This window comes from Phyllobates terribilis, unplaced genomic scaffold (genome assembly GCF_046119375.1).
Source record: "Phyllobates terribilis strain yellow unplaced genomic scaffold, ASM4611937v1 Scaffold_116__1_contigs__length_5312468, whole genome shotgun sequence".
NCBI classification, from domain to species: Eukaryota; Metazoa; Chordata; class Amphibia; order Anura; family Dendrobatidae; genus Phyllobates; species Phyllobates terribilis.
The window spans coordinates 1,850,926-1,995,104 of NW_027362876.1; the positions used below are offsets into that span (position 1 = coordinate 1,850,926).

Genomic DNA, 144,179 nt, shown 5'->3' on the forward strand with positions numbered 1-144,179 from the left:
AACAGCAGGTGCTTCAACGGATATCAAGTGCTCCTTTAAGTGGGCTCTCCTCCACATCAACTTCAACATCACAAATACTCCAGTCCTCAAAGGTGTCACCCCAATCGCACTTGCTTCCTCACAGCTCCCAAATCTCCAGCTGCCCATCTGAGTATGAGGTAGAACAGATGGTTGAGTCTGCAGAGCTGTTTACTCATACTATAGCCTGGGAATCAGAGGTCGACTCCAGCGCTTCTGTGAATCCAGACGAGGAAATGATCTGCACTGATGCCCAGAATCTTTATGAGTCGGATCCAGGACCAGACGCAGAAGGTTCTGACCATAATGTAGACCCTCATTCCCAAACTGTAACTCCTGTTGGTGGAGACAATGAGGAAGACGATGATAAGACGCAAATACCTGATTGGAGCGACAACTTTAGTTTTTTGTCAGGGCAGGAACAGGTTGGCTCTGAGGACGACGGGTGTGATAACGCACAGGGTGATGATGATGAGGTTGGAGATCCCACTTACTGTCAACCCACAGTCAGCCAAGAGATGAGGTCATCAGAGGAGGTGGAGGAAGATGCTAGTGACGACGAGGTCAGGTTGCGCCTTCCTGGACAGAGATGTAGTACTGGAAGCACGTCAACAACTGCATCCTCAAACACAACTCTGCCTCTCACCACAAGTCGTGGTGGCTCTTCAGGTCGCATGGGTGCTAAGCCTTGCATAGCCTGGGTATTTTTTCAGATCGATAAAGATGACCCAACTCGTGTTATCTGTAACATTTGTCAGCAAAAGCTAAGTAGAGGCCAAAAAATACATAGTTTGAGTACTTCATGCATGAACCGGCACATGGACATGAAGCATAAGTTGCAGTGGGAAGCTCAGTGTGCTACAATGCGGCCTAGCTGGCCGGGCCAACCACCGTCTGCCATATCTTGTGCATCCGCGGCCTCTTCATCCTCTGTGACTGGGGGGACAGCAGTCACACCTGTTTTGGGGCGCAGACCTGCCACCTCTTTACCCGCAACAGCCAGCGTGATTGGCAGGTCATCATTTTCTTTGGAGGTGGTAACACCAGCTGGTGTTGAGCGCTGTCCGACATCGATAGCACCACCTTTGGATCAAGGCAACCTAACATGTCCGCCTGCATCTTCCTCACAGACCGGCAGTTTGCCGGGGACACCCTTATCAACCCCGTCTAAGCACAATAGCCAGCCCTCGGTCCCTCAGATGTGGACAAGTAAAAGACCATTTCCTCCTAGCCATGAGAAAGCTAAGAGGTTGAATTTCACCATCTGCAAGCTCTTGGCTACAGAAATGCTGCCTTTCCGCCTGGTGGACACAGAGGATTTTCGAGACCTTATGTCCGTCGCAGTGCCCCAGTACCAGATGCCCAGTCGGCACTACTTCTCAAAGAAAGGTGTGCCTGCGCTCCACCAGCATGTCGCACACAACATCACCGCTTCTTTGAGAAACTCTGTGTGTGACAGGGTGCATTTCACCACAGACACTTGGACGAGTAGGCATGGACAGGGGCGTTACATGTCGCTGACTGGGCACTGGGTAACTATGGTGACAGCAGGACAAGGGGCTGCTGTCCAAGTCTTGCCGTCCCCACGAGTTGTGCGTCAATCCTCTTTATCTCAAAGTTCCTCCACTGCTTCTGCCTCCTCAACCTCCTCTCGATCTTCCACCTGCACCCAAAGCCTGTCTGGTCATGCCACAAGCTTTCTAACTGCGCAGAAGGAATCCTGCACACCTCCTTACTATGCTGGCAGTAGGGCTCAACGTCATCAGGCGGTTTTTACATTGAAATGTCTGGGAAATGTGAGTCACACAGCTGAGGAGTTGTGGTCAGCTCTGGAGAACCAATTTCATGAATGGTTGTCTCCACTGGACCTGAAACCAGGGAAGGCCGTGTGCGACAATGCTGCAAACCTGGGTGCGGCCCTTCGCCGGGGCAATGTCACACACGTGCCTTGTATGGCTCACGTGTTGAACCTGGTTGTCCAGCAATTTTTAGCCCACTATCCCAGACTAGATGGCCTTCTGCAGAGGGCACGGTCGCTGTGTGCTCACTTCCGCCATTCGCATCCCGCAGCTCAGTGACTTACATCTCTACAGAAGTCGTTGGGCCTGCCACTTCACCGGCTAAAATGCGATGTGCCTACCCGGTGGAATTCAACTCTGCACATGTTGCAGCGACTGTGGCAGCACCGACAAGCCCTGGTGCAATACGTTCTGACATATAGCCTGGGCCAACGAGATTCAGAGGTGCGGCAAATCACGCTGGAGGAGTGGTCTCAGATCAGGGACCTATGCACCCTTCTGCACAGTTTTGAAATGGCGATGAAGATGTTTAGTGCTGACGATGCCATTATCAGCATGACTATTCCGGTGATTTACATGCTGGAGCACATGTTAAACAGAATTCGGAGTCAGGTGGTGGCACAAGAGGAGGTGGAGGAAGTAGAGGAGGAGGAGTTGTATGCGGAAGGGCTAACATCTGCAAGGTCCAGACGGTCGGCAGAACCAAGGCGGCAGGCATGTGAGGGTGGGGTAGATGGTTTTACCAGGGCGCATGGTAGCAGCCAAACTAGTGAGGAAGGTGCAGGAACCCAGGAAGAAGTGGAGGACGAACTGATGGAAGACTCATCAGATGAGGGAGACCTTGATCACATTTCTGTTGTGCGAGGTTGGGGGGAGAGGACAGAGGAAGGAAGCATGATTGTTACCTCGCCACCAACACAACAGGGACTTGGTGCTCCTGGATGCGCAACACACATGAGTGCCTTCTTGCTGCACTACCTGCAACATGACCCTCGAATTGTGAGAATTAGAAATAATCCTGACTACTGGGTTGCCACACTGTTAGATCCCCGGTACAAAAGTAAATTTGCAGAAATTATTCCTGCCATAGAAAGGGATGCACGCATGCAGGAGTATCAGCAGAGACTGTTGCAGAATCTTACATGTGCTTTTCCACAAAATACCAGTGGTGCACGTAGTGAATCTCACAGTTCCAACTTGCCAACCGTGGGACCATCAAGTGTTCAGCACTCAAACCGTAACAGAACCACAGTATCTGCTGGTAACATCAATTTTGCGGAATCATTTCACCACTTTTTTAGCCCATCCTTTGCAAGGCCACAGGAGACAAGAAGTCTGACACATAGTCAACGCCTAGAGACGATGGTACAGGAGTATCTCCAAGTAAACATTGAAGCCACGACTGTGTCACTGGACCCTTGCTCTTTTTGGGCTTCCAATCTGGATAAATGGCCGGAGCTAGCCACTTACGCCTTGGAGATCTTGTCATGCCCCGCAGCCAGCGTTCTGTCTGAACGTGTGTTCAGCGCTGCTGGTGGTGTGCTGACAGATAAGCGCACGTGGCTCTCCACTGATAATGTAGACAGACTCACGTTCATAAAGATGAACAAATCATGGATCCGAAACGACTTTTCTACCCCTGTGTCATCCTGGGGAGAGTAAAAGCTTGATGATTGGTTAAAATCACCCTACCAACCGTTTTAAGCTTTCAAATTACTAATCATGTTTATCTGTATCTTGACTGGAAAATAATTTGGGCTTTGTAGCAGTGTGCAGCACTGATCCTATTAGGCCATCTATACTAAGCTTCACCAGATTTAAAATTAATAATAATTTTTAGCTGCATCTAGCCCGGAAAATAATTTTGGGGCTCCGAGATGCGCAAGACACATAAGTGCCTTCTTGCTGCACTACCTGCAGCATGACCCTCATATTGTCAGAATTCGAAGTAATCATGACTACTGGGTTGCCACACTCTTAGATCCCCCAAACTTTTCGATCAACCTTTTCATTTTAATAAAGACCAAAAAAATGGTCATTTTTGAAATTATAAGCATTAGCAGGTTGTTAGAAACTGAAATCAAACAGTTTTCAACTCAAAACTTTATTCTAGGTGATGTTACATTTTCACATAGGACCCCTTGTTCGAAAGGAGCTTCTGAACTCTCTCGTCCATTGAATTTGTCAGGTTTTGGATGGTTTCTGCTTCAATTGTTTTGCATGAGGACAGAATACCCTCCCAGAGCTGTTGCTTAGATGTGAACTGCCTCCCGCCATCATAGACACTCCTTTTAATGATGCTCCAAAGGTTCTGAATGGGGTAGAGGTCAGGGGAGCATGGGGGTCACACCATAAGTTTGTCCCCTTTTATGCCCATATCAGCCAGAGATGCAGATGTTTTATGTGCAGCATGAGATGGTGCATTATCATGCAGAAAAATGATCTTGCTGTGAAATACACGGTTCTTCTTCTTGAACCATGGCAGGAAGTGCTGTTTGAGAAAATCCACATACATTATGGAGTTCATCTTTAGCGCCTTCAGGGATCCTAAAGGGGCCGACAATCTCTCTCCCCATGATTCCAGCCCAAAACATTACTCCACCTCCTCCTTGTTGGCGCTGTAGCCGTGTTTGCGTGGGGTGTCCATCAACCAGCCATCCTCCACTCCATCCATCTGGACCATCGAGCGCTGCACGGCACTCATCCGTGAACAAAACAGTTTTGAAATCAGTCTTCATGTAATGTTTGGCCCACTGGAGCCGTTTCTGCTTGTGTGAAGTGGATAGAGGAGGTCGACAGGATGGCGTATGCACAGCTGCAAACCTCTGAAGGACCCTGCATCTTGTTGTTCGGGGGACGTTGGAGGCACAAGCAGCTTCAAAAACTTGTCTGCTGCTATGACAAGGCTTTTTTGCCGCTGCTCTTTCAACCTGACGTAATTTCCTGTAGGAAAGAGTCCTCAATTTGCCCTTATCAGCATGCACACGTGTGACTGTGAATCAGCTACATACTTCTTGATTGCCAAGACACTTCATCCTGATCATCGCACAATGTTGATTGTAGTCATGCCTTGACCTAAACACTCCACAATTTGTTGCTTCTCAGCAGCCGACACATCCTTTTTCTTTCCCATTTTGGCAGAAAATGTAGGCTGCTTAATAATGTGAGAGAGCCTTCTTAAGTAGTCTTGCCTTTCATTGGACACACCTGCCAAACTAATTAGCACTGGTGTCTGCAATTGCTTACAGTGATATAAAGAGCCCTGACACACATCACCATCAATGAGTTTAACTGACAAGCAAACATATTCTTCCCTTATCACTCCTAACCACTTTTTGCATAATAATTTGGAACGCAGTGTACATGTGCTTTTCCACAAAACACCAGTGGTTCACGTAGTGAATCTTACAGTTCTAACTTGCCAACCGTGGTCTGTATGGAATTGTTCAATAAAGGGCCCAAAATTAAGATAACATAGATGGGAGAGGTCTCTATGAATAGAAATTCCTAAGTATTTGATACCCTGTGAGGGCCAGGCAAAGGGAAAGTTGGACTGGATGGAATCCTATATGGATTTGGGGAGGGAGACATCGAGGGCCTCAGACTTCGCTGCATTGATTTTAAAATTTTACCATGTAACAAAGTGATCTATTTCAGCCATAACAGCATGGATGGATATATGTGATTGAGTGATATATACTAGGACATCATCAGCAAATAGAGAGCACTTGTACTCGGTGCCTCCCACCTCAATCCACCTAATATTGGGGTTATGGCGAATTGATGAGAGCAGGTGCTCCGTCACTAGGATGTATAAGAGAGGGGACAGAGGACATCCCTGCTTTGTCCCATTGGTGATTGTGAAAGGTGATGAAAATGTTCTGACGCACCCCCTGGGCCTTGGGACACCCGGAGCCGGATCCTTTTTGGTGGATGCTGGTGGTTGTAGTCTTCGTGGCGGCGACCCGGTTCCGTGGCTCAGGGCGGTCAAACCAGTGGCGGAACTATTTATGTGGTTTTGATGTTTAAATGTCCGACTACGCCACCCGTGGATTGCGGTCAGAGTGAACCGCCGCTACAGGGCAGACCGCTGAGGCTGGTGTTGTGGGTGCAGCAGAGCGTAGCATAACTCCCCACGGGAGGAGTATAGCCTCAGGGCAGTGTATGCAGAGGATGGGGGTGATGGTGCAGGGCAGCAGCAGTAACGACACGGAGTCAGTGATGCAGTCCAGGGCCTTTACTCACAGTTCTAATTATCCAGACCACTTCTGCAGGTAACGGCTGCCCACGTCGTACTGTGCTCACCAGGTGAGGGGCTCAGACAACTCCCAGATAACTTTGGAGCACTTCACAGGACCCCCTTTGTGTGTCCTTTGTCTGGCCTTTCTTACCAACACTTCTGTCCGGCTGCCTCGGGCCTCCTCTTGGTAAACTTGGCGCCAGTTTCCCTGACCCTATGTGGTGCTTTCCTAGCGGGTGTAGCGAGGGGCTGCGCCACATAAAATGTCAGAGCCTCCGGTTTCTAGCTGAGGGTCGTTTCCTGCCTCCACTAGTTCGGGGACCGGTCTCCCCCTTTGGCCTGACCCCTCCACGCAGGTGGATTCGGGCGTGCGGTGGCGACTCGCCCGTCCTCACCCCTGGGATCCCTTCATTCCTCGTTCCTGGAGCCTTCTCCGCTCCTCTTCCTTCCTTCTCCCTCTTCCAGGCCTGGGCCTCTGTTACTAGGCCCGCCTCCGGAGCAGAGCTCATGCAGAGCCCCTGCTCCCTGCCACTTCTGCTCAGACTTCTCTGCACTGAACTAAGATGGTGCTCACCTTTTATACTCCCTTCTCAATGCACCCAGGAACTGCTTCCTCCCTGCTCCTGCACTACAGGGTTCCCCTTCCTCAGTGTTCCCTCCCCCCACTCCAGCCAGGGACAGGGACTGTCGTGCCCATCTCAGGGGCATATTGGTCGCCCTGCCCCACGGCAATGTGGTGTAATGCATGCAGGTGTCGGGTCCTGATCCACACTCCATCCTTACCTGAGAGTGAGATATCACACCTCTGGGTGAGGTGCAATACGTCTGTAGCAACCGAGCCCTCAGGGTGCTACAGTTCCATTTATCTTCAGCCTAGGTGACGTATTGTGATACAGGGCCGTGATTTTGGCTATAAAAGGGTCCCCTAGACCCCTACCCCAAGCTTTTTAAGAGAATCATATATGGCGTGCCAGGAGACTCTATGGAATGCTTTCTCAGCATCCAACGAGAGTATCTAATTACAAATTTTTAACTGCATCTAGCCCAGGAAATACTTTGTGCCTAGTAGCAGTGTCTGCTAGTCAGCGGTTTATCCCGGCTGTTAAGCAAGCTGCACCACCTGTAGTTTAGACACTTAATTTTTTCAAAGGAAATGCTTCGGGACCATGGGATACTTAGTGAAGAGCATCAGGAGGCACCCCAAGGCATAGGGGCTGGGACTGGCAGTAGGATGCCTTGCGGTGGACAGCCGAGCTCGATCCTTATAAAAGCTTTTTAACTGCAGCAGCTTTAGTGGACGCTACTGGAGCTGGAATTACGTGGCTGCTGGCATGAGACTTGCCCTCCAATAGATCCTTGTAAATGGATTTAAAGTGTATTCATTCAAATTAGAGAGACAATTTAAATTAAAAAGCTTAGAGCTGCCTCCACCACAGGGGGGCTCGCTCGACCCACCAGCGGACAGGCACCAGTATTGGGAGAGGGGGGCTGGCCATCAGGGTTCACCGCGGCTCTGGCACAAACCCGGCGACACGGAGGTGGCACGGGCAGGAGCGGACTGGCCGTGTCGGCTTCTCACTTTTTGGATTTTAGAAGGGCATGACATGCCTATATCTGTGTCTCCCCCTCCTTTTACTCCTCCACCTCTTTTCTTTTCGCATGACTATATGTACTTGTCACTTTTCCATGTGTTAGTTATGTCTTCTGAGCAGTTTGTCAGCTTTTGGACACCTTTGAAGGTGTTTTCTATGTGTTTCTATGTGTTTTTGTTTGCCTGCCATTGGTTTTAACGGTGTTCGAAGGTGTTCGACGAACAGTTCGACGAACAGTTCGGCGAACACACGGGTGTTCGACGAACCGAACCGAACTCGAACACTACGGGGGTGGCTCAACACTAAAGTCTTGCAATTTCAGCAACAGGAGCAGCACACAGGACTGTAATGCAGCGTTTGCTGGTATAACCACTGCGTCTCCTATACAACCTGCCTGCCTGCCTGCCTGATATACCTGGGATGGATATTAGTCCTGAGAAGGACTGTTTGTTTGATCTGGCAGCCTTTACAGACCCTACACTAACTATTTTGCAGGATATATCTCTCCCTAAATCAGCAGCGCTGTCCCTACACTGTCTGATCCGGAGCGACTGTGTCCAAGATTGCGGCGCCCGGTTTTAAATACTCGAGGTGACGCTGTGCGGCCAGCCAATCACTGTAATGCCCACAAACAACATGGCTGCGGCATTATAGTGACTGGCTGGCAATCCCTTCATGTTCATTGGCTCTGTAAAGAGCGCCAAACATGCAGGGCGGAGACCCGAGCTCCCGCCCAAGTAACCCGGAAATGCTCGGTGCTCGCCGAACATCCTGAGTAGCGTGATGCTCGGGCGAGTACCGAGCAGTGTCGAGCATGTTTGCTCAACACTAATGCTAACCACTCATGGTTTTTAATCCAAAATAAAATTTTATAACTTGTACCTATGTGCTTTTGAGCTGTCACCTGCGACCCTTTTGGAATGTTTCGACTGCACCTACAGTGGAGTCTCTATCATTATCCACAGGAGCGCCTCCGGTAATCTCTTATTGTGATAGATAGGTCAGGCAGGGAAGATACATGAGATGTAGGAAAGATGATGAGTTCAGTTTTGTCCACATTGAGCTTGAGGAAGCAAGAGGAGAAGAAGGAGGATATGGCTGATAGACACTCTGAATTTCTGGACAGCAGATAGGTGATGTCTTGGAAACAGAGGTAGATCTGAGTGTCATCAGCGTATAGGTGATACTGTAAGCCATGGGACTTTGAGTTGTCCCACGCAAAGGGTATAGATGGAGAAGAGTAGGGGTCCTAGGACAGAGCCTTGAGGGACTCCAACAGAGAAAGGGCGGGAAGAAGAGGTAGTGTGGGAGTGGGAGACGCTGAATGTGCGGTTGCAAAGGTATGAGGAGATCCAGGATAGGGCAAGGTCTTTGATGCCAAAGGAAGAGAGGATCTGTAGTAGGAGGGGCAGTGGTCAACTGTGTCAAAGGTGGAGGACAGGTCTAGAAGGAGGAGTATAGAGAATTGACTGTTAGCTTTGGCTGTAAGTAGGTCATTAGTAATATTGGTCAGGGCAGTTTCAGTGGAATGATGGGGACAGAAACAAGATTGTAGGTTGTCAAAGAAAAAGTTAGATGACAGGTAGGAGGAAGGACATGTGGCGCCCTGCTATGCACTGGTGCCACAGAACCCAGAAGGGTGCATGGATGGACTTCTCCACAAGAGGCCCTCACTACATTCACACACCTCCACTCTTCCACCTCACACCAGCAGAGGGAGCCCGTTAGGGACAGATATATATGGGGAAGGTGGAGCCAGGCAGTCCAGTTAGTCTCTCAGTGAGAGAGAGAGCGTGCTGCCGCTCAGAGAGCAACAAAGAGGCGGCACGCTGCTGCTGTGCTTAGGCGAGCCAAGGCCTACAGCACGAGTAAAGGCCTAGTGAGGGCCCTGAGTGTGGCCGAAGGCGAGAGGAAAATGAAGAAGTAGCAAGGGGGCAGAGGAGCATACCAGGCTCATCCCGAGATATATACCGGACACCGGGTCCACGCCTACGGGGTCCCTTTATACCCAGTAGGGACCACCAGAATCCCTGGAGGACTACAGGTCCCAGGTTTCCCAAATGCTGACTACAGTACCAGGGCTAGGAGTCACGGAGGCCCCAGCGACCAGGGAGAGTGATCTCCAGGAGAAGGCCCTACCACCAGGTCAGCAGGAGCAAAGGACAGAGAGAGACAGTAACCACGCTAGGCCTAGCTCCAGTCAGGTCAGAAGCTTAGGAACAAAGTCACGGATCAGGAGGCCCTATACCCGCTCACTGGGGAGAGTCCAAAAGTGCGCCGTTCATCCGGAGCACCCTGGACCGTGCCTGCACCATCACCAGTAAAGGTACTGAAGCTTACCCCAGTGTGAGTGTCAGTCTTTCCTCCGGGACCGTCCTGCTGTCTCTCACCAGCATCCACCATCTACCCCCACACTGCCCTGGAGCTTGCTCTACCTGTGGAGAGCCACACCATCCCTGCTGCCGTAACACCGGCTCAAGAGGACTGCTTCGCAGCAGCGGCTCCCTTCAGCTGCAATCCACAGGTGGCATCACGAACTCTTATAATCCCCTGTATATAATTCCCTTCTTTATTGACCGCCCTGGGTCATGGACCGGGCCAGCCATCATGACATCCCCCACCGGCATCCATAGGCCCGGCTGCCAAGTACCCCACGGCCCTGGGGGAGCATCAGACATGCTACTCAAGGGGTTTGGAAGCAAATGGGAACAGCGATATGGGACGATAGCTTGACAAAGCAGACGAGTCGAGGGATGGCTTTTTGAGGATAGGCGTGGTTGTGACATGTTTGAAAGCAGAAGGGAAGGCACCAGAAGTTAGTGATGGGTTGTTGAGATGGGTTAGGGATGTGATAAGTATGGTGGTGAGGTTGGGGAGGAGGTGGGATGGGATAGGGTCCACTGTACAAGTGGTGAGGTGTGATTTGGAGAGGAGGCGAGTAAGCTCTCCTTCAGTGATGTTGGAGAGGGAGGTTATGTGGGAAGGGCATGAGTCTGATATACAAAGGGGTGGTGGTGGTCGACAAAAAAACTTGCCTTGTTTGGTCTAACTTATTTTTGAAGTGTGTGGCAAAGTCCTCGGCAGAGATGAGGTGGTTGGAGGGGGCAGTGGTGGGCAGAGGAAGGAGTTAAAAGTATTAAATAACTGTTTGGACTTGAAAAATAAGGACAGGGTCGGACTGGCCTGGCGGGATGCCGGTGAAATGCCCGGTGGGCCCCACAGAAGGAGGGGGAAAAAAAACTTTTTTTGTAAGGACATGGGCCTTTTAAAAGTGGGGGAGGCAGGAGAACGCGCATGCAGACCTGACCCGCCGTGATGACCATGGCCGGCGTCACCGCCACTCGGCGCACCCAAGTAAGTGTTGGGGCCCCGGGGTTGAGGGACACCGGCACACTACTGGGCCTATGAGTCGGGGGAGGGAGAGCCCCCCTTCGGAGAGGGGGAGCGCCCCCTTCGGGAGGGAGGGCCCCGGCCCCGAGGGAGGGCCCCGCCCCCGCCCCCACCTCTCCTCCTCAAATACTTACCTCTCCTCCTCGTTCCCTGCAGCTCCAGTGATGTTAGCGTCTTCTGATTCTGACATCTCAGGGCAGAGGGCGAGGTGACGTCACTACCGCACTCTGCTCTGAGCACTGCAGAGTCAGAAGACGACGTGCTGAGTACACCAAACCTGCAGGGAACGGGAGAGGTATTTGATTTTTTTTATGTATGCAGCATCATGGGGGCCCATATACTGTATGGAGCAGCATCATGTGGGCCCATATACTGTATGAAGCAGCAGCATGGAGGCCCATATACTGTATGGAGCAGCATCATGGAGGCCCATATACTGTATGGAGCAGCATCATGGGGGCCCATATACTGTATGGACCAGCATCATGGGGGCCCATATAATGTAAGGAGCAGCATCATGGGGGCCCATATATTGAATGGAGCAGCATCATGGGGGCCAAATACTGTATGGAGCAGCATCATGGTGGACCAATATATTGTATACAGCAGCATCATGGGGCCCATATACTGAATGGAGCAGCATCATGGAGGCCCATATACTGTATGGAGCAGCATCATGTGGGCCAGTATACTGTATGGAACAGCATCATGGGGGCCCACATACTGTATGGAGCAGCATCATGGGGGCCCACAAACTGTATGGAGCAGCATCATGGGGGCCGATACAATGTATGGAGCAGCATCATGGGGGCCAATACACTGTATGGAGCAGCATGACATGGGGCCAATATACTGTATTGAGCAGCATTACATGGGACCAATATACTGTATGGAGCAGCATTACATGGGGCCAATATACTGTATGGAGCAGCATTACATGGGGCCAATATACTGTATGGAGAAGCATTACATGGGGCCAATATACTGTTTGGATCAGCATGACATGGGGCCAATATACTGTATGGAGCAGCATGACATGGGGCCAATATACTGTATGGAGCAGCATGACATGGGGCCAATATACTGTATGGAGCAGCATCATATGGGGCCAATACACTGTATGGAGCAGCATCATATGGCACCAATATACAGTATGGAGCAGCATTACATGGGGCCAATATACTGTATAGAGCAGCATCATATGGGGAAAATATACTGTATGGAGCAGCATTACATTGGGCCAATATACTGTATGGAGCAGCATTACATGAGGCCCATAATTCTGTATGGAGGTGGTCACTGTATTACCTGTATATTTCTGTATTACAGCATATATAGGTACTCTGTATATGCTGTAATGTCTCTGGTGATCACTGTATTACCTGTACACCGACACTATATACAGAGCTCCTGTGTATTATGTCACCAGTGGTAATATTAATGTTATTAGTATTGTGTTTTTTATTAATGATCAGTATTGTATTATTCGGTCACTGAGGTGGTAATATATGATCTGGTCATGGTGTGGAGGTATTTGTTCCTTGTACAGTATGTGGTATTATTTGGTCACTATGTGGTGGTAATACATGCTCTGGTCATGGTGTGACAGTATTATTCAGTCACTATGTGGAGGTAATATGTGGTCTGGTCATGGTGTGACTGTATTAATTGCCTGTATGTGGTATTTGGTCAATATGTGGTCTGGTCATGGTGTGGCGGTATTTATCTCTTGTATGTGGTGGTATTGGTCTTGGTATAGTGGATTTGTCAGGGTAAGAAAGAATATATATTTTCTCTACTTTTATACTTTTATACGCTTTGTTTATGTACTAACCATCATTTTGTGTCTCAGAACAATAAGCTTTCCTTGCTACGTGTTAGATCGAAACTTATGCTAAGATGGCGCCGGTATCAGCCAGCACCTGTTTCAGAGAAATGAAACCGAATCATCAACTGACGGTTGTCTGCCCAGAGACTGAGTTAAGGAGACGTGGACCAATCAGGAGTGGCCGGATACTAGACATATATGGCTTACCCCGCCCCGAACACTCCATTTATGGCTTACCCCGCCCCGAACACTCCATTTCCCTTCCCCATTATGTAGTGTATTTAAGTTTGTGTATGCGGAAATAAAGGCAGAACATTGCTGAGATCGTGGCTTGCCAGTAGCCTTCTGAGCATGCTCTGAGTTTGAACCAGCTTGTTGTCTGACTCATTCTTTGAATGGTTGACCCATGCTCATAGCCTTAATTTGGAGTGACTGGAGGACGAGTGGAATGTCGCTACGACCCCGACAAATGGCGCCCAACGTGGGGCGTGGCTAGCGGTACGCCGCCCTCTCGGACCCGTATTGCTGACTTCCCTGGTGGTGACCGCGGCGGCTGAATTTGAGGCCTGATCAACCTCCATTGAACACGGTAAGTTGAGATATATTTTATATGTTTCACTTGCCTGTGTGTCAGCCGCAGCGGTTCCTGTGGGATTATCAGTTTGGATCTGGGTGGGTGACCGGTCGAGTGGTGAGACCTCAGGCGTCCCGCGCCACGTCCCGAACCAGCAACTGTGAGACCGAGTGACGTCGCATGCCTGCGCGTGCTCGTGTGCACACCACCTCCTCCTCCCCCGGTCACTGTACTTTTCTTAGATAGCTGCCTCCCGTTACTGATAGTCGATTCCAAGCCATCCCTAGATTGTAGTGTAAGGAAGAAAGAATCTGTGACGAATTGAGGAGTGCTCTTCGTCTACCACAGAGACTGCTGTAAAGTCAAGGTTAGGAAAGGAGATAGATTGAGGTGTCTCTCTATCTCACCAGTGTATTGAGGAGTGCTCTACACTGACGGGTGGTGACCTGTAATCAGGGTGCCGTGGTGAGTCGCACTGTAAAGTCGCCATTCAAGGTTAGGAAAGGAGATAGATTGAGGTGTCTCTCTATCTCACCAGTGTATTGAGGTGTGCTCTACACTGCCCGGTGGCGACCTGTGGACTGCATCAGTGATCTGAGTCGCGACAGATCATTGCATTCTATAAGAAAATGTTGCGTATGTTTAAATCTGAAAGACCTGGCAAGTTGCCGGATGGTGCTGTGGGAGTTATCCAGCTACTAGAGTCACGGGAAAGCAAGGAGGCTGTTAAGAATGTTAGGAATCTGTATTAAATGATAAGACTACCCAGTACGGGCAGACTTCAGCCTTCAGTGTAGAAGGAATGCGTTATACAAAATAAGGGAAGTTGAGTGATGAAGGACACCTGCACCAGGCTCAGACACATCTTAGAGTAGATGGTGCAGGGGGGAACAGAGAATGCCGAGCCTTTGTTCGGATATATGAAAGCTGCAGAATGTGATTTGTTATGTGACCCTAAATTGGCCGTAACCCCGTTGATGCCTGTCACTACACCGAGCCCTCAGCCACCACCCTATAATGGTGCCGACGCCAAATCATCGGAAGGATGGACGTGTCGTATGTGCTGAGAGCAGAACCCGCCCTGGGAGAAGTTCTGCTGTATCTGTGGGGCGGGCCGCCCATGGCACGATGCCCAGCCTGCCCTCAAGAACAATCCCACCCCCACTCCAACTCCTCCCTCCAACGGCCATCTTACTACACCTTTTACTTGTTGTGGGAGGCCCGGGAAGCCCCAATCCGGCCTATATCCACTACTAGATCCGTCCGGTGCTTATTACCAGCCGCCAGCACGGGTGGAAAAGCCCGCAGTCCCAGAGCACCCATCTGAAACTAATGTGATACCCTCTGCTCCAGTCCACGATGCTGAGGCGATCCCTCTGTTCCCCATGGGGGTCGCCCATAACCCTGGGGATATCCTCCTCAACTCCCCAGAATTTCAGGCCAGACTGCTCTCCCTCCGCCAACATACTGTTACTCAAGACGATACGGAGCCAGATGAGGGATGGGCTCAAGATACTCCAGCGCCCCCCCCCCCTTTACCCCATACGTCTCCTATGGCATCCGCCACCCCACATTCATTACCCATACTCCGGCCCTTGCTCCAAGCAACTGCTGAAAGAGCACCACCCCCCAGCCCCTCAGAAGTCTGGGACCCCTGCCGCTCCCGGAATCTAGTAGACCCATCAGGACGCCCTGTCACTCTGTCAATAGGCTATGGTGACATCCTTACACATCGGGTGGGGGCCATAGTCAACCCTGCAAATACCCGTATGAGCCATGCTGGAGGATTGGCTCGTAAAATTGCCCTTGCTGCTGGTTCCACTCTGGCTGCAGAATGCCAGGCTCACTTAGCCGAAAACGGAGAGCTTTCAAAAGGCCATGGATTCCACAAAAGCAGGATCCCTTAGTACGTATGAATCCGGCCTAGAATACATGAAACAGTTAAAAGCCTGGGCTCAGAATCGCTTGTCAGATCAAGCTGGGTCTGTACAAGATGTTCAACAAGACCCTGATGAATCTGTGGAAAGATATGCTGCAAGACTCAGCATGCATTTTGAGGATCTCGGATACAGTCCTCACGTCAAGACGCAGGCCGCCCTGTTGGTTCAGGCCCTAGTAGATGGCCTACAATACGCTCTCAGAGATGAGGTTCTGAGGGTACGCCCCGAGATCCATTCTTCTTCTTTTAACGACGCGGTGGACATTGTCAAAGCTTTCCAAAAAGCCATGCTAAAAATGGAAAAGGATACTAAGCCAAAGAAGAAAGCCGCTCCTGCCATGGTATATCAAGCTCAAGAAAGCTACCCACCCCCTGGCAACCAACATGGAATCAAGTGGGTAATGGTTAAAGGCACAAGTGATGATACTCCTCCCACATATAGAAAACAAGACAGAAGAAATGACAGGGGGCCACCTAGAGACAAGAGATAATCTCGTGATTCTGAAGGACGCATACTGTGTTGGGAATGTGGTAGCCCTAATCACATTCTCAGAGACTGTCCAACCCGCAGACAGTACCATGACCGCTCGTTTTATGACGGTCCACACAACGATGGTCCTTCCCGTGAACCATCTCACCCACGCCAATGACGGCCCGGTCAACCAGTGTCCACTTTCCCGGCTACGCACCCCACGGCCGCCTGTGGGACTGTCACTTTACAGGTGGACCATCAACCATTGAAGTTCCTGGTGGACACTGGGGCGGCCACATCTGTCATTTCTTCCTCACAGTTCCCTCACTCTCTGTGGTCCAGCGGGCCAGAGGACGTTGGCCTCCTGCAGGTTCCCCCGGTCCAAGTACACCTCAAGCCTGGACACAGGTACCCACGGTTGCCACAATACCCCCTCAAAGCGGCACAAGAACAAAGCTTGGGTACCCAAATCGCTTCCCTCCTGGAGTCAGGAGTCCTTGTTAGATGTATATCTCCATGCAATACACCACTCTTTCCTGTAAAGAAGAAAACCGCTCCGGGAGAGCCTCCAAGATACCGGTTGGTTCAGGATCTCAGAGCCGTCAATGCAGCTACCATTTTAGAAACTCCGGTGGTACCCAACCCAAACACCCTCTTGTCTCAGGTGCCTCCAACGGCCACCTTGTTTAAGATGTTAGATCTGGCCAACGCCTTCTTCAGTATACCCTTGCATGAAGATTCGTGGTTTCTTTTTGCATTACCTTTCAAGGAGCACAGCTTACATGGACCAGGACTCCACAAGGAGCCCAGAACTCTCCTAACCAATTCATTCATTCTATGAAGTCTATTCTGGAGCCATGGGTTCAAGATAACCCTCAGGTCACTCTTCTACAATATGTGGATGATCTTTTACTCTGCGGCACTGAAGAAAATTTGCCAGAGATGTCAGCATCCCTTCTCTGGTTTCTTCACTCAGCTAACTGTAAGGTCTCGAAAGGCAAAGTCCAATGGTGTCTGCCCAAGGTCATTTTCCTCGGACATTGTATATCACAAGGTGCTAGACATCTGACTGAAGAAAGAAAACAAGCCATCATGGATATCACCTTCCCAACCACCTACTCCGCTATGCAGACTTTCCTTGGCCTCATCACTTACTGCAGGCAATGGATCCCGGATGCCTCAAAGCTTATGCAACCCCTGTATGACTGTCTTAAGGACGAAGGCTCCGTCTGGCTTCATGCTGAAGATCCACGTGTCTCTCACCAACGCAGACTATGTTTTGACCGCCTTAAACAGGCTGTTGTCTCTGCCCCGGCCTTGGGCTTACCAGACTATACTCAGCCATTTCACCTGTTTGTCTCTGAATCGGAAGGTCATGCCTCTGGAGTTCTAGCACAACGCTATGATCATAAGTATCGGCCTTTAGACTACTACTCAGCCCGCCTGGACCCTGTCGCTCGAACTGCCCCCACGTGCCTTAAGGCGGTCCACGCTGCTCACATCCTCCTTGACAAGTCAGCTGATATCGTCCTTGGACATGATCTAGTTATACAGGCTGGCCATGATCTCTCGGCTGTTCTGCAACAAACATCTCCGAAACATCTAACCAACCAAAGACACCTGCGGCTGCAGTGTTCCCTATTGTTGCCCTCCAATATAACATTTACCAGATGTCTGACTATCAACCCTGCCACTTTGCTTCCACCTTCTAGGGGGGAAGATGAACAGGGTGAAGGTCCATTGGTGGAACCTCATGATTGTATAAAAATTTTGCAGGAAGAGACTTCTGCTCCAGAGAATATGGTGGCACATCCGCTCGCACACCCTGCCTTGCACCTATGGACTGATGGATCCCGTTTCGCAGACCCTCAAGGGAAGTTCCACACGGGATATGCTGTCACAACAGACCTAACAGTCCTCAAGGCTGAAGCTCTACCACCATACATGTCTGCACAAGAAGCTGAACTTGTAGCTCTCACAGAAGCCTGCCACCTGGCAGCTGGAACAACGGCAAACATATATACCGATTCTAGGTATGGACATGGAATTTGCAATGATTTTGGACTCTTGTGGAAGTCTAGAGGATTCATCACAGCTGCAGGTACACCAGTGAAACATGCCTCATGGATTAAGGCCCTAATGAAGGCCCTGGAACTACCCATTCAGGTTGCTGTTATCAAGGTCAAGGCTCATGGAAGACTAGATTCCAGGGAAGCCAGGGGCAACCACCTAGCTGACCAAGCAGCCAAGACTGCAACAGTGGAGAATGTGTCATCAAAGTGGCAAGAAAAGGAAGAAGAGATGGGGGAGACCCTGCAAACCGTAGCTGTGGCGCTCACTAGAGCAAGGGCCAAAGAACAGCCGGCGGAAGACCATACAAGTCCAGCGGAGACACGAGTGGAATCCAGGGGGGTCAGGATGCCTGAAGAAAAATTGTGTGAGGAACAAAGGAAGACCCCCACTGAAGAAGTCAAGCAATGGAAAGCGGCGGGAGCCGTGCTGGCAGGTCGCAAAGATTTAAAGGTCGACTCAGCTCTTTATCAAGTGGACGGAAAACCTTGCTTGCCCCGGCGCATGTACTCAGCCGTGGCAGCATGGGCTCACGGGCCTACACACAGAGGAAAGAATCAAGCCTTGGCATGTATCAAGAAACTGTACTTTGCACCCGGAATCTCTTCCACTGTGACTGCATACTCAAAATCCTGCTCTGTCTGCGCTACCTGCAACCCAACGTGTACGGCACGGGTCCCTCTCCAACACCTGGCTAAACCAGACTACCCTTGGCAGAGAATACAAGTCGACCATATCCAAATGCCTAAAGCAGGAAAATATGAGTACGTTTTGGTAGCCGTGGATATGTTCTCAGCCTGGCCCGAGGCCTACCCGGTTGTCAACATGACTGCTAAAGTCACAGCCAAAAAACTGATCACTGAAATTGCCTGCAGATTTGGAGTTCCCCAAGTCATAGAATCGGATCAAGGACCAGCTTTCACAGCAAATATCTACAAAGAACTTTGGAACATGTTGGGAACAGATTTGGGCCTCCACACTCCATACCATCCTGCCAGTTCAGGCAAAGTGGAAAGAATGAATTCCACACTCAAGACCCAGCTCTTGAAAATGACCCAAGATCATCCCCTCCCCTGGCCCGACCTACTCCCTATAGTATTGTATCATATCAGACACACCCCACAAGCTAAACATGGGCTAACTCCCTATGAAATGTTGTTTGGGACCCCACCTAAAATAGGAGAAATTAGGCCCCAAGAGTTGTCTGAAACACATGATAGAGTAGTAAAATTTGTGATTGCTCTGTCTAAAGAATTGACTAACACCCGCTCTGCAGTGTCTGCTTCTCTCCCAGAATCCACAGGTGATGCGGTACATGATTTCACCCCAGGCGACCTGGTGTACGTAAAGAAGTTTGTCCAGAAAGACTGTCTCCAACCCAGATTTGAGGGCCCCTACACTGTGATCCTGACTACTCCTACAGCTCTGAAGCTTGAGGGCAAGAGCACCTGGATTCACGCCTCCCACTGCAAGACAGACAAAACGAGCCTATAAAAGATGACTACCTTCTTCTATATCCTTTCCATATGCTTACTGTCTGTCCCAGGGTGGACAGCTACCACATTTTGGGTAGATACGCAAAAATCCAGACGTATCGATTTGATTACTGTGACATAGGGAATTGCGCAGGAATGACATGGTATGCTGCATAGTCCCCTTATACAGGAAAGCTATAAACAATGCTGTTCCAACCCCCCATGACAGAGTCCAATTGAGAGATCTAGTTTAGGGTCAGTTGGGAGAACTCCATGTGTCACTTAGGGTAGGGCTCAATTGTTTGGGGGCGTCCCATAAGGGGGCAGCTTCTAAGATAATTGGGTGAAGAAATCCACCTCCCCTCTCCCCACACATGGACAGTCTCAAAGGCCCCGAAGCAAGGGAAAGCTTAGTGTTTAGGGGGGAATGTCAGGGTAAAAAAGAATATATATTTCTCTACTTTTATACTTTTATACTTTTATACGCTTTGCTTATGTACTAACCACCATTTTGTGTCTTATAACAATAAGCTTTCCTTGCTACGTGTTACTTAGATTGAAATTTATGCTAAGATGGTGCCAGTATCAGCCAAGCACCTGTTTCAGAGAAACGAAACCAAAACATCAACTGACTGTTGTCTGCCCAGAGACTGAGTTAAGGAGACGTGGACCAATCAGGAGTGGCCGGATACTAGACATTTATGGCTTACCCCGCCCTGAACAATCCATTTATGGCTTAACCCGCCCCGAACAACCCCTTTCCCCTCCCCATTATGTAGTGTATTTAAGTTTGTGCATGCGGAAATAAAGAGGAACATTGCTGAGATCGTGGCTTGCTAGTAGCCTTCTGAGCATGCTCTGAGTTTGAACCAGCTTGTTGTCTGACTCATTCTTTGAATGGTTGACCCATGCTCATAGCCTTAATTTGGAGTGACTGGAGGACGAGTGGAATGTCGCTACGACCCCGACAGAACATTTAGGGCGGGACCACTGCCTGAAGGACTTTAAGGCCATAGGCTAAATGTTGACCGGACAACACATCCAATTTATAATGTTTACTAAATGTGGATATATTGGCCCAGGTTGCTGCCTGGCAAATTTGGCCCACTGACGCTCCAGCTCTCTCTGCCCAAGAAGCGGAGATTGCCCGAGTAGAATGAGCTTTAAGCGAAATTGGTGGATCCTTCCCCTCAGATTCATATGTGAGGGCGATAGTCTTTGTCAACCACCTTGCTAGAGTCGGCTTAGAAGCTTTCTTGCCCTTATTCACACCCGAAAATTGCAAAAAAAGGTTTGAGTCTCTCCTCCAGGGGGCTGTGACTTCTATATAACGAACAATTGCCCTCCTGACGTCCAAGGTATGGAAGGATTTTTCCTTTTCATTTTTGGGGGACTGGCAGAAAGACGGCAGTATTATCTCCTGATTCAGGTTTGAGCTGGACACCACCTTAGGGAGAAAGGAGGGGTCCAGTTTAAGAACCAATCTGTCTTCCAGAATCTTAAGGTATGGGTCCAGAACTGAGAGAGCCTGGATCTTGCCTACCCGTTTCACTGTAGTAACTGCAACAAGAAAGGCTGATTTCATAAAAAGCAGGTCTATTGATGTTTCTTCTAGTGGTTCAAAGGGAGACTTACATAAAGCCCTCAACACAAGGTTCAGATCCCACGGCGGTACGAGACTCCTTATCGTGGGTTTTAAACGAGCGGTTGCTTTTATGAACCTTGATATCCATGGGTGGTCTATTAAGGAGTAGTCCAAAAAAGCACTCAGGGCCGAGATATGAACTTTTAACGTATTTGGCCTCAGACCCTTATCAAATCCCTCTTGGTGGAAATCCAATATCGCTGGGATATTCGGGTGAGTCGAATTTCCCACAGACTGACCTGCAAAGTTACAGAACTGTTTCCAAATCCTAGCATAGATGGCTGACGTTACTGGTTTCCTACAGGCCTGTAGAGTCGTAATTACCCGATGGGAAAGGCCCTTAGAGGCTAGGATCCGCCTCTCAGGTTCCATGCTGTCAATTGGAGGAATTGGATGTTCGGATGTAACAAGGGACCCTGCAATAGAAGATCTCTCCTGGCTGGGAGTCTGAATGGGAGATCCACCGCCATCCGGTATAGCAGAGGGAACCAGCTCTTTTTGGGCCAGTAGGGCGCTATCAGAATAAGAGCTCCCCTCTCCTGTTGGATTTTCCTTAGTACTCTTGAGATGAGAGGGACTGGAGGAAAGGCGTACACCAGTTTTGTCCCCCACGACTGAGAAAGGGCATCTATTCCTTCTGGACTGTCGGCTGGGTCCAAGGAAAAAAAGCGCTGCAGCTTTCTGTTTTTCCTTGTTGCGAACAGGTCTATAAACGGGGTGCCCCATCGTTGAATGATTTGATGAAACACCTCCGGATTCAGCTCCCAATCTGAGGGACCAACTCTTGCCCTGCTGAGAAAGTCTGCTACCACATTTTCGGACCCCCTTAGATGAATAGCCGATATTGAAAGGACATTTCTCTCCGCCCAGTAGAAAATTCTTGCCGCCAAGGATTGTAACCATTTTCCTTTTGGACCTCCTTGTCGACGAAGAAAAGCGATGGTGGTGCTGTTGTCTGAGAAAATTCTTAGATGATTTCCTCTGAGCAAATGCTGACATCTTTGAAGAGTCTCCCAGACCGCCTTTAGCTCTCTGAAATTTGACGACCTGTGTTGCATCTCTTTGGGCCACGTCCCTTGTAGATATCTGTTTCCTATGCTTGCTCCCCAGCCTCTTTGGCTGGCATCCATATGGATCTGGATTGAAGGAAGAAGGATCCAGTCTACCGCGTTTTCCAAGTTTGAAAGGTCTGTCCACCAGGAAAGGGAGTTTTTTAGCTCTCTTGACAGCCTCATTTTCTTGTCTAACCCCGATGGTCGTCTGTTCCAAACTGACAGGATCGACTTCTGTAATGGCCTTGAACGGGCCTGTGCCCATTTCACGCTTGGAATGCATGAGGTCATCAGTTCTCAGACCCGCATGGCGTATCTGATTGAGGTGGTCTTCCGTTTCTTGAAGCTGTAAATTTCCAGTTTTATTTTTTGTCTTTTCTCCTGGTGCAAGGAGGACTTCTGAAGACTGGAGTCTAAGAGTACCCCTAGAAATACTTTTGTAGTACTTGGATGGAGGTTTGATTTTTCCCAATTGATTTTCCATCCCATGTATTCCAGGGTTTCGATCGTATGCTCTTGTTGAATAAGAAGAGGAGACTCTGACTCTGCCACCAACAATATATCGTCCAGGTAAGGGATGATTATAATCCCCTGTGTTCTTAAGAAGGCCGCTACTTCTGTCATAACCTTTGTGAATATTCGAGGGGCCAAGGATAGACCGAAGGGTAGGCAAGTAAATTGAAAGTGGTGTACTGTGCCCTCCTGTTCTAGAGCGAACCTTAGGTATTGCTGGTGACTTGGGTGAATTGGAACATGGTAATATGCATCCTTGAGGTCTAGGGTGCACATTACCGATCCCTTCTCTATCAATGGAATGCTGGTTTTTATAGTTTCCATTTTGAATCTTTTGTATTCCACCCACTGGTTTAAGGGCTTGAGGTTTATAACCGTACGGCGTTTGCCCGAGGGTTTTAATACCGAGAAGAGGGAGGAGTAATGGCCTAAACCTTGCTCTGAAGGGGGAACCTGTCTCACCACGTGTAGGGATTGAAGGACTAATATATCCTGCCATAGACTCTTGAGATCTACGGGGGAGTGAGGACGAGTGATTTGGAAACGACGAGGGGGAGTATGGGAGAAGTCTATTTTGAAACCTTCCCCTAAGGAATGTAGGATCCATTGATTTTTTGTAACGGATGCCCACTTGTCCTGAAAGAAAAGAAGCCTGCCCCCTACTCCTGATCTGCTCTGTCCTTTCCTCCTTTCCTGTAAGACCATCTCCCCATCTTACCCTTACCCTTGTAATCACGTTTAGGGGATCGACGGGGTCCACGAAAGGGCCGGTATCTTTTAACCCTATCTTCGGGAAATCCTTTTTTCTTGTCGGATGCTCTTTCTAGGATCTCGTCCAACGCTGGACCAAAGACCCGAGCACCCGAAAAGGGAATTGAGCACAATTTATTCTTTGAGTGGCTATCCCCCGACCACGTCTTTAGCCATCATGCCCCTCTAGCTGTATTAGATAATACGCTACATCTAGCTGCGAATCTGACCGATTCGGCCGAGGCATCAGCCATGAATTGCGTTGCCAGCTTTAACATGGGAAGAGAGTCTGATGGCATCTCTACAGGGGAGTCTGACCTAATTTGATCTGACAGCTCGTCCAACCAAAGGCACATGGATCTTGCTACTGAAGTGGCTGCGATATTTGATTTAATTATGGCTGCTGAAGCTTCCCAGCTCCTCTTGAGCATACTCTCAGCCTTCCTATCCATTGAGTCCTTGAGGCAAGACGAGTCTTCAAAGGGGATGGATGTTTTTTTAGCCACTTTCGCTATTGGAACATCTACTTTAGGGATCTCCTCCCAGAGTTTGATATCCTCCGGATTGAAAGGAAGACGGGATTTAAAGTCTCTTGGCACAATGAGTCTTTTCTCCACTTCTTCCCATTCCTCCATAATCATTGATTTTAAATGCTCATTTACAGGGAACACTCTATTTCTCCGAGTTCTCAGACCTGCGAACATTTCATCTTGTCTGGAATGGGAGACCCGAGTGTCCTCCAAGTTCATAGTATGCCTGACGGACTTTAACAGTTCGTCCGTATGTTCTGTAGAGAAGATATATTTCTTTCTCTCTTGTGAGGGTAACTGAGAGAAGCGATCCTCATCCTCTTCTAAACTGTGCTCTGATGCTGAGTCTGAATATTCTCCTTCCTCAGACACCTCTTCCATCTCCCACCTAGGTCTTTTCTGATGAGGAGAAGGCTGTACTATCTGGGGTGACGGTTGTGTATGGGAAGACATGAGGGTCGAGACTGTACTCTGGACCTCCTCACGTATCATAGATTTTATATCCGTCAAAAAAGAAGTTTTTTCTTCCTTTAGGACCTCGGCTATACATTATTTACACAGCCGCTTTTTATACGAGTCCTGAAGCTTTGTGTTGCAGTCTACACATCGTCTTGACTTTTTGGAAGAAGATCCAGACCTCTGGGTTCCCCTCTCCTAATCCATAAAAACATATAAAAGGACACCGGAGATTTACTATAAAACCCTGTCCTAGAATACTCTGATCTATCCAGAGAAGGGTTTTAAGCCTGTACTCACACTGCCCAGGGACTCTGAGGGGGCTTCTGACCGTGAAGGATTAGCTTCCATGGTGTCAGTGTGTGTGTGGCAGAGGTGCACCCTTTAATAGGGTCTTACCTGATCCAGGTGATGGCTTATCGCTGGGGCGTGGCTTTCTCAATGCCCTGGAGGTTCATCACTGCCTCCGGGCACCTGCGTTGAAGCCCCTCTCATATAGGAGAAGAAGCGGCGTGCGTTCCACCCTGGAACGCAAGGAGGCCAAAGCGGACGTCCGCTCTTCTGACTCCGCCCACCGGAAGTCTCGCACAGCGTGCGGCGTGCGTTCCACCCTGGAGCGCACGCCGGCCCCAAAGCGGATGTTCCTGGATGACTCCGCCTCCCGCCGGAAGCCATACACCGCGCTCCTCTGTGGAGCGCACGCCGGCACAGCGCAACGCTCAGAGCCCCCGGGGGATACAGCGGTAAGTGGCGGTCTTCTGGCTGAGGGACCCCGCAAAGGGGCATCAGCATGGAGCCTCTGGACTGAAGGAAGAGGAGAGTTCTGAGACCCCCCAAACCCCCTAGCTCTCAGGTAACGCTTTATCTTCGGAAACCTCCCATAGCGTCCTGTCCTGCTAGGGACAAGAAAAACACTGAGGGTGTGATGGGGGGGTGGGGCTTTTAACCTCTCATGTGTTTCCTGTCCCTAGAGGAACAGAGGACTTAACTCCTGTCGTGCAATTATGATGGACGTACTGGTAAAAGAAGATCATGTGGCAATACTAAAGCAACATCTCAAGACATCAGCCAGGAAGTTAAAGCTTGGGCGGAAATGGGTCTTCCAAATGGACAATGACATGAAGTATACTGCCAAAATGGTAACAAAGTGGCTTAAGGATAACAAAGTCAATGTTTTAGAGTGACCATCATAAAGCCCTGATCTCAATCTTATTGAAAATTTATGGGCAAAGCTGAAAAGGCAGAGACGAGCAAGGCGACCTACAAACCTGGATCAGTCACACCAGTTTTGTCAGGAGGAATGGGCCCAAATTCCGACCAACTATTGTGAGAAGCTTGTGGAAGGATATCCCAAACGTTTGATCCAAGTCTTTCAGTTTAAGGGCAATGGTACCAAATGCTATTGAAATGTATGTAAACTTTTGACTTTGCAGTAAGTTATAAAAATTCCTTAAAATATTCTCTCTCTCATTATTCTGGCATTTGGCAAATATTATAAATGATGGTAATCCTAATTGACCTAAAACGGGAAAGGTTTATTCTGATTTCATGTCAGATATTGAAAAAAACATGCAGATGTGTCTTTTTATGTATTGTATGTAAAGTTCTGGTTTCTACTGTAGGTGATATCCAGAAGTCTATTGATCCTATTCTGAACATTATTGGAGAGTTTGGTGAATGGTCAGGCCTGTCCATTAATCGGGATAAGTCGGTTATTCTACCATTTGATGATATCCCTGATTCGAGCATATTAGAACATACACGAATACAAACGGTTGAGAAATTCTAATACCGAGTATAAGTATAACGATAAGATCTCCGGATTACATTGTACTGAATCTATATCTTCTTCTGGAAAAGTATTAAAAGAAAATCGATGCGTGGTGGAAATTACCATCATCAGCTGTAGGAAGAGGGAACTTATTACAAATGACATTGATGCCCCAACTCTTATACATTCTGCATAATGCCCCTATTTGGATCCATAATTCCCATTTTCAGAAAATTCATAGCAAGTTTCATTTTCTTATATGGAAAAATAAATCGGCTAGGATAAAATGTGAATATCTACAAAGTGACAAGGAATCTGGTGGATTGGCGATTCCTAATGCACTAATATATTATATTGCAACATTTGGGTGGGAAGCATAGCGCTGCAAACCCAAATAGTATTAAGGGGTTAATTACCTCAAGAACACGGTGGAATATTCCTATTCATATAGTGGAGGAAGTGGGAGGAGGCCTGACAGGAAGTGGTGGATGCGGAGCCTGCCGTGTGCTGCAAGAGTTGTGCTGTGTGTGGAGAGAGCTCCTGGGAAGGGAGGAGAGCCAGGCAGAGGTGACCGAGCGGACCGGGAGGACCAGTAGGAGGCGACCGGAGGGACGAGCGCAAGAGAGCGCTGTGGCAGCGTGCAGTGCCGGCCAGCGGAGGGTGCCAGGTGGTGGTGACCAGGAGGTGATCAGGAGGACCGGTAAGAGGCGACCGGAGGGACAAGCGCGCTGTGATAGCGTGCAGCGTCCCTAGAGGAGGTGAGTGAGGGGCAGGAGGCCGCGATAAGCGGCCCTACTGAACCCAAGTGTGTACTGTACTGTATTGTATTTGTATCTGTATTGTAATTGTATTGTATTCCCTAGTCCATATTTAATTGATCACCCCCGTCCATATTTAAATTGATTCCCCTGAACACCCCCGTCCATATTTAACTGATCCCTCTGACCACATTAAATTGACCCCCCGTCCTCATTTAATTGATCCCCGACCACCCCCCATCCATATTAAAGTGATCCCCCTGACCACATTTAAATGATTGATCCCCCTTGTCCTATTTAATAGATTCCCCTTGTCCACTTTTACTCATCCCCAGTCCCTATCTATTTGCCTTATCCCCCACCATATTTTATTAACCCCTGTCCATAATTAATTGATTGATTCCCCAGACCACAATTAATTATTTCCCCAGTCCATATTTTTTGATATTATTGATACTTATTGATCCCCAGTCCTTAGTTAATTGACCCACCGTCCATACCTATTTATTTGCTTTACCCCCCATCCTATTTAATTAAACCCCCTGTCCATAATTAATTGATTGATTCCCTAGTCCACAATTAATTATTTCCCCAGTTCATACTTATTGATCCCAGTCCATAGTTAATTGACACACCGTCCATACTTAATTAATCCACCTGACCCACTCAGCTGATCCCCCGTCCATACTTGATACTTAATTGATCCCCCGTCCATACTTAACTGATCCCGCGCCGATATCTAATCGATACACTTGCACATCCCTAATTGATCCCCGTCCATACACCTATATATAAATAATTGTGTTTTGTACTTGTACATATATACTGACTGTATCCCCATATTTAGAATGACGTCCATGTTGGCCGGAGCCGTGCAGTGTACATCTTGCGCAATGTATGCATTCCCTGAGCTACCGCTCAGGGATCCATACTGCTGCGAGAGATGTGAGCATATCGTGCACTTGGAAGCCCAAATCCTGGATCTAAGTGCTCAGATAGCGGTACTGAGGAGCATCGACAACATGGAACGGAGTTTGCTGCTCACCGAGCAGACACTCAATGGGTCAACACTGGGGGTGGAGCTTAGTGGGGAAGCGCAGGCTGAACAGGCAGGGAGCTGGGTAACAGTTAGAAGGGATAGAGGGAAGAAGTATAGGAAGGCTGGTTCAGAACCGGCATTATTGGAGCACGACAGATCCTCTGACCGCCGGGGGAGTGTATGCTCCAGTAATGAGGGGGAGGGGGGAAGTGTAGGGCAGGCTAGACAGGTCCTGGTAGTGGGTGACTCTATTATTAGGGGGACAGACAGGGCAATCTGTCACAAAGACCGGGATCGCCGAACGGTGTGCTGCCTCCCTGGCGCTCGAGTCCGGCACATCGCGGATCGGGTTGACAGGTTACTGGGTGGGGCTGGCGAAGACCCAGCGGTCATGGTCCACACTGGCACCAATGACAAAGTGAGTGGTAGATGGAGGGTCCTTAAAAATGATTTCAGGGATCTAGGTAGGAAGCTTAGGGCAAGGACCTCCAAGGTAGTTTTCTCAGAAATACTACCAATCCCGCGAGCCACACAGGAGCGCCAACGGGAGGTTAGGGAGGTGAATAAGTGGCTAAAGAGTTGGTGCAAGGCAGAAGAGTTTGGGTTCATGGAGAACTGGGCCGACTTCGCTGTCGGCTACAGGCTCTACCGTAGGGACGGGCTGCACCTCAATGGGGAGGGTGCAGCGGTGCTGGGGAAGAAGATGGCTAATAGGTTGGAGGAGTTTTTAAACTAGAGACGGGGGGGGGGAAACCAAGGAAATAGGTGGGATGTGAGGCAAGCAAGGGGGAAGGGGAGAAGTGAATATAATGAGGGTGGAGAGGGGGGTGGGGATAGTACAGTTAGATCGTTAGAGAAGAATAGGATGCTAAATAACCCCAAAGTTTTATCTTGCATGCTGACCAACGCAAGAAGCCTGACCAATAAGGCGGATGAGCTGCGGGCGCTTATATCGGAAGAGAGGTATGACATCGTAGGTATAACAGAGACTTGGCTAGACGATAGCTACGACTGGGCGGTAAATTTAACAGATTATAGTTTATTTAGAAGGGACCGGAAACAGGGGAAGGGCGGAGGAGTCTGCTTATATGTAAAGTCACGTCTAAAGCCCAGACTAAGGGAAGATATAGGAGAGGGAGAAGAGGGGGTCGAGTCCATGTGGGTAGAGATAGAGGGGGCAAAAAATAATAATAAAATATTACTGGGGGTCTGCTATAAGCCACCCAATATAACAGAGGAGAATGAGAAACTGCTATTAGGACAAATAGACAAAGTAGCAAAACATAATGAGGTGATTGTAATGGGGGACTTCAACTACCCGGATATTGACTGGGAAACAGAAACCTGTAGATCTCAGAAAGGAAAAAGGTTCTTGACAAATATCAAGGATAATTATCTCTCCCAACTAGTGCAGGAACCAACGAGAGGGAAGGCCGTGTTGGACTTAATATTGACTAATAGGCCTGATAGAATAACTGAGGTACAGATAGGGGGGCACCTAGGTAATAGCGATCATAATATTATCAATTTCAAAATGCCCTTCAGTAGGGTTATCAATAAGGGAACAACTAAAACATTAAACTTTAGGAGGGCGAAGTTTGATCAGCTGAAAGAAAACCTTCAACTTATAGACTGGGACAAAGTTCTTAATCAAGGAAATACGAATAGTAAATGGGAAACCTTCAAAAGAATTCTGAATACTCAGTGCGAGAGGTATATACCGTATGGGAATAAAAGGGCCAGAAATAAGAGGAAACCAATATGGTTGAATAAGAACGTAAAAGGGGCATTAAATAGCAAAAAAGAAGCATTCAAGAGATTAAAACAGGAAAACAGCAAGGAGGCACTAATGTGTTACAAGGAAAAAACGAGAACCTGCAAAAAACAAATAAAAATAGCAAAGGAGGAAACAGAGAGACGTATTGCTAGGGAAAGTAGATCAAATCCCAAACTGTTCTTTACGTATATAAATAGTAAAAGGATTAAATCGAATAATATTGGACCGATAAAAAGTGATGAAGGCAAAATCATAGAGAAAGATGAGGATAAAGCTAATCTATTAAATAAATTTTTTTCGTCAACTTTCACAAAGGAAAAAGAACTAACAGGAGAAATGAGAAGTGACAAGCTTAATCCTCCACTAAGTATGACAAATCTAACCCAAGCTGGGGTACAGAAACGCCTCAGTAACATTAAAATAAACAAATCACCAGGACCTGATGGCATACACCCACGGGTACTAAGGGAACTAAGTAATGTGATAGACAGACCGTTATATCTTATATTTAAGGACTCTGTTGAGACTGGGTCTGTACCACTTGATTGGCGACAGGCGAATGTAGTGCCAATATTCAAAAAGGGAGCAAAAAGTAACACCGGAAACTATCGGCCGGTGAGTCTGACGTCCGTTGTGGGCAAAATTTTTGAAGGCTTTATTAATGAGGCAATCATGGAGCATCTTGATGCTAATAATCTATTAACCCCGAACCAACATGGATTCATGAGGAATCGTTCCTGCCAAACAAACCTGATTGACTTCTACGAGGAGGTTAGCTCTCGAGTAGATCAGGGGGAACCAGTGGATGTCGTGTATCTCGACTTCTCAAAAGCGTTCGATAGCGTGCCACATAATAGGTTGGTATACAAAATGAGAATGATGGGGCTGGGGGAAAATGTCTGCAAGTGGGTAGCTAACTGGCTAAAGGATAGAAGGCAGAGGGTGGTTATAAATGGAATATACTCAGATTGGGTAAGCGTCACTAGTGGGGTACCACAGGGGTCTGTACTAGGCCCAATGTTATTTAATATCTTTATTAACGACATAGTCAACGGGATAAATAGTAAAATATCAATATTTGCAGATGACACAAAGTTATGTAAAACAATTAATACAAAAGAGGATAGTGAAGACCTACAGAGGGATTTGGATAAGCTGGGTAGGTGGAGCATTAAATGGCAAATGAGGTTTAACGAGGAGAAATGTAAGGTCATACATATGGGAAGGAAAAATGGAAGTCACCAGTACTCACTGAATGGGAAATCATTGGGGAATTCAGAGATGGAGAAGGACTTTGGCATCTTGATTGATAGCAAACTAAATTGGAGTGCCCAAAGTCAGGCCGCTGCTGTAAGGGCAAACAGGGTAATGGGATGTATCAGAAGAGGTATAGCTGCAAAGGATGAGAACATTGTTCTTCCACTGTACAAAGCACTGGTCCGACCACACTTGGAATAATGTGCTCAGTTATGGGCCCCAATATATAGAAAGGATATAAATGAGCTTGAAAAGGTACAAAGGAGGGCAACAAAATTAATAAGGGGAATGGAGGGACTGCAATACCCAGAGAGGTTGGCAAAACTAGGACTATTCAGCCTGGAAAAGAGAAGGTTGAGGGGGGACATAATAAATGTGTACAAATATGTTAGGGGACAGTATAGAGACCTTGCCTGGGATTTGTTCAAAAGGAGGGATATTACGGTAACAAGAGGGCATTCACTTAGACTGGAAGAGAAAAGGTTTCAGCACCAGCATAGGAAGGGGTTCTTTACGGTAAGAGCAGTGAGAATATGGAATTCACTGAGTGAGGAGACGGTAATGTCGGATTCACTAAACCAGTTCAAGCGGGGACTGGATGCTTTTCTAGATACCAGGCAGATTTCTGCATATACTTAAAAATAGAATAAAATAGTAGGTTGATACAGGGATTTATTCTGACTGCTGGTTTCAGAGTCGGGAGGGAATTTTTCCTCAGGTGAAGATTGGCTAAATCATTTGGGGTTTTTGCCCTCCTCTGGATCAACTTTAGCAATTACAGAACTAACAGGTCGAACTTGATGGACGCAAGTCTTTATTCGGCTTTACTAACTATGTAACTGAATGACCTCGCACACAAGAAATCAATATACCCTACACTTGCTCTACTCTACAAGGTCCGGGATAGGGGTAAAGATATAATGGAAATAGGAGACTGCAATGAATATACACCTATATGGTTTAATAATGAATATGCAGAGGTCTATAAATTAGAGGGATTCCGGAGTTGGGTGGATAAAGGAATATATACGATATAAAACATATATACGATATAAAACATATTGTCTGAAGGGATACTTAAGTCCTTTAATGAATTAAAGGGGGGATTTGGGTTGACAAATAAACAATTCTAGAAATATCTACAGTTTCGGCATTCATTTAATGCACAATCAAGATGGACGCCCTTTTGGGTAGAAAATAATACTTTTGTTAAGTTGGTATTAGAGAAGGGAAATACTAAGGGTCGTATTTCTGATATTTACTGAGTCCTTCTTGATAATTATTTAAAAATATTTCCTTCTCCAGCTAGACAAAAATGGATGGAGATATAGGTCCAATTTCTGAGGATCAATGGAGAGCGGTATTAGACCTGGTACCCCAATTATCTGTAAATGAGGCTGAGATTTCCCCAGATCATATTAATACATAGGAAATATAAGACGCCTAGATTCCTATGTAACATAGGATACCGGACTGCCGCTGAATGTCCAAGATGTAACATGGATGCTGCGGGCCTATTACATCCGCTATGGGAATGCCGGGAGTTAGGTAAATACTGGAAAGGAGTTCTGTCTATTATAAAGAGGGTATATAAAATAGATATTCAACCAGACCCCAAAAAATGCCTATTAGGTATATTAGAGGATGATATGGAATTTGACCCAATTTCAATAGGGATTTCACATATTTTATTTCAAGCTAGGAAACATATTGCATCCAAATGGATTAACCCCTCACCTCCAGAAATGAGTGAACTCAAAAATAGGATAAATAATATTATCAGATTAGAAAAAGGGGTATGTAAAAAACAAAACTCAATGAATAAATTAGAGAAAATATAGGGCTTATGGTTGGATACACCAGGAATGCCATCAAGGGGGTTATTGCTGGAGAGACAATTTAACTGATGGGATGGGGGGGGGGGGGACTGGCGAGGTCTAATGTTTCATTGTAATGTGTATTGGAATTCCCTAACATGTGGTATGGGTAATATAGCACACCTATATGTGTATAGGATTATAATGTTTATTACAATATTATAGTTATATAAGAGATTTCAAGAATGTGGAATGTTAATTGTAAGATATAGTAACTGCAAGTTATCAGATGGTAATGGGCAAGCTGAAAGGATATATAGGAGAGATGCATGTATGTCATCCCTATGATATGTTATTTTATTTCACTATTGTATGTACTGATTTCTTGTTTTATCCAAAAAAAAAAATAGTGAAAAAAATCTCAAAAGTGTATTGGATTAAAAAAAAAAAGATCACGAAAAAAGGTTCTCCACTGTGTGGGTTCTCTTGTGACTATCAAGAATCATTTTACGATTAAAACATTTCCCACATTCTGAACATGAAAAAGGCTTCTCCCCTGTGTGAGTTCTCTGGTGTTTAACCAAAGCTGATTTAAGGTTAAAACATTTCCCACATTCTGGACATGAAAAAGGCTTCTCCCCTGTGTGGGTTCTCTGGTGCCTAATCAAAACTGATTTTTGGTTAAAACATTTCCCACATTCTGAACAAGAAAAAGGCTTCTCCCCTGTGTGGGTTCTCTTGTGGCAATCAAGAACCATTTTACGATTAAAACATTTCCCACATTCTGAACATGAAAAAGGCTTCTCTCCTGTGTGAGTTCTTTGGTGAGTAACAAGATCTGATTTCTGGTTAAAACATTTCCCACATTCTGAACAGGAAAAGGGCTTCTCTCCTGTGTGAGTTATCTGGTGTCTATCAAGATGCACTTTCTGGTTAAAACATTTCCCACATTCTGAACATGAAAAAGGCTTCTCCCCTGTGTGAGTTCTCTGGTGACGAACAAGAGCTGATTTCTGGTTACAACATTTCCCACATTCTGAACATGAAAATGAATTCTCCACTGCGTGGATTCTCTGGTGATTAACAAAAACTGATTTCTGGTTAAAACATTTTCCACATTTGGAATAAAAAAATCTATTCTCCATTGTGTGTATTTTTTGATGTTTAAGAATATGCTTTTTGAGGGTAAAACTGTTTCCATTTTCTGAATGTGAAAATGATTTCTTTGCATTAGGAGCAGTTTGTATTGTAATGCTTATTTTATTTTGATTTTCCTTAGTAGTCGGTAATGAATCAGCAGACAGGACATGTTTCATAGAATTAGATGATAGATCTTTGCTGTGAAGGGATGATGGTATATCTGGAGTAATGGCATTCACTTCAATTGTATCCTGTGGGATCTCAACATCATCCAATTTAAAAATCTTCTGTCCATCTGATCTTCTGGTACAGTCATCTGCCAAGAAAAAAAAAAATTATTAATTTTTAATAAAATATCCTTGAAATTTATATTTTTTAACATTTCTACTTAAAATGTCTAAACAAACAGATCCCTGGGCTACATGCTAGTCCAGGAAAATGAAAAAATATATGCTCAAGCTTAAAAATCTATTTTATTAGACACAAATCTAAAAAATAGAGGATTTTAAATATTCCTCTATTTTTTAGATTTGTGTCTAATAAAATTGATTTTTAAACTTGAGCATATATCCCTTCATTTCCCTGGATTAGCATGTAGCCCAAGGATGTGTTTGTTTAGATTGATTTAGAAGTGGTATGCAATCTTTATTTCTTTTTCAGTGGGATTCTTGTGTTAATTGTACTTAAAATGTCTGTAGAAATGGCAAGTTATTGACCGAATGACAGTTCACAGTCTAATAGAAAACCTCATAGGATGAACCAGTAGAGCGTGGTGTCCAACTGTTTGTTCATTCTGCCTTCAAAATATGGAATAAGAAGCCATCAAACAATGTTATGTAGGCAAAAATAATACCAATAAAAACTTCTACTCATCTCACAAAAAACAAGTCCCCACTCAAGTCAAACAGAGGATTCCACATTATTAGATTCTCAAAGGCTCTTTAGAATCAACATGGCTTCCATAAACCAATCCAGCAAAATCCGCTCTTTCTAAGTCAAATCCCCCCTCGCTTCTGAGCCTTGCAGTGTGCCCAAACAACATTTAGCATCCATATATTTGGCATTACTATAGTGAGAATAACTCACTTAATTTACGGTGTCTCCTGGAGCTCAATCTGGGCACTATGTGTTTGGTAAAAAAAAATGGCCAATGTGCAATTATTACTCTCCAACATCCACTGCGTGCTAATTTTCAGAAAGTGCCTATGTAGTCAAAATAATCAAAACTTTTATAGATTAATTCACTGAGGGTTATAATTTCCAAAATGAATTCACTTTATGGGGATTTTTACTTTCCGGGTTTTCTGACATTTTGTCATATTAGGGCTTCTGCAAATGGTGGGTCCCATCTCCTCTGGGATCTGCTCCTGCGACGTCTGCTTCTGTCACCAGTAGAGAAATTTTTACCGCACACTCATTCTGCAGACGGCGCTGGTGATGGAGGAGATGTCAGAACCAGAAGCTCTGGGCGGCGCAGACTCTGTCCAGCCACTAAGATTAGGGTTGCTGGGACCTGTAGTACTATCCAGTCTGGCAGTATGGTGTGTGCTGTCCAGCTGGAGTAATCTGCTCCCTGCTTCAGCCATTTGGAAAGCACCGCACCCTACTAAAGCTGGAAGCATATTGCCGGAAGCTGCCAGATACAGCCTTGTTCTCCTCTGGTTCAGTCCTCTGTGCTCAGCTCCCGGCTTGTGTATTTGTTTCCTGTTGTGATCCCGGCCCGTTTACTGACTACTCTTGTGTCTTCTGATTTTGTATTTTCTCTTCCCTCATGGTTCTGACCCAACTACCTGAATATTCTTCCTGCCATCTCACTCCACAGAACAGCAGGTAACACCGTGGCCCAAGCCTAAGGATTTCTGTGTAAGAACAGATCCATGTAGTGGAGTTAAATAAGTGATGAGCAAGACGATCCCTGGGATCTAGAAAATGAAGTAGATAGCGCCAAGCCTGTTTGTGGTAGTCATCTTTTGAGCTGCCAGGTGACCATGAACAGTGCCCCAATACATTGTGTCTGCAAACTATTCCAGCAAAATCTGCATTCAAATAGCTAAATGGCGCTTCTTCTCTTCTTAACCTGCCATGTGCCCAGACAGTAGTGTACAACCATATATAGGGGATTGTCAGATTCAAGAGAAGTTAGAAAATAATTTGTAAGGTCCATTTGTTTCCTATTATCCTTTGTGAAGAATCTCAAAGTTATCACCACATAAAGTGACACGTTAGATTAGAAAAATGGGACCTGATTAAAAAGCAAAACTGGCTGCGGGAAGGGGTTAAATCAGAGTATTTTGGGCACCAACTACTATAGTCAAAAACTGTAAGTATAGACAATAACATCTACTGAAATTATCAAACTCAACAGTCTCCATTAGTAAATAGTGAGTAACTAGTGGTGAAACCTCTCTGGGGTAATTAGAGTCTGGGGCTCGGTGGCTCTTGGCAATCTAAACTATCGTAAGGGACAATATTTTCTATCAGATGAGTTTCAAGAAGAAATATTAGACGTTCAAAGAGAACTTTTTATAATAGTGCAGAGATGAGGTGTCTTAAATTTAGATCTCGGACATTTGGAAAAAGCAATGGAGATCTTTTTTCAAAGACTAGCAGAGTGTAATGAGTCTCACATAAGTGAGGCCGGCCGATCCCACCACAACCTGTAAAAAAAAAGAATTTTTTTTATTCTATGTTAGATCCCCAACAACAATGTATATTTGGGGAGAGACCTCCAACAATAAACTGGAGTTTAGAGAAAGTATTAGCGCCCCCATTTCAGGAGAGATTGTGCAGTAATCTGAATTCCTTAGGATTGAAAACATAATGGAATTTATGACGTGAAGTGAATCCATGAAACCAGGGCTCGAGCCAACACATCTCCTGCAGACGTGAATAAATGTATATTACAGCCATCAGCCACGCACAGCTTAGAGATATATCATGGCACAGGTGTAATGTTTTCTGTATAGTTTATCACAATCCTGTTTGAAGTTAGATTTAAAATAAATTTTAAAGTTTAGATAAAAGGAAACTCTGTTGTTATTGCATCATTACCCTTCGCTTTCTCTTACAGACCCATCATAATATTTTTCTTTAAGTGATTTTCTCACTAGTCAGCACATTCTACGTACGCTGCCATTTGGCTTTGTGGTTTACAGATCTGGGCAGGTAAAGGTCAGCGTCTTCTAATCCCAGGGGGCAGGTGGATCCTCCAGGTTGTAAGTTCTACAGAAAAGGGCTTTCACAATTCACAAAGTCATTTGAACATTTTCAGATGGAGGAGAATGTTATGCTCTAGCAGCAAAATGCTGATCACACGATTGTGATACGGCCGGACTACACTACCAATAAAGCAGCCACAGCCGGTGTCTGAGAAGAATCTGTGACTTCTCTGCATTTAGTGGTTACTACTCACCTGGGTAGTCATATGTAGGAATCTCCTCTTTACACCGCTCATCACCCCTCACATATGTCTCTGTAGTATTAATATGGGTCAGATCTTCACCCTGAAACAAATATTGTAAAAGTCACAGACAGATGGAGAGGTCACATCTATGATCAGCTCTAATCCTGCCATCTCCACCGTTCTCATTACACAAGTAGAAAACATATAAAACTGGTGGATAAAACAAGACTGAACACAAGACCTTCACAGTCGTCTACACATCATAGGGGAGATCTCATGACACCTTCTCTCCATCTACCTGATGATCCTGAGGAACATTGGGATCTTCTTGTTTACAGTCCTGTGGAAGAAGAGGATGGGGACATCTCTCTGGTGTTGTCCTCTTACTGGATAGATCTGGAAGAAACACATACAGGGTCTGAATTCATTCTTTACATACAGATAATTTTAGGCCGTGTGTATTCAGTCCTGTCTATTACCTGGTGATGTGAGGGGCTGGGGAACCTCTGTCATGACGTCCTTGTACAGATCTTTGTGTCCTTTTAAATACTCCCACTCCTCCATGGAGAAATAGACAGCGACATCCTGACACCTTATAGGAACCTGACACATACAATGATATCATCATTCCCCAATCCCTTAATAGCGTACTGTATAATGTCCAAGCATTCCCAGCAGTGTCACCTCTCCAGTCAGCAGCTCAATCATCTTGTAGGTGAGTTCTAGGATCTTCTGGTCATTGATGTCCTCATGTATGAAGGGATGAGGTGGAGGCCCCGTGATTGGGCTCAGGGGTCTTCTCCATTCCTCAGACATAGGGTCCTGACAGCACTCACTAGAGGTCTTCTTCACTACTGTGTAGTCCTGATAATGGAGAAACGCCTTAATAAATCTCAGTACAGACATTTCCAGAGTCCTCACCTCTCCAGTTCTGCCCATCTGTTATTCCCATAGATAAGAATGATGTAATGTGACGTCATCAGAATCTCTCACCTCTCCAGTAAGCCGGAAGAGGATCTCTAGGGTGAGGTGTAATATCCTCTCCGCCATCTTGTGTCTGTCCATATCCATCCTTGATGGGTAAAATCAGGAAAATGCTCTTCTATAAAAGAACTGAGAGGATCCAAAATTGTAGAGACCTGAATGAGAAGATGATGAGCCGATGTAACATCATAAATATTCTGTGTAATAATACAATTACTGGAGACAATAAGGGAAATATATGAGATTTTTTATTTTACAGTATCTAGTTTTCTTCTTTACATCTAGTAATAAAACCTATATATTTTAGGCCACAGACAACAAGCAGTTTCTTCCTTGGAGTCTGTAGCTGAACACGTTTCTCAAAGACTCATCTTCCTTATTGCTAATTCTCATCTCATTTACCGACACTGGAATCGGCATTAGCAATACTGCAGGAGATATTCATTACACGTAACATGAGAAATAACTACTTCATGATGAAGACGACATCTTCATCTTCTTCTACGGCTCTGTAAATATATTTGGCCAGAGTCCATCACTGACTACATCTCCACCGGCCGTCTATATGAATGTTTCCCGTCTTTCCCGGACTGTAATCTTCTATCTCGTTAGATCTTATGTCTCATTCACACATAGAAGTTTGAGGCATTTAGAAAACCTTTTTTATTTTCACAAACACCTCGGACAGAAATTATTTGATACCAAAGTCTCCATGTACAGTGTTTTATGGAGTTTATTTCTGGCCTTAGACTTTCCTATATTACAAGAAAAACACCAGAAAAAAAACAGATATTAAAATGTTTCAAAAGAAAATTGGTACCAACAATTCTTGTAAAAAGAAAAAAAACATGCAAAAATAAATTTTCTTATTTTTTAATACGTTAAACATTTAAGAAAAACAAAAAACCTCTTTTGGGCACCAGAACATAGATGTTCACCGCAGGGATGGCACAAGTGCGGCGGAAACACAAACCCTGGCAGTTTAACCACTTGCTGCTGACAAAAACAAACATGGCATCTAAGAAGGTTTGGTAGAGTTTTGCTGAAAGCCCCTTCTCCCCCAAGGTCTTGATAATATGGGGCAGTCTAGTTACAACGATACCATGGTAGTTTAACCACTTGCTACTGTCAAAAGCAAACATGGCATCTAATAAGGTTTGACAGAGTTAGGCTAAATGCCCCTCCTTCCCCAAGTACTCGATTGTTTGGGGCTACTTAGTTACTATAATACTTAAATGCCTAATAATGGTGTCTGGGCCTGCAATGTACAAAAGTCTATTAGGTCGGGCCTTTTACAAGGTCAAACCTGGCCTAAACAAGTTAGATAACAGAGTGTCTGACAAAATGTTCTCTTGAGAAAAAGTTAGTGTGAGAGAAGTTCCATGGGAAGAGAAAGAAAGAAAGAATGTATGTTATGCAAGGAGTGATAATAACATGATTTTAAAGGAAGCAGACAAAATGGAGTTGCTCTAGCATGAGTATGAATATGTCCTTTACACTTTTAACGCCCCCATACACATTAGACTAAAGTTGCATGAAAGCACTGATTTCGGGGGTTTGGTCGACTATATAATGTATTTGGGGGCCTCCGGATAGATGATGCCAGGGCAGAGAAGGATCTGGCATCCTGAATTTTAGAGGCTAATCCGTTTGTTCTTCCTGTAGATAATCTTCCACTAGAGGAGTCTGGAGGTGACTCTCTCATACAGATCACAGGAAAGCTGGAATATTTGTATGTATGGGGGAGTCAGGAGAGATAGCCGTCTGCCAAATGACCGTTCAGCCAACACTTATCTCATGTGTACGGGGCCGTTAGTATTACACTGACAGGCAGTGATAATACACGGCACTACAGTAGTACAGTGCATTATCTGAGCAATCAGAGGCTTGTATGTTGTATGATCGCACTAATGGGAGTTGTTTAAAAAAAGTTTTAAAAAAAAGTTTAACATGAAAAAAAATAGATCAGTTTTAGCAACAAGAAAAATCGGTCACTATACAGACTCACTGCACAATATTGGTTGAGTCACGTCCATAACAACTTTACTATACTCTGTTATCCTATAGACATCCTATACACAGTGGAGTAGACTGAAATCACAGATCCCAATATAAAACATAAATATAACCATATATACATAACCCGGACCAGATGGTATGGAGATGAATGAGGGAGGCCAAAGTCCAAAAATAACTTTACTTTACAAGAACTTGATATACATCAGATAGCAGGCACAACACTTCATGGATGCTTCTTCTGTATTATGCAGAGTCAAGAAGCCGTTACACGTGTCGGTACTTAACTTTTGTTACAAGCTACAAGAGTCCAGAAAATCATTATAAGTAGGCCAAACATCCCCTGTGGGGACTATACGGGTAACCTCAGCTCCCAGTTGATTTGGGAGTACCGTTTATAAGGCTGTGTGCCCACGTAGCGTTTTTCAAGCGTTTTTGATGCGGAATTTCCGCAGCGGAAACGCTTGTAAAACGCTTGGTAACCCGCACCCCATGGTCCCCAATGGGATTCCGCAAGTTCTATGCACATGCTGCGGATTTTTCCGCAGCGTTTATGCTGCGTTCAAAAATCCGCAGCATGTCATTTAATTTTGCGTTTCCGCAAGCAGAATTGCCTTTGTCCAATGCATAAAAAACGCAAGGCAATTCCGCATGTGGAAAACGCATGATAAACGCGCGAAAAATGCGCGATAAACGAGTGCGGAATTCCGCATGCGTTTTTCCGGGAGAGGACTTGCAGAAATGAAGCAGAAATTTTCTGCTTCATAAATGCAACGTGGGCACATAGCCTCAGAGATATACAGTACAGACCAAAAGTTTGGACACACCTTCTCATTTAAAGATTTTTCTGTATTTTCATGACTATGAAAATTGTACGTTCACACTGAAGGCATCAAAACTATGAATTAACACATGTGGAATTATATACTTAACACAAAAGTGTGAAACAACTAAAAATATGTCTTATATTCTCGGTTCTTCAAAGTAGCCACCTTTTGCTTTGATGACTGCTTTGCACACTCTTGGCATTCTCTTCATGAGCTTCAAGAGGTAGTCAGCGGAAATGGTCTTCCAATAATCGTGAAGGAGTTTCCAGAGATGCTTAGCACTTGTTGGCCCTTTTGCCTTCACTCTGCAGTCCAGCCCACCCCAAACCATCTCAATTGGGTTTAGGTCTGGTGACTGTGGAGGCCAGGTCATCTGGCGTAGCACCCCATCACTCTCCTTCTTGGTCAAATAGCCCTTACACAGCCTGGAGGTGTGTTTGGGGTCATTGTCCTGTTGAAAAATAAATGATGGTCCAACTAAACGCAAATCGAATGGAATAGCATCCCGCTGCAAGATGCTGTGGTAGCCATGCTGGTTCAGTATGCCTTCAATTTTGAATAAATCCCCAACAGTGTCACCAGCAAAGCGCCCCCACACCATCACACCTCCTTCTCCATGCTTCCCGGTGGGAACCAGGCATGTAGAGTCCATCCGTTCACCTTTTCTGCGTCGCACAAAGACATGGTGGTTGGAACCAAAGATCTCAAATTTGGACTCATCAGACCAAAGCACAGATTTCCACTGGTCTAATGTCCATTCCTTGTGTTCTTTAGCCCAAACAAGTCTCTTCTGCTTGTTGCCTGTCCTTAGCAGTGGTTTCCTAGCAGCTATTTTAGCATGAAGGCCTGCTGCACAAAGTCTCCTCTTAACAGTTGTTGTAGAGATGTGTCTGCTGCTAGAACTCTGTGTGGCATTGACCTGGTTTCTAATCTAAGCTGCTGTTAACCTGCGATTTCTGAGGCTGGTCACTCGGATAAACTTATCCTCAGAAGCAGAGGTGATTCTTGGTCTTCCTTTCCTGGGGCGGCCCTCATGTGAGCCAGTTTCTTTGTAGCACTTGATGTTTTTTGCAACTGCACTTGGGGACACTTTCAAAGTTTTCCAAATTTTTCGGAGTGACTGACCTTCATTTCTTAAAGTAATGATGGCCACTCGTTTTTCTTTACTTAGTTGCTTTTTTCTTGCCATAATACAAATTCTAACAGTCTATTCAGTAGGACTATCAGCTGTGTATCCACCAGACTTCTGCACAACACAACTGATGGTCCCAACCCCATTTATAAGGCAAGAAATCCCACTTACTAAACCTGACAGGGCACACCTGTGAAGTGAAAACCATTTCCGTTGACTACCTCTTGAAGCTCATGAAGAGAATGCCAAGAGTGTGCAAAGCAGTCATCAAAGCAAAAGGTGACTACTTTGAAGAACCTAGAATATAAGACATATTTTCAGTTGTTTCACACTTTTTTGTTAAGGATATAATTCCACATGTGTTAATTCATAGTTTTGATTCCTTCAGTGTGAATGTACAATTTTCATAGTCATGAAAATACAGAAAAATCTTTAAATGAGAAGGTGTGTCCAAACTTTTGGTCTGTACTGTATATATGGCCACGTTATATAGATGATGTTTTGTTTATTTGGCAGGGCTCCACGTCGCAACTTGACAAATTCCTCCACCATCTTAATGATAATAAATTCAACATCAAATTAACCTATAAATATAGTCAGTCTCACATTGACTTCCTCGACCTATCCATTATCAGAACAGAGAGTGGCAGAATAGGTACAGATATTTTCCGTAAAGAGACCTCTACAAATTCTCTACTGCTGCATTTTACGTCATCTCACCCCCCAAAACTTAAAAGTTCTATTCCCATCGGACAATATCTAAGAGTTTGTCGTATCTGCTCGAGCGAAGATTGTTTTGATCTTCAGGCACGAGATCTCTCTAAAAGATTTCTCAACAGAGGCTATAAAACTAACGACATTAATAAGGCTTTTGACCGGGAATCCCAACAAGGCAAGAAAATCATTAGTAAATATGATTCCCAGATTTATTAGTACGTTTAATAACAACTGGATTGACATTAAGAACATACTTACCAAACATTGGCCAATATTATTGACCGATAAAGACCTAAAAAGTCAGCTTCCTACCCGTCCAGCTGTGACGTGGCGGAAATCCAACACGCTAGGTGACTTACTAATTAATAGTCACTACATACCACCAAAGAATACCCTTTTGACTGGACAAAAAGGTCCTCCATGGGGTAGCTCTTCATGTGGCAGATGCTCGATATGTAAATTTGTTCCCAAAGCATCACATTTTCTTGACTCTAGCGGAGATAAGTCATTTCGTATCGTCCACCATATTACATGTAATACTGAAGTGGTTGTCTATCACCTTACCTGCCCTTGCGGCTTGATTTATATAGGTATGACTACAAGAGCCCTTAAAACACGGATTCAGGAACATATCGGAGACATTAATAATGCTCTGGTATGCACTGATCCAACATCCCTTAAAACAATACCTAGACATTTCTTGGAAAAACAAAGGCAAACCTCAAGGCCTAACTGTTCGAGGTATTGATCATATACATATGGGAATCAGGGGAGGTAATGTCAAAAAGAAACTACTTCAGAGAGAGACTCGGTGGATCGTTACATTAGATACTACCTCCCCCAAAGGATTGAATGATATGGTCAGTTTCAAGTCTTTTTTGTAAAATGCTGCGCTGTTTTTAATGGGACATCCTTCTTTCTCTTTTCAATATCCCCATCGTTCGGTTCATTCTTTAGTCTTTTAGCATTATCTTACTTTTTCTTTTTGACTGTTTATGCTATCCAGATCTGTTTTGTTGCTATTGCATGGAGATATGCTGGCCTGTCTATCCTACGGGATCCATGATCTCGGGAGAATTTACCATGAACAAATATTACAACCTATCCACTCCTTATGAATAAACACAGAACACGTTGAGTCTTAGGGTATGTGCACACGATGCAGAAATGAAGCAGAAAATTTCTGCATCATTTCTGCATCTCCCTGGCAGAAAAAACGCATGCAGATTTGCATGCGTTTTTCCTGCAGAATACATGCGGATCCACATGCAGATTCACATGCGTTTCCGCATGCAGATTGACAGGCGCTTTCCAGGCGATTTTAGCATCACCTGGAAAGTGCTTGACAATTAGGTCACACTGTATAAATCCATGCAAACAGCATGGATTTATATAGTGTGACCCGAGAGAGTGTATATACTTACCTCCGATGGCCCGCGCTGTCCTGCTCACTCCGTTCTCCCGGCAACTTTGAATTGAAAGACCTGCCGACGTCAGCGTCACGTGACCCGTCACATGACTCTGACGTCAGCGCAGGTCCTACAACTCACTGCAAGTGCCGGGAACAAAGCACGAGCGCTGCGCGGGCCGACAGATGGTAAGTATATATATATTTTTTATTTTATTCTTGTTTTTACAGCTTTTTTAATGGTACCTGGGTGTGGATGAGACTCTCCTCCACACTCGGGTACCATCCGCACATTAGAACGCACCAATTACGCAAGTACAGATGCAGTCTTGCGGAATTGGCGCGTTCTAATGCAAGTCAATGGCGGCGAAAACGCCGCGTTTCCGCAAAATTAAATGACATGCTGCGGATTTTTGAGCGCAGCGTTTACGCTGCGGAAAAATCCGCATCATGGGCACAGCACATGCGGATTTCAATTGGGGAACATTGCTTCCCTTCTACCATGCGTTTTTCATGCGTTTCCGCGGCGTTTACGCAACTGCAAAAACGCCGCGGAAACGCATGAAATACGCATCGTGTGAACTCAGCCTTATGGATGACGTTCCACATCCCGGGATACCTCATTGAACCCTTGGACTTGAAGGAGAATTTACTTTGATGTACTTTAATCTGCCTCCTCTTGATTTATTGCAAGTGTCCTAATGTAAAAATATTAATATTGATTTTGTTTCTGTACACTTGCTTTATTTATTATACAAGACTACTGTTCTTCACTTCTTTTTCCCAGTCCATATTTTTCTTTCATTCCCTCCTCATTTCCCCTCCTTCTTCTATCTTTTCCTCCTCTTTCTCAGGTCTTTCTCCCCCCCCCCCCAGCCTCCTCTTTTCTCTCTCCCTCCCCTTCTTTTCTTTCTCTCTCCTCCTTCTATTTTATTATTGGCCACCTATTCTGTGGCCTTTTTTGTTTTTGTATATGCACTGATGGATGTATTATCTAAGTAATTTTGTTTATTATAGATACCTGTGTATATAAGGCTGGACGTATTCATGGGTGTTCTTGATGTATGACACTTATAATCTATACAAGTATTATCCATGTAAAATGCATACCTCTACACCTCGTGTAATATATATCCATTTATTTTCCCCCTCTCACTTACTTAATGACTTCTATTCTCTATTATTCATCCCCCTTTTTTCATGTCTCCCTGCTTTTGTATCTGCAGCGCTTCATGGCACAGTGAGGTGGCCACTCCGTGTGTCCATGCAGCGCTGCATCATGCATAATAGCTTGGATCTGTATATAGTCTATCTCTTAGCATACTCCCTTGTATTACCACTCACCGCTCTGACATGAACTTCCGCCCCAGTGACGTTCAAGGCAGGACGCGTCGCCGCAGCAACAGAGAGGATTCCTCTCATCAGCTGTGTACAGCGTGCGTGCCTGGCCGCGTCATCACTGGGGGCGGGGCTTCTATGACGCGAGCGACTCTGATTGGCCAGTTCTCCTATAAAGGATGTCCCCTCACCTCACGACAGCCACGCCTCCTGACGAAGCCACTCCCAGGGCGAAACACGCGTCGAGGCTGTTCCACATCCCCCTCAGCTCTCCAGGACACGCTGCTTTATCACTTTTCATATGGCACAAGGTAATTGATTTTTCATAGAGCCGCGGCTCCAGACTAGACAGCAATACTATATCAATAACGCTATCGATTCATTAACACTTATGTATCACCGGTGTACATTTTTTATGCTACCTATCTAATGCTATTTGTTTAATGCTCTTACCCATATATTACTGCTATATGATCTGATGTATGCTGCCATATGTCCACATATCAATATTATTATCTTGTATACCATGCTTTATACCTTACTGCTATTACTAGTGTGGACATAGATTGATATGATCCTTCCATTATCCTTTAAATAGCAGCTAGTACGCATACCTGGCTTACCTTCCATGCTGGTTTAGGGATGTTAGTCTCCTGGCAGGATTTTATTCTTTAAAACCTGCCCCTATAGTTTACCTACCATCTCTTCTTCTTCCCTTCTCTTATATTGTGAATTATGATGTAATTTTTACAATTTCTAATAAAATTGATATTTTTGGAATAAAATCCCTCTTTTGTCCTTTTGGGGTCCACTAACACGTGGATTGGGATATAGACTACTAGGGCGATCATTCCCTCCCACATAGCCTATTTTGGGGAAAGGGGTGGTTATCAGTTTTTCTATTATGGCCACAATAGCCTGCTAAACAAAATGAGGACACGCACTCAATATGGAGGCCATTAAAGTCCATCAAAGCACTTAACACAGTTTAATGGCCCCCAGCAGCCGCCCACTCTGTATGAGAGCCCCAACAGCCCTTCACTTAATATGATGCCACCATAATTCCTGATATTAAGAAAAAAAAACACACACACACTACTCAACCAACCCCGTTCCCGGGTGCACTGTCCGGTCTGTGCAGTGTGAGTACTGAGGCTCCATACTACAGGTGTGATGTAGTGACATCATTGTGCCTGCAGTGCACAGAGACTCCGATTCACAGGCGAATGCTGAATGATGAATCAGTGAGCTTTCGACTTCCTGATTCATTATCCTATTCAATGGTATTACTGTCACAGGAATGTGGATGTAGCTGAAATTTTGATGATTGGGAAGGAGAGGGTGCCCATTGCTGACCCGCACCGAGCCCTCTCAATTCACAGGCATTATAGTGGCCACATGGGCTGCCACTATGGATGATATGCCCCTGCCTATCCAACTATTGTGTGGTAAATATCTTATAGGTTCTGGGTTCATTAGTATCTGCGCCAAGAATGGTGCTGAGTTTTTATTAATTGCCATGGGGTAGTCGGTGAGATGGGTGGTACAAAATTGTGTGTCTAATGGGTAGTACTGTGGGAAACCCTCCGCCCCCAAATTAAAATATATGCACTAAAAACTGGACTAACATATATATACTTAAAACTACAAGCTGAATGGCTTACCCTATCCTGTACCTAAACAAAGCTGTTACAGCCTAAGTGCGGAGTTTGGCACCCTAAGAGACGACAATGGCATCCCCACACACCGGTGGCTGTCCCTCAGAAGCCCTAGATAACCCTGATACATAACCCTAATACATATATATATATATATATATATAAAAAAATACACTGATACATTAAATAGGACCACGTATGTCTCAAGGTATATGTAAAGGAAAGGGTATGGTACTCTTCAGAGAATGTTTCAATAATCCGCCTCAACGCGTTTCCCCAACAGGTTCATCAGGAGACTTGATTCAGGGATGTTAATTCATGATGTTCAGCATAGTGTGCCTAATAGCCAGGTGTCCAGACTAGGAGAACCATTCCCTTTCCTAGAAGTGAATTGTCATAGGATATACAGAATGGAGTCTGTCTACAATAATGTACTGCGCTTGAGCTTCTTCTCATGCGCGAGAGGTCCAATAATGTCCATCTCCTAGTGTGCATGTCCGGAAGTGACATGCTATAAAGTTTAATGGCGGATAAACTGATTGCTGCCACGCTACTCGTACCCTTCACTGCGCATGACCGTAGTTATGCATTCCACGCCGGAGAGCATCTAGGGTAATTTTTGGCGATTGTGCATGTCCGGACGTGTGTTCCATGCCGGAGCGCATATTGAATCTGGATTGCATTCCTCCCATATAGAAAAGTCCTTTCTCTGAGATCAGCGTCATGGGAGACTAAAAACAAGTATTGCACATCCTCCCATCAGGCAATAGGCATGTAGATCTACTTTATCACTACATAAAATATGGGATGGTGGCCCACAGTATATTCCTAAATGGTCAAATTTGACCCCTATTACATAATTTGATATATACAATGATCACCGCACTTGTTAATTACTAAATAGTATATGTGGGATATAACTGATAAGAAATAATTCTGATATAGAGGCTCAGATATCTTGATGAAGTACAACAATATGTGAACCCGATTCACAGGGAACTGAGTAGAAATGGGTAGAGTATAAAATCCAAAAATGTAATTCAGAATATGGATGTATTCACACAAAACAGGCATAGGAAATTTGCTCATCGAGTCCCTTAGGGGCTTGTGGATCCAATCTGGAAATCCACTCACTTTCCTTTTTGAGGATACATGTATTGTGATCACCTCCTCTCACATTGGGTTTAACCACCTCAATGATGCAAAAGGAGATGTTTCCGGTTTCACCTCGATGTACACTGTTCATGAGTCTCACTAATTGGGGTATCCTGACCATGGCATAAAATTACCCAAATGCCCCCTCCCCCACCCTCCTCCTAGACTGCCTCTTGGTCGTTCATACATAATCTAGGGGACAGGTGCATGTGGCCACATATAAAAGTCCTGAGGTTTTACAGCTGGAATAATCCCTCTGGAAAAAGATTTTACCTGTAGAGGAACTTGAGAAAGATTTACATGGTCTCATCCAATTACATGTACAACTTTCTCCACATCTAAAGAAACCGCAGACTCTTCAATCCAGCTAAGTCCACTTGGGTGCAGGTTTTTATAGAAACTATGCACTAAACGGACCCTAATTGACCGACCCTTTCTGAAAGTTATTGTGGGAGTAGATCCCACAGCACCCTCAGGTCCAGGGTTTTCTCAGGATATTAAAGATATGGTCACTCTGATTCTCGTAAGTTCCTATTACTCGTGTTATCCCATCTTTTTCTTGCTCTCTTGGTTAGGTATGGAGGAGTGTCTGTCTCTCCTGATTTTCTGCAAATAATCGTGTGAAATCCAAAATCTACTGTAGGTACCTTTTTCCATGAATCTGGTGTTCATGTCTATTGCCTGTATGTTAAAATTTGTGACATTAGAGCAGTCTCTTCTCAACAGTAAAAATTGGCCCTTGGATATTGCTTTTTTTTAAGGATGATGGGGTGGTGACTATCCCACTACAATAGTTTATTAGTGCTTCTAGGTTTATGGTAGATGAGTGTCCCTAGGGTCCCATCCCCTTCATTCTTGATTAGTACATCCAGGAAAGGCAACTGGTAATATTTAACCCCTTTCTGACGTATGACCTAATAGTACGTCTTGGTGACCTGGGCCTATTAGACCAATGACGTACTATTAGGTCATACGGCAATCGCGCCCGCACACAAGCAGTGCGGGGCGATCGCCGACGGGTGTCAGCTGATAGTACCAGGTGTCAGCTGTGACAATGTGCAGGGAGTGGTCCCGCACCGTTTCCGGCACATTAACCCCCTCAATGCTGCGATCGAAGTCGATCGCAGCATTGCGGTGGCAAGGGGAGGTGATCGGGATACTCACCTCCTCTTCCGGCCTCCAGCGCTGTCTGCCGTGGCTTCCCGGATGTTGCCATGATGACCCGATGTCGTCATGACAACATCCGGGTCACCAGACAGCAGGAAGATTCTTTGGTCATGCGCAGTGCATGACAAAAGAATCTTCTCCCTGTGCAGCACTGACAGCCTGTATAACACAGGAATGGTGCTGCATTCCTGTGCTATACAGGCAATCAGAATAAAAAAAGTGAAAGTCCCAGAGTGGGACACAGAATAAAAGTCCACAAAGTGTTAAAAAATTAAAAAAAAAAAATAAATAAAATTTTTGTAAAAATATTATAAAAACAATAATCCACCAAAATAAAAATATAATGTACCCATTAATAAATATTATGGAAAAAAAACAAAACAATAAAAGTACACATATTTAGTATCGCCGCGTCCGGAACAACCTGACGTATAAAACTGTCCAACTACTTAACCCCTTCAGTGAGCACGGTAAAAAAAAATAATAAAAAAAAAGAAGCAAAAAACAATGCTTTATCATCATACCGCCAAACAAAAAATGAAATAACACGCGATCAAAAAGACGAATATAAATAAAAATTGTACCACTGAAAACATCATCTTTTCCCGCAAAAAACAAGCTGCCATACAGCTCCATCAGCCGAAAAATAAAAAAGTTATAGCTCACAGAATAAAGCGATGCAAAAAAATATTTTTTTCTATAAAATAGCTTTTATTGTGTAAAAGCGCCAAAACATAGAAAAACAATATAAATGTGGTACCGCTGTAAACGTACTGACCCGAAGAATAAAGCTGCCTTATCAATTTTACCACACGCGGAACAGCATAAAAAAAAAACCCATAAAAAAATTCTGGAATTGCTGTGTTTTGTTTATTCTGCCTCCCAAAAATCGGAATAGAAAGCGATCAAAAATTGTCAAGTGCCTGAAAATGGTACCAATAAAACATCAAATCATCCCCCAAAAAACAAGCTGTCACATGACTGTTGGCCAAAATATGGAAAAGAGTAGTTACTTACCGGTAACGAAATTTCTCGGAAACCATGACGGCACCACGGAGAGAGGGGATCCGCCCTTCAAGGACAGGAAACCTACAGATAAAAAGGGCGGCACCTCTCTCCCGCATCAGTTGGTTTACAGAGCACCGAGAGGACCGCCAGGTTAGTAACACCAGATATGGCATTTTTATTTATATATTATATATATGTATTTTTTTTTTTTTTTTTTTTTTTTTAGACACACCCTGTGACTAAACAAGCAGGTAGTAATGATTGTGCACACCCATGTGTAAGAAAAAAGGGGAGGGAATGTACAGGTGCCGTCATGGGTTCCGAGAAATTTCGTTACCGGTAAGTAACTACTCTTTCTCTTTCCCCATGACGGCACCACGGAGAGATTGCAGAGCAGTGAAGATTAGGGAGGGACCACCTCTTCCAGAACCCTTCTGCCAAAGGTAAGATCTGAAGACGATGTTAGATCCAGCCGGTAGTGTTTAAAGAACGTGGAGGGAGAAGACCAGGTCGCCGCTCTACATATCTGTTCGATTGTAGCTCCGGCCTTCTCCGCCCAGGAGGTTGCCACTGCCCTCGTCGAGTGAGCCCTTAGGCCTGCTGGCGCTGTTTCCCCGCTTGAGGAATAAGCCAGGGAAATGGCTTCCCTTATCCACCTTGCCAGGGTTCCTTTGGAAGCTTTCTGTCCCTTCCGAGATCCCTGGAAGCACACAAACAGAGCCCTGTCCTTCCTACACTCCCGTGTGGCCTCTAAATATTGCATAATGCACCTCCTGACGTCCAAAGTGTGAAGGACCTCTTCCCCCTTGTTTTTTGGGGCTGCGCAGAAGGAAGGGAGGGTAACTTCCTGTGACCTGTGAAAAAGGGATCCCACCTTAGGCAGGTACGCAGGGTCGGTCCTAAGCGTCACTCTGTCGTCTAGAATCTGCGTAAAGGGGGGTCCAGCGGATAGTGCTTGGATGTCACTAATGCGGCGAGCCGAGGTGAGGGCTACCAGAAGGGACGTTTTAAGGGACAAGATTTTAAGGGACGCTTCCCCTAGTGGTTCAAAGGGACCTCTGGTCAGAGCTGAAAGAACAAGATTTAAATCCCACGGAGGAGCCTTCCGGGAGGGGATGGGCCTGGATCTATGAGATGCCCTGATGAACCTGGAGACCCATCTACCCCTTGCCAGGTTGCAGTTATACAGGACTCCCAGAGCTGCCACCTGAACCTTCAGCGTGCTCGTGGCCAACCCCAGCTCCAACCCCCTCTGAAGGAACTCCAGGATGGTAACCACGGGGGCCTCCCCCACTATATCCGTACCTGCAAAGGAAAGGAATTTCTTCCAAGTCTTCCCGTAGAGCCTAGTAGTTACAGGTTTCTCCGTAAGTCCCTGACAAGGACAGGAAACCAACTGATGCGGGAGAGAGGTGCCGCCCTTTTTATCTGTAGGTTTCCTGTCCTTGAAGGCCGGATCCCCTCTCTCCGTGGTGCCGTCATGGGGAAAGAGAAAATTATAGCTCTCAAAATATGGTGATGCAAAAACTAGATTTTACCAAAAGATGCGTCTTTTAGTGTGTGACAGCTGTCCATCATAAAAACCCGATATGATTCTGGTATCTCTGTAATCGCACCGACCCGAAGAATAAAGTAGTCTAATCACTTATACTGCACGAGGAACGGCGTAAAAAATAAACTCTAGGGTTGGGCTAGGGATTTTTTTCAAAAGTTAAAAAAAAAAGATGACGATATGGCGACTAGTGTTAAGCACAAGTGCTCGCTACTTGAGTTTGCATCGGGAGCTCGGGTATGCAATGAGTATCGCAAGTGCTCAAGTGACATGCTCGAGTCTCTGCCTCATATGCTTCATGGCCAAAAAACCTTGCGGGGATTGCCTGCTATGCACGAGCGATCCCCGCATGTTTTTTTTTGGGGTGTCTAATAACCATGAAACATGCGAGCGGGGACTCGAGCATGTCACTCGAGCACGCACGATACATGGTGCATACCCGTGTACCTGATGTAGACTCAAGTAGCGAGCACTTGCGCTCAAGACTAATGACAACTTATGCAATATGATGACCTAATGTTGTCAAATTCTGTGTCGTACCTCTGGGTTCAAAATGTTCACTTTACCCCTTGATAAAATCCTTGAGGGGCGTAGTTTCCAAAATGGGGTCACGTGTGGGGGGGTTTCCACTGTTTAGGCACATCAGGGGCTCTCCAAATGTGACATGGCGTCCGCTCTCCATTCCAGCCATTTTGCGTTCAAAAAGTCACACAATGCTCCTTCCCTTCTGAACTCTGCCGTGCGCCCAAACACTGTATTTTCCCCACCTATGGGGTATTGGCGTACTCAGGAGAAATTGCACAACAGTTTTTGGGGTCCATTTTCTCCTCTTACCTTTGTGAAAATAAAAAAATTGGGGCTAAAACATTTTTGTGGAAAAAGTTAGATTTTTTTTATTTTCACAGCTCCATGTTATAAACTTCTCCAAAGCACTTGGGGGTTCAGGGTGCTCACCACACATCTAGATGAGTTCCCTGAGGGGTCTAGTTTCCAAAATGGTGTCACTTGTGGGTTTTTTCCACTGTTTAGGCACATCAGGGGCACATCCGCTAAGTATTCAAGTAAATTTTACATTCAAAAAGTCAGATGGCGGTATCTGCGTGCTCAGGAGGAATTGTAGAACAAATTGCATGGTGCAATTTCTCCTGTTACCCTTATGAAAATGCAAAATTGGGGGCTGAAAAACATTTTTGTGGGAAAAATGTGAAAATTTTATTTTTACGGCTCAATGTTCTAAATTTCTGTGAAGCACCTGGGGGTTTAAGGTGCTCACCACACATCTACATAAGTTCCCTGAGGGGTCTAGTTTCCAAAATGGTGTCACTTGTGGGGGGTTTCCACTGTTTAGGCACATCAGGGGCTCTCCAAACGCAACATGGCGTCTGCTAATTATTCAAGCAAATTTTACATTCAAAAAGTCAAATGGCGCTCCTTCCCTTCTGAGCTCTGCTGTGTGTCCAAACAGTGTTTTTTCCCCACATATGGGGTATTTGCGTGCTCAGGGCAAATTGCACAACAAATTTTGGGGTCCATTTTTTCCTGTTACCTCTGCGAAAATAAAAAAATGGGTCTAAAGTAACATTTTTGTGAAAAAAGTTAAATGTTCATTTTTTTCTTCCACATTCCAAAAAATTCCTGTGAAGCACCTGAAAGGTTAATAAGGTTCTTGAATGTGGTTTTGAGCACCTTGAGGGGTGTAGTTTTTAGAATGGTGTCACTTTTGGGTATTTTCTGTCATAAAGACCCCTCAAAGTGAATTCAAATGTGATGTGGTCCCTAAAAAAATGATTTTGTAAATTTTGTTGGAAAAATAAGAAATCAATGGTCATCTTTTAACCCTTATAGCTCCCTAATAAAAAAAAATGTTGGTTCCAAAACTGTGCTGATGTAAAGTAGACATGTGGGAAATGAAATGTTATTTATTAACTATTTTGTGTGACATATATCTCTGATGTAAGGGCATAAAATTTTAAATTTTGAAAATTGCAAAATTTTCCAAATTTTCGCCAAATTTCCGTTTTTTTTTTACAAATAAATGCAAGTGATATCGAAGAAATTTTACCACTATCATGAAGTACAATATGTCACGAAAAAACAATCTCAGAATCAGGGGGATCCGTTGAAGCGTTCCAAAGTAATTACCTCATAAAGTGACAGTGGTCAGAATTGTAAAAATTGGCCAGGTCATTAACGTGCAAACCACCCTCGGGGGTAAAGAGGTTAAACTCTGATATAAATCTCAGGCCCACTCTACGGATATTGAGTTCCCTGACAAATTCAAGAAACTTTACCAGATGATAAAAATGTCGTCAATATATCTATACTAAGCCCCAAGATATGGTTGCCACCACTTATGATCATCTATGAATATTGTGTTTTCCTCCCACCAGCCCAGAAATAGGTTAGCATACGAGGGGGCACAGTGGCTCCCCATCGCAGTACCCCTGAGCTGGTGGAAGTACTTCCTGTCAAAAAGAAAGAAGTTATTATGAGCAAGAGTGAATTTTAGAAGATCCTCCATAAAGTCATTATGTCTGCTATACTCTACTGATCTCGATTTCAAGAAACATCTTACTCCTCTGATACCATCCTCATGCGGTATAATACTGTACAAAGACTAGACATCTAGTAAGGCCTGCTCCCCTACATGCATGTATACATTATTATTATTATTTATTATTATAGCGCCATTTATTCCATGGCGCTTTACATGTGAAAAGGGGTATACATAGCAAAAACAAGTACAATAATCTTGAACACAATGTGACAGCGACTGGTACAGGAGGAGCGAGGACCCTGCCCGCGAGGGCTCACAATCTACAAGGGATGGGTGAGGATACATTAGGTGAGGGTAGAGCTGGTCATGCAGCGGTGGTTACTGCAGGTTGTAGGCTTGTCGGAAGAGGTGGGTCTTCAGGCTCCTTTTGAAGGTTTCCACGGTCGACGAGAGTCTGATGTGTTGGGGTAGAGAGTTCCAGAGTAGGGGGGAAGCACGGGAGAAATCTTGTATGCGATTGTGGGAGGAGGAGATAAGAGGGGAGTAGAGAAGGAGATCTTGTGAGGATCGGAGGTTGCATGCGGGTATGTACCGGGAGACTAGGTCAGAGATATATGGAGGAGACAGGTTGTGAATGGCTTTGTATGCCATAGTTAGGGTTTTGAACTGGATTCTCTGAGCAATGGGGAGCCAGTGAAGAGATTGACAGAGAGGAGAGGCCGGGGAATAGCGGGGGGACAGGTGGATTAGTCGTGCAGCAGAGTTTAGGATAGATTGGAGGGGTGCAAGAGTGGTAGAAGGGAGGCCACAGAGCAGGACATTGCAGTAGTCAAGGCGGGAGATGATGAGGGCGTGCACTAGTGTTTTTGCAGATTCATGGTTGAGGAATGTGCGGATCCGGGAGATATTTTGGAGTTGGAGTCGGCAGGAAGTGGAAAGGGCTTGAATATGTGGTTTGAAGGAGAGTTCAGAGTCCAGGGTTACTCCAAGGCAGCGAGCTTGAGGGACTGGGGAGAGTGGACAGCCATCGACATTGATAGATAGGTCAGATGGGGGGGGTGAATGGGATGGCGGAAAGATGATGAATTCTGTTTTGTCCAAGTTAAGTTTTAGAAATCTAGCAGAGAAGAAGGATGAAATAGCGGACAGACATTGTGGGATTTTGGTTAGTAGGGAGGAGATATCGGGTCCAGAGAGGTATATCTGTGTGTCATCAGCATAGAGGTGATAATGAAAGCCATGAGACTCTATGAGCTGTCCCAGGCCTAAGGTGTAGATGGAGAAGAGCAGAGGTCCTAGTACTGAACCTTGGGGGACAGCGACAGATAGGGGGCGAGATGAGGAGGTGGTGCGTGAGTGGGAGAAACGGAATGTCCTGTCGGTTAGGTATGAGGAGATCCAGGATAGGGCTAAGTCTGTGATGCCAGGAGATGAGAGAGTTTGTAGTAAGAGGGAATGGTCCACTGTGTCGAAGGCAGGTGACAGGTCGAGGAGGAGGAGGACGGAGTAGTGTCGCTTAGATTTGGCGGTTAGTAGGTTGTTGGTGACTTTAGTCAGTGCAGTTTCAGTAGAATGGTGCGGTCGGAAACCAGATTGTAGGCGGTCGAAGAGAGAGCAGGAGGAGAGGTGGGAGGACAGTTCAGAATGGATGTGTTGTTCCAGTAGTTTTGAGGCATAGGGTAGAAGTGATATGGGGCGATAGCTAGTCAGAGAGGATGGGTCAAGGGAGAGCTTTTTGAGGATGGGTGTGATTGAGGCATGTTTGAAGCATGAGGGGAAGATACCAGTTGTTAGTGACAGGTTAAAGAGGTGGGCTAGGGTTGGGATGAAGATAGTGGTAAGGTTTGGGATGAGGTGGGACGGGATTGGGTCAAGTTCACAGGTGGTGAGGTGTGATTTGGTGAGTAAAGAGGATAGTTGATCATCCGTAATGGCGGAGAAGGTGGTTTTGGAGGAGGAGGGCTTAGTAGGTGTGGGGAGGGGCTGTGGGGGCTTTAGGCAAAAGCTTTGTCTGATGGTGTCAATTTTCTTGAAGAATGAGGCAAAGTCTTTGGCTGAAATAAGAGGAGAGGGAGGAGGCACTGGGGGACGGAGGAGAGAATTGAAGGTGTTGAATAGTTGTTTGGGGTTGTGAGACAGAGAGGATATGAGGGATGCGAAGTATGTTTGTTTTGCTGCAGTGAGTGTGGACTTGAAGGTAGTGAGGGATTGTTTGAATGCAATGAAGTTATCATTGGAGTGGGACTTTTTCCATCTGCCCTCGGCAACCCTGGAGGCCCGTCGCAGTTCTTTAGTTAGGCTGGTGTGCCAGGGTTTTCTATTGATTGTGCAAGCTTTGGTATGTGTGAGGGGGGCGACCGAATAGAGAGCTGCAGCTGTTGTGGTGTTGTATAAAGTGAGAGCAACATCTGCATCATGTAAGGAACTAATGTCTGTAAGAGGGAGGAGGGATTCAGAGAGTGAGTGTAGGTCAAGGTGTCTGAGATTTCTGCGAGGGTGTGCAAGTTTGTGGAGTGGGGATTGTTGACCTGGAGAGGAGAGGGTAGAGAATGTAAGTAGGTTGTGGTCAGAGAGAGGGAGAGGTGAGTTAGAGAGGTTAGATAGGGAACAGAGATGGGTGAAGATGAGGTCCAGCATGTGGCCGTCTTTGTGGGTGGGTGTGGAAGACCACTGAGTTAGACCGAAGGAGGAAGTGAGGGATAGAAGCTTAGAGGCCGCTGAGAGGGAAGTGTCAATGGGGATGTTAAAGTCACCCATGAGGATAGTGGGGATGTCAACGGAGAGGAAATTAAGTAGCCAAGTGGTGAAGTGGTCAAAGAAAGTGGTGGTTGATCCTGGGGGGCGGTAGATGACAGCCAGTTGGAGGGGGAGTAGATGCGCACGCAGTGCACTTCAAAAGATGGGAGAGTAATTGAGGGCGGCAGTGGGATATGGGTGAAGGAGCAGTTATCTGAGAGGAGGAAACCTATTCCTCCACCGTGCTTGCCGGTGGGGCGCGGGGTGTGGGAGAGGTGGAATCCGCCATACGAAAGTGCAGCAGGAGAGGCCGTGTCAGAGGGGTTGAGCCAGGTTTCAGTGATGTCGAGGAAGGAAAGCTTGTTAGTGATGAAGAGGTCGTGAATGTAGGAAAGTTTGTTGCAGACGGAGAGAGCGTTCCATAGAGCTCCTGTTAGGGGGACTGGGGAAGCAGGGGCTGGGAGGATGGGTATAAGGTTAGAAGGGTTACGAGAGTTTGGGATAGATTGTGGGTAGGAGGTGGAAGTGATTGTAGGGATGTGGTGAGGAGGGCCGGGATGTGGAGAGATGTCGCCAGCAGTGAGGAGGAGCAGAGAAAGCATTAGTAGGTGGGAGCAGGAGAGGGCATGAGGTGGCTGTCTGTGTTTGGAGACAAAGGATTGTACAGTACAGACCAAAGGTTTGGACACACCTTCTCATTTAAAGATTTTTCTGTATTTTCTTGACTATGAAAATTGTACATTCACACTGAAGGCAAAAAAACTATGAATTAACAAATGTGTAATTATATACTTAACAAAAAAGTGTGAAACAACTGAAAATATGACTTATATTCGAGGTTCTTCAAAGTAGCCACCTTTTGCTTTGATGACTGCTTTGCACACTCTTGGCATTCTCTTGATGAGCTTCAAGAGGTAGTCACCGGAAATGGTGTTCACTTCACAGGTGTGCCCTGACTGGTTTAATAAGTGGGATTTCTTGCCTTATAAATGGGGTTGGGACGATCAGTTGTGTTGTGCAGAAGTCTGATGGATACACAGCTGATACTCCTACTGAATAGACTGTTAGAATTTGTATTATGGCAAGAAAAAAGCAGCTAAGTAAAGAAAAACGAGTGGCCATCATTACTTTAAGAAATGAAGGTCAGTCAGTCCGAAAAATTGGGAAAACTTTGAAAGTGTCCCCCAGTGCAGTTGCAAAAACCATCAAGCGCTACAAAGAAACTGGCTCACATGAGGACCGCCCCAGGAAAGGAAGACCAAGAGTCACTTCTGCTTCTGAGGATAAGTTTATCCGAGTCACCAGCCTCAGAAGTCGCAGGTTAACAGCAGCTCAGATTAGAGACCAGGTCAATGCCACACAGAGTTCTAGCAGCAGACACATCTCTTCAACAACTGTTAAGAGGAGACTTTGTGCAGCAGGCCTTCATGGTAAAATTGCTGCTAGGAAACCACTGCTAAGGACAGGCAACAAGCAGAAGAGACTTGTTTGGGCTACAGAACACAATGAATGGACATTAGACCAGTGGAAATCTGTGCTTTGGTCTGATGAGTCCAAATTTGAGATCTTTGGTTCCAACCACCGTGTCTTTGTGCGACGCAGAAAAGGTGAACGGATGGACTCTGCATGCCTGGTTCACACAGTGAAGCATGGAGGAGGAGGTGTGATGGTGTGGGGGTCCTTTGCTGGTGACACTGTTGGGGATTTATTCAAAATTGAAGGCATAATGAACCAGCATGGCTACCACAGTATCTTGCAGCGGCATGCTATTCCATCCGGTTTGCGTTTAGTTGTACCATCATTTATTTTTCAACAGGACAATGACCCCAAACACACCTTCAGGCTGTGTAAGGGCTATTTGACCAAAAAGGAGAGTGATGGGGCGCTACGCCAGATGACCTGGCCTCCACAGTCACCAGACCTGAACCCAATCTAGATGGTTTGGGGTGAGCTGGACCGCAGAGTGAAGGCAAAAGGGCCAACAAGTGCTAAGCATTTCTGGGAACTCCTTCAAGATTGTTGGAAGACCATTTCCGGTGACTACCTCTTGAAGCTCATCAAGAGAATGCCAAGAGTGTGCAAAGCAGTCATCAAAGCAAAAGGTGGCTACTTTGAAGAACCTAGAATATAAGACATATTTTCAGTTGTTTCACACTTTTTTGTTAAGTATAAAATTCCACATGTGTTAATTCATAGTTTTGATGCCTTCAGTGTGAATGTACAATTTTCAAAGTCAAGAAAATAAAGAAAAATCTTTAAATGATAAGCTGTGTCCAAACTTTTGGTCTGTACTGTATGTTGAGGAATAGCTCTGAGGAGGAGGTGAGATGGATGGGGAGAATGGAGGGAGAGATGAAGAGCTCCTTACTAGGTGTAGGGATGAGGGGTGGTTGTAAGAAGTGAAGGATTAAGGGGGCGAGAGTGAAAACAAAGACAAACATTGTTTACTGGGACTTAGTATCCAGTTACCTTCAGGATTAATTCTTATTTCTCATACTTCAACTAATGGCCATACTTAAGGTAATGGCCACAGACTAAAGTCTGACATAGACTCCTGGCCCACAATATATTTGTTACAGATTGCATTCAGCTGTGAACCAGAGGGGAGTGGTCTGTGCTCATCTTGATCAGATGATTAGGGCTGAAACAGATGCTGGCTAGTCAAAGACTAAGTAAACAAGGTCATAAATGAAAGTGGGGGGTAGCTGGTGTAACTTGGAGGACATACTATTAGTAAATAGGAGTAGAGAAGTATAGAGAAATCTGCATGGGAGTCAAGACGGAAAAGCTGGGTCACATACCATTAGTAAATAGGAGTATACATAGAGGGGAGAAGGCAAAACCATTTTCCAGAGGGATAATTCCAACTATAAAACCTCAGGACTTATTCTAACTGCAGAACATCAGGCGGTACTATGAGAACATTATACTGTGTGGGGGGGCATCATACATACTGCATAAGGGGCATTACGCTGTGTGGGGACATTCATACTGCATAAAGGGCACAATGGTGGCATCATACATCCTCCATACTTTCGTATGGCGGATTCCACCTTTCCCACACTCCCCGCCCCAATGGCAAACATGGTGGAGGCATAGGTTTTCTCCTGTCAGATACCTGCGCTTTCACCCAAATCCCACTGCCACCCTCCGTTACACTCCCCTCTCTTGAGGCGCACTGTGTGCGCATCTATTCCCCCTCTGACCTCCAACTGGCCGTCATTTACCAACCTCCAGGGCTAGCCACCACTTTCTTAGACCACTTCACCACCTGGCTGCTTCGCTTCCTTTCCGCTGACATCCCCACTATCATAATGGGTGACTTCAACATCCTCATTGACACTTCCCACTAGTCTGTCTCTAAGTTCCTATCCCTCACTTCCTCCTTCGGCCTTGCTCAATGGTCTTCTGCAGCTACTCATAAAGATGGCCACACACTGGACCTCATCTTCACTCGCCTCTGTTCCCGATCTAACCTCTCTAACTCACCTCTCCCTCTCTCTGACCATAACCTCCTCACATTCTCTACCCTCTCCTCTCCAGGTGCACAATCCCCACTCCACGAACTTACACACCCTCGCAGAAACCTCAAACACCTTGACCTACATTCACTCTCTGAATCCCTCCTCCCTCTTACAGACATAAATTCCTTACACAATGCAGATGTTGCTGCCGCTTTATATAACACCAAAATAGCTGCAGCTCTCGACTCGATCGCCCCTCTCACACATACCAAAGCTCGCAGAATCAACAGGCAACCCTGGCACACCAAACTTACTAAAGAACTGCGACGGGCCTCCAGGGTTGCGGAGCGGAGATGGAAAAGGTCTCACTTCATCGCATTCAAATAATCCCTCACCATTTTCAAGTCCACACTCACTGCAGAAAAACAAACACACTTCTCATCTCTCATATCTTCCCCGTTCCACAACCCTAAACAGCTATTTAACACTTTCAATTCTCTCCTTCGTCCCCCAGCGCCTCCTCCCTCTTCTCTCATCTCAGCCAAAGACTTTGGTTTATTCTTCAAGCAGAAGATTGACACCATCAGACAAAGCTTTTGCCTAAGTCAGTACAACCCCTCCTCATATCTACTCAACCTTCCTCCTCCAAACCCCACTTCTCCACCATTAGAGAAGGTCAAGTCTCCTCTTTACTCTCCAAATCACACCTCACCACCTGCGAACTTGACCCAATCCCATCCCACCCCACATCTCTAACCTTACCACAGTCTTCATCCCAACCCTAACCCACCTCTTCATCCTGTCACTAACAACCGGTGTCTTCCCCTCATGTCTCAAACACGCCTTAATCACACCCATCCTCAAAAAGCCCTCCCTTGACCCATCCTCTCTGACTAGCTACCGCCCCATATCACTTCTCCCCTATGCCTCAAAACTACTAGAACAACAAGTCCACCTTGAACTGTCCTCCCAGCTCTCCTCCTGCTCACTCTTCGACAGCCTACAATCTGGCTTCCGACCGCACCACTCGACTGAAACTGCCCTGACCAAAGTCACCAACAACCTACTAACCGCCAAATCCAAGGGACACTACTCCATCCTCCTCCTTCTGGACCTGTCATCTGCCTTCGACACAGTCGACCATTCCCTCTTACTACAGATTCTCTCATCTCTTGGCATCACGGACTTGGCCCAATCTTGGATCTCCTCATACCTAACATACAGGACATTCAGCTACTCCCACTCACGCACCACCTCCTCATCTCGCCCCCTATCTGTCGGTGTCCCCCAAGGTTCAGTTCTAGGACCTCTGCTCTTCTCCATCTACACCCTCGGCCTGGGACAGCTCATAGAGTCTCACGGCTTTCAGTATCACCTCTATGATAATGACACACAGATATACCTCTCTGGACCAGATATCTCCTCCCTACTAACCAAAATCCCTCAATGTCTGTCTGCTATTTCATCCTTCTTCTCTGCCAGATTTCTAAGACTTAACATGGATACAACAGAGTTCATCATCTTTCCACCCTCTCATTCATATCCCCCATCTGACCTATCCATCAACGTCAATGGCTGTTCACTCTCCCCAGTCCCACAAGCTCGCTGCCTTGGGGTAACCCTGGACCCTGATCTCTCCTACAAACCACATATCCAAGCCCTTTCCACTTCCTGCCGACTCCAACTCAAAAATATCTCCCGGATCCGTGCATTCCTAAGCAAAGACTCTGCAAAAACACTAGTGCATGCCCTCATCATCTCCTGCCTTGACTACTGCAACCTCCAGCTCTGTGGCCTCCCTTCCAACACTCTTGCACCCCTCCAATCTATCCTAAAATCTACTGCTCGACTAATCCACATGTCCCCCCACTATTCCTCGGCCTCTCCCCTCAGTCAATCCCTTCACTGGCTCCCCATTGCCCAGGGACTCAAGTTCAAAACCCTAACCATGGCATACAAAGCCATCCACAACCAGTCTCCTCCATACATCTGTGATTTAGTTTCCCGGTACTTACCTGCACGCAACCTCCAATCCTCACAAGATCTCCTTCTCTACTCCCCTTTTATCTCCTCTTCCCACAATCGCATACAAGATTTCTCCCGTGCATCCCCCCTACTCTGGAACTCTCTAACCCAACATATCAGACTCTCGCCTACCATGGAAGCCTTCAAAAGAAACCTGAAGACCTACCTCTTCCGACAAGTCTACAACCTGCAGTAACCACTACCCCACCACATTACTGCATGACCTCCTCTACCTCCACCCATCCCTTGTAGACTGTGAGCCCTCGCAGGCAGGGTCCTCTCTCCTCCTGTACCAGTTGCTGACTCGTTTTGTTAAGATTATGTAAATGTTTTTGCTATGTATAGCCCTATCACATGTAAAAGCGCCATGGAATAAATGGTGCTATAATAATAAATACTACTAATAATAATAAGGGGCACAATGGGGGCATTACACTGTGTGGGGGTATCATACATCCTGCATAAGGGGCATAATGGGGGCATTACACTGTGTGGGGGCATCATACATCCTGCATAAGGGGCATAATGGGGGCATTACACTATGTGGGGGCATCATACATCCTGAATAAGGGGCATAATGGGGGCATTACACTCTGTGGGGGGCATCATACATACTGCATAAGGGGCATAATGGGGGCATTACACTGTGTGAGGGCATCATACATCCTGCATAAGGGACATAATGGGGGCATTACACTGTGTGGGGGCATCATACATCCTGCATAAGGGGCATAATGGAGGCATTACACTGTGTGGGGCATCATACATCCTGCATAAGGGGCATAATGGGGGCATCATACATCCTGCATAAGGGGCATAATGGGGGCATCATACATCCTGCATAAGGGGCATAATGGGGGCATTACACTGTGTGGGGGCATCACACATACTGCATAAGGGGCATAATGGGGGCATTACACTGTGTGGGGGCATCATACATACTGCATAATGGGCATAAGGGGGGCATTACACATCCTGCATAAGGGGCATAATGGGGGCATTACACTGTGTGGGGGCATCATACATCCTGCATAAGGGGCATAATGGGGGCATTACACTGTGGGGGGCATCATACATCCTGCATAAGGGGCATAATGGGGGCATTACACTGTGTCAGGGCATCATACATACTGCATAAGGGGAAAAAAAAAACAAGCAATGTGAACTGAGGTCTAAGATGGTAGACATGCAAGAAATAGGAGCATGTTCACACTAGCAAAAAGAAGCAAAACCTACAAAAGACAAAAAATATATCTCATACCCTACCATCATTATATATAAATGTAAAGCAAAGTTGCATAATAAATATAGGGTACTTAGTGAACTATTTTTGATCAAAAAAAGTATACAAGCCGTCCCACCAGCGGCAAGGGGCATCATATATACTTCATAAGGGGCATAATGGGGGCATTACACTGTGTGGGGCATCATACATCCTGCATAAGGGGCATAATGGGGGCATTACACTGTGTGGGGGCATCATACATCCTGCATAAGGGGCATAATGGGGGCATTACACTGTGGGGGGCATCATACATCCTGCATAAGGGGCATAATGGAGGCATTACACTGTGTCGGGGCATCATACATACTGCATAGGGGCATAATGGGGGCATTACACTGTGTGGGGCATCATACATCCTGCATAAGGGGCATAATGGGGGCATGACACTGTGTGGGGGCATCATACATCCTGCATAAGGGGTATAATGGGGGCATTACACTGTGTGGGGGCATCATACATCCTGCATAAGGGGTATAATGGGGGCATTACACTGTGTGGGGGCATCATACATCCTGTATAAGGGGCATAATGGGGGCATTACACTGTGTGGGGGCATCATACATCCTGCATAAGGGGCATAATGGGGGCATTACACTGTGTGGGGGCATCATACATCCTGCATAAGGGGCATAATGGGGGCATTACACTGTGGGGGCATCATACATCCTGCATAAGGGGCATAATGGGGGCATTACACTGTGTGGGGGCATCATACAGCCTGCATAAGGGGCATAATGGGGGCATTACACTGTGGGGGGCATCATGGGGGCATTACACTGTGGGGCAGTAAAGGGGTCCTGTACTATGAGAACAATACGTTTCCTCCCTCCCTGTCTCCATAGTTGGGTCGTATGTATCTATTACAGGAAACAGAACAAAAACCTTATGATTCTTATAAAGGGGCAACAAAAGACCCCAAAAGAGTCTCGGTGCTGAAGGGGTTAATGCCCCCTGCGCCCAGTGATGGGGGGGCCTCCACATACCTCCACCTGCAGAGCCGCCACCACATATATGGCTGCTCTGTGCTCGCAGGAGCTGTGATGAGGTCACAGGAGGGGAGGAGTCAGGGGTCACATGATCAGGGGCCTCAGTGGATGCAGGACTCTGCTGTGCTGGTTGTCATGGTGCTGGATGAGCTGAAGTTTATGTGTGGGGTCAGGAGGGGTTTACAGTGTGGATGTAGCAGAGCCGCGTGTGTACGAGGTGTACGGAGCCGCGTGTGTACGAGGTGTACGGAGCGGAGCCGCGTGTGTACGAGGTGTACGGAGCAGAGCCGTGTGTGTACTAGGTGTACGGAGCGGAGCCACGCGTGTGCGATGCGTACGGAGCGGAGCAGTGTGTGTACGAGGTGTACGGAGCGGAGCCGCGCGTGTACGAGGTGTAGGGAGCGGAGCCGCGCGTGTACGAGGTGTACGGAGCAGAGCCGCGTGTGTACGAGGTGTACGGAGCGGAGCCATGTGTACTAGGTGTACGGAGCGGAGCCGCGCGTGTGCGATGCGTACGGAGCGGAGCAGTGTGTGTACGAGGTGTACGGAGCGGAGCCGCGCGTGTACGAGGTGTAGGGAGCGGAGCCGCGCGTGTGCGATGCGTGCGGAGCAGTGTGTGTACGAGGTGTACGGAGCGGAGCCGCGCGTGTACGAGGTGTAGGGAGCGGAGCCGCGCGTGTACGAGGTGTACGGAGCAGAGCCGCGTGTGTACGAGGTGTACGGAGCGGAGCCATGTGTACTAGGTGTACGGAGCGGAGCCGCGCGTGTGCGATGCGTACGGAGCGGAGCAGTGTGTGTACGAGGTGTACGGAGCGGAGCCGCGCGTGTACGAGGTGTAGGGAGCGGAGCCGCGCGTGTACGAGGTGTACGGAGCAGAGCCGCGTGTGTACGAGGTGTACGGAGCAGAGCCATGTGTACTAGGTGTACGGAGCGGAGCCGCGCGTGTGCGATGCGTACGGAGCGGAGCAGTGTGTGTACGAGGTGTACGGAGCGGAGCCGCGCGTGTACGAGGTGTAGGGAGCGGAGCCGCGCGTGTACGAGGTGTACGGAGCGGAGCCGCGCGTGTACGAGGTGTACGGAGCGGAGCCATGTGTACTAGGTGTACGGAGCGGAGCCGCGCGTGTGCGATGCGTACGGAGCGGAGCAGTGTGTGTACGAGGTGTACGGAGCGGAGCCGCGCGTGTACGAGGTGTAGGGAGCGGAGCCGCGCGTGTACGAGGTGTACGGAGCGGAGCCGCGCGTGTACGAGGTGTAGGGAGCGGAGCCGCGTGTGTACGAGGTGTACGGAGCGGAGCCGTGTGTGTACGAGGCGTACGGAGCGGAGCCGCGTGTGTACGAGGTGTACGGAGCGGAGCCGCGTGTGTACGAGGTGTACGGAGCAGAGCCGCGTGTGTACGAGGTGTACGGAGCGGAGCCGCGTGTGTACGAGGTGTACGGAGCACAGCCGCGTGTGTACGAGGCGTACGGAGCGGAGCCGCGCGTGTACGAGGCGTACGGAGCGGAGCCGCGCGTGTACGAGGCGTACGGAGCGGAGCCGCATGTGTACGAGGTGTACGGAGCAGAGCCGCATGTGTACGGAGCGGAGCCGCATGTGTACGAGGTGTACTCAGCGGAGCCGCGTGTGTACGAGGTGTACGGAGCACAGCCGTGTGTGTACGAGTTGTACGGAGCGGAGCCGCCTGTGTACGAGGTGTACGGAGCGGAGCCGCGTGTGTACGAGGTGTACGGAGCACAGCCGTGTGTGTACGAGGTGTACGGAGCGGAGCCGCTCGTGTACGAGGCGTACGGAGTGGAGCCGCGTGTGTACGAGGTGTACGGAGCAGAGCCGCATGTGTACGGAGTTGAGCCGCGTGTGTACGAGGTGTACTCAGCGGAGCCGCGTGTGTACGAGGTGTACGGAGCACAGCCGTGTGTGTACGAGGTGTACGGAGCGGAGCCGCGTGTGTACGAGGTGTACGGAGCGGAGCCGCGTGTGTACGAGGTGTACGGAGCGGAGCCGCGTGTGTACGAGGTGTACGGAGCGGAGCCGCGTGTGTACGAGGTGTACGGAGCGGAGCCGCGTGTGTACGAGGTGTACGGAGCGGAGCCGCGTGTGTACGAGGTGTACGGAGCGGAGCCATGTGTACTAGGTGTACGGAGCGGAGCCGCGCGTGTGCGATGCGTACGGAGCGGAGCAGTGTGTGTACGAGGTGTACGGAGCGGAGCCGCGCGTGTACGAGGTGTAGGGAGCGGAGCCGCGCGTGTACGAGGTGTACGGAGCGGAGCCGCGCGTATACGAGGTGTAGGGAGCGGAGCCGCGTGTGTACGAGGTGTACGGAGCGGAGCCGTGTGTGTACGAGGCGTACGGAGCGGAGCCGCGTGTGTACGAGGTGTACGGAGCGGAGCCGCGTGTGTACGAGGTGTACGGAGCAGAGCCGCGTGTGTACGAGGTGTACGGAGCGGAGCCGCGTGTGTACGAGGTGTACTAAGCGGAGCCGCGTGTGTACGAGGTGTACGGAGCACAGCCGTGTGTGTACGAGGTGTACGGAGCGGAGCCGCGCGTGTACGAGGCGTACGGAGCGGAGCCACGCGTGTACGAGGCGTACGGAGCGGAGCCGCGCGTGTACGAGGCGTACGGAGCGGAGCCGCATGTGTACGAGGTGTACGGAGCAGAGCCGCATGTGTACGGAGCGGAGCCGCATGTGTACGAGGTGTACTCAGCGGAGCCGCGTGTGTACGAGGTGTACGGAGCACAGCCGTGTGTGTACGAGGTGTACGGAGCGGAGCCGCCTGTGTACGAGGTGTACGGAGCGGAGCCGCGTGTGTACGAGGTGTACGAAGCGGAGCCGCGTGTGTACGAGGTGTACGGAGCACAGCCGTGTGTGTACGAGGTGTACGGAGCGGAGCCGCGCGTGTACGAGGCGTACGGAGCGGAGCCGCGTGTGTACGAGGTGTACGGAGCAGAGCCGCATGTGTACGGAGTTGAGCCGCGTGTGTACGAGGTGTACTCAGCGGAGCCGCGTGTGTACGAGGTGTACGGAGCACAGCCGTGTGTGTACGAGGTGTACGGAGCGGAGCCGCGTGTGTACGAGGTGTACGGAGCGGAGCCGCGTGTGTACGAGGTGTACGGAGCGGAGCCGCGTGTGTATGAGGTGTACGGAGCGGAGCCGCGTGTGTACGAGGTGTACGGAGCGGAGCCGCGTGTGTACGAGGTGTACGGAGCGGAGCCGCGTGTGTACGAGGTATACGGAGCGGAGCCGCGCGTGTACGAGGTGTAGGGAGTGGAGCCGCGCGTGTACGAGGTGTAGGGAGCGGAGCCGCGCATGTACGAGGTGTACGGAGCGGAGCCGCGTGTGTACGAGGTGTACGGAGCGGAGCCGTGTGTGTACAAGGTGTACGGAGCGGAGCCACGTGTGTACGAGGTGTATGGAGCGGAGCCGCGTGTGTACGAGGTGTTCGGAGCGGAGAAATCCTATCCACTATGCTGTAACACCTTGCCAAACCTGCAGCTGCTCTGACCATGTGCACATACCCTAACAGTTCCCATAGAACAGCAGATCACATACATAGCAGCAGCTTTTGTTTTGGCCAAAAGATTTTGTAAGCCGCCGCCACGACAAGGTAGACTCTTCTGGCCGGGCCCTACTCTATTCTAACCTATTAAACATTTCTTAAAATATCCAGTACTCTATCTAGGTATATTTTTATTTATTTTTCTATAAGGGAATGTGTCACATACATTTTTTCAAATAATATCACATACAAAGGGACAAAAACCGTCACACCATGGCCGGACCAAATATTATCACCACATAGTGACCAAATAATACTATATACAAGGCACATAGAATTAAACCTCATACTCTTGTTCATGCATATTTGTATCCCACCCTGTATATAAACTGTTTATTGCAGGAAATTTGTGTGAAAACCACCGATGTTAGGAAATCCACCCGCATCTGATCTGGTGCAAAGCATAATATCCTGGCAAAGGATCATAGAGCCGCAGATATACCGAGCATTATCTATCATATCAACGGGAGGCAAATAGATGCATCATTGTAAAACAGATGAAAACAAGTATGTACAAAACACTGCTGTGGAACATTGCAATGGTGAATCAGATTAGATGGAATGTACAAATCCATGCTATCCAGGAGTTGGATGTATAACAAATCAATTGCAATGGGATACGTCTGCATAGAGTCTGATGCAAAACCTGATCGTGAGGCTATAGGTATAGCAAGGATTTCTATCTGTATCAATGAAAAACAGATTGTCATGGAAATATTGAAAATCTTTTCTTCTCCCCTGTCATAGATATTAAGAAGTCTCTCTCCCAGACCCCTCTTCCCTCCTCCCCTATAGTAATTGTCCACGGGAGAAGAGCTGACACTTTGGCCAGTGGCCTCTATGCAAGTTAACACACACATGAGAAGAGCCTTGTAAGCTAATGCTGGCCCAAAAGCTGCTACCAAACCCAATTAACACAGGCTTGTGATAGATTTACAGCTAACTGAGAAGGTTGTATTTCCAGTGCTTCAAAGGGAATGTAACAAAGGCATGCAGACAGCCCGAAGCCGATACTGAATAGGGAATAACTAAAGTTCCATACGTCCGATAATAATGAAGCCTATATTTTGGGTGGCAGGGTCAGCTAAGGAACAATATGGATATTTTTCCGTCGCTGTAAGCCCCTCTGGGGAGCTGTGGCGCAAAAGTAGCAAAATAGCAGATGGCAGCTATACTGTATGTGGTCTCTGGAGAAAGGTAAAATCATAACGGAAAATATGGTATCACTTTCGGGCCTCTACGATCAACCCACGATAAGTTATTGCCAAAAACAGATATCTAATAAAAATATGAAGGCTGGAGACCAGCCCCCGTGATGTCATCACAGGGGGTGTGGGGGCAGGTCTCCCCTTAGGCATAAAAGAATCCATGGAGGATGGATCAGCACTTATGTTGGAAGTTACAAATTTTGTGTAGTACGGGTCACATTCTCTGAACGGGCATCGGAGTGCTTCCCTCCACCTATACTGAGTCGTCCCTGCGAACTGTATAGAGTAAGTTGAGAATTGGAAGACTACAGTAATGTGTTGCCTGACAAAGGTTTTCTATAGAGTGTGGTGTCCACTTTATGAGATGTTACTATCCCGGTCAGGAAAATATCCAGAAATGGAGTGGAAATCAAAGGTTCACCGACAGTGAATTTTAAATTTAAGGAATAGGAATTCAAATACAAAACAAATTGTGACACTAAATGGGGGTCACCTCTCCATACTAAAAGTACATCATCAACATATCTACCAAACCAAAAAATGTGCTAAAAAATGGATTATCATCAGAAAAAATGTGAATTTCTTCCCACGACGACATGTACAGAATAGCCAAAGATGGTGAGAATTTGGAGCCCATGGGGACTCCAAGTACTTGTAAATAATATTTAGAATCAAACATAAAATTATTGTGGGACAACAAATATTTTATGTTATAATGAACCTTTGTAAATTCACAGAATATCCACTATATTTATTTAAATGGTGTTGAACGGCAATGATGGCCAATGCGTGAGGAATGGAGGAATACAGGTTGACAACATTGCTGGTGACAAACCTATATTCTTCCTGCCACACGAACCTGTCAAAACCCCTCAGGACAGACGTAGTATCTTTCACATAGCTGGTGTTTGAATAACCAGAGGATACAAATATTCACCAGCCATTGGCTTAAATTCTCATTCAATGAACGCATACCCGAGATAATAGGGCGAAGGGTGGGGGAGGGGAGATACCCTTTAGTGTTTTGGGGAGCCCATGAAAAATGGGTAAAATGGGATAATCAGGTAACAGCCAAATAAATGCCTTCCTCCAGAATAGTGGACAACATTGTTTTATACAAATTGATAGGATTCATAGAGCACACCGGAGCAGATTTCATATATCAACAGTTCTAATAGCACATACTCCGGGGGAACAAAACATTGTGTCCATACATAATACTGATCTCACACATTTTTCTTTCCTTGGTCTTGAAAAAGTTCATCATCCGGTAAGGGGTGGAAACAGACAGAAACACCTTAATATGCGTGAAGCCTTCTGGATCTGACGTGTAAATACTAAATACCCTTCGGGTAATGAATTTCCGCAATGACCTGTTTTACATCTATTGATGAAATCCATACTGGTTTATTCCCAGCAGACATCTATATGGTGACATTCCAGGTTTTCTGAATTTATTTTGTGTTTTTCCGGTTATTATTTGCCGGTGTACTTATTTGCCTTTCTGTATATTGCGCTATCATCGCTGATTCATCTTCGCAGAACGCACATAAATGATGCAAATATCTTAAAGATTTTTCAGCAATGACTGAGTATTTCCATTGCAATGTTCTGCAGCTTATTTATCTTCCATTTCTCATATATTTATTTTTGTCCATTTTTTCGCAATATAATTTAATTATTTGTTTTTCGTTGATACAGATAGAAATTCCCACTACATCCACAGCTTCACGATTCAGTTCTGCGTCAGATATTTGTTTTTGTCAGTTTTATTATAATGTAATTACCTGTTTTTCGTTGATACAGATAGAAATGCTTGCTCCATCTATAGCCTCACGATCAGGTTCTCCATCAGACTCTATGCAGACGTCTCCCATTGCCATTGATCTGTTATACATTCAGCTCTTGGATATCATGGATTTGTACGCTCCATCTAATCTGATTCGCCATTACAATGCTCCACAGTAATCTGATTCGCCATTACAATGCTCCACAGTAATCTGATTCGCCATTACAATGCTCCACAGTAATCTGATTCCCAATTACAATGCTCCACAGTAATCTGATTCACCATTACAATGCTCCACAGTAATCTGATTCGCCATTACAATGCTCCACAGTAATCTGATTCACCATTACAATGCTCCACAGTAATCTGATTCGCCATTACAATGCTCCACAGTAATCTGATTCGCCATTACAATGCTCCACAGTAATCTGATTCGCCATTACAATGCTCCACAGTAATCTGATTCGCCATTACAATGCTCCACAGTAATCTCACCAGTGTTCTGTACTTGTTCTCGTATGTTTTACAATGATGCATCTATTTGCCTCCCGGTGATATGACAGATAATGCTCGGTATATCTGCGGCTCTATGATCCTTTGCCAGGATATTATACTTTGCACCAGATCAGATGCGGGTGGATTTCCTTGTAAATTTTCTACTATGTAATCAATTTTGATTTGCATATTTTTTTTCCGCTTTATATGTTCATTGTTATAGGTTTATAGTTTCTCCATATTGGTTATTGTGCATATTATTTTATATTATATTTTTACGTGTGTCAGATCGATAAGAACAATATTTCTATTCACAATTTAGACATTGATGCGTTTTCTCTGTTTATTGGACATTGTTATTGTGATGCTCTATACTGAATCTATCATCCATCTCATGCATACATGTTCCTGTCCCTCTATAATCAGTATATCCTCCCACCTTCCGGTGCTATAGTTGATGGCATTTGCGATGTTCTGACCCTGTGATCTCACACCTGTACACTTAATCCCGGTGTTGTGTTCCTATATGGGATAATCCCCTGGCAGCTAACACCGGTGGTCTTCACACAAATGTCCTGCAATAAACAGTTTATATACAGAGGGGGATACGGATATGCATGAATAAGAGTATGAGGTGTAATTCTATCTTATTTTTCACCATCATGGTGTTTTGCATTTCTGGCTTGTTGTGTGACGCTTGTAATGATCACCTTGTCTGGATTTGATCTCGTTGTCTTCAATGTGAACTGTGGCCGGGATTTTCTTCACACCTTTTGCATGTCTAATTGATTTCTCATTTCGTGTCATGTGACTCCATTGTGCTTGTGTATATATAATGACTTCATTGTCCTTTTCTCATCTGCTATAACTAAGGGCACAACCCTAGCGCCAAAAACACATAAGAATTTAACTTTTTTTTTTTTTTTTAAATGATCCAATACATTTTTCTCATATTTTACCTGTTGGAGTGCCGATTTTCTCCTTTTCGTTTTCTTCATATGTCTGTGCTCACCAGCGGGACCGGCACCCTTCAGTGGACTATCTTCACCCTGTTTGGATTCAGCGTTGCAGCTCCCTAACCCTCCCTCCTGTTTCTTCACAATATTTTAACACGTATCCTAGGCCTCGATGTTCCCCATACAAACTTGATGTTAGAATTGTTGAGACGGGAGAAAAAGGTCTGAGGAACGCAGACCGGAACGCTCTGAAATATATAAAGAAGATCTGGTAAAATGTCCATTTTGATCGGACTAATACGACCAAACCAGGACAAGGGTTTCAAGTTATAATTCATTCGATTTTTAACCATTTGTTCAAGGATGGGGGATATAATTTAAAAGATACAGATCATCCAAGTTCCCCAGAATTTGTATATCCAGGTACTTAATTGTGTCTTTCTGACACTTAAAGGGGAAGTTAGAAATGAGTTATTGTGTCAGTTCACCGTTAAAAGTTATGTTCATGGCTTCTGTTTTAGAGTAGTTGAATTAAAATTGCTTACATGGCTGAGTTATTCAAATTCCTTTATTATAGAGGGAAATGAGATCATTGGGTTTGAAACATAGAGCAACAGGTCATCTGCGTATAGAGCTAGTTTATAGTGATGTGAGTCTATAGTAACTCCACTAATATCTGGATTTGTATGTAATGCTACCGCGAAATGTTCCATCACCAATGTGTATAGGAGAGGTGATAAGGGACACCCTGGTCTCGTCCCCTTTTTAATAGAAAATGTGTCATATAGAAGGCCGTTTACCCTATCGCTTTAGGGTCAGTGTAGAAGGATAGAAGTTTAGGTAACAAGAAAGAGTCCAACCTAATTTGTGGTAGGGTGCTCTTCAAGAAAGTCCAATGCACTGTGTCGAACGCTTTTTTAGCGTAGGCAGAAACAAGGCACATTGGGATCCCCCTGTTTTTTCATGTGAAATTAACAACATTTTATTTTTATTATCACAAGCTTCTCTGCCCTTAATGAAGCCAACCTGATCGTTGCTGACAATTGAGGGTAGGTAGTGGGAGAGCCGTGTTGTAACCATTTTAGAGAATATTTTGACGTCTACATTATTTAATGATATTGGATGAATATTAGGGCAGGTATTTGGTTCTTTTCCAGGCTTTGATGAAACCGTTATATGAGCCTTAAGTGATTGGGGGGCAAAAGGGGGAGTCTTCTGAGATATTATTGAACACTTAGGCTAAAAATGGTAATAACAGAGGTGCAAACATGTTATAAAATCTATTATTGAATCCATCTGGCCCCGGGCTCTTCCCGATAGGGAATGATTTATTGTCCTCTCCTATCTCTTGTTTAGTGAAAGCTTTGTCTAGTATCTCCTGCTCAGGGGTCTGTAAGGAAGGAACGGCAGTGTCCTTAATATATTTGTCATTTTTAGTTTCAAGAATATTAGGTGGCATGTCGTGGTGTTGTCCATGAATATTATACAGCGAACTATAAAAGAAACTAAATGCTTCCGCTATGTCAATGGGGTTATGAGTTTCTGGCCCGGGTGCCCCTTTTATTTTGGATACGTATGTCCTTTACACGTGTGGATGTAACCTTTTTGCCAATGAGCAACCACATTTATCTGTGAATTCATACGAGAACCTTCACATATGATCTTGATATTTTGTATACGTTTGATCTAGTAAAGACCTTCGCTCCTTTCTTTTTTTCAATCAGATCATTTTTATTTAACAAAACAAAGAATTAACAACATTTCATTTTTTAAATAAACTTTGTGACAAAAAAAAAGAAAAAGAAATAAAAACCAGTAAAGAATACAAGAACCGGTTTACAATGATATAAAACCCAATATCGCTCTATAGTACAATGTTTGGAATAGTAATTTTACATTTGTACATAAATATCTGAATACTTCCTGACGGCTTTTTTTCCCCTATTGAGACATCAAAAGAAAAAGAATATATCTAAGAAGGGGCAATTGTGTGGACTGAGACAATTATTATTTGCTGACACCTTGGGTATAAGGATATAAATTCCTGGTTTACTGTAAGGAAATGGACAAACGGTCCAGGATAGTATTTCTGTGAAGGTTCATTGAGCGTTCCTTTAATATAAGATCCCCTTTCCAAGCATAGATTGTTATTTATCCTGGATTTTAGTTCTGTTATTGTTGGGGGAGAATTGTCTATCCAATGTAGTGCCAACAACTTTCTGGCTTGGAATAATATTCTTGAGCTATCTACTGCCATATGGAAGTCTGGGTCTACGTCCTCTCCCAGGAGTCCTAGGATACAGATTTTAGGTTCCAACTGAAGTTGTATCCCAAATACAGATCATACAAGAGCCATCACCCCCTTCCAGTAGTCGCCAATATTTACACATTCCCACATCATATGCATCAGGTGGGCGTCCTTTTCACCACATCTAGGACATGTGTCATCCGTTTCTATTTAAATTTTAATTGAAATACTTGGGTATCTATATACCCTATGAATCAGAAGAATTCGGTACAATTTTTGTGACTCTGACAATGAAAGATTCGGTGTCAAATCCAGTATTTCCCCCATTGCTCCTCAGATAACGGACCCACATCCTCCTCCCATTTTCTCTTAACTATCAACATTATCCAAATGTAGGGCCAGTAACTGCCTATAAATAAGGGTTAATAGACCTTTTGTATCCACTGCTTTAGCAATGGTATCTATTGGGTGATGTCCATCAATCAGTATGGCGTTTATTCTAGCACCCCTATCCTCCCACTCACTAATATTATTTAGCTTCTGTAACTCTGGTAAGTTATAGTTGTGCCATAAAGGAGTATAGTTTATGTACTTTTCAATCCCCAGAATATTTTTACCCCTATCCCACACCTTATATATTAACTTTAGTGTACGACATTTTAAGTAATTTTCTCGAGGAGGCCCCATATCTAGTACCGAGAATGGAAGCTTTCACTTGGTTCCTTCGATAAGTAGGTCCCTGAAATTACAAAATATTTGTGAGTACCCCATGAAACTACTTTAGCTCCATTCTAGGGTTAAGCAGGTCTGCGTATACCTGGAGGGAAGCAGATCATTGTCAAGGAGATCAATCCGCTCAAGCAAATGGGCGACTTTAGCTGTTCTCTCCTTTTTTTAGCTTTTTCGTATGTTTTATTATTATACTTCTAAAGACGCATGTGAGTGCTTCCCATTTAAATGGTAAGGCAGTTTCATCATGCTCATATATTTGAAGGAGTCTATAGTCTCAAGAAGGTCTGAGACACAGTCAGTCTTTCAGCAGATTATCATTTAGGTTCCAACATCTGAAGCCTTGGTGGAGTCCGGCATAGTCAGATCTATAATATAACGGGAGATGCGTATCTCTGTCTGAAGCCTTTATAGACTGCGCAAGCGTGACACGCCTGCGTAGTCTGGCTCCAAACAGAAGAACGCATGGAGCCGTTACAGGTAAGAGGAGTGTGTATTGCGCCGGAGATCACGGTATGCGTAGGCACTGAACGCATACCACGATCTCCGGCGCCATACTTACATACTTACCTGACCTCTCTTCGTCAGAGACCGGGGCAGGAGTCAAGGCGTCAGAGTCAGCACATGCGCATAGCGCTATCTGGCGCCATTTACTGAAGACACATTTGCAGTGTGTCTTCAGCAAAATGGCGCTGGACAGCGTGGTATGGGCATGCGTTACTCCGGCGCTGCACTCCTCCCCCGGCCTCCGGCAGAACAGAACACCACAGCGCTAGAGCACAGGGAAGAAAGGTGAGTATAAGTGTTTATTTTTTTGTATGTGTGCAGAGTGAAAGGGATGAGGGGTGCCATACATACCAGGATTGGGGGGCGAGGGGGCCACACATCAGGATTGGGGGATGAGGGGTACCATGCATACCAGGATGAGGGATGGGGTGCCATGCATACCAGGATAGGGATGAGGGGTGCCATGCATACCAGGATGAGGGATGGGGTGCCATGCATACCAGGATAGGGATGAGGAGTACCATACATACCAGGATAGGAATTGGGGGTACCATGCATACCAGGATGAGTAGTGAGGTACCATGCATACCAGGATAGGAATGCGGGGTACCATGCATACCAGGATAGGGATGAGGGGTACCATACATACCAGGATATGAATGCGGGGTATCATGCATACCATGATGAGGGGTACCATGCATACCAGAATAGGGATGAGGGGTACCATGCATACCAGGATTGGGATGAGGGGTACCATGCATACCAGGATTGGGGATTGGGTGCCATGCATACCAGGATGGGGATGAGGGGTGCCATGCATACCAGGATAGGATGGTGGGGACAGGATGGGGGCAGCAGAAATACTAGGAGGGAGGCAGCACATACCAGCATGGGAGACCATATACCAATAAAAATGCTCGCCACCCGGGTATAGAACGGGTTCAATAGCTAGTTACAATATACAGGAGCATGATCTGACCATACGGCAGTTCCTACCTGAGATGTAGGTTGCCATGTAGGCAAGTGACGGCTAATTAAGAAAAGGACTATATAGCTATGCATATTGAGTATGGGAGAATAATAAGTATAATCCTTTACGTCTGGATGTAGTATCCTCCATACATCGACTGGTTGAGACCAAAGCACAATTAGCAAAGCTTTTGTTTGTGGTTTAGATAGGTGACTCCGGCCCAGGAACCCGTCTAAAGAAGGATCCAAGACAAAATTAGAGTCACCTCCAATGATGATAAGGTCCTCCGCAAAATATTTTAGTTTGTTTAAGTATTGACGGCATGTCTTAATTTGGTCACAATTAGGGAGATAGAAGTTTGCCAAAGTCAAAATTTTGGAGTAGATGGAGATCTTAACAAACACGAACCTCCTCTCCGTGTCAGACAGTGTTTCTACAATAGTACGCGGCAGTGATCTGTGCCGGCCTATACTCAGCACCTTAGACTTCAAAACTGCATTTTTCTGGGACGCCAAGATGAATAATATCTATTAGGAATCTGAGGTACAGTATATGATCGCCTCTAAAGTGTGACTCCTGAAGAAAGAGAAAATGTACGTGCTGTTTATGCCTGTGATAAAACACTTGTGCTCCTTTCTCTGGAACATTAAGTCCTCTGACATTCAATGCGCAAGGTTTGAGTTGTGCCATATTATATGAAAAAAAGGAGGAGGGGGAAGAGAGAAAGATTAAGAGCAAAGAGGAAGTATAGACGGTAGATAGTAACGTCTACCTCTCAGTGTCTAAGAAGTATAGATTATGAATATATCAAAACAGTAGGAAATTGTGAAACAAGCAGATCCCAATGCAAGTCCCTAACTGGGGGTTGTCTTTACAGGCGTAAGTCAAACTTTCAGTTCTAGGATTCCTATTAGGTGGAACCATGGAATATAAAGCAAGTAATGTAATACAGCCTGATATTACAGTAGTATCATGTGAACTCAACTTATATCCTGGTCTAAGATCTTTTATGAACTTAGACATTCTATATAGTAGAAGAGTGGCAGCTAACGCTCTATTTAGATATATCTAATTATATGCTTAAAGAAATAAGTAAGCATCTGCAAACTGTCTCTCATCAGGAAAGACAAGATTCATTTCAGGAGCTCATATGATTGGCAGGTTCCTTTCCCATCTGGCTGCATCACCATCAAGTTCCTGACCCATTGAACACCTTCTGCGACGTGCTGGAACTCTCTGTGGCAATGGTGGAGCAGGTGGCCAGTCAGATATATGGAATGTCCAGGGCATCACAGAAAGGTCTCATGTTGCTTGGATCTTTGAAAATATACAGCTGGAATGGGTACCCCCAGGAGTTCATCAGGCCATTTTCCCGGATGGCATCAAGTAGTGGTTTCAATACCCTTCTTTTAGCAAGTGTCATTCAGATAGATATGTGAGCAATTATATGCGTTTTCCATTGAAATCACCAGGACCCAACTCCCCTGCTTTCCTCACAATGGCCTCTTTTACTTTGAAAAAAAGTATGCGACAGATAATGTCTCTTGGACGCTCAGGATCTGGGCCATGATTGCCTATTGTACGGTGCGCCCTGTCAATCTCCTTATCAATAGGATCACTAAGGATATTATTGAATAATGTCCATAGTGTTGACATTGTGGGGGTCGTGATGACATTCCACTCGTCCTCCAGTCACTCCAAATTCAAACTATGAGCATGGGTCAACCATTCAAAGAATGAGTCAGACAACAAGCTGGTTCAAGCTCAGAGCATGCTCAGAAGGCTACTACAGACAACGTCCTCAGCAATGTTCTGCCTTTATTTTTTTACATGCACAAATCTAAATATACTACATAATGGGGAGGGGATAGGGGTTGTCCGGAGCGGGGTAAGCCATGAAAGTCCAGTGTCTGGCCACTCCTGATTGGTCCACATCTCCTTATCTCAGTCTCTGGGCAGATATTGCAGCCGTCAGCTTATAATCTTGTTTCGTTTCTCTGAAATAAGTCTTGGCAACACTGGAACTGTCTTAGTTTAAGTTTCGATTTGAGTAATATATAGCAAGGAAAGCTTATTGTTATATGACACAAAATGGTGGTTAGTACATTAGCAAAAAAGCGTATAAAAGTTACAAAAGTATAAAAGTTACAAATATATATATTCTCTTTTACCCCGACATTCCCCCCTAAACATTAAGCTTTCCCTTGCTTCGGGGCCTTTGAGACTGTCCATGTGTGGGGAGAGGGGAGGTGGATTTCTTCACCCAATCATCTTAGAAGCTGCCCCCTTATGGGACGCCCCCAGACAATCGAGCCCTATCCTGGGTGACACATGGAGTTCTCCCAACTATCCCTAAACTAAATCTCTCAATTGAACTTTAGCATGGGGGGGTCTGGTCAGGCTTGTTCAAAAAAATGTATTTCTCCATATCTTCTCTTGATTCAGAAAGGTCCCTGAGGTTGGGACAGCATTGGTTATATTTTCCTGTATAAGGGGACTATGCAGCACAGGACCACCAGGCCCAATACTAATAGACCTCCCATTACTAGACAAACTTGTTGGAGGAATCCCTTGAGCCCTCCCAACCAACTTGAGAAAAAGGAGGTATCTACCCCTATGTGGTAGCTGTCCACCCTGGGACAGACAGTAAGCATATGGAAAGGATATAGAAAAAGGTAGTCATCTTTTATAGACTCGTTCTGTCTCTCTTGCAGTGGGAGGCGTGAATCCAGGTGCTCTTGCCCTCAAGCTTCAGAGCCGTCGGGGTGGTGAGAAGCACAGTGTACGGTCCCTCGAACTGCGGCTGGAGGCAGTCTTTCCGGACAAACTTCTTCACATACACTAGATCGCCTGGGATGAAATCATGTACTGCATCACCTGTAGATTCTGGGAGAGAAGCAGATACTGGAGAGCGGGTGTTAGTCAATTCTCTAGACAAGGCAATCACAAATTTTACCACTCTATCATGTGTTTCAGACAACTCTTGGGGCCTAATCTCTCCTATCTTGGGTGGGGTCCCAAACAAAATTTTATAGGGAGTCAGCCCATGTTTGGCCTGAGGAGTGTGTGTGATATGATACAATACTATAGGGAGTAGGTCGGGCCAGGGGAGGGGATGATCTTAGGTCATTTTCAAGAGCTGGGTCTTGAGTGTGGAATTCATTCTCTCCACTTTGCCTGAACTGGCAGGATGGTATGGAGTGTGGAGGCCCAAATCTGTTCCCAACATGTTCCAGAGTTCTTCGTAGATATTTGCTGTGAAAGCTGGTCCTTGGTCCGATTCTATGACTTGGGGAACTCCAAATCTGCAGGCAATTTCGGTGATCAGTTTCTTGGCTGTGACTTTAGCAGTCATGTTGACAACCGGGTAGGCCTCGGGCCAGGCTGAGAACATATCCACGGCTACCAAAACGTACTCCTATTTTCCTGCTTTAGGCATTTGGATATGGCCGACTTGTATTCTCTGCCAAGGGTAGTCTGGTTTAGCCAGGTGTTGGAGAGGGACCCGTGCCGTACACGTTGGGTTGCAGGTAGCGCAGACAGAGCAGGATTTTGAGTACGCAGTCACAGTGGAAGAGATTCCGGGTGCAAAGTACAGTTTCTTGATACATGCCAAGGCTTGATTCTTTCCTCTGTGTATAGGCCCGTGAGCCCATGCTGCCACAGCTGAGTACATGCGTCTAGGCAAGCAAGGCTTCCCATCCACTTGGTAAAGAGTCGAGTTGACCTTTGAATCTTTGCGACCTGCCAGCACGGCTCCTGCCGATTTCCATTGCTTGACTTCTTCAGTGGGGGGTCTTCCTTTGTTCCTCACACAATTTTTCTTCAGGCATCTTGACCCCCCTGGATTCCACTCGTGTCTCCGCTGGACTTGTATGGTCTTCCGCCGGCTGTTCTTTGGCTCTTGCTCTAGTGAGCGCCACAGCTACGGTTTGCAGGGTCTCCCCCATCTCTTCTTCCTTTTCCTGCCACTTTGATGACACATTCTCCACTGCCACAGTCTTGGCTGCTTGGTCAGCTAGGTGGTTGCCGCTGGCTTCTCTGGATTCTAGTCTTCCATGAGCCTTGACCTTCATAACAGCAACCTGAATGGGTAGTTCCAGGGCCTTCATTAGGGCCTTAATCCATGAGGCATGTTTCACTGGTGTACCTGCAGCTGTGATGAATCCTCTAGACTTTCACAAGAGTCCAGAATCATTGCAAATTCCATGTCCATACCTGGAATCGGTATATATATATATTCGCCTTTGTTCCTGCTGCCAGGTGGCAGGCCTCTGTGAGAGCCACAAGTTCAGCTTCTTGTGCAGACATGTATGGTGGTAGAGCTTCAGCCTTGAGGACTGTTAGGTCCGTTGTGACAGCATATCCCGTGTGGAACTTCCCTTGAGGGTCTGCGAGCGGATGTGCCACCATATTCTCTGGAGCAGAAGTCTCTTCCTGCAAAATTTTTATACAATCATGAGGTTCCACCAATGGACCTTCACCCTCTTCACCTTCCCCCCTAGAAGGTGGAAGCAAAGTGGCAAGGTTGATAGTCAGACATCTGGTAAATGTTATATTGGAGGGCAACAATAGGGAACACTGCAGCCGCAGGTGTCTTTGGTTGGTTAGATGTTTCGGAGATGTTTGTTGCAGAACAGCTGAGAGATCATGGCCGGCCTGTATAACTAGATCATGTCCAAGGACGATATCAGCTGACTTGTCAAGGAGGATGTGAGCAGCGTGGACCGCCTTAAGGCACGTGGGGGCAGTTCGGGCGACAGGGTCCAGGCGGGCTGAGTAGTAGCCCAAAGGCCGATACTTATGATCATAGCGTTGTGCTAGAACTCCAGAGGCATGACCTTCCGATTCCGAGACAAAAAGGTGAAATGGCTGAGTATAGTCTGGTAAGCCCAAGGCCGGGGCAGAGACAACAGCCTGTTTAAGGCGGTCAAAACATAGTCTGTGTTGATGAGAAACACGTGGATCTTCAGCATGAAACCAAACTGAGCCTTCATTTTTGAGACAGTCGTACAGAGGTTGCATGAGCTTTGAGACATCAGGGATCCATTGCCTGCAGTAAGTGATGAGACCAAGGAAAGTCTGCATAGCGGAATAGGTAATTGGGAAGGTGATATCCATGATGGCTTGTTTTCTTTCTTCAGTCAGATGTCTAGCACTTTGTGATATACAATGTCCGAGGAAAATGACCTTGGGCAGACACCATTGGACTTTGCCTTTCGAGACTTTACAGTTAGCTGAGTGAAGAAACCAGAGAAGGGATGCTGACATCTCTGGCAAATTTTCTTCAGTGCCACAGAGTAAAAGATCATCCACATACTGTAGAGAGGTGACCTGAGGGTTCTCTTGAACCCATGGCTCCAGAATAGACTTCATAGAATGAGTGAATTGGTTAGGAGAGTTCTGGGCTCTTTGCGGAATCCTGGTCCATGTAAGCTGTGCTCCTTGAAAGGTGAAGGCAGAAAGAAACCACGAATCTTCATGTAAGGGTATACTGAAGAAGGCGTTGGCCAGATCTAACACCGTAAACAAGGTGGCCGTTGGAGGCACCTGAGACAAGAGGGTGTTTGGGTTGGGTACCACTGGAGTTTCTAAAATGGTAGCTGCATTTGCATTGACCGCTCTGAGATCCTGAACCAACCGGTATCTTGGAGGCTCTCCCGGAACGGTTTTCTTTTTTACAGGAAAGAGGGGTGTATTGCATGGAGATACACATCTGACAAGGACTCCTGATTCCAGGAGGGAAGCGACTTGGGTACTCAAGCTTTGTTCTTGTGCAGCCTTGAGGGGGTATTGTGGCAACCGTGGGTACCTGTGTCCAGGCTTGAGGTGTACTCGGACCGGGGGAACCTGCAGGAGGCCGACGTCCTCTGGCCCACTGGACCACAGAGAGTGAGGGAATTGTGAGGTATTAAGAAGAGTGTGAGGTTGTATGGTCATCATCATGAGAGGGAAGGCTTTAAGAACACAGCGGTCTTCAGTCCCTTGTTCGGAATGAGGGTCCCGCAAAAGAAGCTCCATACCATGGTTTCCGAAGGTAATTGTTGCCTTCATCCGCTCTAAGAGATCGGCTCCCAACAGGTTGACAGGGCAAGTTTCAGAGACCAAGAATCTTGTGAGTACTCCGGTGAACGGTCCTGCAGACACAGGGACTGTGAGTGGAGAAGAAATATGTTGGCCTCTACCCCAACACAGGTGAGGGTATCCGGTGATAGGGATACAGAAGGAGGGAGCTGTGCAGAGGAAATGACAGATGTGGCCGCCCCAGTGTCCACCAGGAACTCCAGTGGTTGATGGTCCATGGTTGTGTGGACCGTCACGGAACGACCGGTCATGGTACTGTCTGCGGGTTGGACAGTCTCTGAGGATGTGGTCAAGGCTACCACACTCCCAACACAACATTCGTCCTTCAGAATCACGAGATGGTCTTTTGTTTCTGGATGGTCCCCTGTCATCTCTTCTGTCTTGTCTTCTATATGTGGGAGGAGTATCATCACCTGTGCCTTTAACCATTACCCACTTGATTCCATGTTGGTTGCCAGGGGGTGGGTAGCTTTCTTGAGCTTGATATACCATGGCAGGAGCGGTTTTCTTCTTTGGCTTAGTATCTTTTTCCATTTTTAGCATTGATTTTTGGAAAGCTTTAACGAAGTCCACCGCGTCGTTGAAAGAAGAAGAACAAATCTCGGGCCGTACTCTCAGGACTTCATCTCTGAGAGCGTCTTGTAGGCCATCTACTAGGGCCTGAACCAACAGGGCGGCCTGCGTCTTGACGTGAGGACTGTATCCGAGATCCTTAAAATGCATGCTGAGTCTTGCAGTATATCTTTCCACTGATTCATCAGGGTCTTGTTGAACATCTTGTACAGACCCAGCTTGATCTGACAAGTGATCCTGAGCCCAGACTTTTAACTGTTTCATGTATTCTAGGCCGGATTCATACGTACTAAGGGATCCTGCTTTTGTGGAATCCATGGCCTTTTGAAAGCTCTCCGTTTTCGGCTAAGTGAGCCTGGCATTCTGCAGCCAGAGTAGAACCAGCAGCAAGGGAAATTTTGCGAGCCAATCCTCCAACATGGCTCATACAGGTGTTTGCAGGGTTGACTATGGCCCCCACCCGATGTGTAAGGATGTCACCATAGCCTATTGACAGAGTGACAGGGCGTCCTGATGGGTCTACTAGGTTCCGGGAGCGGCAGGGGTCCCAGACTTCTGAGGGGCTGGGGGGGTGGTGCTCTTTCAGCAGTTGCTTGGAGCAAGGGCCGGAGTACGGGTAATGGATATGGGGTGGAGGATGCCATAGGAGACGTATGGGGTAAAGGAAGGGGGGGGGGGGGCTGGAGTATCTTGAGCCCATCCCTCATCTGGCTCCGTATCGTCTTGAGTAACAGTATGTTGGCGGAGGGAGAGCAGTCTGGCCTGAAATTCTGGGGGGGTTGAGGAGGATATCCCCAGGGTTGTGGGTGACTCCCATAGGAAACAGGGGAAGCGTCTCAGCATCGTGGACTGGAGCAGAGGGTGTCACATTAGTTTCAGATGGGTGCTCTGGGACTGCGGGCTTTTCCACCTGTGCTGGTGGCTGGTAATATGCACCGGACGGATCTAGTAGTGGATATAGGCCGGATTGGGGCTTTCCGGGCCTCCCACAACAAGTAAGAGGTGTAACAAGATGGCCGTGGGAGGGAGGAGTTAGAGTGGGGGTGGGATTATTCTTGGGGGCAGGCTGGGCATCGTGCCATGGGCGGCCCGCCCAGAGTGGGTTTTGCTCTCCACACACCCGACACGTCCACCCTTCCGGTGATTTGGCGTCGGCGCCATTATAGGGTGGTGACTGAGGGCTCAGTGTAGTGACAGGCATCAAAGGTGCAACGGCCATTTTGGGGGCACATAACAAATCACATTCTGCAGCTTTCATGTATCCGAACAAAGGCTCGGCATTCTCTGTTCCCCCCTGCACCATCTACTCTAAGATGTGCTTGAGTCTGGTGCAAAAATCCTCACCCAACTTTCCCAACTTCTGTGTAATACATTCTTTCTACACTGAAAACTAAAGCCTGCCTGTACTGGATAAGCTTATCATATTATACAAATTCCTAACATTCTTCTTGCCTTCTTGCCTTCCCGTAACTCCACTAATTGGCTTAACTCCTACAGCAGCATTCCGCAACTTACGAGATCTTTCAAATTTGAATATACACAACATTTTCTTATAGAATGCAATGATCTGTCGCGACTCAGATCACTGGTGCAGTCCACAGGTCGCCACTCCTCAGTGTAGAGCACACCTCAATACACTGATGAGATAGAGAGACACCTCAATCTAACTCCTTTCCTAGCCTTGAATGGCGACTTTACAGTGCGACTCACCACGGCACCCTGACTACAGGTCACCACCCGTCAGTGTAGAGACACCTCAATACACTGATGAGATAGAGAGACACCTCAATCTAACTCCTTTCCTAGCCTTGAATGGCGACTTTACAGTGCGACTCACCACGGCACCCTGACTACAGGTCACCACCCGTCAGTGTAGAGACACCTCAATACACTGATGAGATAGAGAGACACCTCAATCTATCTCCTTTCCTACCACGGCACCACCCGACAGTGTAGAGACACCTCAATACACTGTTTCTTAACCTTGACTTTACAGCAGTCTCTGTGTTAGACGAAGAGCACTCCTCAATTCGTCACAGATTCTGACAGCACAACACCTCCTTACACTACAATTCAGGAATGCTTTGAAACCTCGACTATCAGTTACGGGAAGCAGCTATCTAAGAAAAGTACAGTGACCGGGGGAGGAGGAGGTGGTGTGCACACGAGCACGCGCAGGCATGCGACGTCACTCGTTTTAACACTTGCTGGTTCAGGACGTGGTGCGGGACGCCTGAGGTCTCATCACTCGACCGATCACCCACCCAGATCCAACCTGACAACCCAACAGGAACCGCTGCGGCTGACACACAGGCAAGTGAGACATATAAAATACATCTCAACTTACCGTGTTCGATGGAGGTTGATCAGGCCTCAAATTCAGCCACCGCGGTCACCACCAGGGAAATCAGCGATATGGGTCCGGGAGGGCGGCGTACCGCTAGCCACGCCGCACGTTGAGCGCCATTTGTGGGGGTCGTGATGACATTCCACTCGTCCTCCAGTCACTCCAAATTCAAACTATGAGCATGGGTCAACCATTCAAAGAATGAGTCAGACAACAAGCTGGTTCAAGCTCAGAGCATGCTCAGAAGGCTACTACAGACAACGTCCTCAGCAATGTTCTGCCTTTATTTTTTTACATGCACAAATCTAAATACACTACATAATGGGGAGGGGATAGGGGTTGTCCGGAGCGGGGTAAGCCATGAAAGTCCAGTGTCTGGCCACTCCTGATTGGTCCACATCTCCTTATCTCAGTCTCTGGGCAGATATTGCAGCCGTCAGCTTATAATCTTGTTTCGTTTCTCTGAAATAAGTCTTGGCAACACTGGAACTGTCTTAGTTTAAGTTTCGATTTGAGTAATATATAGCAAGGAAAGCTTATTGTTATATGACACAAAATGGTGGTTAGTACATTAGCAAAAAAGCGTATAAAAGTTACAAAAGTTACAAATATATATATTCTCTTTTACCCCGACAACATGATTGCTTGTGCATTGATGCTTTCAGGTATACCCCTTATCCAGATATTATTGTGATTTTCTTGATCATCAACCATATTAAACAGATGGTTTATTTACTGCCTGTGAAGATCCAGTGTTAGTTTCTGAGCATTATGATGGCCTCTAACTTGGACGACATTATCCTCTAATCTCTGTACCTTGTCAGTAAGCTGTGACAGGACAGACGTGAGGGGACGTATTTCAGTATTGTATGTGGTCTCCAGCCTCTGAATATATTGCTCCATATCTTCTTTAGTAGGGATAGACGCAATCTGATATACAAATAAGTTATGTTGTTCCCCATATCAGAATAACCTGTGGCTGGGGGGTAAATGTCCCTGTGAAGCAAGCACTGCTCAGTATGTGGGCTTTGGTGAGCGTACAGGGAGATTTGTGGAGCTGTTTTCTTGTGAGGCTTACATTAAGAGAGAAGCTGGTGCAGGACATACAGCCTGGAGCTGTCTGGCATCATGAGGGTTAAGACAGCTTCTTTTTCCATGCTGAGGTGAGGCAGTAATAGCTCTGAAGCAAGAAGATAAGACCTTCCATAAGAAATGCTGCATACCAGACATGCTGCCAGAGGTGGAGGACCTCAGATTAACCTCTGATCTTGTCTTTCTTTCCCATATCGGACAGCATGTTTGAGGCTGTAAATTGCTTATAATTCCCCCAGGAACACGGTCTGAAGAGAATGCTTTCAGTGTGTGCATTCTCTTGGTGCTATGTCCAGGCCATGTCCTTCCTGTTGATGTACAATACGTCTGAAGGTGGCATTGATTGGGAGCAGGATTGTGAGATGTAACAATCTTGTCTGATCCTTACGGAAACGCGATGGAAACGGCGCCAGAACAGGAAGTGCGTATGTGTGTTTTTATTTTAACAAGGCCAAACATAAGGAATGAGAAGGAGTTGTCCTAGTAGTGGACAACCCCTTTATGAAAATACAATTTTTGGTTAAAAATGAAAAAGGCTTCTCTCCTGTGAGACTTCACTGAAGCTTGTAAAGAGTTGATTTCCATGTAAAACATTTCCCACATTAAGAACATGAAAATGGCTCCTCGTCTGTGTGAGTTCTCTGGTGACTAAGAAGTGATGATTTTTTCACAAAACATTTCCCACATTCTGAACAGGAAAAAGGTTTCTCCCCTGTGTGAGTTCTCTTGTGCTTAACCAAATCTGATTTATCTTTAAAACATTTCCCACATTCTGAACAGGAAAAAGGTTTCTCCCCTGTGTGAGTTCTCTGGTGCTTAACAAAATCTGATTTATATTTAAAACATTTCCCACATTCTGAACAGGAAAAAGGTTTCTCCCCTGTGTGAGTTCTCTGGTGCTTAACCAAATCTGATTTCTGGATAAAACATTTTCCACATTCTGAACAGGAAAAAGGCTTCTCCCCTGTGTGAGTTCTGTTGTGCTTAACCAAAACTGAGTTATCTTTAAAACATTTCCCACATTCTGAACAGCAAAAAGGCTTCTCCCCTGTGTGAGTTCTCTGGTGCTTAACCAAATCTGATTTCTGGTTAAAACATTTCCCACATTCTGAACAGGAAAAAGGCTTTTCCCCTGTGTGAGTTCTCTGGTGATTAACCAAATCTGATTTCTGGTTAAAACATTTCCCATATTCTGAACAGGAAAAAGGCTTCTGCCCTGTGTGAATTCTCTCGTGCTTAACCAAATCTGATTTCCAGCTAAAACATTTTCCAAATTCTGAACAGGAAAAAGGCTTCTCATGTGTGTGAGTTCTCTGGTGATTAACCAAATCTGATTTCTGGTTAAAGCATTTCCCACATTCTGAACAGGAAAAAGGCTTCTCCCCAGTGTGAGTTCTCTTGTGCTTAACCAAACCTGATTTCCGGCTACAACATTTTCCACATTCTGAACAGGAAAAAGGCTTCTCCCCTGTGTGAGTTCTCTGGTGCATAACCAAAGCTGATTTAAGGTTAAAACATTTCCCACATTCTGGACATGAAAAAGGCTTCTCCCCTGTGTGGGTTCTCTTGTGGCTATCAAGAATCATTTTACGATTAAAACATTTCCCACATTCTGAACATTAAAAAGGCTTCTCCCCTGTGTAAGTTCTTTGGTGATTAACAAGATCCAATTTCTGGTTAAAACATTTCCCACATTCTGAACAGGAAAAAGGCTTCTCCCCTGTGTGAGTTCTCTTGTGCTTAACCAAATCTGATTTCCGGCTAAAACATTTTCCACATTTTGAACAGGAAAAAGGCTTCTCCGCTGTGTGAGTTATCTGATGTCTGATTAAACTTGATTTCTCTGTAAAACACTTTCCACTTTCTGAACAAGAAAATGGCTTCTCCTCTGTGTGACTTCTCTGGTGATTAACAAGATTTGATTTCTGGTTAAAAAATTTCCCACAGTTGAAACCAAAAAATCTATTCTCTGCTGTGTGAATGCTTTGATATTTAAGAAAAGACTTTTCGAGGGAAAAACTATTTCCATATTCTGAACATGAAAATGGCTTCTTTGCTTTAGGAGCAATTTGTTTTTTAATGCTTATTTTGTGACTTTGATTTTCCTTAGTAGTCGGTAATGAATCAGAAGACAGGACCTGGTTCAAATGAGCAGATGACCGATCTTTGCTGTGAAGAGATGATGGTATATCTGGAGTAATGGTATTCACTTCAATTGTATCCTGTGGGATCTCAAGATCATCAGAATTAAAAATTGAAGATGTCAGCTGTCCCTCTGATCTCCTGGTACAGTCATCTGCCAAGAATAAAACCAATTATTATTTATGAATAACATATCCTTAAAATTTATATTGTTGAATATTTCTACTTAAACTCTATGTAAAAATGTACATTATGTAAAAGTATCATTATTTACCAAGAAAACATCACAGAAAAAAATCAGCCTTACCAACACCAAATCAGATAACAAATGCATTAGCATTTTAGTGTTGGTTGGGTGTACTGGGGTGTCTATACATGTGGGGTGCACTTATATAGTGCTGGGCAGTCTTGCTACCCAGTATGGACATCATCAGTATCCTAAGCCAGACACTGTGCATCAAACCTGCCTGTGTGACTGGCGTCCTATGCAAGCTTCATCTGTGTGCATCTTTAATACTAGGCAACCATCCTCTCCATGAATTGGTACGATTATTGGTGTTAGTAAGGCTGTATTTTTTTCTGTGATTTTTTTTTAATTTTGCCCTATGTTAGCCGTCATTATTCACCAAGACAATAACAGTTCACAGTCTAATAGAAAACCTCATAGTATGAACCAGTGGATCGTAGTGTCCAACTGTTTGTTAATTCTGCCTCCCTAATATGGAATAAAAAGCCACCAAACAATGTTATGTAGGGGAAAATAATATCAATAAAAACTTCTACTCATCTCACAAAAAACAAGTCCCCACTCAGGTCCATCATCTGTCAATGGAAAACCAGAGGTTTCCACATTATTAGTGGCTCAAAGGCTTTTGAAAAGCAACATGGCTTCCATAACCCAATCCAGCAATATCCGCTCCCCCAAAGTCAGATCTCCCCCTCGCTTCTGAGCCTTGCAGTGCGCCCAAAACACATTCAGCATCCATGTATTTAGCATTACTATAGTGAGAAGAACCCACTTAATTGATGGTGTGTGTCTCCTGGAGCACAATCTGGGCATAATGTGTTGGGTAATGAAACTATATATTTGCAATTTTCACTCTCCAACATCCACTGCGTGCTAATATCCAGAAAGTGAGTCAAAGTAGTCACTACTCCTATAGATTATATCACTGAGGGTTATAATTTCCAAAATGGAGTCACTTTATGGGGAATTCTACTGCTCTGGTTTTCTGTTATTACGTCATATTAAGGTTTCTGTAAATGGTGGGTCCCATCTCCTCTGGGATCTGCTCCTGCAACGTCTGCTTCTCTCACCAGGAGCCGCCTTATTCATCCTGCAGGCGGCACAGGTTATGGAAGAGACATAGGAACCAGAAGCTCTGGGTGGCACAGGTTCTGACCAGCCACTAAGATTAGGGTTGCTGGGACCAGTAGTACCATCCAGTCTGGCAGTATGGGTGTGTGTGCTGTTCAGCTGGAGTAATCTGCTCCCTGCTTCAGCCAACTGGAGAGCACCGCACCCTACTAAAGCTGGAAGCATATTGCCGGAAGCTGCCAGATACAGCCTTGTTCTCCTCTGGTTCAGTCCTCTGTGCTCAGCTCCCGGCTTGTGTATTTGTTTCCTGTTGTGACCTCGGCCCGTTTACTGATTACTTTTGTGTGATTTTGTATTTTCTCTGACCCCCTGGTTCTGACCCGGCTATCTGACTATTCTTCTTGCCATCTCACACCACAGAACATTAGATAACAATGTGGCCCAAGCTTAGGGGGTCTCTGTCTAAGTCCAAATCCATGTAGAGGGGTTAAAGGATGATGAGCAAGGCAAACCCTGGGATCTAGAAAATGGAGTAGATAGCGCCAAGCCTGTTTGTGGTAGCCATCTTTTGAGCTGCCAGGTGACAACGAATAGTGTCCACAATATATTGTGTCTGCCAACTATCCCAGCAACATCTACATTCAAATAGCTAAATGGCGCTTCTTCCCTTTTTAACCTGTCATGTGCCAGACAGTAGTGTACGATCGTATATAGGGGATTGTCAGATTCAAGAGAAGATGGAATATAATTTGTAAGGTTCATTTGTTTCCTATTATCCTTTGTGAAGAATTCCAAAGTTATCACCATATAAAGTGACACACGTCAGATTTGAAAAATGGGCCCAGATAGGAACACAAAACTGGCTGCAGGAAGGGGTTAAATCAGAGTATTTTGGGCACTAACTACCATAGTCAAAACTGTGAGTATAGACCATAACACATCTACTGAAATGATCAAACTCAACAGTCTTCATCAGTAAGTAGTGAGTAACTAGTGGTGAAACCTCTCTGTGGTAATTAGAGTATGGGGCTCGGTGGCTCTTGGGAATCTAAACTATCGTAAGGGACAATATTTTCTGTCAGATGAGTTTCAAGAAAAAATATTAGACATTGAAAGAGAACTTTTTATAATAGTGCAGAGATGAGGCATCTTATATTTAGCTTAGAGATATATCATGGCGCAGGTGTAATGTTTTTTTTTGTTTAGTTTATCACAATCCTGTTTGAAGTTAGTCGGTTTTAAAATAAATTGAAAAGTCAGGATAAAGGGAAACTCTGTTGTTATTGTACAGAAATTCACACTTGGCCTCACTGCACATTTAATGTTGTAGATCATAAATGTGAAGTTTGGCCAGAAAGACTGGACCTGGTCTTGTAGGAACCATATGAGCACATTCAGCAACACAGAAGGGAGAGAAGGTAGATTCATCCAATAAGATATCAGGGTTCTAGGAAGCCAATAGATCATTACCCTCCGCTTTCTCTTACAGGCTCATCATAATATTTTTTTCAAGTGATTTTCTGGTTTTGTGGTTTACAGATCTGGGCAGGTAACGTCTCCTAATCACAGTGAGTAGGTGGATCCTTCAGGTTGTAAGTTCTATGGAAAAGGGTTTCAATGCCCAAAATCATTTGAACAGTTTTGGGTGGAAGAGAATGTTGTGGTCTAGAGGCAAAATGGTGATCACACGATTGTGATACGGCCGGACTACACCACTGATAAAGCAGCCACAGCCGGTGACTGAGAAGAATCTGTGACTTCTCTGCATTTAGTGGTCACTACTCACCTGGGTAGTCATATGTAGGAATCTCCTCTTTACACCGCTCATCACCCCTCACATATGTCTCTGTAGTATTAATATGGGTCAGATCTTCACCCTGAAACAAATATTGTAAAAGTCACAGACAGATGGAGAAGTCACATCTATGATCAACTCTAATCCGGCCATTTCCACCGTTCTCATTACACAAGTATAAAACATATAATACTGGAGGATAAAACAAAACTGAGCACAAGACCTTCACAGCCATCTACACATCATAGGGGAGATCACATGACACCTTCTCTCCATCTACCTGATGATCCTGAGGACCACTGGGATCTTCTTGCTTACAGTCCTGTGGAAGAAGAGGACGAGGACATCTCTCTGGTGTTGTCCTCTTACTGGATAGATCTGGAGGAAACACATACAGGGACTGAATTCATTCTTTACATACAGATAATTATAGGCCGTGTGTATTTAGTCCTGTCCATTACCTGGTGATGTGAGGGGCTGAGGATCCTCCATCATGACGTCTTTGTACTAATCTTTGTGTCCTTCTAAATACTCCCACTCCTCCATGGAGAAATAGACAGCGACATCCTGACACCTTATAGGAACCTGACACATACAATGATATCGTCATCCCCCGATCCCTTCATAGCGTTACTGTATAATGTCCAAGGATTCCCAGCATTGTCACCTCTCCAGTCAGCAGCTCAATCATCTTGTAGGTGAGTTCTAGGATCTTCTGGTCATTGATGTCCTCATGTATGAAGGGGTGAGATGGAGGTCCTGTGATTGAACTCAGGGGTCTTTCCCATCCCTCAGACACAGGGTCCTGACAGCGCCCACTAGAGGTCTTCTTCACTACTGTGTAATCCTGGTTATGGAGAGACACATTAATAAATCTCACTCCAGACATTTCCAGAGTCCTCACCTCTCCAGTTCTGTCCATCTGTTATTCCCATAGATAAGAATGATGTAATGTGACGTCATCAGAATCTCTCACCTCTCCAGTGAGACGGAAGAGGATCTCTAGGGTGAGGTGTAATATCCTCTCTGCCATCTTGTCTCTATCCATATCCGTCTTTGATGGGTCCATAAGGAAAATTCTCTTAAATAGAAGATCTTCACTGAGAGGATCTAATATTGTGTAATAATACAATTACTGGAGATAATAAGGGGAAACATATGAGGAGATTTATTATTTTACAGTATTTAGTTTTCTTCTTTACATATACTAATAAAACCTATATATTTTATGCCACATACAGCAAGCAGTTTCTTCCTTGGAGTCTGCAGCTGAACACGTTTCTCAAAGACTCATCTTCCATAAAGCTAATTCTCGTCTCATTTACCGACACTGGAATCGGCATTAGCAATACTGCAGGAGATATTCATTACACGTAACATGAGAAATAACTACTTCATGATGAGGACGACATCTTCATCTTCTACTACGGCTCTACAAACATATTTAGCCAGATTTCTTCACTGACTACATCTCCACCAGTCGTCTATATGAATGTTTCCCGTCTTCCCCGGACTGTAATCTATCATGTTAGATCTCATGTCTGATTCACACACAGAAGTTTGAGGCTTTGATACATGGTAAGGTTTTTAATATTAAACAGAGTAGGACTATCCCAAATGGGTTCATCTTGCCATGGTGGGATAGCTTTCATGCTATTTTTGATCAAAAACAGTGTTGCTAAGAACCCTATTTTATTTAAATGCACTTTTGGTTTTTATTTATTTACAGCAGGGTTTATGATCATTTTTCTTCTTATAGGTTTTTTTCTGATTTATGGCCATAGTAAACATGCGTCTATGTGCTGCATGGATACCAACTTAAACCAAGCTCAAATTCTGTGTTTTTTCACGGGCACCATAGTAGCCCTGTGGGTTGCTGCTATGGATGATACACCCCTAACTATCCAACTATCATATGGTAAAAATCTCATAGGTCCTGGATTTATTAGTATCTGCATGAAGAATGGGGCTAAGTGAGTATTTATTAAAGGGAATCCACTCCCCACGGCCAGCAAGCATCAGAATCTTCACTGAATAAAAAGCCATTTCTCAGCAAACAGACCTCTAATATGAGGCATTCAGGTATGTATAGATTCACATTTATATCCCCTGTATACCAATATTAGAGGTCAGATAAGTCCCAGGGGGTGACAGATTCCCTTTCATCAGCCATGGGGTAATCATAAAACCAGATATGTATCAAGGTACTGTAAGGTGGATAATGGTTGCGTAGTCAATGGGAGGCATGTGTCACAGAGATGGCTGGTGTCTGTGATGTAACCTGGAGTGTTTCTCTAGGGCACATAAGCACTAAGAGGATAGGTTGGTGCACATGGGAGCTGGGTTACGGGTAGCTAGGAGAGAATGGGCGAGTCCAGCTGCCTACATACCTCACCTCTGGGTGTGGTTAACAGCCTATAAAATGGAGGCTGTTGTTTGGTACATGGTCTGTGTGTTTGGAGGGAGAAGGCCTCCTGTGTATGTTTGTCTTCAGACCAAGCCAGGACACTGGACGCTACCCCAGCTTGTGTGCCACACAGGCCTGGCTGAGCAGAGACCTGCTAAGGACATTTACTTTGTTTGCCTGATCTAAAGGCTATTTTCTTTTCTGTTTGGCTTCTGGGTTTATGAAGCAATAAACCCACATGAACTTTTAAAGGAACATGCCTCCTGCTTTCCTCCTGTCACACCAAAGTGAGTAAAACCTCCACAATTGGTGTTAGACTTGCGGGCAGCGTTCCCAGCAGAGACGTGTGACTGCTACAGGATGGGCTGCATGCCCTGGGTGAAGTCTGTCGCAAGCCAGCAAGCATCGCCAGACGAAATGGAGGACCTGCTGAAACACCTGGTCCAGTCGCAGCAGCATCAACAGGAGACCAACAGGCTGTAGTTACAGCAGATCCAGCAGCACTAGCAGAAACAACGTCAGCAGATGCAGCTTCTGGCAACCGCCATCCAGGACAGGATGAGCGCTCCAACCCCAGGTCCGACTGAGGACTCCCATGTCCGGAAGGCGGTATGACGGGCTTTGCAGAAAATGACCCAGGGGGATGACGTTGAGACCTTCCTGATGGTGTTTCAAATGGTGGCCGAGAGGGAGAAATTTCCACAAGAGCTGTGGGCAGAGGTACTGTCGCCATACTTGACTTGGAGAGCCCCAGAAGTACGCCTGGTAGGCGTTCTATGATTTAGCTTTGCAGGATGCCAAAGAGTATGGCAAGCTAAAAAGTGAGATTCTCGCACGCTTGGGGTTGACAATGACTATCAGGGCACAGTGGGTTAAAATCACCAGAACAAACCACCTCCGTCCCAAATGTTTGACCCGCTGCACCTGGTCCAGAAGTGGCGGCAGCCAGAGTCCTCAATGCCTGCGCAGATGGTAGAGTGGGTGGTGATGGACCGGTTTGTGCACTCCCTGCCGAGGCCCATACAGCCTTGGGTTGCCCAGGGTGATCCCCGGTATGCGGATGAACTGGTTGGACTGATCGAGAGATACCAGGGGGTTGAAGGTTCCTTGGGAAGGCAGCCCACTACATGCTGGAGTTCCCAACAGGGGGTGCAGGCCCAAAAGGTGGTGGGACTTCCAAGGTCCAAATGGACGAGGGAGGTGGTGCCCAAGGTCCATACAGGTGATGTTGTTTGCTGGCGGTGCCACGGCCCAGGCCATATAGCCGCCCTTTGTCCCCTGACCCTTGAGCCGATGGACTGCAGCATAGGACAACGTTGTTCATATTATGCTTATCCGGCCAACAGTGTGAACTGTCCACCCAGCGAGGGGCCACAAGCATGTCACATGAAGGTGAACAGATGGGAAGTAACGGCACTGCTAGACTCTGGGAGCCTGGTGACCCTTATGAGGGCCACCCTTCCTCTCCAAATTATCCCGGGGAAAAAAGTCGGCGTTCAGTGCATTCATGGTGATGCTAAAGAATACCCTACGGGCCAGAGTGGACATTGAAATGGCCCACGGTACAGAGTCCCACGAGGTCGGCGTCGTTCAGGACTTGTTGCACCCTATTATTATAGGCTGGGACTTTTGCTTGCTTTGGGATCTGTGGGGGAAGGGTTCTGGGTTCGCTGGCTCAGATAAGAAAAAAATTAACCCTAATGAGGTATCACCACACCCAGAGTCAGACAGGTTTCCTTTTTGTGTCCTTGTGGGGGATGAGGAGGTAGTGCCCCCTGAGTCTGCAATTCCAGAGTTAGGGGTGACCAGAGAGCATTTTGGGTCTGCCCAACATAGGGACTAACTCTGAAGGAAGCCTTTAATAATGTCACTATTATAAATGGGGTTGCACAGGAGTCAGGGACTGACACAAGGTTTCCCCATTTTATGATGAGTAAAGAGTTGTTGTACCGGGTCAAGAAAGTGAGGGAGGAGCGTGTGGAGCAGTTAATAGTGCCGGGCCCCTTTACACGGAAGGTGTTGGACATGGCCCATTCACATGTCTTGGGGGGACATCTGGGAGTGGTTAAAACGCAGGAACGGATCGTGCAAAGGTTCCATTGGTGAACATTGGACATAATTTCAAAAAACATCACAGTAAAAGATAATACCTTACCAACACCAGGTCAGATTGCCAATGCACTGCAGGATGCAGCAAGCCTACATGATAAAGGCAGGGCCAGCACATGTGCAAAATACTGAAGCAGACAGCCACTCACTAACCTACCAAATTCATGGAGGGGGTGACTGTGTAGTATTATACATGCACACCGATGGAGTCTGCATAGGGCGGGCGCCAGTCACACAGATATGTGTGATGCATAGTGCAAAAAAATGTGCAAAAAAGATGAAAAATAGTGTATAAGATAAATACACCACATGATAAATACCCCACCAGGCCTCTTTAGTGTTGGCTGGGTGAATTGGGGCATATGTCTTGTGTGCTTGCATGTATATAGTGCTTGGCAGCCCGTCTGATCTAAGGCTATGTGCCCACGATGCTCACGATTTTTTCCTGAGCGTTTCTGCATCTCCCTGGCAGAAAAAAATGCATGCGAATTGTACATGCGTTTTCCTGCCAGGGACATGCGGAAGTGAAGCGTTCTTCACTTGCGTTTCCGCATGTGGGTTGACAAGCGCTTCCCAAGCGATTTTAGCATCGCTTGGAAAGTGCTTGTCAACTTGGTCACACTATATAAATCCATGCAACCAGCATGGATTTATATAGTGTGACCTGAGAGAATGTAAAAAAATAAATCTATACTTACCCTCCAATGGCCTGCGCTGTCTTGCTTCGCTCGGTCCCGGCTGCCGGCAGTGGTAGACTGAAGGACCTGCCGACGTCAGCGTCGTGTGACCCATCACATGACTCTGACGTCAGAGCAGGTCCTTCATTCCATTGCTAAGTGCCGGGAAGTAAGGAGGAGTGCACCGCGGGCCGCCAGAAGGTAAGTATATATTTATTTTTTATTTTATTCTTTTTTACAGCTTTTTTAATGGTACCTGGGTGTGGAGGAGAGTCTCCTGTCCTCCACACCTGGGTACCATCCGCACATTAGAACGTGCCAATTATGCAAGTATAGATGCAGTCTTGCGGAATTGGCACGTTCTAATGCAAGTCAATGGCGGTGAAAACGCAGCGCTTCCGCAAAATAATTGGTAGTGCTGCGTTTTTTTTACGCAATGATAATCCGCACCAGAAATTAAATTTGCGGATTATCATTGGGGAACATTGCTGCCCTTCTACCATGCGTTTTTAATGCGTTTCCGTTTTCCGCCGAATTCACGCCCCATAGGAGCGTCATAGAGCAGGTTGCTCTGATGCAGGAGAGGATTGTGAAGGTCATGCCCATCGTAAAAGAACATCTCCTTCAGGCACAAGAAGCTCATGCCAGAGTCTACAACCAGTCAGCCAGTGTGAGGCAATTCAATCCGGGAGACCGGAGTCCTCATGCTAATTACTACGGTGGAAAGTAAGTTCTTGGCCAAGTGGCAAGGGCCGTATAAGATGGTGGAAAAAGTGGGTGAAGTGAACTACAAGGTTCATCAACCGGGACGACGTAAGCCGTACCAGATATACCACATCAACCTCATCAAGCCGTGGCAAGACAGAGAGGCTGTGGAAGCTCCATGCTTGCTGGGCAAGCTAGAAGGTGACGTTGGAGGAGTCACAATAGCGGAAACGCTAACGAAGGCCAAGAAACAGCAGTGTCGGGAGTTGATGCAGAAGAACAGGTATCTGTTCTCGGAATTGTCGGGCTGCACAAGGGTCATAGAACACAAGGTTCTGACGGAGCCACATGTGCGGGTGAACTTGAAGCCCTATCAGATACCTGAGGCCCGACAAGAGTTGATATCCAAAGAGGTAGCTTGTATGCTGAAGCTCAGTGTCATTGAAGAATCCAAGAGCAGTTGGTCGAGCTCGATTGTCTTGGTCCCAAATCCCAATGGTGAGTGGAGATTCGACTATTGGAAGTTGAATGAGGCTTCCAAATTTGATGCATATCCCATGCCACGCGTCGTCGAGCTGATCAAGAGGCTTGGGCTAGCAAGGCACATAACCACCTTGGATCTGTCGAAGGGATATTGGCAGATCCCCATGGCACAGGTAGCCAAAGAGAAGACTGCGTTTTCTACGCTGGACGGATGCTTCCAGTATGCCCGGATGCCGTTTGGACTGCAGGGGGCCCCTGCAAAATTCCAGAGAGCTATGGATTGCATCCTTGCATCCCATAAGAAATATGCTGCAACATACCTGAACAACATTATTATCTTCAGTCCAGACTGGGAGAGTCATCTGGAAAATATTCAGGCTGTGTTTGATGCTCTGAGGAAGGTGGGGTTTTCAATAAACTCGAAGAAATGTGGCATGGGGAAATAAGAAGCCAAGTACTTCGGTTATGTAGTGGACAGAGTCGAGATAAAACCCCAAAATATTAAAGTAGAAGCAATCCAAAATTGGCTGAGACCGGTGTCGAAAAAGCAAGTCAGAGCCTTCCTGGGAATCGTGGGATACTACAGGAAAATTCATCCAAACATCGCACCCCTGACTGACCTCCTTAAAGGGACAAATTCAGCCAAGGCCAAGTGGACAGCAAAGGCGGAGACGTCCTTTCAAAAGATGAAACTGGCTCTGTGTAGGCAACAGGTCCTGGTTGCCCCAGACTTCAAGAAAGAGTTTATACTCCAGACAGATGCCTCAGACATCGGGTTAGCAGCAGTCCTTTCCCAGGAGATACACGGGGAGGAGCACCCTGTCCTCTACCTGAGTAGAAAGCTGTCCTCCTGCGAGAAAAATTATTCGGTCATAGAGAAGGAACACTCGGCTATAAAGTGTGCGGTGGACACCTTACCGTACTTTTAGGTCGAAAATTTAGATTATTATCCGACTATGCTCCACTCAGATGGATGAGGGAAAAAAGTGAAAAAATGCCAGAGTCACCCTCGGGTTTTTAGCCCTACATCCTACTTCCCTGTAGAACATAGAGCAGGGAAGCTACATGGTAACCGATGCTCTCTCGAGAATCCCTTGTCTGGTAGTAAAAGGTGTCAAGCCCACAGCTTTAGGCGGGGGGGGGGGGTATGTAAGGTGGCTAATGGTCATGTAGTCGATGGGAGGCATGTGTCACAGAGATGGCTGGTCTGTGTGATGTAACCCGGAGTGTTTCTCTAGAGCACATAAGCACTAAGAGGATCGTTTGGCGCACCTGGCAGCCGGGTTACGGGTAGCTAGGAGATAATGGGCGGGTCCAGCTACCCACATACCTCACCTCTGGGTGTGGTTAACAGCCTATAAAATGAAGGCTGTTGTTTGGCACATAGTCTGTGTGTTTGGAGGTAGAAGGCCTACTGTGTATGTTTGTCTTCAGACCAAGCCAGGACACTGGACGCTACCCCAGCTTGTGTGCCACACAGGCCTGGCTGAGTAGAGACGTGCTAAGGACATTTACTTTGTTTGCCTGATCTAAAGGCTGTTTGCTTTTCTGTTTGGCTTCTGGGTTTATGAAGTAATAAACCCATATGAAATTTAAGAACATGCCTCCTGTTTTCCTCCCATTGTGCCCCAGTGAGTAAAACCCCTACAATATGTATAAAGGAAAGGGTATGGTACTCCGAGAATGTTTCAATAATCCGCCTCAATGCATTTTCCCAACAGGTTCATTAGGAGGCTTGATAGATGGATGATAATTCATGATGTTCAGCATAGTGTGCCTAATAGCCAGGTGTCCATGTATAAATATCCCACTTCATCCAAAACCCCTCCCCAGACTATGAGGCTCATTCCCATTCCTAGAGGTGAATTGTCACAGGATATACAGAATAAAGTCTGTCTACAATAATATACTGCGCCTACGCTACTTCTCATGAGCTAGAGGTTCGATAATGTCCATCCCCTAGTGTGCATGTCCGGAAGTGACGTGCTTTACACTGAAACGCCAGATAAACTGATTGCCGCCACGTCACTCGTACCTGTGACTGCGCATGACCGTAGTCATCATTCCATCTAGGATCATTGTCCACAAATGTGCATGCCCAGATGTCTGCGTTCCACACCGGAGTGCATATGGTATTGGATTGCATTCCACCAACAGAAAAATCCTCTCTCTGAGATTAGTATCATGGGAGACTAAAAACAAGTATTGCACATCCTCCCATCATGCAATCGGCATGTGGATCTACTTTATCACTACAAAATATATGGGATGGTGGCCCACAGTATACCCCTAAATGGTCATATTTGACCCCTATTGCATAATTAGAGATGCACAAGGAACACCACACTTGTTAGTTACTAAATAGTATAATTGGGATATAACTGCTAAGAAATAATTCTGATATAGAAGCTCAGATCTCTTGATGAAGTAAAACAATAAGTGAACCTCGTTCACAAGGAACTGAGTAGCAATGGGTAGAGTATAAAATCCTAAAATGTAATCCAGAATGGGCCTGTATTCATACAAAACAGGCATAGGAAATTTGCTCATTCAGTCCCTTAGGGCCTAGTGAATCCAGTCTGGAAATCCACTCACTTTCCTTTTTGAGGATACATCTTTTGAGATCACCACCTCTCACATTGGGTTTAACCACCTCAATGATGCAAAAGGAGATGTCTCTTGTTTCACCTCAATGTGCACTGTTCATGTGTCTCACTAATGGCGTGTCCCTATGTCACGCCAGGTGTGAGTGCAACACAGAGGAGAAAGGAAAAGGGAGCCCAGACACTAGGGAAAAGAGGCGACCTCCTAATCTGGACTAGCATCACCCTGTCTCCCCCTAACGTCTCTATTCAGCCTCCGCAGCTGTCGCCTATCACATGCCTTGCCCAACTATCCCTGTCGTAAGGCTATAGCTGGGGGTGGAAGGAGATGAGCACTAGTCAACCTCCGCTAGCACTCTAAAGACAAGAGGGAAAGACAACACAGGGGAATTACAACTTCGCTTTAGAAGAAACTCCAACAGGGCACACGGCCTCAAGACTCCAAAGATGACATGATGCTGCTTCAGCCAAGTTCCAAGTAGAAATGAGTATACGCGGCGACGCCAACATAGACACACCATGTATATATACACCCAGACTAAATGGAGGTAGAATCTGGGTCCTAAACACAGCCTCCCATCTAGGCAGCTGTCTGCATTGCCAAACGTGGAGATCTCCTGCAAACCCCTGCAGGGCGACTGTCTGTCACCACTGACACACCCGTGACACCCAACCATGGCGTATTTTGCCCAAATGCCCCCTCCCACTCTCCTCTTAGACTGCCTCTTGGTCGTGCTTACATAATCTAGGAGGTAACTGCATGTGGCCACATATACAAGTCCTGAGGTTTTACAGTTGGAATAATCCCTCTGGAAAAAGGTTTCACCTGTAGAGGAACTCGAGAAAGATTTACATGGTCTCATCCAATTACATGTACAACTTTCTACACATCTAAAGAAACCACAGATTCTTCTATCCAGCCATGTCCCCTTGGGTGCAGTTTTTTTTTTAGAAACTATGCACTAAACGGTCCCTAATTGACCAACCCTTTCTGAAAGTTATTGTGGGAGTAGATCACACAGCACCCTCAGGTCCAGGTCGGCCACAAGTACATCCTAGTGTTTTCTGAGGATATTAAAGATATGGTCACTCTGTCACAAGTTCCTATTACTTGTGGTATCCCATATTTTTCTTGGTACCTTTTTCCTTGAATCTGGTGTTTATGTCTATTGCCTGTATATTAATATCTGTGACATTAGAGCAGTTTCTTCTCAACTGTAAACATTGGCCCTTGGATATTGTTTTTTTTTGTTGTTTTTTTTAGTAGGATGCGGTGGTGGCTATCCCACTTTAATAGTTTATGGTAGATGAGTGTCCCTAGGGTCCAAACCAGGGCTGTGGAGTCGGAGTCGGTTCCCATTTTGGTGGAGTCGAAGTTGGAGTCGGTATAAAATGGACCCACTCCGACGCCTAAAATATGTAATAAATTGGGTACAGTAAGTAGTTCAATGGAATTTGTGAGGAATATTTTTTCATAAGAATTTGGAAAAGTTATGAAATGTCCTATAAATGTCTTTCCTACTCCTGATCTAAGGGTCTAGACTTTTAGCTGAGAAAAATGTGTCCTACTGTAAATTTATCACTTAAACATGAGCCATGTATGAGGGAGTCGGAGTCGTGAAGTCGGAGACGGTGTCATGGAAATTGAGGAGTAGGAGTCAAAGGTTTGGCTTACCAACTCCACAGCCCTGGCTCCCATCCCGTACTTTCTTGATTGGTACATCCAGGAAAGGCAACTGGTAATAATTAAACTCTGATATAAATCTAAGGCCCACTCTATGGATATTGAGTTCCCTGACAAATTCAAGAAATTGCTCACTCGTCCTTGACCAGATGATAAAAATGTTGTCAATATATCTATATCATGCCCCAATATATGGTTGCCACCACTTATAATCATCCCTGAGTATTTTGGTTTCCTCCAACCAGCCCAGGAATAGATTAGCAGATGAGGGGGCACAGGGGCTCCCCATCGCAGTAACCCTGAGCTCGTTTAAGTACTTCCTGTCAAAAAGAAAGATGTTATGAGTAAGAGTGAATTTTAGAAGATCCTCCATGAAGTCATTATGACTACTACACTCTATTGATGTCGATTTCAAGAAATGACTTACTCCACTGATATCATCCTCATGCGATATATTACTGTACAAAGCCTCGATATCTAGTAAGTAGTGTTGAGCGACTATGTTCTGTCTGAGTATGCTCGGCCCGAGCTCCGAGTATTTATAGCTGCTCGGTGATATGGTTGAATCGCTCCAGTGTGCATGATTTGCAACTGTTTGACAGCTTTATTACATGTGAGGAATGTGTAAGAAATAGACATTCCTCACATGTAATAAAACTGTCAAACAGTTGCAAATCATGCACACGGGGGCCAATTAACCTTATCACCGAGCAGCTATAAATACTCGGCGCTCGGCCCGAGAATATTCGGCGAAAGGGTTAATAAAACAAACTCGCTCAACACTACTAGAAAGGCCTGCTCCCCTACATGCATATATACATGCTTGAGAGTATACATGTAGGGGAGCAGGCAGAGGGAAAACCAACTCCAGAGGGATTATTCCAACTGCAGGACCTCAGGCGGTACTGGGGGAACATTATACTGTGTGGGGGCATCATACATACTGCATAAGGGGCATAATGGGGGCATTACACTGTGGGGGGCATCATACATACTGCATAAGGGGCATAATGGGGCAATTGCAGTGTGTGGGGGAATCATACATCCTGCATAAGGGGCATAATGGAGGCATTACACAGTGGGGGGCATCATACATCCTGCATAAGGGGCATAATGGGGGCATTACACTGTGTGGGGCATCATACATACTGCATAAGGGACATAATGGGGGCATTACACTGTGTGGCGCATCATACATACTGCATAAGGGACATAATGGGGGTATTACACTGTGTGGGGGCATCATACATACTGCATAAGGGGCATAATGGGGGCATTACACTGTGGGGGGGCATCATATATCCAGCATAAGGGGCATAATGGGGGAATTACACTGTGGGGGGCATCAGACATCCTGCATAAGGGGCATAATGGGGGCATTACAATGTGTGGGGGCATCATACATACTGCATAAGGGCTTAATGGAGGCATTACACTGTGTGGGGGCATCATACATACTGCATAAGGGGCATAATGGGGGCATTACACTGTGTGGGGCATGAAACATACTGCATAAGGGGCATAATGTGTGCATTACACTGTGTGGGGCATCATACATACAGCATAAGGGGCATAACGGGGGCATTACACTGTGTGGGGCATCATACATACTGCATAAGGGACATAATGGGGGTATTACACTGTGTGGGGGCATCATACATACTGCATAAGGGGCATAATGGGGGCATTACACTGTGGGGGGGCATCATATATCCAGCATAAGGGGCATAATGGGGGAATTACACTGTGGGGGGCATCAGACATCCTGCATAAGGGGCATAATGGGGGCATTACAATGTGTGGGGGCATCATACATACTGCATAAGGGCTTAATGGAGGCATTACACTGTGTGGGGGCATCATACATACTGCATAAGGGGCATAATGGGGGCATTACACTGTGTGGGGCATGAAACATACTGCATAAGGGGCATAATGTGTGCATTACACTGTGTGGGGCATCATACATACAGCATAAGGGGCATAACGGGGGCATTACACTGTGTGGGGCATCATATATACTGCATAAGGGGCATAATGGAGGCATTACACTGTGGGAGGCATCATACATACTGCATAAGGGGCATAATGGGGGCATTACACTGTGTGGGGGCATCATACATACTGCATAAGGGGTATAATGGGGGCATTATACTGTGTGGGGGCATCATACACACTGGATAAGGGGCATAATGGGGGCATTACACTGTGTGGGGGCATCATACATACTGCATAAGGGGTATAATGGGGGCATTATACTGTGTGGGGGCATCATACACACTGGATAAGGGGCATAACGGGGGCATTACACTGTGTGGGGCATCATATATACTGCATAAGGGGCATAATGGAGGCATTACACTGTGGGAGGCATCATACATACTGCATAAGGGGCATAATGGGGGCATTACACTGTGTGGGGGCATCATACATACTGCATAAGGGGCATAATGGGGGCATTACACTGTGTGGGGGCATCATACATACTGCATAAGGGGCATAATGGGGGCATTACACTGTGTGGGGGCATCATACATACTGCATAAGGGGTATAACGGGGGCATTATACTGTGTGGGGCATCAAACATACTGCATAAGGGGCATAATGGGTGCATTACGCTGTGTGGGGCATCATACATACAGCATAAGGGGCATAACGGGGGCATTACACTGTGTGGGGGCATCATATATACTGCATAAGGGGCATAATGGAGGCATTACACTGTGGGAGGCATCATACATCCTGCATAAGGGGCATAATGGGGGCATTACACTGAGTGGTGGCATCATACATACTGCATAAGGGGCATAATGGGGGCATTACACTGTGGGAGGGCATCATACATACTGCATAAGGGGCATAATGGGGGCATTACACTGTGTGAGGGCATCATACATACTGCATAAGGGCATAACGGGGGCATTTCACTGTGTGGGGGCATCATACATACTGCATAAGAGGCATAATGGGGGCATTACACTGTGTGGGGGCATCATACATACTGCATAAGGGGCATAATGGGGACATTACACTGTGTGGGGGCATCATACATCCTGCAAAAGGGGAATAATGGGGACATTACACTGTGTGGGGGCATCATACATCCTGCATAAGGGGAATAATGCGGGCATTTCACTGTGTGGGGGCATCATACATACTGCATAAGGGCATAATGGAGGCATTACACTGTGGGAGGCATCATACATCCTGCATAAGGGGCATAATGGGGGCATTACACTGAGTGGTGGCATCATACATCCTGCATAAGGAGCATAATGGGGGCATTACACTGTGTGGGGGCATCATACATCCTGCATAAGGGGCATAATGGGGGCATTACACTGTGTGAGGGCATCATACATACTGCATAAGGGGCATAATGGGGGCATTACACTGTGTGGGGCATCATACAAACTGCATAAGGGACATAATGGGGGCATTACACTGTGTGGGGCATCATACATACTGCATAAGGGGCATAATGGGGGCATTACACTGTGTGAGGGCATCATACATACTGCATAAGGGACATAATGGGGGCATTACACTGTGTGGGGCATCATACATACTGCATAAGGGACATAATGGGGGTATTACACTGTGTGGGGGCATCATACATACTGCATAAGGGTCATAATGGGGGCATTACACTGTGGGGGGCATCATACATACTGCATAAGGGGCATAATGGGGGCATTACACTGTGTGGGGCATCATACATCCTGCATAAGGGGCATAATGGGGGTATTACACTGTGGGGGGGCATCATATATCCAGCATAAGGGGCATAATGGGGGCATTACACTGTGGGGGGCATCATACATCCTGCATATGGGGCATAATGGGGGCATTACACTGTGTGGGGGCATCATACATACTGCATAAGGGCATAATGGAGGCATTACACTGTGTGGGGGCATCATACATACTGCATAAGGGGCATAATGGGGGCATTACACTGTGTGGGGCATGAAACATACTGCATAAGGGGCATAATGGGTGCATTACGCTGTGTGGGGCATCAAACATACAGCATAAGGGGCATAACGGGGGCATTACACTGTGTGGGGCATCATATATACTGCATAAGGGGCATAATGGAGGCATTACACTGTGGGAGGCATCATACATCCTACATAAGGGGCATAATGGGGGCATTACACTGTGTGGGGCATGAAACATACTGCATAAGGGGCATAATGGGGGCATTACACTGTGTGGGGGGCATCATACATCCTGCATAAGGGGCATAATGGGGGCATTAAACTGTGTGGGGGCATCATACATCCTGTATAAGGGGCATAATGGGGGCATTACACTGTGTGGAGGCATCATACATCCTGCATAAGGGGCATAATGGGGGCATTACACTGTGGGGGGCATCATACATCCTGCATAAGGGGCATAATGGGGGCATTACACTGTGTGGGGGCATCATACATCCTGCACAAGGGGCATAATGGGGTCATTACACTGTGTGCGGGCATCATACATCCTGCACAAGGGGCATAATGGGGTCATTACACTGTGTGGGGGCATCATACATCCTGCATAAGGGGCATAATGGGGGCATTACACTGTGTGGGGGGCATCATACATACTGCATGAGGGGCATTACACTGTGTGGGGGCATCATACATCCTGCATAAGGGGCATAATGGGGACATTACACTGCGTGGGGGCATCATACATCCTGCATAAGGGGCATAATGGGGGCATTACACTGTGTGGGGGCATCATACATCCTGCATAAGGGGCATAATGGGGGCATTACACTGTGTGGGGGCATCATACATCCTGCATAAGGGGCATAATGGGGGCATTACACTGTGTGGGGCATGAAACATACTGCATAAGGGGCATAATGGGTGCATTACGCTGTGTGGGGCATCATACATACAGCATAAGGGGCATAACGGGGGCATTACACTGTGTGGGGCATCATATATACTGCATAAGGGGCATAATGGAGGCATTACACTGTGGGAGGCATCATACATCCTGCATAAGGGGCATAATGGAGGCATTACACTGAGTGGTGGCATCATACATACTGCATAAGGGGCATAATGGGGGCATTACACTGTGTGAGGGCATCATACATACTGCATAAGGGCATAACGGGGGCATTTCACTGTGTGGGGGCATCATACATACTGCATAAGGGGCATAATGGAGACATTACACTGTGTGGGGGCATCATACATACTGCATAAGGGGCATAATGGGGGCATTATACTGTTTGGGGGCATCATACATCCTGCATAAGGGGCATAATGGGGGCATTACACTGTGTGGGGGCATCATACATACTGCACAAGGGCATAATGGAGGCATTACACTGTGTGGGGGCATCATACATACTGCATAAGGGGCATAATGGAGACATTACACTGTGTGGGGGCATCATACATACTGCATAAGGGGCATAATGGGGGCATTACACTGTGGGAGGCATCATACATCCTGCATAAGGGGCATAATGGAGGCATTACACTGTGTGGGGGCATCATACATACTGCATAAGGGGCATAGTGGGGGCATTACACTGTGTGGGGGCATCATACATCCTGCATAAGGGGCATAATGGGTGCATTACGCTGTGTGGGGCATCATACATACAGCATAAGGGGCATAACGGGGGCATTACACTGTGTGGGGAATCATAAATACTGCATAAGGGGCATAATGGAGGCATTACACTGTGGGAGGCATCATACATCCTGCGTAAGGGGCATAATGGGGGCATTACACTGAGTGGTGGCATCATACATACTGCATAAGGGGCATAATGGGGGCATTACACTGTGTGAGGGCATCATACATACTGCATAAGGGGCATAATGGGGGCATTACACTGTGTGGGGGCATCATACATAATGCATAAGGGCATAACGGGGGCATTTCACTGTGTGGGGGCATCATACATACTGCATAAGGGGCATAATGGGGGCATTACACTGTGTGGGGGCATCATACATACTGCATAAGTGGCATAATGGAGGCAATACACTGTGTGGGGCATCATACATACTGCATAAGGGGCATAATGGGGACATTACACTGTGTGGGGGCATCATACATCCTGCATAAGGGGAATAATGGGGGCATTACACTGTGTGGGGCATCATACATGCTGCATAAGGGGCATAATGGGGGCATTACACTGTGTGGGGGCATCATACATCCTGCATAAGGGGCATAATGGGGACACTACACTGTGTGGGGGCATCATACATCCTGCATAAGGGGCAAAATGGGGACATTACACTGTGTGGGGGCATCATACATACTGCATAAGGGGCATAATGGGGGCATTACACTGTGTGGGGGCATCATACATACTGCATAAGGGGCATAATGGAGACATTACACTGTGTGGGGGCATCATACATCCTGCATAAGGGCATAATGGGGGCATTACACTGTGTGGGGGCATCATACATACTGCATAAGGGGCATAATGGAGACATTACACTGTGTGGGGGCATCATACATACTGCATAAGGGGCATAATGGGGGCATTACACTGTGTGGGGGCATCATACATCCTGCATAAGGGGCATAATGGGGGCATTACACTGTGTGGGGGCATCATACATACTGCATAAGGGCATCATGGGGGCATTACACTGTGGGGGGCATCATACATACTGCATAAGGGGCATAATGGGGCAATTGCAGAGTGTGGGGGGCATCATACATACTGCATAAGTGGCATAATGGGGGCATTACTCTGTGGGGGGGCATCATATATCCAGCATAAGGGGCATAATGGGGGCATTACACTGTGTGGGGGCATCATACATACTGCATAAGGGCATAATGGAGGCATTGCACTGTGTGGGGGCATCATACATACTGCATAAGGGGCATAATGGGGGCATTACACTGTGTGGGGCATCAAACATACTGCATAAGGGGCATAATGGGTGCATTACGCTGTGTGGGGTATCATACATACAGCATAAGGGGCATAACGGGGGCATTACACTGTGGGGGGCATAATACATACTGCATAAGGGCATAATGGGGGCATTACACTGTGGGGGGCATCATACATACTGCATAAGGGGCATAATTGGGCAATTGCAGTGTGTGGGGGCATCATACATCCTGCATAAGGGGGCATAATGGAGGCATTACACTGTGGGGGGCATCATGCATACTGCATAAGGGGCATAATGGGGGCATTACACTGTGTGGGGCATCATGCATACTGCATAAGGGGCATAATGGGGGCATTACACTGTGTGGGGCATCATACATACTGCATAAGAGACATAATGGGGGCATTACACTGTGTGGGGCATCATACATACTGCATAAGGGACATAATGGGGGCATTACACTGTGGGGGGCATCATGCATCTTGCATAAGGGGCATAATGGGGGCATTACACTGTGTGGGGGCATCATACATACTGCATAAGGGGCATAATGGGGGCATTACACTGTGTGGGGCATCAAACATACTGCATAAGGGGCATAATGGGTGCATTACGCTGTGTGGGGCATCATACATCCTGCATAAGGGGCATAACGGGGGCATTACACTGTGTGGGGCATCATATATACTGCATAAGGGGCATAATGGAGGCATTACACTGTGGGAGGCATCATACATCCTGCATAAGGGGCATAATGGAGGCATTACACTGTGTGGGGGCATCATACATACTGCATAAGGGACATAATGGGGGCATTACACTGTGTGGGGCATCAAACATACTGCATAAGGGGCATAATGGGTGCATTACGCTGTGTGGGGGCATCATACATCCTGCATAAGGGGCATAATGGGGGCATTACACTGTGTGGGGGCATCATACATACAGCATAAGGGGCATAACGGGGGCATTACACTGTGTGGGACATCATATATACTGCATAAGGGGCATAATGGAGGCATTACACTGTGGGAGGCATCATACATCCTGCATAAGGGGCATAATGGGGGCATTACACTGAGTGGTGGCATCATACATACTGCATAAGGGGCATAATGGGGGCATTACACTGTGTGAGGGCATCATACATATTGCATAAGGGGCATAATGGGGGCATTACACTGTGTGAGGGCATCATACATATTGCATAAGGGGCATAATGGGGGCATTACACTGTGTGGGGGCATCATACATACTGCATAAGGGGCATAATGGGGGCATTACACTGTGTGGGGCATCAAACATACTGCATAAGGGGCATAATGGGTGCGTTACGCTGTGTGGGGCATCATACATACAGCATAAGGGGCATAACGGGGGCATTACACTGTGTGGGGCATCATATATACTGCATAAGGGGCATAATGGAGGCATTGCACTGTGTGGGGCATCATACATGCTGCATAAGGGGCATAATGGGGGCATTACATTGTGTGGGGGCATCATACATCCTGCATAAGGGGCATAATGGGGACATTACACTGTGTGGGGGCATCATACATGCTGCATAAGGGGCATAATGGGGGCATTACACTGTGTGGGGGCATCATACATACTGCATAAGGGGCATAATGGAGACATTACACTGTGTGGTGGCATCATACATTCTGCATAAGGGGCATAATGTGGGCATTATTACACTGTGTGGGGGCATCATACATACTGCATAAGGGGCATAATGGAGACATTACACTGTGTGGGGGCATCATACATACTGCATAAGGGGCATAATGGGGGCATTATACTGTGTCGGGGCATCATACATCCTGCATTAGGGGCATAATGGGGGCAATACACTGTGTGGGGGCATCATACATACTGCATAAGGGGCATAATGGGGGCATTACACTGTGTGGGGGGCATCATACACACTGCATAAGGGCATAATGGGGGCATTACACTGTGTGGGGGCATCATACATCCTGCATAAGGGGCATAATGGGGGCATTACACTGTGTGGGGGCATCATACATACTGCATAAGGGGCATAATGGAGACATTACACTGTGTGGGGGCATCATACATACTGCATAAGGGGCATAATGGGGGCATTATACTGTGTGGGGGCATCATACATCCTGCATAAGGGGCATAATGGGGGCATTACACTGTGTGGGGCATCATACATACTGCATAAGGGCATAATGGGGGCATTACAATGTGTGGGGGCATTATACATCCTGCATAAGGGGCATAATGGAGACATTACACTGTGTGGGGGCATCATATATAGAGATTGTATTTAATTTTTCTGTATTTTCCTGACTATGAAAATTGTACATTCACACTGAAGGTATCAAAACTATGAATTAACACATGTGGAATTACATACTTAACAAAAAAGTGTGAAACAATTGAAAATATGTCTTATATTCTAGGTTCTTCAAAGTAACCACCTTTTGCTTTGATGACTGCTTTGCGCACTCTTGGCATTCTCTTGATGAGCTTCAAGAGGTAGTCACCGGAAATGATCTTCCAACAATCTTGAAGGAGTTCCCAGAGATGCTTAGCACTTGTTGGCCCTTTTGCCTTCACTCTGCGGTCCAGCTCACCCCAAACCATCTCGATTAGGTTCAGGTCTGGTGACTGTGGAGGCCAGGTCATCTGGCGTAGCACCCCATCACTCTCCTTCTTGGTCAAATAGCCCTTACACAGCCTGGAGGTGTGTTTGGGATCATTGTCCTGTTGAAAAATAAATGATGGCCCAACTAAACGCAAACCAGATGGAATAGCATGCCGCTGCAAGATGCTTTGGTAGCCATGCTGGTTCAGTATGCCTTCAATTTTGAATAAATTCCCAACAGTGTCACCAGCAAAGCACCCCCACACCATCACACCTCCTCCTCCATGCTTCACGGTGGGAACCAGGCATGTAGAGTCCATCCGTTCACCTCTTCTGCATCGCACAAAGACACGGTGGTTGGAACCAAAGATCTCAAATTTGGACTCATCAGACCAAAGCACAGATTTCCACTGGTCTAATGTCCATTCTTTGTGTTCTTTAGCCCAAACAAGTCTCTTCTGCTTATTGCCTGTCCTTAGCAGTGGTTTCCTAGCTCCTATTTTACCATGAAGGCCTGCTGCACAAAGTCTCCTCTTAACAGTTGTTGAAGAGATGTGTCTGCTGCTAGAACTCTGTGTGGCATTGACCTGGTCTCTAATCTGACCTGCTGTTAACCTGTAATTTCTGAGGCTGGTGACTCAGATAAACTTATCCTCAGAAGCAGAGCTGACTCTTGGTCTTCCTTTCCTGCGGCGGTCCTCATGTGAGCCAGTTTCTTTGTAGCGCTTGATGGTTTTTGCAACTGCACTTGGGGACACTTTCAAAGTTTTCCCAATTTTTCACACTGACTGACCTTTATTTCTTAAAGTAATGATGGCCACTCGTTTTTCTTTACTTAGCTGCTTTTTTCTTGCCATAATACAAATTCTAACAGTCTATTCAGGAGGACTATCAGCTGTGTATGCACCAGACTTCTGCACAACACAACTGATGGTCCCAACTAGTGTTGAGCCACCCCCGTAGTGTTCGGGTTCGGTTCGGTTCGTCGAACACCGGGATGTTCGAGGAACTGTTCGTCGAACTGTTCGTCGAACACCTTAGAACACCGTCGAACACCGTTAAAACCAATGGCAGGCAAACAAAAACACATAGGAACACATAGAAAACACTTTCAAAGGTGTCCAAAAGCTGACAAACTGCTCAGAAGACGCTTTCTTTAAAAAAGCCGGCCGGCAATTCAGCAGCGGCATACACCGGTACCCGACAATTTAGACATGAAGGAATAGAGCATCACACATAGATTAGATAGATAGAAACATGTCAGTCACATATATATGAAGTACAGTGACAGTGTTGCTTACTGTACTTGTCATTTAGTGTAAAGGATTTATTAAAAAATATAATAGTGTTTTCGTGCACCGTCTCTTTAAAAAAGCCGGCCGGCAATTCAGCAGCGGTACCCGACAATTTATAACAGAAAGATAGAGCTTCACACATAGATTAGATAGATAGAAACATGTCAGTCACATATATATGAAGTACTGTGACAGTGTTGCTTACTGTACTTGTCATTTACTTCAAAGGATTTATTAAAAAAAATAATAGTGTTTTCATGCACCGTCTCTTTAAAAAAGCCGGCCGGCAATTCAGCATCTGTACCCGACAATTTAGAATAGAAGGAATAGAGAATCACACATAGATTAGATAGATAGAAACATGTCAGCCACATATATACGAAGTACAGTGACAGTGTTGCTTACTGTACTTGTCATTTAGTGTAAAGGATTTATTAAAAAATATAATAGTGTTTTCGTGCACCGTCTCTTTAAAAAAGCCGGCCGGCAATTCAGCAGCGGTACCCGACAATTTATAACAGACAGAATAGAGCTTCACACATAGATTAGATAGATAGAAACATGTCAGTCACATGTATATGAAGTACTGTGACAGTGTTGCTTACTGTACTTGTCATTTACTGCAAAGGATTTATTAAAAAAAATAATAGTGTTTTCATGCACCGTCTCTTTAAAAAAGCCGGCCGGCAATTCAGCATCTGTACCCGACAATTTATAACAGACAGAATAGAGCTTCACACATAGATTAGATAGATAGAAACATGTCAGTCACATAAATAATAAGTACAGTGACAGTGTTGGTTACTGTACTTGTCATTTAGTATTAAAATAAAGGATTTATTACTAAAAAAAATTGGCGTGGGGTTCCCCGTAATTTTAGTCTCTAGCGGAGGTTAAGCAGACAGCTGGGGCAGATGTTTGAAGCCTGGGAAGGGGGTAATACCCACGGAGCTTCCCAGGCTACTAATATCAGCCCCCAGCTGAATACCTAGCCTTTACTAGCTATTAAAATGGAGGACCCCCTCAAAAAAAATGACGTGGGGTCCCCCCTAATTTAATAGCTAGCAAAGGCTAGGCAGACAGCTGGGGGCTGATATTAATAGCCCAGGAAGGGAGCCATGAATATTGGCCCCCTCCCAGGCTAGAAACACCAGCCATCAGCCGCCCCAGAAATGGCGCATCCATAGGATGCGCCAATTCTGGCACTTAGCCTCGCTCTTCCACGCTGCCCTGGTGCGGTGGCAGGGGGTAATAGGGTTGGGGTTGATGTCAGCTTATAATACCAGCTGACATCAAGCCCAGGTTAGTAATGGAGAGGCGTCTATAAGACACCCCCATTACTAACCCCATATCAAAGTTAAAAAAAAAACACAAACACCCAGAATAAAGTCCTTTAATTGAAATAAACACACAATTCTTTATTGTTCTAAATTAAACCATACTTACCATCACGCCCATTCCAGCTGAAGCCAACGATCTCCTGCAATAAAAGAAAAATAATAAAGCAACCTCATCCTTACCTTTCCATGGTTCCCAGGACAGCTTCAGCTCTGCTACATCGAGATGACAGGCTGGACCTGCAGAACGCTGCCATCCAGCCTGTCATCCCGCAGACACTGAGAAGCGCAGGCATGCTTGCGCTCCTCAGTGTCTGACTGTGACGGCATCCAGATGAGCCGACAATGAACTCGGCTCACCTCATGTACGTCACTGACAGCGTGGGAAAATTCTCCTGCACTCAGCGCTTCAGCGTGAGAATTTTCCCACGCTGTCAGTGACGTGCATGAGGTGAGCGGAGTTCATTGGACATGACCTCGGCTCATCTGGATGCCGTCACAGCCAGACACTGAGTAGCGCAAGCAAGCCTGCGCTTCTCAGTGTCTGCGGGATGACAGGCTGGATGGCAGCGTTCTGCTGCGGTCCAGCCTGTCATCTCGATGTAGCAGAGCTGAAGCTGTCGTGGGAGCCATGGAAAGGTAAGGATGATGTTGCTTTATTATTTTTCTTTTATTGCAGGAGATCGTTGGCTTCAGCTGGAATGGGCGTGACGGTAAGTATGGTTTAATTTAGAACAATAAAGAATTGTGTGTTTATTTCAATTAAAGGACTTTTTTCTGGGTGTTTGTGTTTTTTTTAAATACTTTACTAGAAATTCATGGTGGTCATGTCTAATATTGGCGTGACCCCATGAATTTCGGGCTTAGGGCCAGCTGATAATGCCAAGCTGGCCTTAACCCCTTTATTACCCAGTGAGCCACCGCACCAGGGCCGTGGATGAGTTGGGTACAGCGCCAGAAGATGGCGCTTCTATGAACGCGCCATTTTCTGGGGTGGCTGCGGACTGCAATTTGCAGCGGGTGGGGCCCAGAAAGCTTGGGCCTCCCTGCGCTGCGGATTCCAGCTCCCAGCTGCCTAGTTGTACCTGGCTGGGCACAAAAATAGGGCGAAGCCCCACGCATTTTTTTTTTAAATTATTTCATGAAATTCATGGAATAATTAAGAAAAAAAGGGCTTCCCTATATTGTTGTGTCCGGCCAGGTACAAATAGGCAGCTGGTGGTTGGGGGCAGCCCGTTCCTGCCTGCTGTACCTGACTGGACACAAATATAGGGCGAAGCCCCACGTCAATTTTTTTTAAATTATTTCAGGAAATTCATGAAATAATGAAAAAAAATTTGATGTGGGGCTTCGCCCTATATTTGTGTCCAGTCAGGTACAGCAGGCAGGAACGGGCTGCTCCCAACCACCAGCTGCCTATTTGTACCTGGTTGGACACAACAATATAGGGAAGCCCTTTTTTTCTTAATTATTCCATGAATTTCATGAATTTAAAAAAAAAATACGTGGAGCTTCGCCCTATTTTTGTGTCCAGCCAGGTACAACTAGGCAGCTGGGGGCTGGAATCTGCAGCGCAGGGAGGCCCAAGCTTTCTGGGCCCCACCCGCTGCAAATTGCAGTCCGCAGCCGCCCCGGAAAATGGCGCGTTCATAGAAGCGCCATCTTCTGGCGCTGTACCCAACTCATCCAGGGCCCTGGTGCGGTGGCTCACTGGGTAATAAAGGGGTTAAGGCCAGCTTGGCATTATCAGCTGGCCCTAAGCCCGAAATTCATGGGGTCACGCCAATATTAGACATGACCACCATGAATTTCTAGTAAAGTATTTAAAAAAAACACAAACACCCAGAAAAAAGTCCTTTAATTGAAATAAACACACAATTCTTTATTGTTCTAAATTAAACCATACTTACCGCCACGCCCATTCCAGCTGAAGCCAATGATCTCCTGCAATAAAAGTAAAATAATAAAGCAACATCATCCTTACCTTTCCATGGTTCCCACGACAGCTTCAGCTCTGCTACATCGAGATGACAGGCTGGACCGCAGCAGAACGCTGCCATCCAGCCTGTCATCCCGCGGACACTCAGAAGCGCAGGCATGCTTGCGCTCCTCAGTGTCTGACTGTGACGGCATCCAGATGAGCCGAGGTCATGTCCAATGAACTCGGCGCACCTCATGCACGTCACTGACAGCGTGGGAGAATTCTCCTGCACTCAGCACTTCAGCGTGAGAATTCTCCCACGCTGTCAGTGACGTGCATGAGGTCAGCTGAGTTCATTGGACATGAATGAGCTCACCTCATGCACGTCACTGACAGCGTGGGAGAATTCTCATGCTGTAGCGCTGAGTGCAGGAGAATTTTCCCACGCTGTCAGTGACGTACATGAGGTCAGCTGAGTTCATTGGACATGAATGAGCTCACCTCATGCACGTCACTGACAGCGTGGGAAAATTCTCACGCTGAAGCGCTGAGTGCAGGAGAATTTTCCCACGCTGTCAGTGACGTGCATGAGGTGAGCTCATTCATGTCCAATGATCTCAGCTCACCTCATGCACGTCACTGACAGCGTGGGAAAATTCTCCTGCACTCAGCGCTACAGCATGAGAATTCTCCCACGCTGTCAGTGACGTGCATGAGGTGAGCTCATTCATGTCCAATGAACTCAGCTGACCTCATGCACGTCACTGACAGCGTGGGAGAATTCTCACGCTGAAGTGCTGAGTGCAGGAGAATTCTCCCACGCTGTCAGTGACGTGCATGAGGTGCGCCGAGTTCATTGGACATGACCTCGGCTCATCTGGATGCCGTCACAGTCAGACACTGAGGAGCGCAAGCATGCCTGCGCTTCTCAGTGTCTGCGGGATGACAGGCTGGATGGCAGCGTTCTGCTGCGGTCCAGCCTGTCATCTCGATGTAGCAGAGCTGAAGCTGTTCTGGGAACCATGGAAAGGTAAGGATGAGGTTGCTTTATTATTTTTCTTTTATTGCAGGAGATCGTTGGCTTCAGCTGGAATGGGCGTGACGGTAAGTATGGTTTAATTTAGAACAATAAAGGAATGTGTCTTTATTTCAATTAAAGGACTTTATTCTGGGTGTTTGTGTTTTCTTTTAACTTTGACTATGGGGTTAGTAATGGGGGTGTCTTATAGACGCCTCTCCATTACTAACCTGGGCTTGATGTCAGCTGGCATTATAAGCTGACATCAACCCCAACCCTATTACCCCCTGCCACCGCACCAGGGCAGCGTGGAAGAGCGAGGCTAAGTGCCAGAATTGGCACATCCTATGGATGCGCCATTTCTGGGGCGGCTGACGGCTGGTGTTTCTAGCCTGGGAGGGGGCCAATATTCATGGCTCCCTTCCTGGGCTATTAATATCAGCCCCCAGCTGTCTGCCTAGCCTTTGCTAGCTATTAAATTAGGGGGGACCCCACGTCATTTTTTTTGGGGGGGTCCTCCATTTTAATAGCTAGTAAAGGCTAGGTATTCAGCTGGGGGCTGATATTAGTAGCCTGGGAAGCTCCGTGGGTATTACCCCCTTCCCAGGCTTCAAACATCTGCCCCAGCCGTCTGCTTAACCTCCGCTAGAGACTAAAATTACGGGGAACCCCACGCCAATTTTTTTTAATAATAAATCCTTTATTTTAATACTAAATGACAAGTACAGTAACCAACACTGTCACTGTACTTATTATATATGTGACTGACATGTTTCTATCTATCTAATCTATGTGTGAAGCTCTATTCTGTCTGTTATAAATTGTCGGGTACAGATGCTGAATTGCCGGCCGGCTTTTTTAAAGAGACAGTGCATGAAAACACTATTATTTTTTTTAATAAATCCTTTGCAGTAAATGACAAGTACAGTAAGCAACACTGTCACAGTACTTCATATATATGTGACTGACATGTTTCTATCTATCTAATCTATGTGTGAAGCTCTATTCTGTCTGTTATAAATTGTCGGGTACCGCTGCTGAATTGCCGGCCGGCTTTTTTAAAGAGACGGTGCACGAAAACACTATTATTTTTTTTGATAAATCTTTTACACTAAATGACAAGTACAGTAAGCAACACTGTCACTGTGCTTCTTATATGTGTGACTGACATGTTTCTATCTATCTAATCTATGTGTGAAGCTCTATTCTTTCGGTTCTAAATTGTCGGGTACCGGTGTATGCCGCTGCTGAATTGCCGGCTTTTCATGTTTCACTGTGAGCACTGTTCCCATCGATTTGGGCAATCACTGTAATGCCACAACCACCATGGCTGTGGCATTACAGTGAGTGGCAGACAATCCCTGCATGATTGGTGTTCTAAATAGCGCCAGACATGCAGGACACGCTTTTGGTGCACGAACAGTTATCGAACATAACCTCGAACAGCCGAATTTTTTGCAAATCGTTCGGGTTCGTCGAACAACTCGAACACCGCCCAAAACAGCTCGAATTTGAGATTGGCGAACAGTTCTAGTCGAACACCGTTCATCTCTAGTCCCAACCCTATTTATAAGGCAAGAAATCCCACTTATTAAACCTGACAGGGCACACCTGTGAAGTGAAAACCATTTCCGGTGACTACCTCTTGAAGCTCATCAAGAGAATGCCAAGAGTGTGCAAAGCAGTCATCAAAGCAAAAGGTGGCTACTTTGAAGAACCTAGAATATAAGACATTCAGTTGTTTCAAAACTTTTTTGTTAAGTATATAATTCCACATGTGTTAATTCATAGTTTTGATGCCTTCAGTGTGAATGTACAATTTTCATAGTCAGGAAAATACAGAAAAATCTTTAAATGAGAAGGTGTGTCCAAACTTTTGGTCTGTACTGTATATATATTATTTATAGTAATAACTAAAAAAAATATTAATTAATAAATTAGAATTTCACATATAAATTTAAGTAGCAATATTTTGAATTACATTAGAACCAACTAATATATGTATAAGATATTTAAATAATTCTGTTTCTGTATGAATTTGATATTTAATTTTATTTTCTTATATTTCCTTAGAGGTTTCATTCCAAAGCAGGATTTGATCAAACAACTCTAAAATGGATTTATTTCTTTATTCACACAGGAAGTTGAAAATTGCATGATTTTATGTGTATGACATTTTATTAATATTGTCTGTGCATGAAGTGTTCGTGCTAATTAAAGTAGCTTTACAGCATGACGTGTGACAGCTGCGGCCTTTGAACTTTGAGCTAATAGTGTAGATCCCATTCATTCTATTTTCAGCTGATGTAACTTAAGACCGGGCAGCCAGTGAAAAGAAGAATCTAAGTCAAGAGTGTGTCTGAAATTCCAGTGACTTACTCTCATATTATATAATATGTATTTGGGGAATATTCAAAGAAATATTAAGATATTAAATTTCATAGTTTACAATGCGCATTAATAAATTGGGATACAACAATTTTGGGTTAAATATATATATATATAAAGCTTCTTATGTGGAATGTTTGAGTTGAACAGATCTGTGAATGTGACAGATGAGTAAATCAGCAGCTGCTAAGTGTGATTGATGTGACAGAGGCCTCGTACGTTCGTACGTTTGTATGTTTGGAAAAAAAAAGAACGTTTCTTTATGTGAAGGTACAAAAATATATTTAATTCTGAGAAAAATGATAATACATAATTAGGTATTATCTACATAATATATATATTTCTATATTTCTTTAATAATTATTATTTCTTGATTTAACTAATAGTGGATAAGGGCAACCACACATCAAAATGGTTTACAAAGCAAATTTACATTTAGAATAATTTTCCACATGATAATATTCTTGAATAACTATGATATTATTTTTAATGGTTACCTAAATAGGTACACACCTCTCTTTAGACAAATCTAGGCTACTCATCAATATGAAATTTATGCAAAATATTTATAGAAGAATAACTATTTTTAATTTGGTTCTTATATATATATATAAATTATTTTATAAAATAATATTTTTTGGTATTAAAGGGGAAAATGTGTTTTTGATCCTGATTACATAATCACTTGTGATCAATACTTATTTTTCACACATTTTAAATTAAGGTAAAATAATAATAAGGTACAATGGTATAATTAAGAAGGGTATTACATGCAAAGTTGCATCATTTAATATTTTTTGGTGATATAAGGTTATGACAAATATGAAATCATCCAGATAATGAAAACATAAGAGTATTTTTTTCTGAAGCATATAATTACTCTGCATTTGTCATAAACATTTAAAGGCCTTATTTTTATTTTTATTCTTATTTTTACTCTTAATTTTATTTTTCATTTTTAAAATTTTATTCTTACTTATTTTCTTATTTTTCCATTTTTCATTTTTAATTCTCAATTTTTGATTTTATTTCAGTTCAATATTTCAATTGAGAAAACACATTAATATTTAATAAAGTAATGTCTAATACAAGAATATTGCTTCATTAAATATATATTGATATGATATAAATTAATATAAGAAGGAAAAATGTTTACATTTTCTGAGTAAACACAACATTTCATTCATTCATTCATTCCTTCATACATTCATATATTTATTCATTTTGGTCCATGAGTATACATTCTTTGGTATTATTGGTTTAATAAAGATATAAACACTTGTTGTTTCAAACCACACTGACACCTATGGGTTGGAAAAGGTAATTACACCTATGACATAAAAATATTTTATCCCATGGAGAATTTGATTGAATTACTATCTATTATTGTCTATTATTCCAAACATAATTTATTTTATATTTTGATAATAATTAGATGGATATTATTGATTGCTATGGTACGCTGTGATATTATAGGTTAGGAAATTGCCAGATTTGGTACCAGATTAGGGAATGAAGACTTCAATCAAGACATCGCAATTATGAATTCTATCTTAATAAAGACTTTTCATATTTATAAATCAAAGAGACTCTCAAAAGTTACAAGAAGAAGCGACCGATATCCGGAAGTCGCAGAAGGTAACAGGTGTGAATGCTGAGTGATCATAGACTGTGTCCATTACATACAATACAATTCACACCACTGATCACCGGGACGGCAGAGGACGATGATCCTACATTCACCGCTGACCACCAGGACCGCAGAGGACGATGATCCTACATTCACCGCTGACCACCAGGACCGCAGAGGACGAGGATCCTACATTCACCGCTGACCACCAGGACCGCAGAGGACGATGATCCTACATTCACCGCTGACCACCAGGACCGCAGAGGACGATGATCCTACATTCACCGCTGACCACCAGGACCGCAGAGGACGATGATCCTACATTCACCACTGACCACCAGGACCGCAGAGGACGATGATCCTACATTCACCGCTGACCACCAGGACCGCAGAGGACGATGATCCTACATTCACCGCTGACCACCAGGACCGCAGAGCACGATGATCCTACATTCACCACTGACCACCAGGACCGCAGAGGACGATGATCCTACATTCACCACTGACCACCAGGACCGCAGAGGACGATGATCCTACATTCACCACTGACCACCAGGACCGCACAGGACGATGATCCTACATTCACCGCTGACCACCAGGACCGCAGAGGACGACGATCCTACATTCACCACTGACCACCAGGACCACAGAGGACGACGATCCTACATTCACCACTGACCACCAGGACCGCAGAGGACGAGGATCCTACATTCACCACTGACCACCAGGACCGCAGAGGACGATGATCCTACATTCACCGCTGACCACCAGGACCGCAGAGGACGATGATCCTACATTCACCGCTGACCACCAGGACCGCAGAGGACGATGATCCTACATTCACCGCTGACCACCAGGACCGCAGAGGACGATGATCCTACATTCACCGCTGACCACCAGGACCGCAGAGGACGATGATCCTACATTCACCGCTGACCACCAGGACCGCAGAGGACGATGATCCTACATTCACCACTGACCACCAGGACCGCAGAGGACGATGATCCTACATTCACCGCTGACCACCAGGACCGCAGAGGACGATGATCCTACATTCACCGCTGACCACCAGGACCGCAGAGCACGATGATCCTACATTCACCGCTGACCACTAGGACCGCAGAGGACGATGATCCTACATTCACCACTGATCACCGGGACGGCAGAGGACGATGATCCTACATTCACCACTGATCACCGGGACGGCAGAGGACGATGATCCTACATTCACCGCTGACCACCAGGACCGCAGAGGACGAGGATCCTACATTCACCGCTGACCACCAGGACCGCAGAGGACGACGATCCTACATTCACCACTGACCACCAGGACCACAGAGGACGATGATCCTACATTCACCACTGACCACCAGGACCGCAGAGGACGAGGATCCTACATTCACCACTGACCACCAGGACCGCAGAGGACGATGATCCTACATTCACCACTGACCACCAGGACCGCAGAGGACGATGATCCTACATTCACCGCTGACCACCAGGACCGCAGAGGACGATGATCCTACATTCACCGCTGACCACCAGGACCGCAGAGGACGATGATCCTACATTCACCGCTGACCACCAGGACCGCAGAGGACGATGATCCTACATTCACCGCTGACCACCAGGACCGCAGAGGACGATGATCCTACATTCACCACTGACCACCAGGACCGCAGAGGACGATGATCCTACATTCACCGCTGACCACCAGGACCGCAGAGGACGATGATCCTACATTCACCGCTGACCACCAGGACCGCAGAGCACGATGATCCTACATTCACCACTGACCACCAGGACCGCAGAGGACGATGATCCTACATTCACCACTGACCACCAGGACCGCAGAGGACGATGATCCTACATTCACCACTGACCACCAGGACCGCAGAGGACGATGATCCTACATTCACCGCTGACCACCAGGACCGCAGAGGACGACGATCCTACATTCACCACTGACCACCAGGACCACAGAGGACGACGATCCTACATTCACCACTGACCACCAGGACCGCAGAGGACGAGGATCCTACATTCACCACTGACCACCAGGACCGCAGAGGACGATGATCCTACATTCACCGCTGACCACCAGGACCGCAGAGGACGATGATCCTACATTCACCGCTGACCACCAGGACCGCAGAGGACGATGATCCTACATTCACCGCTGACCACCAGGACCGCAGAGGACGATGATCCTACATTCACCGCTGACCACCAGGACCGCAGAGGACGATGATCCTACATTCACCACTGACCACCAGGACCGCAGAGGACGATGATCCTACATTCACCACTGACCACCAGGACCGCAGAGGACGATGATCCTACATTCACCGCTGACCACCAGGACCGCAGAGCACGATGATCCTACATTCACCACTGACCACCAGGACCGCAGAGGACGATGATCCTACATTCACCACTGACCACCAGGACCGCAGAGGACGATGATCCTACATTCACCGCTGACCACCAGGACCGCAGAGGACGATGATCCTACATTCACCGCTGACCACCAGGACCGCAGAGGACGAGGATCCTACATTCACCGCAGACCACCAGGACCGCAGAGGACGATGATCCTACATTCACCACTGACCACCAGGACCGCAGAGGACGATGATCCTACATTCACCGCTGACCACCAGGACCGCAGAGGACGATGATCCTACATTCACCGCTGACCACCAGGACCGCAGAGGACGAGGATCCTACATTCACCGCTGACCACTAGGACCGCAGAGGACGATGATCCTACATTCACCGCTGACCACCAGGACCGCAGAGGATGATGATCCTACATTCACCACTGACCACCAGGACCGCAGAGGACGATGATCCTACATTCACCACTGACCACCAGGACCGCAGAGGACGATGATCCTACATTCACAGCTGACCACCAGGACCGCAGAGGACGACGATCCTACATTCACCGCTGACCACCAGGACCACAGAGGACGATGATCCTACATTCACCACTGACCACCAGGACCGCAGAGGACGAGGATCCTACATTCACCACTGACCACCAGGACCGCAGAGGACGATGATCCTACATTCACCACTGACCACCAGGACCGCAGAGGACGATGATCCTACATTCACCGCTGACCACCAGGACCGCAGAGGACGATGATCCTACATTCACCGCTGACCACCAGGACCGCAGAGGACGATGATCCTACATTCACCGCTGACCACCAGGACCGCAGAGGACGATGATCCTACATTCACCGCTGACCACCAGGACCGCAGAGGACGATGATCCTACATTCACCACTGACCACCAGGACCGCAGAGGACGATGATCCTACATTCACCGCTGACCACCAGGACCGCAGAGGACGATGATCCTACATTCACCGCTGACCACCAGGACCGCAGAGCACGATGATCCTACATTCACCGCTGACCACTAGGACCGCAGAGGACGATGATCCTACATTCACCACTGATCACCGGGACGGCAGAGGACGATGATCCTACATTCACCACTGATCACCGGGACGGCAGAGGACGATGATCCTACATTCACCGCTGACCACCAGGACCGCAGAGGACGAGGATCCTACATTCACCGCTGACCACTAGGACCGCAGAGGACGATGATCCTACATTCACCGCTGACCACCAGGACCGCAGAGGACGATGATCCTACATTCACCGCTGACCACCAGGACCGCAGAGGACGATGATCCTACATTCACCGCTGACCACCAGGACCGCAGAGGACGACGATCCTACATTCACCACTGACCACCAGGACCACAGAGGACGATGATCCTACATTCACCACTGACCACCAGGACCGCAGAGGACGAGGATCCTACATTCACCACTGACCACCAGGACCACAGAGGACGACGATCCTACATTCACCACTGACCACCAGGACCGCAGAGGACGAGGATCCTACATTCACCACTGACCACCAGGACCGCAGAGGACGATGATCCTACATTCACCGCTGACCACCAGGACCGCAGAGGACGATGATCCTACATTCACCGCTGACCACCAGGACCGCAGAGGACGATGATCCTACATTCACCGCTGACCACCAGGACCGCAGAGGACGATGATCCTACATTCACCACTGACCACCAGGACCGCAGAGGACGATGATCCTACATTCACCGCTGACCACCAGGACCGCAGAGGACGATGATCCTACATTCACCGCTGACCACCAGGACCGCAGAGCACGATGATCCTACATTCACCACTGACCACCAGGACCGCAGAGGACGATGATCCTACATTCACCACTGACCACCAGGACCGCAGAGGACGATGATCCTACATTCACCACTGACCACCAGGACCGCAGAGGACGATGATCCTACTTTTCACCGCTGACCACCAGGACCGCAGAGGACGACGATCCTACATTCACCACTGACCACCAGGACCACAGAGGACGACGATCCTACATTCACCACTGACCACCAGGACCGCAGAGGACGAGGATCCTACATTCACCACTGACCACCAGGACCGCAGAGGACGATGATCCTACATTCACCGCTGACCACCAGGACCGCAGAGGACGATGATCCTACATTCACCGCTGACCACCAGGACCGCAGAGGACGATGATCCTACATTCACCGCTGACCACCAGGACCGCAGAGGACGATGATCCTACATTCACCGCTGACCACCAGGACCGCAGAGGACGATGATCCTACATTCACCGCTGACCACCAGGACCGCAGAGGACGATGATCCTACATTCACCACTGACCACCAGGACTGCAGAGGACGATGATCCTACATTCACCGCTGACCACCAGGACCGCAGAGCACGATGATCCTACATTCACCACTGACCACCAGGACCGCAGAGGACGATGATCCTACATTCACCACTGACCACCAGGACCGCAGAGGACGATGATCCTACATTCACCGCTGACCACCAGGACCGCAGAGGACGATGATCCTACATTCACCGCTGACCACCAGGACCGCAGAGGACGAGGATCCTACATTCACCGCAGACCACCAGGACCGCAGAGGACGATGATCCTACATTCACCACTGACCACCAGGACCGCAGAGGACGATGATCCTACATTCACCGCTGACCACCAGGACCGCAGAGGACGATGATCCTACATTCACCGCTGACCACCAGGACCGCAGAGGACGAGGATCCTACATTCACCGCAGACCACCAGGACCGCAGAGGACGATGATCCTACATTCACCACTGACCACCAGGACCGCAGAGGACGATGATCCTACATTCACCGCTGACCACCAGGACCGCAGAGGACGACGATCCTACATTCACCACTGACCACCAGGACCACAGAGGACGACGATCCTACATTCACCACTGACCACCAGGACCGCAGAGGACGAGGATCCTACATTCACCACTGACCACCAGGACCGCAGAGGACGATGATCCTACATTCACCACTGACCACCAGGACCGCAGAGGACGAGGATCCTACATTCACCACTGACCACCAGGACCGCAGAGGACGATGATCCTACATTCACCACTGACCACCAGGACCGCAGAGGACGATGATCCTACATTCACCACTGACCACCAGGACCGCAGAGGACGAGGATCCTACATTCACCACTGACCACCAGGACCGCAGAGGACGATGATCCTACATTCACCACTGACCACCAGGACCGCAGAGGATGATGATCCTACATTCACCACTGACCACCAAGACCGCAGAGGACGATGATCCTACATTCACCACTGACCACCAGGACCGCAGAGGACGAGGATCCTACATTCACCACTGACCACCAGGACCGCAGAGGACGAGGATCCTACATTCACCACTGACCACCAGGACCACAGAGGACGAGGATCCTACATTCAACACTGACCACCAGGACCGCAGAGGACGATGATCCTACATTCACCACTGACCACCAGGACCACAGAGGACGATGATCCTACATTCACCACTGACCACCAGGACCGCAGAGGACGATGATCCTACATTCACCGCTGACCACCAGGACCGCAGAGGACGATGATCCTACATTCACCGCTGACCACCAGGAAAGCAGAGGACGAGGATCCTACATTCACCACTGACCACCAGGACCACAGAGGATGATGATCCTACATTCACCACTGACCACCAGGACCGCAGAGGACGATGATCCTACATTCACCGCTGACCACCAGGACCGCAGAGGACGATGATCCTACATTCACCGCTGACCACCAGGAAAGCAGAGGACGAGGATCCTACATTCACCACTGACCACCAGGACCGCAGAGGACGATGATCCTACATTCACCACTGACCACCTGGACCGCAGAGGACGATGATCCTACATTCACCGCTGACCACCAGGACCGCAGAGGACGATGATCCTACATTCACCGCTGACCACCAGGACCGCAGAGGACGATCATCCTACATTCACCACTGACCACCAGGACCGCAGAGGACGATGATCCTACATTCACCGCTGACCACCAGGACCGCAGAGGACGATGATCCTACATTCACCGCTGACCACCAGGACCGCAGAGGACGATGATCCTACATTCACCACTGATCACCGGGACCGCAGAGGACGATGATCCTATATGTACTGGGTTGTGTTCAAGTTTCATCACGTTCCAGTGGTTTCTCATCACCTGCAAAGCTTCAATGAAAGCTGGTGAACAGGTAATACCTGACATATGTGTCCTGTACATAAAGGACTGAGTACTGGTTATGGTGCTATATAAAGCTGGGAAGTGTCAAGTTAACCCTTGCTTTACTGACCAAAGACGTCACATCTCTTCCAAAAGTGACACGAGACCAGTGCGGACGACACGGAGGATTCCAGAATCATCCAAAGACAATCCAACGTAAGTCCAGGTGACACTGCACAGATATCAAAGCTACATTTCATCCATGGACTTTGTCTTCTTATCATCTGACACACATGATCTTTCTAATAAAGAGTACAGTTTATGGACAGAACAATAATGAATACAATTATGGACTGTACAATATCTACACGCTGTCATTTATTTCAAAGGAGTTTTCATCTAAAGACCGTGTTATAAAAGAACCAAGAAGAAGACGAGACGACGACCCGATGACATCAGAGGATGACGATGGGACCCGTGATTACTTCAATTTAGATATAGGGAAGTATAATTATACATATTAAATGAATATTAGTCACGGCTTACCATAACATGAATTCACATCATTATATAACAATAATCCGATATTGATATTATTATTATTATTATTATTATGGAAATTAAATGATATTGCCAAGGAAGAAGGAAAGAAACAATGACTGTTATCCTAATGATGAACCTATCTTCTTTTGAGGATTTTCAGTCCTTTTTATCCTCAAAAAGGGGGAAATGTTAAATGGTTAATTATGGAAATTCATTTGGAATGTTAATTAATAATGGATATTCATTTTATCCTTAATTTTGAGTTCTATACAAGGATTGCATCAGCCATCGTGTCTAGTTGACATGCGCTATTTGTGTGTGTATTTTTGGTTCACTACCATATGTAGAACAGGTGTGCCATACGACTGGCTATAAAAGCCCATGGTACACAAAGGGGGGCGCTCTTGTTCTTCCCACCCCACAAGACACAAGAATCTTCATGCTGAGAAGCAGATGACATGTAGGCCCGGACACGTGCTGGACAAAGACATGATTTACCAGCCAGGATCCAAGGAAAGATGGGTGAATCTCAACAATTAAGCTAATTATGGACAAATGGACAATTACTTTATAACTAATTATTGTATGTACCTGCTGCAATCTGATTCTTTTTAATGGACAATCCAAGAACAAATAGATACATTTTTTTTATAAGAAAATCTTGATATTGATACTTTGCGAAGTCCTCAGTAGAAAATAAATAGTACAGAAAAGAGTATTATTTCACAGAGATGGGCACCTGGACTCCCGTTAAGAAGACATGTTGTCAACCTCTAGATCCCTTACATGCCTGCACTTTTCGGCTTGTTGCTACTGCTGCTGGCTGTCCAGCAGCAGACTGAAGGTGGCTGCTGCCGTGCGCAGGTATATAAAGGCTCAGAGCCTATTGTGACACGCGCAGCAGTGTTCCATTGAGACATTCCATCTACTGCAGGCAGGATACCTGGCTGGCTGAACAGCATTGAAAAGATCACAGAGACCGCTATAAGCAACACTTTAAAAGAACGCCACAGACCAATCAACCAAACTTTTTTGCGTTATTTTTTATAGTCTGCAGGCATGAAATTAAAGATGTTGCGGCAGTTGGTTGCAGCCTACGGTGCCACCCTCGGATCCTGAAAAGTCCATTTGTGGAGATGGGCACCTGGACTCCCGTTAAGAAGACATGTTGTCAACCTCTAGATCCCTTACATGCCTGCACTTTTCGGCTTGCTGCTGCTGGCTGTCCAGCAGCAGACTGAAGGTGGCTGCTGCAGTGCGCAGGTATATAAAGGCTCAGAGCCTATTGTGACACGCGCAGCAGTGTTCCATTGTCACATTCCATCTATTGCAGGCAGGATACCTGGCTGGCTGAACAGCATTGAGAAGCTCACAGAGACCGCTATAAGCAACACTTTAAAAGAACGCCACAGACCAATCAACCAAACTTTTTTGGGTTATTTTTTATAGTCTGCAGGCATGAAATTAAAGAAGTTGCTCCAATTGGTCGCGGACTACGGTGCCACCCTCGGATCCTGAAAAGTCCATTTGTGGAGATGGGCACCGGGACTCCCGTTAAGAAGACATGTTGTCAACCTCTAGATCCCTTACATGCCTGCACTTTTTGGCTTGCTGCTGCTGCTGGCTGTCCAGCAGCAGACTGAAGGTGGCTGCTGCTGTGCGCAGGTATATAAAGGCTCAGAGCCTATTGTGACAAGCGCAGCAGTGTTCCATTGCCACATTCCATCTACTGCAGGCAGGATACCTGGCTGGCTGAACAGCATTGAGAAGCTCACAGAGACCGCTATAAGGAACACTTTAAAAGAACGCCACAGACCAATCAACCAAACTTTTTTGGGTTATTTTTTATAGTCTGCAGGCATGAAATTAAAGAAGTTGCGGCAATTGGTTGCGGCCTACGGTGCCACCCTCGGATCCTGAAAATTCCATTTGTGGAGATGGGCACCTGGATACCTGTTAAGAAGACATGTTGTCAACCTATAGATTCCTTACATGCCTGCACTTTTCGGCTTGCTGCTGCTGCTGCTGGCTGTCCAGCAGCAGACTGAAGGTGGCTGCTGCCGTGCGCAGGTATATAAAGGCTCAGAGCCTATTGTGACACGCGCAGCAGTGTTCCATTGCCACATTCCATCTACTGCAGGCAGGATACCGGGCTGGCTGAACAGCATTGAGAAGCTCACAGAGACCGCTATAAGCAACACTTTAAAAGAACGCCACAGACCAATCAACCAAACTTTTTTGGGTTATTTTTTATAGTCTGCAGGCATGAAATTAAATAAGTTGCTCCAATTGGTCGCGGCCTACGGTGCCACCCTCGGATCCTGAAAAGTCCATTTGTGGAGATGGGCACCTGGGCTCCCAAGAAGACAGGTTGTCAACCTCTAGATCCCTTACATGCCTGCACTTTTCGGCTTGCGGCTGCTGCTGCTGCTGGCTGTCCAGCAGCAGACTGAAGGTGGGTGCTGCCGTGCGCAGGTATATAAAGGCTCAGAGCCTATTAAGACACGCGCAGCAGTGTTCCATTGCCACATTACATCTACTGCAGGCAGGATACTGGCTGGCTGAACAGCATTGAGAAGCTCACAGAGACCGCTATAAGGAACACTTTAAAAGAACGCCACAGACCAATCAACCAAACTTTTTTGGGTTATTTTTTATAGTCTGCAGGCATGAAATTAAAGAAGTTGCGGCAATTGGTTGCGGCCTACGGTGCCACCCTCGGATCCAGAAAATTCCATTTGTGGAGATGGGCACCTGGATACCTGTTAAGAAGACATGTTGTCAACCTATAGATTCCTTACATGCCTGCACTTTTCGGCTTGCTGCTGCTGCTGCTGGCTGTCCAGCAGCAGACTGAAGGTGGCTGCTGCCGTGCGCAGGTATATAAAAGCTCAGAGCCTATTGTGACACGCGCAGCAGTGTTCCATTGCCACATTCCATCTACTGCAGGCAGGATACCTGGCTGGCTGAACAGCATTGAGAAGCTCACAGAGACCGCTATAAGCAACACTTTAAAAGAACGCCACAGACCAATCAACCAAACTTTTTTGGGTTATTTTTTATAGTCTGCAGGCATGAAATTAAAGAAGTTGCGGCAATTGGTTGCGGCCTACGGTGCCGCCCTCGGATCCTGAATAGTCCATTTTTGGAGATGGGCAACCGGACTCCCGTTAAGAAAACATGTTGTCAACCTCTAGATCCCTTACATGCCTGCACTTTTCGGATTGCTGCTGCTGCTGGCTGTCCAGCAGCAGAGTGAAGGTGGCTGCAGCCGTGCGCAGGTATATAAAGGCTCAGAGCCTATTGTGACACGCGCAGCAGTGTTCCATTGCCACATTCCATCTACTGCAGGCAGGATACCTGGCTGGCTGAACAGCATTGAGAAGCTCACAGAGACCGCTATAAGCAACACTTTAAAAGAACGCCACAGACCAATCAACCAAACTTTTTTGCGTTATTTTTTATAGTCTGCAGGCATGAAATTAAAGATGTTGCGGCAGTTGGTTGCAGCCTACGGTGCCACCCTCGGATCCTGAAAATTCCATTTGTGGAGATGGGCACCTGGAATCCCGTTAAGAAGACATGTTGTCAACCTCTAGATCCCTTACATGCCTGCACTTTTCGGCTTGCTGCTGCTGGCTGTCCAGCAGCAGACTGAAGGTGGCTGCTGCCGTGCGCAGGTATATAAAGGCTCAGAGCCTATTGTGACACGCGCAGCAGTGTTCCATTGTCACATTCCATCTACTGCAGGCAGGATACCTGGCTGGCTGAACAGCATTGAGAAGCTCACAGAGACCGCTATAAGCAACACTTTAAAAGAGCGCCACCGACCAATCAACCAAACTTTTTGGGGTTATTTTTTATAGTCTGCAGGCATGAAATTAAAGAAGTTGCGGCAATTGGTTGCGGCCTACGGTGCCACCCTCGGATCCTGAAAAGTCCATTTGTGGAGATGGGCACCTGGACTCCCGTTAAGAAGACATGTTGTCAACCTCTAGATCCCTTACATGCCTGCACTTTTTGGCTTGCTGCTGCTGCTGCTGCTGGCTGTCCAGCAGCAGACTGAAGGTGGCTGCTGCTGTGCGCAGGTATATAAAGTCTCAGAGCCTATTGTGACACGCGCAGCAGTGTTCCATTGCCACATTCCATCTAGTGCAGGCAGGATACCTGGCTGGCTGAACAGCATTGAGAAGCTCACAGAGACCGCTATAAGCAACACTTTAAAAGAATGCCACAGACCAATCAATCAAACTTTTTTGGGTTATTTTTTATAGTCTGCAGGCATGAAATTAAAGAAGTTGCGGCAATTGGTTCCGTCCTACGGTGCCGCCCTCGGATCCTGAATAGTCCATTTGTGGAGATGGGCAACCGGACTCCCGTTAAGAAAACATGTTGTCAACCTCTAGATCCCTTACATGCCTGCACTTTTCGGATTGCTGCTGCTGCTGGCTGTCCAGCAGCAGACTGAAGGTGGCTGCAGCCGTGCGCAGGTATATAAAGGCTCAGAGCCTATTGTGACACGCGCAGCAGTGTTCCATTGCCACATTCCATCTAGTGCAGGCAGGATACCTGGCTGGCTGAACAGCATTGAGAAGCTCACAGAGACCGCTATAAGCAACACTTTAAAAGAACGCCACAGACCAATCAACCAAACTTTTTTGCGTTATTTTTTATAGTCTGCAGGCATGAAATTAAAGATGTTGCGGCAGTTGGTTGCAGCCTACGGTGCCACCCTCGGATCCTGAAAATTCCATTTGTGGAGATGGGCACCTGGAATCCCGTTAAGAAGACATGTTGTCAACCTCTAGATCCCTTACATGCCTGCACTTTTCGGCTTGCTGCTGCTGCTGGCTGTCCAGCAGCAGACTGAAGGTGGCTGCTGCCGTGCGCAGGTATATAAAGGCTCAGAGCCTATTGTGACACGCGCAGCAGTGTTCCATTGTCACATTCCATCTACTGCAGGCAGGATACCTGGCTGGCTGAACAGCATTGAGAAGCTCATAGAGACCGCTATAAGCAACACTTTAAAAGAACGCCACAGACCAATCAACCAAACTTTTTTGGGTTATTTTTTATAGTCTGCAGGCATGAAATTAAAGAAGTTGCGGCAATTGGTTCCGTCCTACGGTGCCGACCTCGGATCCTGAATAGTCCATTTGTGGAGATGGGCAACCGGACTCCCGTTAAGAAAACATGTTGTCAACCTCTAGATCCCTTACATGCCTGCACTTTTCGGATTGTTGCTGCTGCTGGCTGTCCAGAAGCAGACTGAAGGTGGCTGCTGCCGTGCGCAGATATATAAAGGCTCAGAGCCTATTGTGACACGCGCAGCAGTGTTCCATTGCCACATTCCATCTACTGCAGGCAGGATACCTGGCTGGCTGAACAGCATTGAGAAGATCACAGAGACCGCTATAAGCAACACTTTAAAAGAACGTCACAGACTAATCAACCAAACTTTTTGGGGTTATTTTTTATAGTCTGCAGGCATGAAATTAAAGAATATGCGGCAATTAGTTGCGGCCTACGATGCCACCCTCGGATCCTGAAAAGTCCATTTGTGGAGATGGGCACCTGGACTCCCGTTAAGAAAACATGTTGTCAACCTCTAGATCCCTTACATGCCTGCACTTTTCGGCTTGCTGCTGGCTGTCCAGCAGCAGACTGAAGGTGACTGCTGCCGTGCGCAGGTATATAAAGGCTCAGAGCCTATTGTGACACGCGCAGCAGTGTTCCATTGCCACATTCCATCTACTGCAGGCAGGATACCTGGCTGGCTGAACAGCATTGAGAAGCTCACAGAAACCACTATAAGCAACACTTTAAAAGAACGCCACAGACCAATCAACCAAACTTTTTTGGGTTATTTTTTATAGTCTGCAGGCATGAAATTAAAGAAGTTGCAGCAATTGGTTGCGGCCTACGGTGCCACCCTCGGATCCTGAAAAGTCCATTTGTGGAGATGGGCACCTGGACTCCCGTTAAGAAGACATGTTGTCAACCTCTAGATCCCTTACATGCCTGCACTTTTCGGCTTGCTGCTGGCTGTCCAGCAGCAGACTGAAGGTGGCTGCTGCCGTGCGCAGGTATATAAAGGCTCAGAGCCTATTGTGACACGCGCAGCAGTGTTCCATTGCCACATTCCATCTACTGCAGGCAGGATACCTGGCTGGCTGAACAGCATTGAGAAGCTCACAGAGACCACTATAAGCAACACTTTAAAAGAACGCCACAGACCAATCAACCAAACATTTTTGGGTTATTTTTTATAGTCTGCAGGCATGAAATTAAAGAAGTTGCGGCAATTGGTTGCGGCCTACGGTGCCACCCTTGGATCCTGAAAAGTCCATTTGTGGAAATGGGCACCTGGACTCCCGTTAAGAAGAGATATTGTCAACCTCTAGATCCCTTACATGCCTGCACTTTTCGGCTTGCTGCTGCTGGCTGTCCAGCAGCAGACTGAAGGTGGCTGCTGCCGTGCGCAGGTATATAAAGGCTCAGAGCCTATTGTGACACGCGCAGCAGTGTTCCATTGCCACATTCCATCTACTGCAGGCAGGATACCTGGCTGGCTGAACAGCATTGAGAAGCTCACAGAGACCGCTATAAGCAACACTTTAAAATAACGCCACAGACCAATCAACCAAACTTTTTTGGGTTATTTTTTATAGTCTGCAGGCATGAAATTAAAGAAGTTGCGGCAATTGGTTGCGGCCTACGGTGCCACCCTCGGATCCTGAAAAGTCCATTTTTGGAGATGGGCACCTGGACTCCTTTTAAGAAGACATGTTGTCAACCTCTAGATCCCTTACATGCCTGCACTTTTCGGCTTGTTGCTGCTGCTGCTGGCTGTCCAGCAGCAGACTGAAGGTGGGTGCTGCCGTGCGCAGGTATATAAAGGCTCAGAGCCTATTGTGACACGCGCAGCAGTGTTCCATTGCCACACTCCATCTACTGCAGGCAGGATACCTGGCTGGCTGAACAGCATTGAGAAGCTCACAGAGACCGCTATAAGCAACACTTTAAAAGAACGCCACAGACCAATCAACCAAACTTTTTTGGGTTATTTTTTATAGTCTGCAGGCATGAAATTAAAGAAGTTGCGGCAATTGGTTGCGGCCTACGGTGCCACCCTCGGATCCTGAAAAGTCCATTTGTGGAGATGGGCACTTGGACTCCCATTAAGAAGACATGTTGTCAACCTCTAGATCCCTTACATGCCTGCACTTTTCGGCTTGCTGCTGCTGCTGGCTGTCCAGCAGCAGACTGAAGGTGGCTGCTGCCGTGCGCAGATATATAAAGGCTCAGAGCCTATTATGACACGCGCAGCAGTGTTCCATTGCCACATTCCATCTACTGCAGGCAGGATACCTGGCTGGCTGAACAGCATTGAGAAGCTCACAGAGACCGCTATACGCAACACTTTAAAAGAACGCCACAGACCAATCAACCAAACTTTTTTGGGTTATTTTTTATAGTCTGCAGGCATGAAATTAAAGAAGTTGCGGCAATTGGTTGCGGCCTACGGTGCCACCCTCGGATCCTGAAAAGTCCATTTGTGGAGATGGGCACCTGGACTCCCGTTAAGAAGACATATTGTCAACCTCTAGATCCCTTACATGCCTGCACTTTTCGGCTTGCTGCTGCTGCTGCTGGCTGTCCAGCAGCAGACTGAAGGTGGCTGCTGCCGTGCGCAGGTATATAAAGGCTCAGAGCCTATTGTGACACGCGCAGCAGTGTTCCATTGCCACATTCCATCTACTGCAGGCAGGATACCTTGCTGGCTGAACAGCATTGAGAAGCTCACAGAGACCGCTATACGCAACACTTTAAAAGAACGCCACAGACCAATCAACCAAACTTTTTTGGGTTATTTTTTATAGTCTGCAGGCATGAAATTAAAGAAGTTGCGGCAATTGGTTGCGGCCTACGGTGCCACCCTCGGATCCTGAAAAGTCCATTTGTGGAGATGGGCACCTGGACTCCCGTTAAGAAGACATATTGTCAACCTCTAGATCCCTTACATGCCTGCACTTTTCGGCTTGCTGCTGCTGCTGCTGGCTGTCCAGCAGCAGACTGAAGGTGGCTGCTGCCGTGCGCAGGTATATAAAGGCTCAGAGCCTATTGTGACACGCGCAGCAGTGTTCCATTGCCACATTCCATCTACTGCAGGCAGGATACCTTGCTGGCTGAACAGCATTGAGAAGCTCACAGAGACCGCTACAAGCAACACTTTAAAAGAACGCCACAGACCAATCAACCAAACTTTTTTGGGATATTCTTTATAGTCTGCAGGCATGAAATTAAAGAAGTTGCGGCAATTGGTTGCGGCCTACGGTGCCACCCTCGGATCCTGAAAAGTCCATTTGTGGAGATGGGCACCTGGACTCCCGTTAAGAAGACATGTTGTCAACCTCTAGATCCTTTACATGCCTGCACTTTTCGGCTTGCTGCTGCTGCAGGCTGTCCAGCAGCAGACTGAAGGTGGCTGCTGCCGTGCGCAGGTATATAAAGGCTCAGAGCCTATTGTGACACGCGCAGCAGTGTTCCATTGCCACATTCCATCTACTGCAGGCAGGATACCTGGCTGGCTGAACAGCATTGAGAAGCTCACAGAGACCGCTATAAGCAACACTTTAAAAGAACGCCACAGACCAATCAACCAAACTTTTTTGGGTTATTTTTTATAGTCTGCAGGCATGAAATTAAAGAAGTTGCGGCAATTGGTTGCGGCCTACGGTGCCACCCTCGGATCCTGAAAAGTCCATTTGTGGAGATGGGCACCTGGACTCCCGTTAAGAAGACATATTGTCAACCTCTAGATCCCTTACATGCCTGCACTTTTCGGCTTGCTGCTGCTGCTGCTGGCTGTCCAGCAGCAGACTGAAGGTGGCTGCTGCCGTGCGCAGGTATATAAAGGCTCAGAGCCTATTGTGACACGCGCAGCAGTGTTCCATTGCCACATTCCATCTACTGGAGGCAGGATACCTGGCTGGCTGAACAGCATTGAGAAGCTCACAGAGACCGCTACAAGCAACACTTTAAAAGAACGCCACAGACCAATCAACCAAACTTTTTTGGGATATTCTTTATAGTCTGCAGGCATGAAATTAAAGAAGTTGCGGCAATTGGTTGCGGCCTACGGTGCCACCCTCGGATCCTGAAAAGTCCATTTGTGGAGATGGGCACCTGGACTCCCGTTAAGAAGACATGTTGTCAACCTCTAGATCCTTTACATGCCTGCACTTTTCGGCTTGCTGCTGCTGCAGGCTGTCCAGCAGCAGACTGAAGGTGGCTGCTGCCGTGCGCAGGTATATAAAGGCTCAGAGCCTATTGTGACACGCGCAGCAGTGTTCCATTGCCACATTCCATCTACTGCAGGCAGGATACCTGGCTGGCTGAACAGCATTGAGAAGCTCACAGAGACCGCTATAAGCAACACTTTAAAAGAACGCCACAGACCAATCAACCAAACTTTTTTGGGTTATTTTTTATAGTCTGCAGGCATGAAATTAAAGAAGTTGCGGCAATTGGTTGCGGCCTACGGTGCCACCCTCGGATCCTGAAAAGTCCATTTGTGGAGATGGGCACCTGGACTCCCGTTAAGAAGACATATTGTCAACCTCTAGATCCCTTACATGCCTGCACTTTTCGGCTTGCTGCTGCTGCTGCTGGCTGTCCAGCAGCAGACTGAAGGTGGCTGCTGCCGTGCGCAGGTATATAAAGGCTCAGAGCCTATTGTGACACGCGCAGCAGTGTTCCATTGCCACATTCCATCTACTGGAGGCAGGATACCTGGCTGGCTGAACAGCATTGAGAAGCTCACAGAGACCGCTACAAGCAACACTTTAAAAGAACGCCACAGACCAATCAACCAAACTTTTTTGGGATATTCTTTATAGTCTGCAGGCATGAAATTAAAGAAGTTGCGGCAATTGGTTGCGGCCTACGGTGCCACCCTCGGATCCTGAAAAGTCCATTTGTGGAGATGGGCACCTGGACTCCCGTTAAGAAGACATGTTGTCAACCTTTAGATCCCTTACATGCCTGCACTTTTCGGCTTGCTGCTACTGCTGCTGGCTGTCCAGCAGCAGACTGAAGGTGGCTGCTGCCGTGCGCAGGTATATAAAGGCTCAGAGCCTATTGTGACACGCGCAGCAGTGTTCCATTGCCACATTCCATCTACTGCAGGCAGGATACCTGGCTGGCTGAACAGCATTGAGAAGCTCACAGAGACCGCTATAAGCAACACTTTAAAAGAACGCCACAGACCAATCAACCAAACTTTTTTGGGTTATTTTTTATAGTCTGCAGGCATGAAATTAAAGAAGTTGCGGCAATTGGTTGCGGCCTACGGTGCCACCCTCGGATCCTGAAAAGTCCATTTGTGGAGATGGGCACCTGGACTCCCGTTAAGAAGACATATTGTCAACCTCTAGATCCCTTACATGCCTGCACTTTTCGGCTTGCTGCTGCTGCTGCTGGCTGTCCAGCAGCAGACTGAAGGTGGCTGCTGCCGTGCGCAGGTATATAAAGGCTCAGAGCCTATTGTGACACGCGCAGCAGTGTTCCATTGCCACATTCCATCTACTGGAGGCAGGATACCTGGCTGGCTGAACAGCATTGAGAAGCTCACAGAGACCGCTACAAGCAACACTTTAAAAGAACGCCACAGACCAATCAACCAAACTTTTTTGGGATATTCTTTATAGTCTGCAGGCATGAAATTAAAGAAGTTGCGGCAATTGGTTGCGGCCTACGGTGCCACCCTCGGATCCTGAAAAGTCCATTTGTGGAGATGGGCACCTGGACTCCCGTTAAGAAGACATGTTGTCAACCTTTAGATCCCTTACATGCCTGCACTTTTCGGCTTGCTGCTACTGCTGCTGGCTGTCCAGCAGCAGACTGAAGGTGGCTGCTGCCGTGCGCAGGTATATAAAGGCTCAGAGCCTATTGTGACACGCGCAGCAGTGTTCCATTGCCACATTCCATCTACTGCAGGCAGGATACCTGGCTGGCTTAACAACATTGAGAAGCTCACAGAGACCGCTATAAGCAACACTTTAAAAGAACGCCACAGACCAATCAACCAAATTTTTTGGGTTATTTTTTATAGTCTGCAGGCATGAAATTAAAGAAGTTGCGGCAATTGGTTGCGACCTACGGTGCCACCCTCGGATCCTGAAAAGTACATTTGTGGAGATGGGCACCTGGACTCCCGTTAAGAAGACATGTTGTCAACCTCTAGATCCCTTACATGCCTGCACTTTTCGGCTTGCTGCTGCTGCTGGCTGTCCAGCAGCAGACTGAAGGTGGCTGCTGCCGTGCACAGGTATATAAAGGCTCAGAGCCTATTGTGACACGCGCAGCAGTGTTCCATTGCCACATTCCATCTACTGCAGGCAGGATACCTGGCTGGGTGAACAGCATTTAGAAGCTCACAGAGACCGCTATAAGCAACACTTTAATAGAATGCCACAGACCAATCAACCAAACTTGTTTGGGTTATTTTTTATAGTCTGCAGGCAAGAAATTAAAGAAGTTGCGGCAATTGGTTGCGGCCTACGGTGCCACCCTCGGATCCTGAAAATTCCATTTGTGGAGATGGGCACCTGGATACCTGTTAAGAAGACATGTTGTCAATCTCTAGATTCCTTACATGCCTGCACTTTTCGGCTTGCTGCTTCTGCTGGCTGTCCAGCAGCAGACTGAAGGTGGCTGCTGCCGTGCGCAGGTATATAAAGGCTCAGAGCCTATTGTGACACGCGCAGCAGTGTTCCATTGCCACATTCCATCTACTGCAGGCAGGATACCTGGCTGGCTGAACAGCATTGAGAAGCTCACAGAGACCGCAATAAGCAACACTTTAAAAGAACGCCACAGACCAATCAACCAAAGTTTTTTGGGTTATTTTTTATAGTCTGCAGGCATGAAATTAAATAAGTTGCTCCAATTGTTCGAGGCCTACGGTGCCACCCTCGGATCCTGAAAAGTCCATTTGTGGAGATGGGCACCTGGACTCCCGTTAAGAAAACATGTTGTCAACCTCTAGATCCCTTACATGCCTGCACTTTTCGGCTTGCTGCTGGCTGTCCAGCAGCAGACTGAAGTTGACTGCTGCCGTGCGCAGGTATATAAAGGCTCAGAGCCTATTGTGACACGCGCAGCAGTGTTCCATTGCCACATTCCATCTAATGCAGGCAGGATACTTCGCTGGCTGAGCAGCATTGAGAAGCTCACAGAGACCGCTATAAGCAACACTTTAAAAGAACGCCACAGACCAATCAACCAAACTTTTTTGGGTTATTTTTTATAGTCTGCAGGCATGAAATTAAAGAAGTTGCGGCAATTGGTTGCGGCCTACGGTGCCACCCTCGGATCCTGAAAAGTCCATTTGTGGAGATGGGCACCTGGACTCCCGTTAAGAAGACATGTTGTCAACCTCTAGATCCCTTACATGCCTGCACTTTTCGGCTTGCTGCTGCTGCTGCTGGCTGTCCAGCAGCAGACTGAAGGTGGCTGCTGCCGTGCGCAGGTATATAAAGGCTCAGAGCCTATTGTGACACGCGCAGCAGTGTTCCATTGCCACATTCCATCTACTGCAGGCAGGATACCTGGCTGGCTGAACAGCATTGAGAAACTCACAGAGACTGCTATAAGCAACACTTTAAAAGAACGCCACAGACCAATCAACCAAACTTTTTTGGGTTATTTTTTATAGTTTGCAGGCATGAAATTAAAGAAGTTGCGGCAATTGGTTGCGGCCTACGGTGCCACCCTCGTATCCTGAAAAGTCCATTTGTGGAGATGGGCACCTGGACTCCCGTTAAGAAGACATGTTGTCAACCTCTAGATCCCTTACATGCCTGTACTTTTCGGCTTGCTGCCGCTGCTGGCTGTCCAGCAGCAGACTGAAGGTGGCTGCTGCCGTGCGCAGGTATATAAAGGCTCAGAGCCTATTGCGACACGCGCAGCAGTGTTCCATTGCCACATTCCATCTACTGCAGGCAGGATACCTGGCTGGCTGAACAGCATTGAGAAGCTCACAGAGACCGCTATAAGCAACACTTTAAAAGAACGCCACAGACCAATCAACCAAACTTTTTTGGGTTATTTTTTATAGTCTGCAGGCATGAAATTAAAGAAGTTGCGGCAATTGGATGCGGCCTACGGTGCCACCCTCGGATCCTGAAAAGTCCATTTGTGGAGATGGGCACCTGGACTCCCGTTAAGAAGACATGTTGTCAACCTGTAGATCCCTTAGATGCCTGCACTTTTCGGCTTGCTGCTGCTGCTGGCTGTCCAGCAGAAGACTGAAGGTGGCTACTACCGTGCGCAGGTATATAAAGGCTCAGAGCCTATTGTGACACGCGCAGCAGTGTTCCATTGCCACATTCCATCTACTGCAGGCAGGATACCTGGCTGGCTGAACAGCATTGAGAAGCTCACAGAGACCGCTATAAGCAACACTTTAAAAGAACGCCACAGACCAATCAACCAAACTTTTTTGGGTTATTTTTTATAGTCTGCAGGCATGAAATTAAAGAAGTTGCGGCAATTGGTTGCGGCCTACGGTGCCACCCTCGGATCCTGAAAAGTCCATTTGTGGAGATGGGCACCTGGACTACCGTTAAGAAGACATGTTGTCAACCTCTAGATCCCTTACATGCCTGCACTTTTCGGCTTGCTGCTGCTGCTGGCTGTCCAGCAGCAGACTGAAGGTGGCTGCTGCCGTGCGCAGGTATATAAAGGCTCAGAGAATATTGTGACACGTGCAGCAGTGTTCCATTGCCACATTCCATCTACTGCAGGCAGGATACCTGGCTGGCTGAACAGCATTGAGAAGCTCACATAGACCGCTATAAGCAACACTTTAAAAGAACGCCACAGACCAATCAACCAAAATTTTGGGGTTATTTTTTATAGTCTGCAGGCATGAAATTAAAGAAATTCCAGCAATTGGTTGCGGCCTACGGTGCCACCCTCGGATCCTAAAAAGTCCATTTGTGGAGATGGGCACCTGGACTTTCGTTAAGAAGACATGTTGTCAACCTCTAAATCCCTTACATGCCTGCACTTTTCGGATTGCTGTTGCTGGCTGTCCAGCAGCAGACTGAAGGTGGCTGCTGCCGTGCGCAGGTATATAAA

At 46.5% G+C, this 144,179-nt stretch overlaps 1 protein-coding gene and 1 pseudogene across 1 annotated transcript; both read right to left on the reverse strand.

Moving 5' to 3' along the window:
- Positions 1 to 31,634: 31,634 nt before the first annotated feature.
- On the reverse strand, positions 31,635 to 65,316 carry LOC141201465 (uncharacterized). Its single transcript, XM_073663458.1, has 7 exons — positions 65,258 to 65,316; positions 38,299 to 38,444; positions 37,990 to 38,169; positions 37,785 to 37,908; positions 37,604 to 37,701; positions 37,315 to 37,405; positions 31,635 to 34,218 (listed from the first exon to the last, which is right to left on the reverse strand). The coding sequence occupies exons 2-7, from the start codon at positions 38,374 to 38,376 to the stop codon at positions 33,215 to 33,217; spliced, it is 1,575 nt and encodes a 524-aa protein (XP_073519559.1). The 5' UTR covers positions 38,377 to 38,444; positions 65,258 to 65,316; the 3' UTR covers positions 31,635 to 33,214.
- On the reverse strand, positions 43,024 to 93,218 carry LOC141201451 (uncharacterized; annotated as a pseudogene).
- Positions 93,219 to 144,179: the final 50,961 nt, after the last annotated feature.

Coding starts and splice junctions, on each gene's coding strand:
- LOC141201465 (XM_073663458.1), bottom strand. CDS start 38,376: ATGGATATGGACAGACACAAGATGGCGGAGAGGATATTACACCTCACC. Junction 37,909..37,989: donor TTGAGCTGCTGACTGGAGAG/GTGACACTGCTG, acceptor TGTATGTGTCAG/GTTCCTATAAGGTGTCAGGA. Junction 34,219..37,314: donor TCCTACATATGACTACCCAG/GTGAGTAGTAAC, acceptor TTTTCTTGGCAG/ATGACTGTACCAGAAGATCA.